General features: G+C 42.8%; 4 protein-coding genes across 5 annotated transcripts; 1 reads left to right on the top strand and 3 right to left on the bottom strand.

The window, feature by feature from the left end:
- Positions 1 to 9,905: 9,905 nt before the first annotated feature.
- Positions 9,906 to 42,053, bottom strand: LOC120052455 (ubiquitin-conjugating enzyme E2 R2-like). Its single transcript, XM_038999376.1, has 5 exons — positions 41,427 to 42,053; positions 28,612 to 28,698; positions 21,945 to 22,042; positions 12,511 to 12,645; positions 9,906 to 12,329 (listed from the first exon to the last, which is right to left on the bottom strand). Exons 1-5 carry the CDS (start codon positions 41,604 to 41,606, stop codon positions 12,107 to 12,109), a joined length of 723 nt encoding a protein of 240 aa, XP_038855304.1. The 5' UTR covers positions 41,607 to 42,053; the 3' UTR covers positions 9,906 to 12,106.
- Positions 42,054 to 42,780: 727 nt separating this feature from the next.
- LOC120052456 (AP-3 complex subunit delta-1-like) lies at positions 42,781 to 96,040 on the bottom strand. Of its 2 annotated transcripts, none has more exons than XM_038999378.1 (33): positions 95,779 to 96,040; positions 90,360 to 90,455; positions 90,012 to 90,092; positions 89,843 to 89,923; positions 88,373 to 88,480; positions 88,149 to 88,278; positions 87,790 to 87,929; positions 85,563 to 85,636; positions 85,389 to 85,438; positions 84,956 to 85,005; positions 84,548 to 84,596; positions 80,432 to 80,577; positions 75,188 to 75,336; positions 74,648 to 74,878; positions 72,778 to 73,012; positions 72,524 to 72,669; positions 57,192 to 57,345; positions 56,927 to 56,998; positions 54,737 to 54,812; positions 54,323 to 54,501; positions 53,932 to 54,005; positions 52,073 to 52,223; positions 51,835 to 51,969; positions 51,350 to 51,403; positions 50,238 to 50,333; positions 49,863 to 49,988; positions 49,346 to 49,393; positions 46,424 to 46,613; positions 46,199 to 46,287; positions 45,955 to 46,040; positions 45,653 to 45,774; positions 45,296 to 45,375; positions 42,781 to 45,160 (listed from the first exon to the last, which is right to left on the bottom strand). In XM_038999378.1, the coding sequence occupies exons 1-33, from the start codon at positions 95,872 to 95,874 to the stop codon at positions 45,065 to 45,067; spliced, it is 3,690 nt and encodes a 1,229-aa protein (XP_038855306.1). In that variant the 5' UTR covers positions 95,875 to 96,040; the 3' UTR covers positions 42,781 to 45,064. The 2 variants fall into 2 exon arrangements, with proteins under 2 accessions (XP_038855306.1, XP_038855305.1); XM_038999377.1 differs by having other exon boundaries at positions 54,323 to 54,516.
- Positions 96,041 to 98,158: 2,118 nt separating this feature from the next.
- On the bottom strand, positions 98,159 to 108,069 carry LOC120052458 (hepatoma-derived growth factor-related protein 2-like). The gene is made up of 16 exons (XM_038999379.1): positions 107,833 to 108,069; positions 107,071 to 107,147; positions 106,273 to 106,411; positions 101,999 to 102,190; positions 101,765 to 101,884; positions 101,640 to 101,687; positions 101,317 to 101,503; positions 101,146 to 101,230; positions 100,752 to 101,031; positions 100,526 to 100,662; positions 100,355 to 100,422; positions 100,117 to 100,187; positions 99,846 to 99,947; positions 99,559 to 99,715; positions 99,231 to 99,351; positions 98,159 to 99,067 (listed from the first exon to the last, which is right to left on the bottom strand). The coding sequence occupies exons 1-16, from the start codon at positions 107,902 to 107,904 to the stop codon at positions 98,968 to 98,970; spliced, it is 1,956 nt and encodes a 651-aa protein (XP_038855307.1). The 5' UTR covers positions 107,905 to 108,069; the 3' UTR covers positions 98,159 to 98,967.
- A 1,970-nt stretch (positions 108,070 to 110,039) lies between these two features.
- On the top strand, positions 110,040 to 121,374 carry LOC120052459 (UBX domain-containing protein 6-like). Its single transcript, XM_038999380.1, has 11 exons — positions 110,040 to 110,232; positions 111,197 to 111,354; positions 114,716 to 114,780; positions 114,900 to 115,022; positions 115,203 to 115,300; positions 116,496 to 116,571; positions 117,264 to 117,348; positions 117,498 to 117,717; positions 118,418 to 118,548; positions 120,009 to 120,157; positions 120,276 to 121,374. Exons 1-11 carry the CDS (start codon positions 110,150 to 110,152, stop codon positions 120,399 to 120,401), a joined length of 1,314 nt encoding a protein of 437 aa, XP_038855308.1. The 5' UTR covers positions 110,040 to 110,149; the 3' UTR covers positions 120,402 to 121,374.
- Positions 121,375 to 121,896: the final 522 nt, after the last annotated feature.

The raw sequence follows: 121,896 nt of genomic DNA on the forward strand, positions 1-121,896 counted from the left end.
ACATGCAATGTTAGCACATGATTGATTTACAAAGGCTAAGAAAACACTATTATTTGTACTCATACAGTAGTACATTCATACATGTTGTCTAGGTAGCAGTGAGTATATGTCAACATGCTGCACTGTATAATGTTCCTGTGGAATAATAAAGACTGCTGCATTAGTCAGAATACCACATGTAGCCTTCACTCATTCATTTTTCAATAGATTACATGTATTCATCTTAGAACCACAGTTAAGTTAGTTGAGGTTTGATTTGGTTCGTTTTAAAATTTTACGTAAAAATAAACACCCTTCATAAGCACATTGAAATCCACTTTATTAACCGTCATGTTATTCTATTGTATTGTATTCTATTCAGTTAAGTTACATTTAACTGACATGTTGTGCATATTAACTACGATATGGAAGATACGGACAAAATTATAGGCTAAAGCAGGTCTGGTCTGTGATGAATTTGCACAAGCTTGAATTTATAATAACTCTGCCTTTATAGAGAATCAAGACGGATCTCCTTAGATTTGAGCAAAACGTGGTGTACTGGAAGAAAGTCAATGTATTATTTAAAAGTAAATAATGTAGTAGTTTACATTAGCCTATGCCTATCTTAACGCGGAAATAAAGTGCAACGAGTAAAAATTAGAAGTTTATATGCTCTCGGTGCCGAAATATATTTCATTATGCGCTCTTGAGTGAGACAAATATTCAATTTTAGACACTGGTTGAATTCAGCTTAATAAACTTACCGAAGACGTGGAGGCTGCTTTGTCGAATTGATTCTTCCGTAACAGGTGTTTTCTCCCGCCTCCTCTGGATCGCGCACTGTTTGCAGAACTATATAGTCTCCTCCGCACCCTAGAGATGGACTTGCGCTAGATGGAATAATATGATGCTTTTTATACACTCTCCCTGGCGATGTTGGGGCCGCCCAATAAGAGAAAATGATGAGATCCTTTTAAGAGAGCCAGTCACAATCACTGAAGCTCATGAATTAGTCAGAAGATACACTCTTACAGGACGTGCTTACATGATATATATGAAGGAATCAACAGGCTTTGAGCACACAAGCTTAGACATGAGTATAAACTTATTAAGTTGTTCTTGTTGTGTTTAGATCGCATCATGCGGCAAGCGGCATCAATAATTGACCAGTTGATCATCCCTCATGAGTAATTACCCTATTTAGTTAGTGTGAAGAGTGGCCATTAATTTATTTGATGGGGACAAATACAATTAAAACAACAATCTATATCAGATACACTGCAACATCAAATAGTTTGCACCAATTTCCAGCATCAGTCAAAACCATATAGGCTTTAAAATAAAAATATGTTACACCGGTGGAAAAGAGACGGGAAAACAACAGCAAAATGACTAAATGGTTCATATGTGGCTCCCATCTTACAGTTTTTTCGATCCGTTTATCACTTTCTGTATAATGCAGACATTTCCAGTGATCTAGAGTTCCAGACATTGGGCAAGTGCTGTTTTACATATTGGAACTCTCAATGGAACATGATTTGACATAACCAAATATGTTTAGACATTTATTGTGATATAGGCTACTGTATATCTACAGCAGTAGAATGTGAACTCAGTGGAGCATATCCCAGTGCAGCTGGCTGTATGATTTAATTTACAGATGTTTGGTCCTTCTTCAGGTTTAGATCAACCCATCTGTTTCCCTGGAAACCTTGCCTCAGCAACAAATAGATTTTCTGTGTCTAAAAATGGGAGGCAGAAGACTCTTTAGAAAAGATCAGGTGGATGATGGCGAAGGCACATAGGCCCACAAATTGTTTTATCAAAGAATCTAGGTTTGAAAGCAGCACAATATCCTGACCAAAATGTCAGTGACTTACTGCTAGACACTTTTCATAAACATTTCAGTTTGACCTTTTCTATTGCATTTTTCACTTTGGCCACTCATTATAGTTGTCAGTTTATTTTCTGAAAAGGCCTCGCAACTGTCAGAGAGGTGCCACTCTGTGGCCCATGAATTGTGTTGTGAAATACAATGAACATTTCATCAGCATGTAATTTATTCTCCCAAAATATAACCATTGCTTCTATTCTTCCTTACCTGTTTGTGAGAGTTATAGCCAGACACACAGACACTGCTGGGGCAGACGATGCCCTTTATCTGTCCGGCACCTAATTGAATTGGGTGCTGACACACAAACAGGAGGCCCTATAGTAAATTAACAATTGGATTAGACTTTAATTGGAATTGTCAGTCTCTTTAACCATAACACACCTGAAGCTTTAACAGAGACACTGAAGATACAGAACTTAAGGCTGTAGGTAGGTAGACTGGCCTTATGACAAATACAGTCTTAACTCTGACACTTCATGACTCAACCTGTTCTGAAGAGGTAAACAAATGTACACTCTAAAAATAAAAAGGTTCCTGGAGTATCCTTTAGGGGTTTTCAAATTGAAACTGTGGGGGAACCCCACAGTTCTTCAAATTACCTCTTTTAATGGATCCTCAAAGAACCTTTTGTAGAATCTTTTGGGGTTCATATTTGAACTACCCCCCTCCCCTATTATTATTATGATCTGCGTAACATACCAATACCAAGTATTATTATGAATAATAATAATAATAATATGCATAAAAATAACAATAACACAATATTTTAGTTGTCAGTGTTTATTATGATTTTAGTGGCAAAGCAGAATAAAAAAATCCAAATACGAGGTAAACTCCCAGCAGAGCCCCAAGTCCAATGGGTGTATCCTCTGGCGTGTTGATGTTAATGTGTTGATGTTCTCCGTATCCATAGCCAGAATGATTTTTCAGTGCATGGTGATCAAATAGGTTTTCTGTTATATTCAGAGATGTAGGGAGGGTAAAGTCTGTGAATCAAAAAAAGTGTAATTATACAGATGATTAACAAAACATGCACACAACAGTATTTATACTTTGGTTTTGTGGTAAATGTGAAAAAAAAATGGTTTTGTTTTGATAATGGTTTTCATACATATACCTTGTCCATAACATAGAGGCCTATGGGATATTCACTGAAGAGGTAAGGAAGGAGGATGGTAAATGTGATCTGCATAACATACCAATACCAATTGACATACTGTACCTATGTATGCGTTCTCGTCTGTATACCTGCAGACAGACACAAAAATGAGTCATCTGCACCCAATACAGATAGCCTTCAACATATTCTTATAGCCTACATATTGTTACCGCTTTGTTGATTGATATCCATTGAATTGTATCCATTTTCTGTCATAGAAAGATTTGCACAAATGTGAAAAGATAGATGGTATAATCAGAAAACAATATACATTTTGATCATACAAGGGACAAACCTTACCTTGCATTGAGGAGATCTTTACATTTTTCAGTTAAGTGCCTGCACCTGCTATCCTTTCAAATTCAAATCCAAATTTATCAGTTGGGCAGTCAGGTTCCTGCAAGAACACCCACCAACTACGGATTTTCCTCGATGAACCCCACCTCCTATGTGGTTCTTGGAAGATTTCAGTGCCAAGAAACCTATGGTTCTTCAAAGAACTTTGAGGATGGTAGAAGAACCCCTGCTGAACCCCTAACTTTTAGAGCATATAGCATGACAAACATCTTAGCTTTTGACTATCATTGTATGCTTTGCTGCAACCACGTCAAACCGTTACAGTCCACTGCCAGTGTCATTTTTTATTACATAACCCAGCTAATTTATTATGGATTGCAGAACTCTTACCCAGTCACTTGGTAAAACACCGTTTAAGGTCTTTGAGATGGTCACAGTCTTGTGTACAGCAATCTGATTTTCATACAAATATTCTAAAATCCACATAAAAACAATATGCACATTTTCCCACCAGAGATGTTTCCATCAAATTGACTTATTGTATATAAAAGGCTGTGCGTGATGACGTAGGGTACATAAAATACTGTATATTTTTGCGGTTAAATTACCAATACACGTTAAATGTTTTTTTCCCAACTCAACTGATGGCTTTCTCACAAAAAACGGTTGCGTTATATAGTGTGTGCCACTCTGATATTATGTGCTCTAGTCAACAGCACTCATACTGTATTTTCATCTGTTGCCTAAAAAACCGCATGTTTTCCCAACGAGTCGTAGTGAGAGGACCACGTAACATGTCATCGCGTGAATCCCAAGTTTACTTCGAATTGATGGTTATATATATATATATATACACACCTGAAAATGTTGTGTTTCCATCAGGCCTGTCATGACATATTTTAGCCTACTTACTTGCATTAAAAGGTTGGATGGAAACCTGGTTGACATCCAACCATTTCATGCAGATTAATTACCTTATGCACGAATAAAGTCACGACCAGGCTGATGAAATGCGAGTACAATTTTATAAATCCCGAGACAATTTGTCAGTAAAATGTATTATGCGCGAAACGGCAGTGGAAACGCCTTTATGAGCAAATATTTATATAATAACCATCATATCGAAGTAAACTTAAAGTCACGCGATGATATGTTGCGTGGTCCTCACACTACGACTCGGGAAACTATGCAGTTTATTAGGCTACGGATGAAATAAACGATGAACTTCACAGGGTGGTGGAAGTGACGGTGATGAGCTTGATGTTCCTTTCCAATAAATATCGAGGGTCTTATTCTGTTGACATGATGATTGATGCTTGGCTGCTGTTTGACAAATAGCCTAGAAATAATCTCATAATGTAGGTAGCCAACCTGCACTGTATCTGCAAGCTGTTGGCTAGAGCGCATGTGCCAAAACCAGAGTGAGAACATTAGCAATATAATGCAACAGTTTTTGTGACAAAACCATCAGTAAAGTTAAAAATGCAATGGAAACCCATTTTTTTTTTTACTTGTATTTTTCATTCGGTACATATGATTTTTAAAGTTATTTTTATGTGGACTACATCATCACGCAGCCTTTTATATTTAAAAAGCTTGTTAGATGGAAATACATCTCTGGTGAGAAAATGCGCATATTGTTTTAGGCAGATGAGAATATTTGCATGAAAATCGGTCACAAATTGGATGGAATCTTAGCTACTGAGTCTATTTGGTACAGTGGTGTTCACAGACACGCACGCACGCACCCAAACACTATATTCTCCATATTAGTCGGTAAGCCAATTCATTTTCAAATGAGGCGATAGATACAAGGGTTCTTAAGATCTAGGCTGAGACAGAGACAGAGTGGCAGATACACAGGCAAATGGCTAATGGCCAGCATCTCTATCCGTTTGAGAATGTGAAGAACACTGAAGTCATCTATTAAACCAGAGGGAACAAGCTCATGCCCTTGGCCATACCTGTAAATCACACAGACACGATTTAATGGTACACCTTCCTTGTTCCTCCTGGAAAGGACATGTAATTCAGAGAGTTGGAAAGTGGCCAATTATCTTTGAGAGACCATAGGGAGTCAAACAATGACTGTGTCCTGACTGAGACCCAGTATTTTAAGTCCTCTGTGTCACAGCCCCACACCAGTCTGTTGGACCACTGGAAGAACAGGAAGTGAGAGGAGAGCAGAGTAGTAGACAGCAGAAATAACCGATCAGAACCCTCTGACTGAACAGAATTGTACAAAGGCTCAGTGGGAGAGCTAACATGCCGGGAAGCCGCAGCACAGCACTTGTTGTTAAAGTTTGTGTGCTGCATAGAGGACGGCTCCATTCACCCTCACAGACGGACACAACGGCTGGGGAGTCAACAGAGGCATTACACGTCACACAGTCCATTTTTATGATTTTTATTATTGTTACCATCTCTCTCTCTCTTCCCCATCCCCATTAATTGCCTTTGAGACCAAGCTTTGCATATCCCGACATACAGTAAGGCAAGAAGTTTCCCCCTGCCACCCACAACACACAGGCACATGTACGCACACGTCAGACTTATATAATTGACACACACAGACACACCGTATGGAAGGAGCACTTTTCACCTCTCCAATCTGTGACAGTTCAGTTCATATGAGGAAAGGACTGACACACGGACCACCACCCACCAGGCCCTACTCTTCTCCCTCTCCCACCAGTCTAACAGCAGGACTATGGTATAGAGCTGTGATTCAGGGCCTCTCATATGGAGCTCTGTAGCAGTCAGCCATTGAGAGGTGAGAACATATGACTCACAAGGACCAGACCTCCGTCCACCACTCAGTCACATACAGGGCAGAGCGCAGGTTCGGTGTGGGTGAGTGAGTGGGGGACACTGCAGGGTAGAGAGTGTGTTGCTGGGGTATAGGAGTGATCTGAGTAGACAAAGATGAGCTAAGGCTGAGAAAAAGTGGTCATGATAACTATAGTCTGAAGTACAATGTGAGGGTGATACGGAGGCACAGGTGCTGGTGTCTTTGCTACTCTGACATCAGAGGAAAGAGAGTTGTGATTCATTGGATTGTGGCAGATGAAAAACACATTGATGTGAAATGGGTCATCTCCACCAGGGGGTTCTAAGACTTCAAAATGCAAAAAGTGTTTGTCAGTCATGTGACTCATGTCTCTCTCTGTGTGTGTGTGTGTGTTCTGAAGTTAAGACATGGTCCAACTGGTTCATTTGATCTCTAATCAGAAAAGGATGGGGTCTTCTCTCTTGATGCCCAACAGGTGAGGTAGCCTTTGCAATGACATAGAACCATCAGATAATCAAACTGAAACGGTTTGATGTTTCAATTTACTATTTGCGTACACATTATTTTGGTGTGTTGCCCACACTACTGCAATAGGAGACATTTTGAAAGAGAACCACCTGCCAACAATTATTTTACATGTGTATTTTATTGAACCTTTATTTCACTCGGCAAGTTAAGATATGACTGTGGTGGAAAGTTAAGGTCAGTTGTCTGTGTAACATTTACTGTTGAATGTAAAGCAGTTTCACTGGGTCAGCAGATTGAAACCATGTGTAAACAGACACTAGTTGTCTACTCCCCACTGTTATCTACTCCAGATTCTAGGGAAAGGTAATGTAATGCTGCCCCCTTGAGGAATGAAAACACCAACCTAATAAGAGTTATTTACAGAACCAACATACATTTTCTCTTCTTACAAGGCTATTGTTTGAAGAACCATGTTAGTTTATCGCTCATCCATTTTCGGCATGAAGGCATGTTTGAAAAGCTTAGCCAATGAGAGCATCAGGAAATCCTATAGGTCGCCACCACCCTATCTTTCAGGGTAACTGCAGGGTACGGATCTCATCTTCAACTTTTCTTGTTGGTTCCAAGTGGAACATCTACTTTATTTTTTCCCGATAGAAATAACATTCTCCATGCACTGTAATCTACACATTGAGAAGAGATATTGATAAGAGCTAGGTAAATGAATAAGCCATTTGGATATATAAATAAACAGTTTTAGATCTATTTTACCTTATGATTGCTGAAGAAGTGAAACCAGTCATATGGCAGCAAACTGAAGCATATCAACATCACAAGAGGTTGATGGTACCTTAATTGGGGAGAACAGGCTCATGGTAAACGGCTGGAGCGGAATCAGTGGAATGGTACCAAATACGTCAAACATATGGTTTCCATTCGCTCTGTTCCAGTCATTATAAAGAGCCGTCCTCCCCTCAGCATTCTCCACTGATCAACATATCATCTTTTCCACAATGAAGTTCATGAAATGCTTGCCTTATAACTTGGGATGAAATGTGGAGACCCAAGCTATAGACTTCTGTAGTCATGCGGATATGACGGTACTGAGCCAAACCTACCGAGTTGATTTCATACTGGGCATAGACGTCAATTCAACGTGTATTGCTCGTTGGTTCAACGTAATTTCATTGAAATGACATGGAAACAACGATGATTACGCTATCTGTAGCCACTGTCAGTTATACCCACATACTGTACATTTATAACTGTCACCGACTTCAGTGTTAGTTTCCTTACATTTTGCATCATTCCATTACATTGTGAGTTTACCTTTCTTTCCTCTGTCACGTTCGTGTGGTTGTTCCTGAGGATCTCTAGCAATAGTGGATCATACCCCAAAAGTATGTGGACAACCCTTTAAATGAGTGGATTTGGCTATTTCAGCCACACCCGTTGCTGACAAGTGTCATATGATGCCACCTTTTGAACAAGTTAGTTCATCAAATTTCTGCCCTGTGAGAGCTGCCCCAGCCAACTGTACGTGCTGTTATTGTGAAGGGAAACATCTAGGAGCAATAATGTCTCAACCGCAAAGTGGTAGTACACAAGCTCACAAAACACTAACGCCGAGTGCTGAAGCGTGTAAAAATTATCTGTCCTTGGTTGCAACACTGACTACCAAGTTCCAAACTGCCTCTGGAAGCAACTTCAGCACAATAACTGTTTGTCGGGAGCTTCATGAAATGGGTTTCCATGGCTGAGCAGCCGCACACAAGCCTAAGATCACCATGCGCAATGCCAAGCTTTGGCTGGAGTGGTATAAAGCACGCCGCCATTGGACTCTGGAGCAGTGGAAACGCATTCTCTGGAGTTAATCACGCTTCACCATCTGTCAGTCCGACGGATGAATCTGGGTTTGGCGGATGCCAGGAGAACGGTACCTGCCCCAATGCATAGTGCCGTCTGTAAAGTTTGGTGGAGGAGGAATAATGGTCTGGGGCTGTTTTTCATGGTTTGGGCCAGGCCCCTTAGTTCCAGTGAAGGGAAATCTTAACGCTACAGCATACAATTACGTTCTAGACGATTCTGTGCTTCCAACTTTGTGGCAACAGTTTGGGGAAGGACCTTTCCTGTTTCAGCATGACAATGTCCCTGTGCAAAAAGCACGGTCCATACAGAAATGATTTGTTAAGATCAGTGTGGAAGAACTTGACTGGCCTGCAGAGCCCTGCCTCAACTCCATTGAACACCTTTGGGATGAATTGGAACGCTGACTGCGAGCCAGGCCTAATCGCCCAACATCAGTGCCTGACCTCACTAATGCTCATGGCTGAATGGAAGCAAGTCCCTACAGCAATGTTCCAACATCTAGTGGAAAGCCTTCACAGAAGAGCGGAGGCTGTTATAGCAGCAAAGGGGGAACCAACTCCATATTAATGCACATGATTTTGGAATGAGTTGTTCAACGAGCAGGTGTTCACATACTTTTGGTGTATCTGATATGCCATACTCTTTTTGGCAAGAGAGCATCAGATACATGGGCAACAGATACATGTCCTCTGCCTTGGCAACAATGGCAGTATTATTAGCAGCACCTGACTTTTTACTTAAGAAATATGTTAGCTTAGGTCATTTTTCTGTTAAAATTAAATCTTTCTTTCTTATTCTTTTCTCAGCCCCACTCTGATCGTAGCATGGGGGAGCATCAAGCGAAGAAATTATTTTATTCTTTTTTGCCCAGCTCATGAGGCCCCTTGATGATGAGGCCTGAGGCAATTGCCACTTCTGCCTAATAGTAAGTCCGCCACTGCCTATGAGAATAGTAAGCAAAACAGTCTTACCTCAGTTATCCCTGAGTGATACATCCCCATGGTGTCTGTAAGAGAACATATAGAGAATGTAATAAATAAATGCTATAGTACACAATGTGTTCTTAATGATTTATTAACAGTTGCCACATCCCCAACTCTAAAGGTGACTGCAGGGTACAGATCTCATCAACTTTCCTCATCCACTTTGGGGTCGCCTGACCTCTGACATCACAAGGGTTCCATAACTGAGCCAGTGGCTTCATTCAACACTCAGGATAAGAGTGAGTAGAGGAATAACAGTCTTACCTCAAGAGTTATCCCTGAGTCATACATTCCCACAGTGTCTAAGAGAACACAAAATAGGGATGAATAATAGCCAGTTCAGAATCTTATTCAAATTATTGTTAGTCAATCAAAATATATTAATAGACCATAAAAAGGATGGATAACTAAGTTCTCATCTGTTAGAATACATTCATTCACTCCTGGTCTAAGAAACATCTCAACACTCTAATAAAGATCTTTATTTAGGTTTTAAATAGATGTACAAAACATTAGAAAAGAAAATACAAACAAGAACAAAAATACATCAAATTATTGTTGAAATATCCACATGTGCATATTAATATCAAGGTAAAGATTATAAACATTCTTTGAAGCAGAGGTGATAGGTTTGGGGGAACAGCGTTGCAGAGAACAGTTGTCCACACACACACACACACACACCACACACACACACACACACACGGTCAGATTCACTCTGATGTGAAAAAGTTAGTGGTTTTGTTTTCCTGAGGAATTTTGGTAACAGCCGGGGGTCCCTCGCTGATGCTGCCACCAAAAAGAAAGTCTGTATAGATGGGAAGGTAGCACATTGGGAGGGAAATTACATGATAAAATCAGCAGCTTCACAAAATTCAAATTGCCCCAAACATTACAGTAAAACAAAAATGGGGGTTATTCACATAACGTAACAGCTGTATATGGTGAATGTAAAACAGTTATATGAATTCATGATGATTGGATTGATGTGTACATGCTTCATACTCAAGATGTTAACATGACAGAGTACAAGTGTTCAGTAATCACCTGTTTTTCTCTATTGAAAAAAATAGAATACCTGAATGTTTCTGTATCGAAAACAAACGGGTGGTAAATGTACTGATAAGTCCAATGAATAACCCCCATGACATGGTGTTTAAAACAAAAAAGGCTGAGAATCATTGCACTTGGTACATGTAAGGGGAAAAAATATAGTTGCTAACACCTTAAGTCTGAAGTAAAAGACTACATCAAAAGAACCAAAAGGGGAGCCCTCGGCCCATTCTCAATCATCACAGTGTTTCCCAACCGCACTATGCCGAGCCTGATACCACCCAACATGCTAGTGGGTTGGCTGTATGACCTGCTCCTAAAATATACCACTGACCTCCCAATCCACATCCCTAGCATCAGCTGGGAAATGCACTTTTCATCTCTAAAACGTAGCATCAAATAGTCATGTTGTAACGATGAATGAATATTTACACACTACTGAAGCAACAGAAATGTGGGGTGGTGTGAATACTGCTAAATAGTTTGTATTTAGTCAGTGTGTCAAATCCTGTGTGATGGAGCTACTCGTTTTGCGAGCACTTCTAGTCATGTGAAATGTTTGGGGAAGTGACTGACTGAGGATGTAATCTAAACAAATCAGCTAATTCAAGATGGCTGCTGTGCGAGGCCATCACTGTTGCACAGACTTGCCAGAGGGAGGTGTCTAACTCACTTCTCTCTGCAAAGCATTCCTGCACTACATTTGAATAAAATAATGAACCACCACCAAAACACCCATATAGACACACATTGAGACACTATCCCTCACTCACATCTTTAAATGAGCAGTTGAGGTGGCTGGTGAGGAATTACATGAGATGAAAGCACGTGGTGTTGGACTTATGAAAAAGCATGTGGTGGTGATCAGCATTAGGAGCTGTGTGTTTAACTCGGTTGTTCAGGCCATGGGTAAAGACGCCGAGCTCAGACCACTGCCACTTAACATACCGTAACAAATGTGTATGAAAGGGTGCAAAGGTCTCCGAAAGAGTACATCAGTATTATAACATCAACCATCTGCAATACACCCATCTCATCATTACAGGCCGTCAATTCATTCAGTAAGACTTGGCTTTTGAGCTAAGTTGACCTGAGGCAGACAGGTGAAATGTCAGGGTCCCCAAGAGTGAACTGTCAGGGTCCCCTAGCCTCAGCTAGCCTTGTGTGCCAGGGAGGCTGGCTTCACACGGCTGTCAACCAGGTGAGAGGTCACACAGCTAAGATGACCATCACTAGCTCAGGCCTGCCTGCCTCTGTCTGGGTACAGACACTCTACAGGAGACAGAGGCCTTACTCAAAACTTTCAAAAGCAAGTGGTAAATGAGAATTGAGGGGCGTCGCCATGAAGAGCAAACCATGTGAATAATATGTAGATCTAACATTATCTCTCTAACACTCCACTGACCAACAGGAAAATAAAAACACCAGAAACAAATGGACAAACTAACTCCGTAGCTTTTAAAAGCATCTGGGTTTAACGTGCAGATGTGGCTGCACTGCTGTGGGGGGGGGGGGATCTGTAAGGGTGTATAGACGAAGGGTGGAGTATGAGTTCAGTTTAAGGGGGGTGTGGTGACAGGGGGGTGAGGAAGGGGTGGGGAGGCAGGTCGTCAGGACTCCTCGGTTCCCGAGTCATCTTCGTCATAGCAGCAGTCCTCGCCATCTTCCTCGTCTTCGTCCTCCAAGTCCTCATCGTCATAGTAATCGTCGTAGAAGAGGTTGGAGCCCTCATCTGGGGGTGGGGCACGGGTCCGGACGCAGTACTCTGCCAGGGTGGTTGGCACCTTCACACCGTCCCGCTCAGCATCCGCTTTGGTGGCGTGGACCTGTTTCCTGTTAAGAGAGACAGTGAAGAGACATAAAGGGTTAACTGTGGAAGTGGTACAGGGTGTACCTGATGGTTTGAATGTATACACCCTGTTCTCACCCTTGATGTGTCCACCTAACTGATAATCTCGTCGCTCTTTCTGTGCCTGGCCATGATCTGTGTGAGGGTGATTGTATGTGTGCCCACCTGATGATCTCTGTGAACTCTCTGTCCTTGCCCTTGCTGTCCCTCCACTTGCGGTACATGACGGAGGCGTCCACATTGGCCGGGGAGGATGTGTTAGGCTCGTTGAGCAGAGAGATGACACTCAGAAGGATCGTCCTGAGGGAGGGAGGGAGATATGGCGAGAGAGAGTGAGTGAGAGTGATAGTGAGAGAGGAGAAATGAAGAAAGAGGAAGGGAGAAAGAAGGAGGGAGGGAGAGCGATAGTGAAGGAACAGAGAAAAAAAGAGAGGTCATGAGCTCCTGAGTTCTTCTGAAAATAAATTGAATTAAAGTTGGATAAATGTAGAGAAACTTGGATTTTTTCACAAGGACTTATACAGGATACTACCCAGGATACATCAAAACCTTAAATCCAAATTCCATACCTAAAACCTTGATTTTGCACAGAATTACCTGAATGGATTATTACTATGAAGGACTATCAGGAAAAAACTTCTAACAAACCAAAACCTGCAGAAGAAACAGCAGAAACCTGAAAACACCATCCAACACAAGACTGAGTGAGTTTTGTTCAGTCTGAACCTCCTTCTGAAGTCAAAAAGTAAAAGACAATTTCTAGGTAATTTTGTTATATAATGCTTAGTAAACAAGGCTACTAAGATACCAAGCTGCTAGGACATAACAGACCTGTCTGCAACTTCAATTAGCACTGAAGTGTGAAGTGAGATGTGTGAAAACTGACTGATACAAAGAGGGGAATGTAAGCAACTTAATTTTCCACACAGACCATCCCCTGGAATGGCACAATGCTATAAGAGCACACACTGTCAAGAGCAAGGAAACTCAGAAAAGGAGGAAATTGACACAACCTCTGGCAACGTGTACAAGTCTGGGACAGTGATGGTACAGGCATCCTCAAGCAGTTCCAGCAGGACTTTTACGGGATCAAAGAGAGCACAGCAGGAAAAGCTCTCTCTCGGTGACAACTCCCCCATCCTGAGTGAGTCTGATCACACCTCTTCAAACTGTCCTGCAGACGAGGATAGTCATCCCCGCCCCCGGCACTGAACACACCCAGGTCCCAAAACTGCACTGCTCCTCCACAATTGAGAGGGATAAATTCACAGAGAGACATGGTGGAGCTCAGAGAGCTAGTCTACACAATCCAAACAGAACAGACCAGCACAACAACAGGACCTACCAACCCAACAGACCCCACCCCCTCCTAACAGCCCCCCTGTCAGCTCCCCTGACAACCCCCCCACATCCACTGAGGACACAAACGCCAGAAATTGTGCTCCTCATTGACTCAAATGGCAAACACATTCAAGAGAATAAACTTTTTCCAAACACATAAAGTGGCTAAACTCTGGTGCCCAAACACTAAGCATGCCCTAGAGCTGTTGTCAAGGGACAGTCTAGGGTCCCCCAGCCACAAACAACCTGATGGCCCAGCAGGAAAGGGTGGCCACAGCACTCAAGGGAGTGATTGAAAAAGCTTATTCCACTTTCCCCAACGCACAAGTGGTTATCCCCACCCTACAACCACGAAAAGACATTCACCTTGCCACCATACAGCGGGTGAATGGAAGTGCCTCAAAACCTAATGTCTACCTTGCCCACCACTCCACCCTGGACTTAAACAGCCTTTACAACCAGGCCCACCTATACAAGGCAGCAATTCCAACTTCTGCCAGGACCCTGAAGGACGTCACCCTCAACCACAGCCCAAGCATCTCACAAAGGAGCAACGGACAGCCCGCCCAGACCAGCGAGACACCCTCCAAAATTCTCAAAAAAGTACGATCTTTGTCCCCATGTGTAGTTGCAAACCGTAGTCTGGCTTTTTTTAACGGCAGTTTTGGAGCAGTGGCTTCTTCCTTGCTGAGCAGCCTTTCAGGTTATGTCGATATAGGACTCCTTTTACTGTGGATATAGATACATTTGTACCTGTTTCCTCCAGCATCTTCACAAGGTCCTTTGCTGTTGTTCTGGGATTGATTTGCACTTTTCGAACCAAAGTACGTTCATTTCTAGAAGACAATGCATCTCCTTCATGAGCGGTATGATGGCTGCGTGGACCCATGGTGTTTATACTTGCGTACTATTGTTTGTACAGATGAACGTGGTACCTTCAGGCGTTTGGAAATTGCTCCCAAGGATGAACCAGACTTGTGGAGGTCTACAAATTATTTTTCTGAGGTCTTGGCTGATTTCTTTTGATTTTCCCATGATGTCAAGCAAAGAGCCACTGAGTTTTAAGGTAGGCCTTGGAATACATCCACAGGTACACCTCCAATTGACTCAAAAGATGTCAATTAGCCTATAAAGCTTCTAAAGCCATGACATCATTTTCTGGAATTTTCCAAGCTGTTTAAAGGCACAGTCAACTTAGTGTATGTAAACTTCTGACCCACTGGAATTGTGATACAGTGAATTATAAATTAAATAATCTGTCTGTAAACAATTGTTGGAAAAATTACTTGTGTCATGCACAAAGTAGATGTCCCCAACTTGCCAAAATTATAGTTTGTTAACAAGACATTTGTGGAGTGGTTGAAAAACGAGTTTTAATGACTCCAACCTAAGTGTATGTAAACTTCCGACTTCAACTGTATATCCCCCCCAATAGAATCCCCATACTTTAACGATGACAGCTCCACCATCCTAAAGGGTGAGATCAACCATTTCCAGGCTCAGGGACATGTACTAGTCTGTGGCGACCTAAATGCCAGAATTGGACAATAACCTGACACTCTCAGCCCACATTATTCCCTTCCAAATATGCCCCCCTAGAGACAACTATGACAAAACAACCAACAAAAAATGGGTCACAACTAGGGTTGAACATTTTGGGAAATATTCAGAGGTGGAAACTTTCCGTGGGAATTAACGGGAATATATGGGAATGAATATTAATACCATTTAAATGCAGATGTTTTTTGCATTGGATATATTTACTATATCATATGGAGACAGAAACATAAACCTTTTACCTTATCATAAGTAGACATAACTGCAAATTATTAAATCCTTCCATTAGAAATAAAAACAATTTAGTTACGAATTGAACTTTAATTAAATTAGTTGCCTCTTCACATGGGATGATTTCACTGAACAACAAAAGAAAGGGAATATTGAATGATAAACAATGATCCATAGTGTCTCCCAAAAACGTTTTCAACATACATCTGTAAAATTATAGTCTAGAAACTAAAGTTTTGGTTGTCTTCCTCTCAGGCTTCCATGTATTCTCCCTGGACCTCCTCAATGTACACCTCTTGAACATCAGACTGAGGCCTCATCTTCACCGTCACTTTCCAACCTTGTTGAGGATGGCTCGTTGTCAGGCTCAAAAAGCCTCAAATTTGCCCAGATGGCCACCAATTTTTCAACCCTTGCATTGGTCAGCATGTTGCGTGCGTGTTCCCAAACAAGGACCAGTTGCGCTCTGAGGCGGCTAATGTTGGTGGGATTTGGAGGATGGAGGCAACAGGGGAAAGAGCCTCAGATCCACAAGGTTCCTTCCACCAGGTGGTTGATGAGATATATGTTGGCACGACTACCATATTGCATCTCCATCCCAAAGCCCTTGCTTGGAAGTGTACTTCGCCAGACTGCCAAGAACCTTGCCCTCATCCAGGCCAAGGTGGCGAGACACGGTATTGATGACACCATAGGCCTTGTTGATCTCTGCACCACAGGATGCTCTTGCAAGCATACTTGGGGTCCAACATGTACGCTGCGGCGTGTATGGGCTTCAGGCAGAAGTCTTCACGCTTGTTGATGTATTTCAGAACTGCAGTTTCCTCTGCTTGGAGCAACAGTGAAGTGGGCAGGGCAGTACGGATTTCTTCTCTTACATCTGCAAGCCGAGTCTGAACATCAGACAGGATGGCATTGTCTCCTTCAATCCGTGCAATGGCAACTGCTATAGGTTTCAGGCTACTTACCACTCTCTCCCAAAATACATAATCCAGGAGGATCCTCTTGATGGGGCTGTCCGTATCAGCACACTGTGATATGGCCACTTCTTGGAGAGACTTCTTCCCCTCCAGGAGACTGTCAAACATGATGACAACACCACCCCAATGGGTGTTGCTGGGCAGCTTCAATGTGGTGCTCTTATTCTTCTCATTTTGCTTGGTGAGGTAGATTGCTGCTATAACTTGATGACCCTTCACATACCTAACCATTTCCTTGGCTCTCTTGTAGAGTGTATCTATTGTTTTCAGTGCCACAATGTCCTTGAGGAGCAGATTCAATGCATGAGCAGCACAGCCAATGGGTGTGATGTGAGGGTAGGACTCCTCCACTTTAGACCAAGCAACCTTCATGTTCGCAGCATTTTCTGTCACCAGTGCAAATACCTTCTGTGGTCCAAGGTCATTGACTACTTCAGCTCATCTGCAATGTAGAGACCGGTGTGTCTGTTTTCCCTTGTGTCTGTGCTCTTGTTGAATACTGGTTGAGGGGTGGAGATGATGTAGTTAATTATTCCTTGCCCACAAACATTCGACCACCCATCAGAGATGATTGCAATACAGTCAGTTTTCTCTATGATTTGCTTGACCTTCACTTGAACTCTGTTGAACTCTGCATACAGCAAATTAGTAGATAAACCATGTCTGGTTGGAGCGGTGTATGCTGGGGAAGAAACATACATAAATCTCTTCCAATACACATTGCCTGTGAGCTTCAGAGGTGAACCAGTTGAAGACACAGGTCGAGCAAGACATTCATCAGCATTCTTTTGACTACGTTCCTCCATTGAGTCAAAATAACTTCTGATTCCAGGAGGACCATGAGCTGTTGCTATCGATAAGGTGTCCGATTCATCATTTTCACCTTGAATAGAAGTAGAGGAACTTTTGTCAGAGGTTGCTTGCTGTGAGCGCTGAGGGAACTTTATGCACTTGGCCAGATGATTCTGCATCTTTGTTGCATTTGTTACATATGATTTGGCACAGTATTTGCAATTGCACACTGCTTTTCCTTCCACATTAGCTGCAGTGAAATGTCTCCACACATCAGATAGTGCCTGTGGCATTTTCCTGTAAAGAGTAGGAAAAAAATAGTAAAAAAATAAACAATACACAATTCCATGTACAGATAAATAGTTAAGCAGTTAGATAAAACATTTATCTTACAAAGGAGTTGTTTAAAAATGAAACATGTATGGAAACAGGTGAATTGACACTCCTCAGATAGTAGGCTCAAGCAAGCTAAAACCCACATGGTAGCAAAAACTAACTAGCAGAAATTAACAAGTTACAAATTATTTAAACACACTTTGCTTTAGGCTACTATTTACTAGTTAACAAAAAAATCATGCATGTCATATAAAATATATTCCCCCCACCCAGTACTGTAATCAAAACTTACCAGAAAGCATGTAGTCCTTGGCTCAGACAGTGTAGTAGTGTGGGCTCAATAGCATCTCATTAGTGTGCAAGATCTTGAGAATCAGCTGTACATGTGATGGAAGCGCACTGCACATGTGATGGAAGAACTCACTAAGCATGCACAAGGTTGCAATTCCATTGAAATTGGGGATAGTTTAACCAAAATATGCCACAAGACCTAGAATTGCCTATGATTGAGTGTGTGTGAGAGTGAGAAGTAAACACCAGGATTATTAGAAGACAGGCAGACAAATCGGGTAAGCTCCAGTCCATTTGCTCAGCAGTGGTTTCACTGTTAGTTTTACAAACAAAATAATTGTCAGTTTTATTAACTTAAACTGTACAATTGTTTATTTTTGATGAAAGTACTAATGATGAGTGTAATGTTGCTTGTATGCGTGTGCTTGCTGTGATTGTCACCCCTGATATTGGCTACACTAACCTATCTACTTCCCATGCAGTTGCGGGACAGAAGTGGTTGGCAAGTGGGAGCGAAGGACACAAGTGTTGTTGCCGTTAGTGATGTGAGGGTTGACGCATAACCCGCAGTTATATCTGCGGGGCGGGCGTGATTAGGGTCAATGAATATTGATTGTGTGGATGAAGGGTGGGTGGGTTGAATAAAGAGAAAATAATACCTTAAAAACAGGCAACTGAGGTTTTTCTTTCATTATTTTAGGTTGACATTAGGCCCTAAAGCTTAGGCTGATGCACTAACTGTAGTCTACGCACGCCAAACGGCCTACACAACAATCGCTTTTGGGAACAGGCAGAAAAAGTATACGTAACCCACGGAGGAAAATAGGACGATGTCTCTGTGGTGTTAAGTTAAATTCCATAAGAAAAAAAAAGCTGTGAAGGGCAGAAAAGTAATGCGAACTGGTAAAAGAGGATGATAGCAGTGCCGACTATGATGATTATGAGGAGCTATACAAATTTGACAGTCACAAGATGGGAATTCAAATAGGCCTATGGCACATAAAGGGAACTGTAGCCTTCTGTTCAGGATGTTGAATACTGACTTGTATCACGGGTGACCTGCCTGTGTTCAGATGAGTTGAATGGAACCTGAAAACTGGAAACTGACTGTAGGTCTATTATAACCTCTCACATAGCCTTAATATTAACTCCTGCATAATTAAGCATTTCTTGCAGTAAAATGATACACCAAATGTAGGCAAAAATTTGACTCAGGAGTGGAGAAATATGATTTATTTTAGCATCTTGAGAGAATGCACAGTTAGATACGTCTTTAGAGGTGCCATCTTTATCAGTATCATAAAAACTGATAGTATTTTTCAACCACAAAATATGTATCCAAGACAACCTGAAATCTACAGCGCATTTTCTATATTAGTTATTTCTTGTGTAGGCTGCCATTCCACTTGAAATATAATCCTGGGAGGGAGAAACAATTGACCACGTTACAAGCTACCGCCGGCGACACCGTGAAACAGCTGCCAAGTGGAAAGCATTAGCACCGGCTTGCCTTGTCGTTGTGCTAACTGAGGGCAGTAACGTTAGTTAATTGGCATGTCACGGTGACATCCATATGAACACTAGCTAGCGGTCTTCACAGATGAATGGGTAAAAGTTAGCTTAAAGTAAATTTGCTGTCATCGCCTAGGGACCAGGTAGTTAACTAACCTAACTCTCTAACTACGAAAACCTCCAAATCGCATGACGAGAAAATTTAAATTTCTGTGTCACTTCCATCTGCAGCTGTATACCATCTATTCATAACCAACTTTTTCACACCCGTGGTCTCTCTCTCTGGCAGTGTTGTGTTTGAGACCACCTAAAGAGAAACCGATTCAAGACAAGACCAGAAAAACACAAATTCAAGACCATGATTGCCATTTTGTCAAATTACCACCATAAGAATTCAAAATGTCCAGTATTTCTGTATTCATATTTCAGAACAACATATAGATTCTTTAGACATTTGAAATAGTGAAAAAAATCCATGCTGAGGAAAAATAGAGCCACTCTACAAATTATTACTAACCCAAACACAGTGGGGAACAATTGGCCTTCTACGCCTTCAGAGAAGGGCTAAGGATTAATAAAATGATTATAATAACATAATAATAATTATATTATTTTCAATTATGTTCTGATTTAATCGCATCAATTTTTGTTGGAAAAGAAGGGGTTAACACTGAAGAGAAAAGGATATCCAATCAGGATTTTCCTTTGCTGGTCTCTGGGGAGATAAATCTAGCTAGGTAAGTCAGCCATCAGCTAGGCAATCAGAAGCTAGATAAAGGCATCTGCCATTCAACTGCATTAGGGCAACATTTTGGAATGACAGTGGAATCAACCAATCACATTTTGACTTAAAAGGTGGGACAGTTTTTTACCAAAATGTATGGAAACTTACCCCTTCTAGCTTTTGTTGTTGGCTAGTTTGCATTGGCTGCAGCAGGTGATATCAAAGAGTTTGTTGATCATTTGTTAGCTTCTCCCTTTTCAAGAATAACTTTCAACAAGAAGTTAAGTTTCAAATTATCATCATCTGGTGAGTGGAACTGTGTTTCTTATTGCAGCACGCTTCCTGTTGTACTTGGATATGGTCATTTTCAAGATTTCATGAATTCATAGAATGTTTGGGAATTACATATGCTAATGCATTTGTGAAAATTCTACAGCAAAATAGAGTGGGAAAGCAGCCATGCGTTTGGACAATTAATAGACACTGCAGTAAATAAAACCGAATAAAAACATCTGTCTTGTCCAGGACCGGAGTCTACACAGACCGGTGCGCTATAGCCAATCTGAGCTACAGTAGGCCTTTATACAAACAAGCCATTTGCAACACGGACCTACCATCATTCACTTTGAACTGGACTGTGTGTTTACAGGCAGTTGCAACAGCGTGACTTTAGATCATTAGAATGTATTTGCCAAAAGCCACAAAATACACCTGAATGGATTTTTGCAAATATGTAAATACAACAGTAGTCCTCTTACATTTGGGAACTTCACAGTCCTATTGATCAAACAACCATGAAAAAGGTAGGCTCCCTCTGTTATGCACATCAACAACAACAAGATCAACAACTAATGCTAGCCAGGGCAAGAGGAGATAAAATCTAACAAAGGTACATTAGATAAATGCTTCAACTTTCGCTGTAAAGCATATTTTCAAAATCTGACACGATAGGTGGATTAACAACAAGCTAAGCTGTATTTTGGTATATTTCACTTGTGATTCCATGATTATAAATATTTTTAGGATTATTTTTGAATTTGGCGCTCTGCAATTCAGTGGTTGTTTAGGAAAATGATCCCGGTAACGGGATCCGTAGCGTCAAGAAGTTAAGAAGTAAGTGATACCCTCCACTACACCACTGGCCCTTTGTGTTTAACAAAAAGTGCACTCTCCTACATGAGTATGCTGGTATTATGGTTGCTGTCCTTTCAGAATCACCAACCTGTTACACACTGAAGGCCTACAGGTTCGCCACTGTGCAAACATGTATATAATAGGTATAAAGGGTTTTAAGATACTGCATTAAGGTTTCAAGAAAGGAGTGTATATATTTGGCCTGGTCGAAGCAGTTTTATGCGTTCCCTGAATGGAAGCTGATAATTGAGTTTTTTTACTCCGCTCTTAGCTGGTCTCGGGAAGAAATTATGAGTCCTCACTGTCTGAGACCTAGTCAAGACAAAGTACAAATGTATCCAGACTGAGACACTCAATATGTGGTCTCGAGACCACTACAACACTGCTCTCTGGGCAAAGACGTGTGAGGCCATTTTTATTTGCAGTAGTTGCTGCGCCACCGAGGAGACCCAATGTAGTAATTATATATCCTGCTGTGTGTGGAGTGAGTGAGAGAAAAGAAGAGAAAAAAATGAAGACAATGGAAAGATTAAATGTGTGAAAAAAGTATGTGAATCAAGTGAAAATATATGATAGATTTTGTTTTATGTTTGATAAATTCCACATTTATACTAATAGTCAACCATATATCAAAGCTGGGGAGAAGGGGTTAAGTGAGAGAATTATCATTGTGTGAGGGAAAGGTGTGGTGCATAGAGTACCTGACATTCTGTGTAGGGTTCCATCTCTCAGAGGGCAGCTCTCCGCTCTGGGGGTCGTCCACTGGGGGGTGCAGGATGGAGATACACACGTCCCCGTTCTACAGGAACACAAACAGGTCAGTTACCAGCAATACATTTGTGACACTGCCACATATCTAACAGTGCGCAAATCAAGAAAATGTCTCAGGAGGAGATGCAAACCCTTCTGCCAAATGGTCCCTTTCATGAACTAGGCTCTGAGCCTGAGGACATGAACCAACAGCACTCGGGTGTCCCTATCCAAATTACGCCTATCTTTGGTTCAGTCGTCACAATGAGAAATCCTGTGGGGGAAATAACTTTATTGCTCAGCTCACTGTACATCTCAGACCATGAAGAGGGGGAAAGTGGGGATAAACAGAGTGAGGAGCCACCCAAATCAGCCTACTGTGAGGGAGGAAATTGAGTTGGTCAGCAATAATCTTGATAAATGACTAACCACAGTTAATGGTCTTGTGGATGATTTTAAGAACTCATTGGTGAGTGCCATAAATAGAGAGGAAAGCCTGAGAGGCTATGTCAATGCAAAAACGGACAAAATGGAGAACCACAAAGGATTCCATAAAGCAACTGGAACAAGGGGTGTTTGAATGCATCTTGAGGAGGGATGAGAAATGGAAGAATGAGGTGCATAAACTCAATAACTACCACTAGTATTCCTGGTCCTGGTGCATTTGGCCTAGGCACCCCAGGTCTGAGCACCCTGGCTGGTTCACAAGGTCATGCGTCACGTGCCAATCATTTCTCCACGCCTCCAATCTGCATGGAATTCCCTCGCTTTGATGGTTCCAAGTAGATCTCAGATATCTTGAACTTTTTGGAGCAATGTGACAATTTCCTATCCGTGAGACCTATATCAAACCCTGAGCTGATGGGGACCCTATCTAATGTTCTCAAAGGACCAGCCAGGAGCCGGTGGATGGCAGAAAATAAGAAAATCACCACCTGGGTGAAGCTCAAGAGGCATTCCAAGTATAATTTTTGCCAACTGACTACTTAACAGAGGTAGAAAAGAAACTAAGAGATATGGTTCAACTTCCAACTCAGTCTGAGGGACTTTGCTTATGATTTCCAGGTACTTTGTTTGAAGTGGAAGCCTAACATCACAGAACCAGAGCTGGAGAGAAAAATTCTCAACTGTAACCCTCGGGTGGCGGTCTGCTTCAGAGGAACAGTGGGGGTCAGGAATTTCCAATATGAAGCGGTACTTGATACAGGGTGTACTTTCACCCGGATGCAGAAAAGCCTCTGGCAGAATATCACATGTCCAGGAGAGCAGTTTTGTGAGAACCAAAGTTCTCCCCTGGCAGATGGGAAAGTGCATGGTGCTTTGGAAAAAGTTCAGCTCCTTTACAACTGGCATAACAGCATGTGGTCTTTGGAAATGTTCGTCTTAGAGGATGACCATTTGGCGTTTCCTATCATCTTGGGTCTTGACTTCCTCACCAAGACCAAAACCATAATAGACCTTGGGGAAAATAAGTATGGTGTGTGGAATCAAAGAAAATACTTATATTTTTTTTCTTCCTTTGAGGCTCAAGCCCAGTGAGGTCATACCGGGGAAACAAGAGGACAAAAATATGGAACAACAACCCAAGTCAGTCTGTACAGTCGTGGCCAAAAGTTTTGAGAATGACACAAATATTAATTTCCACAAAGTTTGGTGCTTCAGTGTCTTTAGACATTTTTGTCAGATGTTACTATGGAATACTGAAGTATAATTACAAGCATTTCATAAGTGTCAAAGGCTTTTATTGACAATTATATGAAGTTGACCCTTCTTTTTCAAGACCTCTGCAATCTGCCCTGGCATGCTGTCAATTATCTTCTGGGCCACATCCTGACTGATGGCAGCCCATTCTTGCATAATCAATACTTGGAGTTTGTCAGAATTTGTGGGTTTGTGTTTGTCCACCCACCTCGAGGATTGACCACAAGTTCTCAATAGGATTAAGGTCTGGGGAGTTTCCTGGCCATGGACCCAAAATATCAATGTTTTGTTCTCCGAGCCACTTAGTTATCACTTTTGCCTTATGGCAAGGTGCTCCATCATGCTGGAAAAGGCATTGTTCGTCACCAAACTGTTCCTGGATGGTTGGGAGAAGTTGCTCTCGGAGGATGTGTTGGTACCATTCTTTATTCATGGCTGTGTTCTTAGGCAAAATTGTGAGTGAGCCCACTCCCTTGACACAGGACTGATGGTAGCGCTCACCTTGACTTCTCCGGACAAGCTTTTTTCGGATGCCCCAAACAATCGGAAAGGGGATTCAGAGAAAATGACTTTACCCCAGTCCTCAGCAGTCCAATCTCTGTACCTTTTGCAGAATATCCGTCTGTCCCTGATGTTTTTCCTGGAGAGAAGTGGCTTCTTTGCTGCCCTTCTTGACACCAGGCCATCCTCCAAAAGTCTTCGCCTCACTGTGCGTGCAGATGCACTCACACCTGCCTGCTGCCATTCCTGAGCAAGCTCTGTACTGGTGGTGCCCCGATCCCGCAGCTGAATCAACTTTAGGAGACGGTCCTGGCACTTGCTGGACTTTCTTGGGCGCCCTGAAGCCTGCTTCACAACATTTGAACCACTCTCCTTGAAGTTCTTGATGATCCGATAAAATGGTTGATTTAGGTGCAATCTTACTGGCAGCAATATCCTTGCCTGTGAAGCCCTTTTTGTGCAAAGCAATGATGACGGCACGTGTTTCCTTGCAGGTAACCATGGTTGACAGAGGAAGAACAATGATTCTAAACACCACCCTCCTTTTGAAGCTTCCAGTCTGTTATTCGAACTCAATCAGCATGACAGAGTGATCTCCAGTCTTGTCCTCGTCAACACTCACACCTGTGTTAACGAGAGAATCACTGACATGATGACAGCTGGTCCTTTTGTGGCAGGGCTGAAATGCAGTGGAAATGTTTTTTGAGGATTCAGTTTATTTGCATGGCAAAGAGAGACTTTGCAATTAATTGCAATTAATCTGATCACTCTTCATACCATTCTGGAGTATATGCAAATTGCCATCATACAAACTGAGGCAGCAGACTTTGTGAAAATTAATATTGGTGTCATTCTCAAAACTTTTGGCCACGACTGTACATGGCTGTGCCTACTACACCCTCGACACTCCTAGAAGATCCAGTGTTCTGCTATTTTCTCCAACTTGCAGTCTGAGGTTCAATTCCTCTTCCAATCACGGCCCTGTGTGTTCTGGTCGACTGGGGAAAACCATGGTTGAGGCACACAAGATCTACACCAAAGACAAAGTCCCAGTCTGCTGCAGGGGCTACAGTGTCACCCTACAAGAGAAAGATTATTGTAGATAAAGTGGAAGAAATGGGACAAAATCCTTGAGCCTTCACAATCTGCTTGGGCTGCTCTTGTAGTGCTGGTGGGGAAACCGGATGGTTCCCAGAGGTTCTGCACTGATTTCAGAGGGATGAATGCAAAGACGCAAAAGGATGCTTATCCTATGCCCATCATGCACAACCTCCTGGAGTCTCTACATGGAGCTTCCGGTTTCATTACCCTGGATCTGAAGTCAGGCTATTGTCAAGTAGCAATGGTTGAGGAGAGAAAGGCCAAGACAGCGATCATCACTCAGATAGGCCTTTATCAGTTCAAAGCGATGCCGTTTGGGCTTAAGAACGCCGGTGCTACCTTCCAGCGCCTTATGGAGAAAGTTCTGGGGAACCTGAGAGTACAGATCTGTTTTGTCTACATTTTGTTATATGACTGTGTTCTCTCCCAACCCAGAGCAACCTGTGAAAGACTTGGATGCTGTGTTCTCAATGCTTCATGACGCTAAAGTATTCAAAGACCAGCTGAAGTTCTTGAGTCACATTGTGAGAGGTGTTGAGACAGATCCAGCCAAAACGACAGTGATGACGGACTATCCGGTTCTACATGACCTCAAAAGTCTACACAGGTTTCTTGTGCTGGCAGAACAGTTTTGAGCATTTGAAGCAGGCTCTTGTTAATGCACAAGTGTTGGCTCAGCCAGACCTATCGCAGACATTCCAAGTCCAAACGGATGCCAGTGATGTAGATTCTGTGTGGTCCTCACTCAACTGATGGAAGGTGGAGAAAGAGTCATTGCATATGCCTCACGGCATTAAAGTAGCTGAACGCAACTACTCAACATCGGAAAAGGAGGGCCTCACAGTGGTGTGGGCAATCGAAAAGGGGAGGCATTATCTTGAGAGGGTTGAGTCGGATGTATTTAATGATCACTCGGCACTTACATGGGTGTTCAACAGCCCCAAAATGTCTTCTAGGCTCACACGCTGGATGTTGCGCCTTCAGGAATTCCAGTTCAGAGTGAATTACCGGAATGGGCATCAGAACATTGTTCCTGATGCTCTGTCCAGAGCAGTGGCTCCAGCAGCAAGCCAAGTAGCATATGTTGCAGGCACCACCACTCAAAGCCTTTGCATTCTTCCCACCTCTATTGCTGAGATCGCTGAAACTCAAGCTCAGGACCAAGAGGTTAGTGACCTTAGGAAGAACAAAGAAGCTTCCAGTGAGCGTCCAGGTCGGATTGGATTCGAAGTACTCCAAGGAATCCTGTACAGGAGGATCCCTGTTAAAAGGAGAAGTCAATAAATATCAACTTGTGGTAACCAAAAGGCCTTGACTCCCTTTATCTGGATTACTTTTATGACCTTCCACTGGCCTGCCATCTTGGACGGCTGAAGACTCTTTTTCGCATCTTGGAGGTTGCCTGGTGGTTATCTGTTGCCAGGACGTATGGGAACATGTGAAGGCCTGTACAGTTTGCCAACAATACACACCTTCACCCACTCAGGAGTCCCTCAGTACCTCATATCTGATTGTGGACCCCAGTTCACAGGAACGGTTATGGATGATCTTTGTAAGTCATGGTGACACACAAGTTCACCACAAGTTACCGTCCACAAGCCAATCTTACAGAGAGAGACAATCGTACCATCAAGACTCTAATTGCCTCTTTTGTAAAAGATCACAACCAGAACTGGCCTAAATGGATTTCTGAGTTTCGTTATGCTATCAACACAGCAAAACATGAAACAACCGGAAAAATCCCTGCTGAGCTTTCCATGGAGAGGAATCTCCAAGGGCCTCTGGAGAGGATGATTTCAACAGCTCCATCTCCGCACCAGCTGCAATACAACTCAGAGACAGCAGGCAATGGCAAAATAAGTAAAATGGAGAGTGGGCATTTGCCTGGCCAGACAAACCAAATACTATAACGCCTGCAAGAAACATGCACACTTCCTGTCGGGAGATTTGGTCTGGTTAAAGGCACGTCCACTTTCTAAAGCATCTGACTATTTCTCGTCCATGCTTGCGCTGAAGTGGTCCGGTCCGGCAATGATTCTGTCATATGTTAAAATAATTCCATTCTGTATGGACGATAGAGATTGTGGCCTAAAAAGAGCGCTACTGCTTTAAGAAGGGCAGCTGAAAAGGGTATGAATGAGGAATTGCGGAACATAGAGGGGAGGTGGGTTTTTCCATAGCGTACCTGGGAGATGAAGACACCGGATAAACCGCATAGGCACCAGTTACAAATTGCAAGACGAGAACTGAAGCCTGCAAAACACAGTCCGTGCCTTCCTTTGTTGGGATGTATTGTTTGGCACTGGGAACGTGTTCCTGAAATGTGATTATTTCCTTGTTTGGGATTAACTAAATGGAACACAGAGAAAGTTTAATGAGTGGACATGACTTCTAAACTTCGGGGAGATCCGTCATTTTCCCCCCTCATTGTTTTTGTGATCATCCACTGCTGGCTATCTTTTTGCTTGCTGGGGGGAAATATTATTTAAATCCGCAAAGACTATTAATTGAACTGAATTAACTAAAGGGGATCAAAAAGGGGAAAATAAAGAACAGACTTATAAATTAATCATTTCCTGGTTGGGCGAAACGCAATAGGCTTTTATAGCCGAATCTGAACTTGAGTTGAACCAAAAGAAGGTTATTTGGTCATTGCGACGGTTATTGAATATTTGGATGTGTTTGCTAAAACTATGCATTTAAATTATAGTATTTGTGGGGGTTATTTTGTTATCATTTTATTTCTGATTTGTGTTGAAGATAGGGTTTGTGTTGGTTTTTTAAAATCCATATTATTTAATTGACAAAACACCTATGTTCTGTTGTTTTTCTTGCTATAAACCCTCCTTAAAAAGTCTATTAAGTGTGATTGTTATACATTACACAACTGGTGGGTCTGATCCTGAATGCTGATTAGTTAAAACCACATTCCAGCCGATGTCTATTCCACAAGTTACCACCGGCTAAATCTGTGACGTTAAGATGCCAATTTACTCTGTTCCATTGGACTGCACAATCCACTGTCTCATCAGCCCAACCAAGCAATTTGTATTGATCAATGAAGTCACCGATTAGTTAGGAACTGCCCTCACCTGGTTGTCTAGGTCTTAATTGTTTGACACCCCTTCTCTATACATACACTAGGCCACTGTTAAAGTATATGATAGCAACAGAGTCTGAAAGTATTTATAAAAGAAGATAACAAGTTAAAGCTATTCAGAGACAAAAGGACGTTGGACTATTATGTAGGGGAAAAGCTAAAGAAAGAGGTGATTGTGTAATGACAGATAGGGTGAGTGTTGTTCTTTCTCTTACCTCGTAGATGTTGGGGTGCCACATCTTGGTGAGAAAGCGGAAGGCCGGAGGAGAGTAGGGATAGTCGATGGGGAACTTGATCTGAGCCTGAGAGAAGAGCACACTAATTAGGGATGCAAGAGGCAGAGGCCAGCTGAATAAGGTGTAAGAGTATAACTCTGGTCAAATGTCTAGTCATAACTACTTTATTTAGGCTCGTCTTAGCTTGGTACCAGATCAGTATGCTTTAGTCAACTCCTCTATCGTTGTCATGCCATAGACATTGGAGTCGAGGCTATGGGTAATTTCCATTCAAAACAACCCATGAGCACCAACATGTGAAATATATAGGATTGGCCTGAGTAGGTGGGGCGGGGCCAAGTGCAAGTGGATCTTTCCAAATTCAACAGACATGCATTGTATTAACCAGCCTGATAATAGCTCATTTCCAATTTGATAAAATGTCTCTACTCTGAATAGAATAGGAATGGAGTTACAGGCCTACTCAGGCTGGTTATAGGTAGACTATCACATTCAACCTATACCATATAGCCCATCTATCAGAAACTGGTAATTTGGTTCCATTTCAACATATTTATTAGTGAAACCAAAGTGCTCTAACATATATAAATTAAATCCAATAGCCTAGTACACACACACCAAACATTTTCAAAAATGTTCAAATCAAACTAAAACAATCTCGGTCGACCAACAGCAGTCGACCAGTGGACTAATTGGGGTCAACCAGGTTAGTCTCGAGATAATAACTTATTTTTCAAGAGGGAGGGGCGGAACATGTAAGGGGTGGGGGTTGTGCACAAACTCCACACAAGCCTTCGCCGACATTAGACCATTACTTGTGGCCTACTGCTGATTGCATTGTACGAGCCCTTAGTGACAAGCAAATTGAACAGGGGGATGTTGCCATATCTACCAGGCCCATACAACAAGCCCAGAGTGGAAAGCCTGACATAGGCCTAATAGAATTCTGTTAGCTTGTAAAAGTCTGGGGCCATGCCTCCGAACTGGCTCGGGTCCAGAATGACTGGGGTTCACGTAAACACTCCACATACAGACAGAGATGGGCAACACAACACAGGGACAACAGCCTTGCAGCTTACATACCAGCCTAGCTCCAGCTAGCATAGCACTCAGTGTGGGTGCTAAGGCCAGTGGAAACACAGAGGGACATTTAAGCCCCGTAAGGTGAGCCCTGAGTGCAATATATAAGAGCAAGTGGCTTATTAAAGCAGGAAGAGGGATCCCTGTAAGATGGTAATGGTATAACATTTCACCACGCGGCTTATAGAGGGCCTTTCACACTTTCCCTGTCCACATAGAGCCAGGACATGGATCTCAATAGAACACACTCATACTCTGCCCAACATAGCCTACTTTCTGCCTGATCATAGGAATTGAACAAAGACACACACGTTATAAAACAGCATACGATGCCATCACAACACACTAGATGCAACCCACACTACACATAACCCAGGGTTTTATTTCTTTGCATGAGTTAATTAAAACATAGAAAATGGCTGATCCAGACGGGACTCTTGGTCTGAAATATTATTTTCATACAGACAAAAATCCCTGTAATTTATTATGTGTGCTTTTTATACCAACTTCTTGGTATATCTGAAAGGGGTAGGGGGTAACACATATGATCAATTAAAAGCCACTTAAAGACCGTGTCATAATTCCTGCATTTTCACAGGCCCTGTAACCAAAATACAGGTATCGGTCTGTGTGAATGGTTCTCTGTTTTTTGTCAGGAAACTTCCTAAACACTTCCACTGTTAAACACCTCCTTAATTTGAAATGCAAACAAATTCCATGGTTTAACAACACGCTCCACCACACCCAATTTGCCAGTTACCCACTGATGTAAAAAAGGGGTATACCTGCAAGATAGTGGTAAATAAGGGTCTCTTTGAAAGGGGGTCAATATAAACATTGCCTTATATTTTTGCAGGTAATATATGCTGCTACATCTTCGGTCTGAAATGGGTAATAGAGAGGGGGATAAGGGAAACAGAACACAGAAAGTAGGGTCTATCCTCCATAGAGAGCACTGACACTGAATCTCTGAGCACTGACACAATGCCCATGACAGGCAGGCTGCACTCACAGGCAGAGAGGGGGGAGGGAAACTTTCCATGGCAGCAGAGAAAACCCTGACCTGTCTGCAAAACTGACACCAAGCCCAGAGGGATGAGAGGAGAGAGGGAAAACAGTGGAGTGTGACTGGGCTTAAAAAGCTGGCCTTGCTCATTTTTTCTGCTGCACCCTGCCTACCTCATCAAGTACATCCCAAGGAGGAGACAAACAAGAGAGGTTCAGAATAGAGATATTAGCTCCATTTCCCTGCCAAATTCTGAACTCTACACAAACACACTCAAATATCCCCTCCATGCCCGTGAGGCTTGACTGTCTCTAATCACATAGTAAGTACATGCCACACACACGCCCCTGAACTTAGCTCCTCATTGCACACTACACCAAGTCTCTCCTCTCCTGGCTGCACCCCACCAAGCCTCTCCTCTCCTGGCTGCACCCCACCAAGCCTCTCCTCTCCTGGCTGCACCCCACCAAGCCTCTCCTCTCCTGGCTGCACCCCACCAAGCCTCTCCTCTCCTGGCTGCACCCCACCAAGCCTCTCCTCTCCTGGCTGCACCCCACCAAGCCTCTCCTCTCCTGGCTGCACCCCACCAAGCCTCTCCTCTCCTGGCTGCACCCCACCAAGCCTCTCCTCTCCTGGCTGCACCCCACCAAGCCTCTCCTCTCCTGGCTGCTCAGCTCCATGTTTCTCTGAAGTGAGGCTCTCCTGAGAGCCCTGTGGAAACAAGTGGCAGCTGCTTTTATGTATCACCTAGTAACAGGTACAGAACTGGGAGGATGTGTTGCTGCTTCAGTCAGCCAGGCAGACAGGAGGAGGAGGAAGAGAGGCTGGCACAGGAAGAACAGGATCTAGAGCAGAACTGCAAGGCTCAGCATCTACCTTGTAACCTACCTAGACCCATCTTTCTTGGATGGTGACCTAAAAACACGTGTGGCGAAGCCAGTCAGAGAGAACATACCCTGTGAAGGTAGGCTGGAATCAGGGAAAAGTAAACCAGGTCAGCTAAAGCAGCATAAACCCTCACAGAACTAATCATTCTGTTCTTCTCCCAACGCACCACCTTCCCCGTCTGCCGACACCATTCTACCAGTCCCCAAGCTTGCTGTCCCTCGCTCTCAGATTGTCTCACTCTTATTACCTCTCTCCTGGCTGATCTACAGAGTGTGAATGAAAAGGGGAACATGCCCTTGAGAACAGCGGTGCACCCCACACGTCTTTGTAGACTAGAATGTGATAGAAGTGCTTTAGATGATCCTACCCAGACACACCAGGGTCCTGCCTCATTTAACAGAACCCTTTTAGTGTGGGGGAGGAGAAATACAGTCACTAGTACATGCTACACCAGAACCACTGTCAAGACTGAACGGCGGTCCACTTCACAAATGCAATTAGCCTAATTACAAGCTGCCAACCAACTTGACACGATGACGAGAGGGCCTGTCAAAACCCAGACCCTTAGTGCTGTAAAAAGACAACAATGCAGCAATGCTGCACACATCTGTAATGGCTCTACTATAAGGTTCCCTGGGACATGAGAGGACTGAATTAGCTGTGGACCAAGGCACCAATCATTATTTAAACCTTTCTGACACAAAGCATTACTGGTGGGCCTAATTCCCATGGAAGTAGGCTAAATGAGAAATTTATCCATGTAGGGAAAACATTGGATGTGCAAGTGCTTTGCATTCAACCTGATCCAGACAAGGAATATCTGGAGATATGCTAAACTAGCCCAAATGTTTGCCTATTTCTGAAATAAACAAAAGCTGAAACAGGCTGCATATCAATGGAGTCCTGTTCTCTTAGTAGGATATCACCCCCAGGCTTGGAACATGTAAGCACACGATCATAATTAGGCTGACTGTTGGAAGGAGTACTGTAGGACTACCTCTGCATGGGCCCCCTTTTCTAATGGCATGCTCGCTCTTCACAGGGCCCCCAGGGGCACCAGCTCGAGCAGGGCCAGGAATGGCACTGCCTCTCTCTCTCTCTCCTTCTCCCAGCTCTCATTTCTGTGTGCAAGCCAGGCAGCCAGAGTGGGAAACATGACTCCATCGGCTAAGGCAGGACAGCCCAGCCCTGTGCAGGCCACCTCCTCCTCCTCTCACCAGCCTAAGGCCACCAGACTGCCACAGCCAGGTGTTGAATGAGTGTCTGTCAACTGACTGTCAATGCAGCGGCCACACGTTACGTTGAAGGCAAATAGTGTGCTCTCTAGCTTGCGGTTGACGGACATAACTAAGTGGTTTTTAATTGTGTTGTGCAAAAATTTACATTTTGAAATACACCATTCGTGGCAGAAATCTCATAGTTGAAAATGAATATGACCTTGTGGTTGAGGAAGTGTATGTATGATGTCACCAAAAGACAGTACAGTATGAAGATTATCAGAAACTGCTACTCCAATAGAAATCCCCGATCACGGTTGCAGGTGACGTTGGCTAGCTAAGCTCATGCGCTGAAACACGTAAATCGTGTCTAATGGTCATCTCGCGCTGAATTGCGCATGTGCATGCCGTCAAATCAAAGGCATTCCTTTGCTATAAAGTCGTTTTGGATAAAAATAAAACGTGTCCATTCGTCACGTTCACGAGGTTGGACTTAAGACATAAGCTCGAATCTTAGTTTGTGCTTTTAGATTGAGAAAAATAACTAAGGAATACCTTTTCACTTCCCTCACTGACTCCTCAAACCCCAAACTCTGGCTTGGTCTGCTTCGAGAGCGTTCCTGGGAGTCTTGCGATGTTGCATCTCTGGGTTTAGAAACTCTATGACATCACTTAAAGGAAGTAGGGGAGCAAAAGCTATTCCTCATCATGACAGCCTTTGAACTCAAGCAAAACAATATGAACATCTTAAAGCCGAAGGCTCTGTTGTCGAAAGAAAAACAAGAGGGCTGTCTTTGGCCTACTCTGCTTGAGGGAACTGCTTGGGGGATGTGTTGTTGACTATGAGCGTAAAGGGCTGGCTGGCACAGTGGAAGGTTGCCAGGGACAGCTAAGCTAATAGGATTGCTGGTGTGTTAATGAAGGGAATGGGAAGACAATGCAGTCCCCAAGATGAAGAGAGCGAACATGAGAGAGGGCGGAACAGACTGGGTCTTGATGGACAGAGCAGATCTCCCCTGAGCCCTGAGCTTGAGGGAAAGTCAGTGCTACCAGCCCAGGCAGCAGTGATTCTGCCCTCTGGCCCTGACAGAACCAATTCTCTGGGCAGGTGACTTGGGTCCTCGGGCCATGTCCCAGGGACAGGGTCAACCCGGGCTGGGTTGACTGCAGTGCTGCTGCCAGTGTCACTCAGCATTAGGATGCAGACCCTGGGCTGACCGAGCTGACCAGGAAAGGCAGCCTCTCAGGCCCTAGCACTGCTGAGGACACAGCTAGTGAGAACAGGGTAGTTGTGTGTGAGTGTGTGATCCAGCAAAGAGTGTTTGGCAATGACCAAATATTTAAATTAAGGCAGAACTTGGCTGAATATCTACACATTGGCAATGAATGAGATGAGTTCCCTCCATACAAATGTCAAGTGCATTGAGTATTTGGAAAAGCAGTTTAGGTTACTTCCACTTTATTCCTTACTGTGTTCTATTTTAGTGATTTTTGCTACACTATATGTATACCTACACTATATGACCAAAAGTATGTGGACACCTGCTCGTCGAACATCTCAAACAAATCATGGGCATTAATATGGAGTTGGTCCCCCCTTTGCTGCTATAACAGCTTCCAATTTTCTGGGAAGACTTTCCACTAGATGTTGGAATATTGCTGCAGAGACTTGCTTCCTTCAGGCACTAGAGCATTAGTGAGGTCGGGCATTGATGTTGGGCGATTAGGCCTGGCTCGCAGTCGGCATTCCAATTCATCCCAAAGGTGTTCAATGGAGTTGAGGTCAGGGCTCTTTGCAGGCAGTCAAGTTCTTTCACACCGATCTTGACAAACCATTTCTGTATGGACCTCGCTTTGTGCACAGGGGCATTGTCATGCTGAACAGGAAAGGGCCTTCCCCAAACTGTTGCCCCAAAATTAGAAGCACAGAATTGTCTGCAATATCATCGTTTGAAGCAGCGTTAAGATTTCCCTTCAATGGAACTAAGGGCCCTAGCCCAAACCATGAAAAACAGCCTCAGACAATTATTCCTCCTCCACCAAACTTTACAGTTGACACTATGCATTCAGGCAGGTAGGGTTCTCCTGGCATCTGCCAAACCCAGATTCGTCTGTCAGATTGCCAGATGGTGAAGTGTGATTCATCACTCCAGAGAAAGTCCAATGGCGGTGAGCTTTACACCACTCCAGCCGAAGCTTGGCATTGCGCATGGTGATCTTAGGATTGGTTGCGGCTGCTCCGCCATGGAAACCCACTTTATGAAGCTCCTGACAAACAGTTATTGTGCTGACGTTGCTTCCAGAGGCAGTTTGGAACTTGGTAGTGAGTGTTGCAACCTAGGACAGCTGATGTGTACGCCCTACAGCACTCTGCGGTCCTGTTCTGTGAGCTTGTGTGGCCTACCACTTCGTGGCTGAGCTGTTGTTGCCCCTAGATGTTTCCACTTCATAATAACAGCACTTACAGTTAACCGGGGCAGCTCCAGCAGGGCAGGAATTTGACGAACTGCCTTGTTGGAACGGTGGCATCCTATGACGGTGCCACGTTGACAGTAATTGAGCTCTTCTGTAAGGCCATTCTACGTCAATGTTTGTCTATGGAGATTGCATGGCTGTGTGCTCGAATTTTGTACACCTGTCAGCAACGGGTGTGGCTGAAATAGACAAATCCACTAATTTGAAGGGGTGTCCACATACTTTTGTATATATAGTGTACCATCAATATTTTGTTTGGTCTGGTGACACATTCAGAGGAGTTACACCCTGATGTAAATATTTTGCTCCGGTATTGAATAGGCATACGTCATTGTTTGACTGACTCTTTTCAATAAATGAGTAAAAGCAGCACGTAACAGAGGGTTTGTCTAACCTGTGTAGATAGGGAGGGTCTTAGAACAGGGAAACTGGTTTGTTGGAGACGTTTGTTAGAAGGAACAATGAGTCACAGGCCTGCTGTGCATTTCACAGCCAAGCTGTGCATTCCTGGGCCAACAATGCTTGTACATAGCACCCACAATACAAATGTTCCTAGCTAACACAGTGCCGGGTTAACCTACTGCGCCGCTCAGAAAAGACTGGAAGCCTAAACAGGTCTCTGAATAACTGGGATCTTTAGCTGAGCTGACATAGATCAGCATAATGTATCACAATTATGTCATTTGGAAACACCACCTCTGACTGATGCAATCAGGTGCAAACAACCCTAACTGAACAATAGCGGAGAACCTAGATATGCAGGAGATCCCGTCATTAGTCTCGGCTATCTTTATTCACAAACCTTCATTCAGAAAGAGTTTACATTTACAACATAGGCCTACTACTGTAGTAAAAAAATATATATTAAAAAAGAGCACTTTGCCCTGACCTACTTCCAGTGGTTGAAAAAGTACCCAATTGTCATACTTGTCGTACGCCAGATCAGAAGCAATAGGGATGACAACCAGGGATGATCTCTTGATAAGTGCAGGAATTTGACAAGTTTCCTGTCCTGCTAAGCATTCAAATTGTAACAAATACTTTTTAGTGTCAGAGAAAATGTATGGAGTGAAATAAAAGTAAAAGTTGACAAAAATAAAAATAGTATACCCCAGAAATCTACTTAAGTAGTTCTTTAAAGTATTTTTTACTCAAGTACTTTACACCACTGCCTACTTTGATGCCTGTTTATTGTTGTAACGAGAGCTCTTGCCCTATATCTGGAAGGAAAATGCTCACCATCTTCAACAGTTATGCAAATATAGGCTAAAATACACAGAACAAAAATATAAATGCAACATGTAAAGTGTTGGTCCCATGTTTCACGAGCTGAAATAAAAGTCCCCAGAATTTTGCCATATGCACAAAAAGCTTATTTCTCAAATTTTGTGCACAAATGTGTTTACATCCCTGACAGTGAGCATTTCTCCTTTGCCAAGATAATTAATCCACCTGACAGGTCTGGCATATCAAGAAGCTGATTAAAAAGCATGATCACATGTAAACTTTGTGCTGGGGACAATGAAATTCCACTCTAAAATGTTCAGTTTTGTCACAAAACACAACGCTGCAGATGTCTCAAGTTGAGGGAGCATGCAATTGGCATGCTGACTGCAGGCATGTCCACCAGAGTTGTTGCCTGCATTTTAGAGAATTTGGCAATACCTCCAAACGGCCTCACAACCGCAAACCACGTGTAACCACACGAGCCCAGCACCTCCACATACGTCTTCTTCACCTGCGGGATCGTCTGAGACCAGCCATCCGAAGGCTGATGAAACTGTGGGTTTGCACAACCAAATAATTTCTGCACAAACTGTCAGAAACCGTCTCAGTGAAGCTCATCTGCGTGCTCATCGTCCTTACCAGGGTCTTGACTTGACTGCAGTTCAGCGTCGTAACAGACTTTAGTGGCAAATGTGCTCTTCACAGATGAATCCCGGTTTTAACAGTACCGGGTAGATGGCAGACAGCGTGTATGGCATCGTGTGGGAATTTGGTTTGGTGATGTCAACATTCTGAACAGAGTGCCCCATGGTGGGGTTATGGTATGGGCTGGCATAAGCCACGGACTACGAACACAATTGCATTTTATCTATGGCAATTTGACTGCACAGAGATACCGTGACAAGATCCTGAGGTCGATAGTCGTGCCATTCATCCGCCGCCATCACCTCATGTTTCAGCATGATAATGCAAAGCCCCATGCCACAAGGATCTGTACACAATTCCTGGAAGCTGAACATTTTCCCAGTTCTTTCATGGCCTGCATACTCAACAGACATGTCATCCATTGAGCATGTTTGGGATGCTGTGGATCGACGTGTACAACAGCGTGTTCCAGTTCCCACCAATATCCAGCAACTTCGCACAGCCATTGAAGTGGAGTGGGACAACATTCCACACTCAACAGCCTGACCAACTCCATGCGATATATGTATATGGCCTCGTTATAGTTATGTCATTTATATATACATTTTTACATTTAGTTTATTTAGTCAATATTTTCTTAACTCTATTTCTTGAACTGCATTGTTGGTTAAGGGCTTGTAAGTAAGCATTTCACGGTAAAGTTGTATATATACCTGTTGTATTTGGCACATTTGACAAATAACATTTGATTTGAAGGAGATGTGTCATGCTACATGAGGCAAATGGGTCACACCAGATACTGACTAGTTCTGATCCACACCCCTACTTTAATTTTTTATTTTATTTATTAATCTGTGACCAACAGGTGCAGATCTGTACTATCAGTCATGTAAAATCAATAGATTAGGGCCTAATGAATGTATTTAATTGACTGATTTCCTTATATGAACTGAAATTTAGTAAAATCGTAGAAATTATGCATGTTGCTTTTATATTTTTCTTCAGTGTACTTTCTGAACTAGGCAAGTAATGAAGAGGTCTAACCTACTGCACTTCCCTCTGTAAGCTATACCACCCCCTGTTGCCGGGCAAAACAGAGGACATGAGCCTTCTTTTACACAAAGGTCTTAGGCAGGCTAAACAATACCCTTACACACACAATTTTTTGAAACTTTGGCAAAGTCTACAAAACGTATTGCACAGCGTTTTTAACATATTCTAGTTTTGGGAAAATAAACTTGCATTGAGATCTAATGTTTCATCGAAGACAAAATTTGCAGAATGTCAGAAAAGTTTAATCTAGCTCCATCTTCTCTCTTATGTGGCTGGCAGGTAGCCTATCGGTTAGAGCATTGGGTCAGTAACCAAAAGGTCGCTAGATCGAATCCCCTATCTGCCTTTGAGCAAGGCACATAACCCTAATTGCGTCACGGTCACTGTTGAAAATGGCAGACCCTGGCAGTGACCCAACTCTTCGAGGGATATGCAAAAAATGTATTTCCAATTTACACACACACACGTGTACATGTGTGAAATCAGACATAATTATTATTATCCCACTTACCGCCACTGGACTTCCTCTCATCACCATATTTGAACGTTCTAAACAGAGGCTTCAGATTTATACATCCTGTGCGACATCTGGCCCCTTCTATCTGTCTGTGGTTATACTGCACTTTAACTGCAGTTACACTGCAAAATTCATGCAGTTATACTGCACTCTGACTGCAATCTGTTTTCATGAGGGTAGGGATTACAAGATAACAGAGAAAGAAAATGTTTCTCACAATCTGTATCTGTCTTTAGACCTGTTTTCCAATAGAGCGATTTAATTATGTTTGTATGGACAGTTTGGGTAAGTTATTCATACTTGTTACTTTTTTTTAACTTTTGAACTTAAATCTGCCAGACTGGTTAGTACTATAATACAGTAGCTACAACCAGATATACATTTTAGACTAAATGGTAAACAACCCTTGCTAATACATAGAGTTAGGAGTACTATCAACATAAAGTTGCCTTTGCTGGGAGGGACACACAAACAGGAAAAGCCATCTGCAGGTTGGATGCTAAGTCAGCTAACCCCCAGTGAGAGAAAACCCCACATTTTCAGTCTACGAGAAACAAACATGCCATCGTTTGAGTGTTTACAATCCAAATATCAATAAGAAAATATATGTAGGTACTGAGACTAGGCTATAATACTAGGTGCTTAGAGTGACGGCTGGGCGATATACTGTATTTTACGATATACTGGTATTGATGCATGAACCGGTTTTAACTTTACCTTCTTTAACGGTATTTAAATTTTTGTTTTGTTAAATGTGATACTCTGTGTGTAACGCCTACTTTTATAGTTTACTTCGCTACTTGAGTCATCTCTCTCCATGCCGCTTTCCACATAGACCTAGCCCCGCCCCGTCACTCAAGAAGCGCATTTGTGGTTCCTCGACCACAAGACACTTGCGTTCAGTCTGCATGGTCAATGCAGCACATTTAACAATGTTGATAACAATGATGTTCACTTTGCTTCTTAATATAACTCCACTAATGTTTATAATTACACTATTAGTTTGTTTCTAAAATCTGCAAAAAGCTAGTTTGTATTTTCTTAACAAGTTGGGCCTAAATCTTATTAGCCGCTAATGCTAATCACTAGCTAGCTAATAAATGTACTGAATCAGAGCAAACATAATTAGCTATACAGCCTAAAAATACTACTGATGGTGGAGACCTAAATCAGCATGTTGTTTGTGCCAGTTTCTTCTAAAACGAAGAGGAATTCACAAAGCAAGAATATGTAAGCTACATGAAGTAGCTAAGAGAAAACATTAAATGTAGCCAAAGATTATAGGGTCCCCTAGGAAACACTTAGGTTCCTACCCTGTCACAATAACTCCTCCCTGGCATTTTCATTTGTTGTCATGTCAAACACTATATTCAAAGTGCCCTCTATTATATTCTAACTATATAATTAAAATAATCATTATATTCCCATGATTCCAACAGTTCACTCAAGTGTTTTACTCTAAATCACAAGTCAAATCGCAATCGCAACATTTGGTTAAAAATAAGGCCTAGATTGTTTGCCCATATCGTGCAGTCCTACGTGGCAGTGTGGAAATGCTCTCAAATGAGTGTAGGAAATGCAGAAATGTATGAAAATGCTGAAAATTATTAAAACAATCAGAATGGAGAAAGACCTATTTAAATCACTTAGAATGTATGTTGCCACTGTAGGGTCATGCGCTACTCAAAGCAAATGTAAAACTGTCCATTTTATTTTAAATACTGTGATATATTTTGCCCATGTCTCCCAGCCCAACTTAGTCTATTTCAAACAGGATGGACAATGCTACCAGCTGCTATTGCTTAACTATGAAAACGAAGGAACTGTTTGATGGCTTATAGAAATCGGCAGCTTTAGTTCTAAAAAACTGAAATAAGTTACCTCTGGTTAGTTCAGCCATTCCAATGGGGGAAATTAATGGGGAAAGAATGGGGTTTTGGGAAAATACATAAAATAAGGTCTGAGGTTAACAAAGGCTTACGAGATCTTATACGTTTTATTCTATGAGGTAATTAATATCAGTCAGTTAACCAGACCTTTATGAACTATGAAGACTTTACGTGCTTGTTTTGATTACATAAATGCTTCATAATTCACAAAATGTGATTATCTCAGCGTATCAAAAAAAACATGAATTTCCCCATAGGCCTTGGCCAACGAGCCAGTTAGTGCCAACAAAAAGACACCATTACTATTGCACTATAAGACACTACAATAGAAATAGGTCCGATTTGATCTTTATCATCAGATGTATATCCATAACGTTTCTCTCTGCCCCATGGGAAAATGTGTTGGGGGGGGGCACTGGAGATAGGTGTCGGGGCCCCAAATGCGGTAGTCCGGCCCTGCTGAATACAGTGATATAAGTTGACAATGTCTGTTTCCTCCAAAGTTTTCCATGAAAACGTTAACATGTTTTGTGGATCGTCAGATGTTGCTCGAGCTGGTCATCTCATGTCGGCAAACTAGGCCAGGTTGGTTGTCAATAGTTAGCTACGTCACAAAGATAAGTGACAAAATATAACTCTTCTCGCCATAATATTTACAGACGTTCTACTGTAGTTCAGGGGCAAGAGAACACTGACCAGACACAATTTGTTAAGGTTAACCAAGGTTGGACAAAACAATTGCGATAACTATGAGTGATTTGATGGCCATCTTAAATATTCAGCAATTGCATACTCACCTTAAAATAACCTCCCTCATAGTGAGTATTTGGGGGTCCAAATATTGCAACTTCCCAGTTGTACAAGTCCGACTCGTCCACTAAAGTTATCCTGAACCCTTCAACTGGCTCATCTTGAAGACTTTTCATCTCTAACATTAGTGCTTTTTGGGAACTGGCTACATGATGTCCATGAGCCATAGTCCGCGACGATCTGTATAAACAAAAACCTATCTAGACCTTTTTAGAGAACAAAGGTAGTTATCTAATTCCACCACAACCAACCTCTGAGAAACCTTTTGATTGTTCACACGTTTCCTCACAACATCTACAAAAATGTCGTGTTATTACGTTCGCGTTCGGTTCACTTCCACTGTGATCGAACAAACCAACCCGTAAATCTCTCGCTGACAACCAACCAACCCGCTAGCTTGCTACAGTAGTTCCTCTCTCGCCAATCTGTTGTTGATCCTCATTGACCGTAAGACAGAATTGCTCGAAGTAAATTTTAGAGGTCAAAGCAAACTAGAAAACAAACAAATTAACGGCTGTCTGAGTAGGGATCTCCCCTCCTCAATTATACAACAGTAGCTACTTCACGGTGTCGCCACTAAAGTCGCTCAAGCTGGTTCCACAAAGCTTGATGCCCTGAGCAGTGAAGTGCTCGCAAAGCTTTCTGGGAATTGGAGTTATTGAAAAGGCACAACACTCGCTCGGCATTAAGTTAATTTAATAGTTTAAGCAAGGTTAAAATATTGTTTCGGTCTGCAATTGAATTCTTCAGAATCATGAAGCCCGAAACGTTACTATTTTAATCTCGTTAAAAAAAAAAAATGTTGGGAGTGTTTTTTGGTTGCACCTCCAATTCTTTCCATATGGGAATTGACGTTAGACAGTACCTACACACAGCCTCCAAATCACTTAGGCTATATTGACATTTATAATTTAAAGGCACTTGCACACAAAGAAAGAATATGCAGTTTCACACAGTGTACCGTATTAGTTATTGGGGAAGGCAGGTTTTTGGGAAAGGCCACTCTAGTGCATGCTGAAGTGAGATGTTGGCCAACTAAATATCCTTGATAAGGTAGTATTTGCATATCCTTTGAATATACAGCATGTTTGATACTCAGACATAGTGATAAGATGTGAATAAAAAGCCTGAAATAATTATATATGTGGGAGTTTATTGGTTCACCTTAACACAAGACTACAGCAGCTCAGCCTTTATTTCAATTTTGGTAGACTTCTCTGTTCTAAAAGGGAATGTTGATAGTATATGACTAATTTTGTCTTGCTCATGTAGTCCCCTCTTAAAACATATTACATCATATAGCTGGAGAATAGACAATGAAGGAGTTGGACCAGACCTTCAAACAAGGAGCGATGAGAATATATTTTAATGTCATAAACCAAACTAAGCAAGATAATCACTACAATTGACCAGAAAAAAATATTAAGACAGTGGGTAGCTTCTCTGAACTGTATCACAAGACCTTTTCTTCTCTACTCCTCTCAGCGCCATGACACCAAATAGAACCTCCTTCCCCTGATGCTAAATCATTTAAAATATTCAAAGATATCATTTGAATTGTATGAACTTATAATAGATAAAAATACACCATCAAAAACTGTAGCATGATTAATTCAACTTTCACTTCATATAAAAAAAAAAAACAATAAAAGAAAAAGACAACCAAGAAATGACAAGGGAGTTTTGTATGTGTGTATGTCCTTGGATAGGGAAAATATATATATATATATTTTTAAAGTAAGTATACATTTCCTAATCATGCAAGATACACATTTTTATGAAATACTCTGCACAGAACTTTTTAATTAGTACAATGTATGATTACAAGTGCTTTTTTCATTGCCATTCTGTAACTTAAATCAATCAAAGCACTTTTCCAGGAAGGATATGTTCTGTGGATAACATCCCTGAAAGTTGTTCACTTTGTACTCACACTAACATGGTGCAGAAGAAACTCATGGAATGGCTCATCTACACTTGTAAGAAAGGAATGTGGGTTAGTTGGGATAGAAACAAAACATGATGGGATCAGTTTAAAGTTGCTACTACATCGTGCTGGACCAGGCAGTGAGACACGTTGAGTATAACTAGACAGCAAGTACCTCTGAGCAAGTCATGAAAGGAAGAAGCCATTTAAATGATGACCATTCATGTTCATCATTGTGCCAATGCAAATGTGGCAGCAGGGCAGTTCTGAGAGAAGAGAACACTGAAGATCGGTTTATGACTGTATCAGTGACATGTAGGATGTATTGTATAGTGCGAGAGTTAGTGGCACAGACGCAAGAGGTTTGGATGATATGAAAGACAAACATCTTGACTTACGACAAACATCTTGACTTACGACTTGTTGGCTTTCTCAAGAAAGGAATAGTAAACAAGAAGCCACATTGGTTAATACTGATTAAAAATAAAATGTATCAACTAAGTACCATTGATCTCCCAGAATGAAATTACAACTAGAATAGCCTTCCATCCCCATAGGTGATCTCAAACTAAGCCTATCAACACATAGGATAACTTTAACAGTTAAGTATGGAGAGCCTGCTATTATAGCAAAGCCACGTGAGAGGCGCTAGCTGCAATATGTGATAGCTGGCCTTCATTTCCCACAAGTTCTATATTACTTTGTCACTCATTTCAGATACTGTAGACATGCCTGAGGCAAGAGAGAGTGGCAGATGAGCAGTACAATATCCTTCCACGATTACAGCATAATCAAAGCGATAAATCATACAATTGTAAAAAGACACCCTTCTACCCATGTCTGTAATAAGAGACAAAGTAAGGAAACCTGACAATGTTCACTTTTGGAAAAGGTTGCAGAAACATAATTTTTCGGGGAGTGCCAGCGTGTCTAAGTTCTGACCTGGTCAAAGTGTAACCGCCTGCATTCTCTTTTTCCAATACACTCTTAATGTAACTTTCCAGCTCAGGCATTTCAAATTCTTATAGGGATTGATATGTTACTGTGACACGGGTCAAACTGAAGCTTAGCATAGTTGAAGCATGGAGCAGTGACACCAGAGGGGAGGTCAGTCTCCTTCAGACACGAGATCAGGTCAGGTATGATTTCAGCTCAGAGGTCAGCTCAGAGCAGATTAAAAAGTTGACATGACATTTCCAACTTGGGCCAGTCAGAAGAAGTCACACATTCTACAGGACTATAGAGGAGAGTAGTAGTAACACGCTGATGTTTAATGCAACAGGGGGAAAGGCAGAGACGGACGTCAGAAAACAAAAACAGCAACAAACAAATACAAATCAAGACAGTAAAAACACAGTTCAACAAACAACAAAAAAAAGTCCAGTTGTCAGATTACATTACATGACCGTCACAGACTGTAGTGATGATGAGAGAGAGTGGAGGGGGGAGCAGGGAAAACAAGGTTGAAACTAAAAGCGCACAGAGGGGGTTTGTATAGAGCAAATCAGTGTAACAGTGAAGGAGAAAGAGCAGTTCTGAGGGCAAGAGGGGCGTCAAGGAAATGTGTGATTCTGAGGACTAATTAATAGGGTGAACCTGGGAGTGCCAGCCGCAGTGTTTGTAACATGATTACATGTGTTTCAGTGAGGGAGGGGTTGAGCAGGGGGTAGGGGGGCACCAAGGGGCTGTCAGACACAATCAGCACTGAGAGAAGGTCAGCTTGATCTCATCCAGCACATTCCTAAGCAGCCCCGGCTCGTCACATTTAGCATCGATAGACACGGTCTGATCAGCCTGTGACGGACAGGGACACACAGACAGAGAGGGCAAACGTTACAAGGATGTCTGAGGAGAAGATCTCATTTGAGTTAAATGGAGACCAATATTTGGATGTCTGGCCCCCAGGCTGAGAAGGAGGGAGCTACTTACAGTTTTGACCAGCAGACACACGTGGTGACCCTGGATTGACCTGCTGTACATGGAGGCACAGGAATCAATCCTCTCCACCACTGGTTGAGACAGGAACACAACCGTAAGCTCATTAAACAACTCAAAATCTAAAGGTCTATATTTACCACATCATCATCTTAATGTTCATTCAAAGAGGGAGATTTCTGCAAGACGACACAGTGAACTACAAATCACCTCAATAAATATGTCCACTCTCCGCCTAATACCTCCCAATGCCCTACCCTCTCCCCCTGTATTCCCCAGTCCCTATCATATCCCACACCTTCTCCCCCTGCCTCCCCTTCCCCCTGTATTCCCCAGTCCCAGTGTACCCACCAGAGAAGTGGTGGTGGAAGCAGATCCTTGCCAGTAGATGGTGAAAAGGCTGGTTGACTCCCTCCAGCTTCAGAGAGCTTCCCTTGAGGTCCCCTGACTCCAACAGCTTAGCATACGCGTCACTGTAAACAACAACAATCACATTCACTACGCATCACATACTAGCTCACAAGCAGTTTAATCTTAAATTCAGATCAGGGCACAACACACTAAGCCAATAGCTCCAAATCTACAGTTAGGTAACATTCATTATTATTAAAACAGCAGAATGAGGTTCTTTAGGGACAGCTAGCTGCACTGACCTGTAGCAGGGAGTGGTGATCAGGTATGAGGTGCAGGTAAAGTGCAGTTTAAAATCTAGTTTCTCGTGAGTGGAGGAATCCTCAGTCTGTAGGAGAACATTATAACAGCAGAAGGTTAACAATACACTTTTACAAGTGAGGAAAAAGGTCAGTAGAACCTTGAGCAGTGAAATAGACTGTACCCAGAGTCAAAGAGGGATAGTGGGGGAATGTGAGGCCTTTGTGGAGATCAAGACTAACTCACCTTGACTATGAAGGTGAGGGTTCCCTTCAGTTTCTGGGGCATCACAATGCTCTGCACTGAGAAGATGAACCGTGCCTCGTTAGAGATCCCTGAGGAACAAGAGAGAAAAAATTGATTAGTCTGGATGTAAACTGGGAATGGGAATATTTGGATGGAAATTTAGCTCTTATTTCAACAACAGTCTCCATAGCTTTTTCCTCCTCCCAGTCTCTCCTGCTTCCTCACCGGGGGGCAGTTGGAAGGGCACGGTGAGGCTGTCGTGTGGTCCGGCTCCCTCAGGCCGCTGCAGCTTGGAGTTGAGAGAGTCCATCACATTGAACTCCATGGACTTGATGAAACTGTCACACTTATTTTCAAAGATGACAGAGACCACCACCTGGCTACCGTCATGCAGGTTCCCCTGGATGTCACACACCTAAAGAGGGAAAGAGAGAGGGATGAAGCGGAGGTCAACCCACTCCGTAGCCAGCAGTGTTCACACAAGGAGCCCAGCAAATTGACTTGCATGCAAACCAGCAAATCGATTCAACCATTCCAATCCCGACATGAATCCCATGTGATTTTTATGAAGCAACCTGGAAACAGCACTGATAGGACAGTAGAATCGTAACGTCACACACTCAAGAAGATGCCCCTGGCTTATGGTGTTGTGAATAACAGGGTTACATTTTCCAATATACACATGTCTCTGCATAACAGCTTGGTTATCACAAGGTGATTAAGCCAGGGGGCACAGTCTGAGAAAAAGCACAACACAGAACATCTAGAAGATTCTCCTGTAAAACCCATAGCCTGCAGTTCACAGAACTTCAGCCAATACCTCATCAGCATCCTGCTTCATCTTGAAAGAGAGAAAAAGAGGGAGCATAAGGAGGGGTCCACTAACAGTACATACAGTGCATTCGGAAAGTATTCAGACCCCTCGACTTTTCCCACATTTTTTATGTTACTGCCTTATTCTAAAATGTATTAAATTATTATTTTCCCTCATCAATCTACACACTTCAATCTTGTTCTCCCATCTCCACAGAGGAACTCTGGAGCTCTGTCAGAGTGACCATCGGGTTCTTGGTCACCTCCCTGACCAAAGCCCTTCTTCCCCGATTGCTCAGTTTGGCCGGGCAACCAGCTGTAGGAAGAGTCTTTGTGGTTCCAAACTTCTTCCATTTAAGAATGATGGAGGGCACTGTGTCCTTGGGGATCTTCAATGCTGCAGACATTTTTTGGTACCCTTCCCCGGATCTGTGCCTCGACAAAATCCTGTCTCGGAGCTCTACGGACAATTCCTTCGACCTCATGGCTTGGTTTTTGCTCTTGACATGCACTGTCAACTGTGGGATCTTATATAGACAGGTGTGTGCCTTTCCAAATCATGTCCAATCAATTGAATTTACCACAGGTGGACGCCAATCAAGTTGTAAAAACATCTCAAGGATGATCAATGGAAACAGGATGCACCTGAGCTCAATTTTGTCTCATAGCAAAGGGACTGAGTAATTTTTATCATAGGTACACTTCAACTGTGAGAGACGGAATCTAAAACAAAAATCCAGAAAATCACATTGTATGATTTTTAAGTAATTCATTTGCATTTTATTGCATGACATAAGTATTTGATACATCAGAAAAGCAGAACTTAATATTTGGTACAGAAACCTTTGTTTGCAATTACAGAGATCATACGTTTCCTGTAGTTCTTGACCAGGTTTTCACACACTGCAGCAGGGATTTTGGCCCAATCCTCCATACAGACCTTCTCCAGATCCTTCAGGTTTCGGGGCTGTCGCTGGGCAATACGGACTTTCAGCTCCCTCCAAAGATTTTCTATTGGGTTCAGGTCTGGAGACTGGCTAGGCCACTCCAGGACCTTGAGATGCTTCTTACGGAGCCACTCCTTAGTTGCCCTGGCTGTGTGTTTCGGGTCGTTGTCATGCTGGAAGACCCAGCCACGACCCATCTTCAATGCTCTTACTGAGGGAAGGAGGTTGTTGGCCAAGATCTCGCGAAACATGGCCCCATCCATCCTCCCCTCAATACGGTGCAGTCGTCCTGTCCCCTTTGCAGAAAAGCATCCCCAAAGAATGATGTTTCCACCTCCATGCTTCACGGTTGGGATGGTGTTCTTGGGGTTTTACTCATCCTTCTTCTTCCTCCAAACACGGCGAGTGGAGTTTAGACCAAAAAGCTCTATTTTTGTCTCATCAGACCACATGACCTTCTCCCATTCCTCCTCTGGATCATCCAGATGGTCATTGGTAAACTTCAGACGGGCCTGGACATGCGCTGGCTTGAGCATGGGGACCTTGCGTGCGCTGCAGGATTTTAATCCATGACGGCATAGTGTGTTACTAATGGTTTTCTTTGAGACTGTGGTCCCAGCTCTCTTCAGGTCATTGACCAGGTCCTGCCGTGTAGTTCTGGGCTGATCCCTCACCTTCCTCATGATCATTGATGCCCCACGAGGTGAGATCTTGCATGGAGCCCCAGACCGATGGTGATTGACCGTCATCTTGAACTTCTTCCATTTTCTAATAATTGCGCCAGCAACAGTTGTTGCCTTCTCACCAAGCTGCTTGTTTATTGTCCTGTAACCCATCCCAGCCTTGTGCAGGTCTACAATTTTATCCCTGATGTCCTTTAACAGCTCTCTGGTCTTGGCCATTGTGGAGAGGTTGGAGTCTGTTTGATTGAGTGTGTGGACAGGTGTCTTTTATACAGGTAACGAGTTCAAACAGGTGCAGTTAATACAGGTAATGAGTGGAGAACAGGAGGGCTTCTTAAAGAAAAACTAACAGGTCTGTGAGAGCTGGAATTCTTACTGGTTGGTAGGTGATCAAATACTTATGTCATGCAATAAAATGCAAATTAATTACTTAAAAATCATACAATGTGATTTTCTGGATTTTTGTTTTAGATTCCATCTCTCACAGTTGAAGTGTACCTATGATAACAATTACAGACCTCTACATGCTTTGTAAGTAGGAAAACCTGCAAAATCGGCAGTGTATCAAATACTTGTTCTCCCCACTGTATATATCAATGGTACGACTCCTCCCAGCTCCAATATGAGTGGCTATTCACATAGAAGATACACAATAATAGTATACTTCTCCAGTGGACCCAAGCATCTCGCTCCATCCCACTCACCATCTTGATGTAGGAGTTCTCAGCCAGCAGGGCGTAATTGGACATGGGCTGTAAAGAGAGAAGAGCCTGGTCAGTTCTCACTCAAGGGAACCAGACCCAGGTCTGGATTATGTATATATGCTATTTGAGATAGGGAGTGTATACACACTGCATACTTGACATACTTGTGTCAAATCAATGGGTGAAGGTAGGGAAGTTTTATATGGACAGTATTGCGGGGGCACAACTAACCTGTACCCCCGCACACTGACTCGGTACCCCCTGTATATAGCCTCGTTATTGTTATTTTATTGGGTTACTTTTTTACTTTAGTTTATTTGGTAAATATTTTCTTAACTCTTCTTGAACTGCACTGTTGGTTAAGGGCTTGTAAGTAAGCATTTCACGGTAAGGTCTACACTTGTTGTATTCGGCGCATGTGACAAATAAAGTTTCATTTGATTTGATTTATGACTTGAACGTCCAGTGGACAGGGATTGGACTGAGTGGACAGACTAAAAGGTGATTGTTTACTGACCGGCAGAGGCTCCTCGTCCTCCACCGTGCCGTTCTGCACAGACTCCTCTCTGGCTCCATCGCTATGGTGATGATGATGGTGCTTCTTCTCCTTTTTCTGCTTCTTCTTCTTGTGCTTAGAGGATTTCTGAGAGGGAAACAAGCAGGGGGTGGTGTAAAGGGCAGTCTATTCAGAAAGAGGGAGGGAGAGTTTCTGTGCTCAGTTCTCAGACAAGATCTGTCAAAATACAGTATCCTGTTGTGCTAGAATCCTTAGTAATGAATGATGCTGTCGTTTGTATGTGTATGTTTTGTAAGGTTTATAAAATAAAAATTAGTAACAGCTGAGATTTCTGTCTCGTGATTCTGACATCATCAGTAAAGTGGAGAGACTCACAGTCTCTTCAGGCTCAGAGTCTGGGACCACGGCAGCCACACCAGACGTAGCCTCAGGAGTGGAGGCAGGGGGAGCGTCCGTTACTGCTGCGGCCTCCTGTCACCACACACACAGCCCTCAAAGTTAGTATGGACACATTTAGGAGGATTATTGACATACAACACGCTGTCATTTATTGATCATATACAAGTACAGGTAGTAGTAGTTTGAATTAGTCGTAATTTGTTTGTTGTTTTGAAGTTGTCAAATCCTGACATTGTTCCAATGGACCCATTGTCGATAGCATCCCTTCACATCTGTACTTAAATGGAACAATAATCGACTCAAAAAACAGAAATACAGAAACATGTTCTGACAGGATGTGTGAACTGTGAAGTCACATTTGGGTGACTGCTAGACGTAGCTTATTTCCTGAGGGCAGACAGTTGGTGTGGTGTAAACACAAAATTAACATGCAGAGCCCTTGAACAATGTATATCTAATGATCAGATTCTGCTTGAAACAGTCCCATACAGTAGTTCAGAACAGAGGACAGAGTGTGGGGTCACAGAGCTAAACTTTATGAACTAGTCTGGCTTTAAACTGAATACTGTACTGTTGTCATTAGTCTTCCACCTGGTCTAACAGCTACTCTGCAGTTACACACGCACAGTCACAAGCACAGGGTATGTAGTCACACGCACAGTCACACACACTCAGTATGTAGTCAAAAACACTGTCTATATGTAGTCATACTACACATGAAGAGCTGTGCTACTGTTGCATTGGTTTGATAGGAACAACAAGAACCGTCAGCATGATTCCAGACACTGAGGCCCCTGAACTTGACAACAACTGTGACCCCACCACTGACGAGAAACAGACACATCGAGCAAAACCAAAACAGAGAAAACCAACACTAAGAAACACGACAACCCCAGAATGAGTAGGGTTACGTGACCTCAGAAAGAGAGGCAGTAATGCAAGGGTGAAAGAGAAAAGTGGATGGAAGGAATGAAAGAACCACGCATGGTGAAGAGGATCAGACAATGGATGAAGAGGTACTGTTAAAACACAAATAAATGACAACAAGGACAAGGAGTGACTGTAAGAGAGAGAGAGGGGAACTCAACCTGAGGGTCAGAGGGCACTGGAGCATTTGAGAGCCAGAAATCCAGATCCGAAGCCTACAACAGTGAGGGAGGGAGAGGGAGCAAGAGCGAGGGGGGATAGAGAGGTTAACATTTGAGCAGTTCCTCTTCATGAAAATGGATACAGAGATTACACTGTTATTTTCATGAATAAATCAAGTATTTCAAGATAGCGACTAGACATACTGCAATCTTAGAACAAATACTGATTGATACTTGATTTAATCTTTATTGCTGATAGGATGGTGAGGGGGCTTGAAAGAAGCAATGACAATGATTGATAAATGAAAATGACCAAAGTGTGTTTGCTTGACAGATTATCTTATATACATTTAATTCAATCAAATTCTTTGTTTCGTTAAAAATTATTTAGTGTCAGTCTTAATTCTTCAATATCCTACACAGAATGACATTGTGCAAATCTTGTCCCTGTAAAAAAGGAAGTCCCTCCCTTTGTGATGTCATACCTCTGGTGTGGAGGCAGGAGGCTGGGCTGCCACATCGTTGGTCATTTTTGATTGGACAGGCTCCTCTGCCCCAGCCTCCATAAGATCCTCCCCTTCCTCTTGTTTGTGTTTCTTCTTCTTCTTCTCTTTACCCTTCTACAATGACAAAAAAAACACTCCTTAAGACATTAAGGTCACAAAAAACAGAGACGTCAAAAATATTAAAAATATTCCAAGGACATAAAGAATAGGGCCTCACCTTCCTCTCCTTGTCCTTCTTCTCCTTCCTGCTCTTCTTCTTGGGCTCTGAAGTGACCTCCAACCCCTCCCCGTCCTCTATGGGGCTCTTGAGGACCTCATCGGGACGGTGTGTCCTGACTGGCAGCTTCTTCTCGCTGTCTGCCAGGGGCCTGAGAGCACAGAGAGGAGACACATAAAACCACAGCCCTGAGTGTACATGGTGATTCTGGTCAAACTACAGCCATCGGCTATGTCTCAATAGTCTTAACTAGCCTCCTTTCCTCCATGACCACTGATCTGGGAGGGAAAGACAAAAGCAGCATGGTAAAAGCAGCATGGTGAAAACCTATCCAGTCGATTCACTTATCAATGCCAGTGAAGGAAAGGAGATTAGGAAAGGAAGCTAGTTGAGACAAGCCCATCCACTCCACTCAGGTGCATGACATTTCAAACGCAAACTTGCTCAGCACAAACCTTCAAAGCCATTCCTCAGGCAGAGCTGGGAAGTCAGGAGGGACACCACCATTAACAGGTTTATCCAAGGTCAGAACTGGACTGATGCCTCTGTTGGTGACTGCCGTAACTGAGTATGTTTACATTCACAGTAATAATTCGATATTAAACTGATTATGGCAGCAGGCAGATTATGCAATAGTCATGTAAACACTACTCTGCTTATCTTAAATCGGCAAACAGTCAAAATCAAAGTAAGTATACGCCGATTAAAACACCTGGTTTTCTGAGCAATCTTTCAAATTACTAGGACATTTAAACACCTTAAATCAGCGTTCTAGCAGTGGATTTGATCTGCATGTGCTAGCAGCCGAGCGAGCCTCCCTCTTTAGCGAGAGTGAAATGAGTTCGGAACAACTGAATGTATGTGTCTTAGAAGTAGTTTACACATTCAAACTTTATATGTCCTCAGAATGGTCACTGGGGTAGAATGTTTATTTTGATAGGGGATTCTCTGCATTGATCAGAGTGACATCAGGTAGATGGATTTCAGATGTGTCCATGTAAACAGGATTGTGACATTTTTCTTCTTGCAAAGCATGTCAACGTTTTAATTGAACTATTATATTAATCTGACTATCCACAATAATCACATTGTTACCATACTCAGTAACTAACGATTAACATTATGTTGAAGAAGATCCATGGATTGGGTGAGGATTTGACTTGGGGATTTGACTAGTAAAAACAACAGTAGTCATCCATGATTAGTAATGGTGATTGAGTCATGACTTGAGAAAATCAGCAGTTCCACTGAGAAATCTATAAACTCTCATCTTATCACATCAATCTGTTCATGTTAGTGAGAAGTGAGAGCGCTTTTCTTCGGCTCCAGCCACAAAGTGGGCACATTAACAGAGTTTTGTATGGAGGGAATGCTGATATTCTGAAGTGAGCTTGTAGAAGGTTTCAAATGGAGGGGTGAGCAGGAGGAGAGAGTGTTGTTGAAAACAATGATCAAACATTAAACTGTAAAAGTCACATCATGCCCAAACACAGACAGAGAGAGAGACACAGACAGACACAGAGAGAGAGAGACAAAGAGACAGACAGAGAAACAGACAGAGAGGAAGCAGATCAGTCAGTCTAGAGTCCAGGCCCAGACGGGGCTTCTCCTGAGGCTGGGAAGGTACTCACCTGTGAGATGCCACCAGCACAGTCAAGAGGACAGATGTGTGTGTGTGTATGCATAAGAGAGACATAGGGAAAGAACCGCAGAGCAGAGCACAGCGAGAGGGAGTGTGTAAGGATGAAGAGGACCAGGCCAGCACCAGCCTCTCATCAGTGGAGCCAGGAAGAGATTATACACCCCCACAGAGTAGATAATAACACAGCCAGGTTATATATCCAAGTGAGTGAACTCACTTGTCCAGGTCGATGTTCAAAGCTTTGTGGGGGTCGTTGGGATCTTTGTCATCGTCATCACTGGGCAAGGCATTCTGAGACAGGAAGAGAATGGAGTTAGTGACAGAGCAAAACAACATCCTTGCATATGCAATTATTATCAAAGGTATGCCACATTTCTATTATCTGCAACACTCTGAACCACCTATGAAAGTGCCTGGCCTCTACCCCTGGCATCTCTGCCTGGCCTCTCTGCCTGGCCTACTGTACCTCTGACATCTCTGCCTGGCCTACTGTACCTCTGGCATCTCTGCCTGGCCTCTCTGCCTGGCCTACTGTACCTATGACATCTCTGCCTGGCCTACTGTACCTCTGGCATCTCTGCCTGGCCTCTCTGCCTGGCCTACTGTACCTCTGGCATCTCTTCAGTGACGATGTCCACCATGTGTGCGGGGGTGATGTCCTCCTCGCTCTCTGGGCCCGAGTCCCCCCTCCTCTGCCGGCCCTTCTCCCTCCTCTTCTTCTTGTCCTTCTTCTTCCTGTCTGCCTTGTTTTTCTCCCGACGTTCCTCTTCCAGCTTCACATACTGGTCTGACATTGGCATCCCTAAACCCAACGGGAGGGAGAAAGGAAGAGAAAGAAAGAGGAAGTGGGGTCAAGTTATTACACAGAAAGAAAGAGGTACAGAAGAGGGGTTTAGTTATGGCAGAGGCGAAGAGAGAAAGAGGGATACGGGTTAGGTCTGGAGTCCTGTGTGCAGAGCCACTGACTGATACACTGTACATTGAAATCAATTGGTTATTAAGTAGTGGCCAGAGAAACTGACCTGGGACTTTGAGAGGCACACTGAGGTCAATCTGCACCACTGGAATGTGCTCTACACCAACAGCCTCCTGGTATACCTGCGCACACACAATAACATAGGGATGTGAATGGGCTTCTAGTCAATTTAATTCTTTAGATTCTAAGGCGTTGGGGGATGGGGGTGCTAAGCGGACATATGGAATTGTTTTAAGACGGTCATACTATGGATAACTTAGCTATTTGATTTAGAATTTAGGACCCCTTTAGGTGTACATGTGGGTATATTACACACACAAGACATTTTTTAAAATAAAATATTGATTTTGGCCAGTACTACTAAAGCCCATAGAATAACACATTCATAAATGGCAGAGGGTCAAAAAAAATAATCATAAGAAACAAGGTTTTGAAGCATCTGTCCTAAATCTAGGATATAAAAAATAAAAATGAACACGTGGAAATAAATATACACACACACACACACACACACACACACACACACACACACACACACACACACACACACACACACACACACACACACACACACACACACACACACACACACACACACACACACACACACACACACACAGAGACAGTACTAGTCAAAAGTTGACACACCTACTCATTCAAGGGTTTTTCTTTATTTTACTATTTTCTAAATAGTGAAGACAAAACTATGATATAACACATATGGAAACATGTAGTAACCAAAAAAAGAGTTAGTTTCAAAATATATTTTTCAAAGTAGCCACCCTTTGCCTTGATGACAGCTTTGCACACTCTTGTCATTCTCTCAACCAGCTTCACCTGGAATGCTTTTCCAACAGTCTTGAAGGAGTATATGCTGAGCACTTGTTGGATGCTTTTCCTTCACTCTGCGGTCCAACTCATCCCAAACCATCTCAAATTGGGTTGAGGTCGGGTGATTGTGGAGGTCAGGTCATCCGATGCAGCACTTCATCACTCTCCTTCTTGGTCAAATAGCCCTTACACAGCCTGGAAGTGTGTTTTGGGTCATTGTTCTGTTGAAAAACAAATGATAGTCCCACTAAGTGCAAACCCGATGGGATGGCGTATCGCTGTAGAATGCTGCTGGTAGCCATGCTGGTTAAGTGTGCCTTGAATTCTAAATAAATCACTGACAGTGTCACCAGCAAAGCACCCCCACACCTCAACCTCCATGCTACACAGTGGGAACCACACATACAGAGATCATCCGTTCACCTATTCTGCGTCTCACAAAGACACGGCAGTTGGAACCAAAAATCTCAAATTTAGACTCATCAGACCAAAGGACAGATTTCCACCGGTCTAATGTCCATTGCTCCTGTTTCTTGGCCCAAGCAAGTCTCTTCTTCTTATTGGTGTCTTTTAGTAGTGATTTATTTGCAGCAATTCGACCATGAAGGCCTGATCCATGCAATCTCCTCTGAAAAGTTGATGTTGAGATGTCTGTTACTTGAACTCTGTGAAGCATTTATTTGGGCTGCAATTTTTGAGGCTAGTACCTCTAATGAACATCCTCTGCAGCAGAGATAACTCTGGGTCTTCCTTTCCTGTGGTGGTCCTCATGAGAGCCAGTTTCATCATAGTGCTTGATGGTTTTTGCGACTGCACTTGAAGAAACATTCAAAGTTCTTGACATTTTCCGGATTGACTGACCTTCATGTCTTAAAGTAATGATGGACTGTCGTTCCTCTTTACTTATTTGAGCTGTTATTGCCATAATATGGATTTGGTCTTTTACCAAATAGGGCCATCTTCTGTATACCATCCCTACCATGTCACAACACAACTGATTGGCTCAAACGCATTAAGGAAAGAAATCCCACAAATGAACTTTTAACAAGGCACACCTGTTAATTGAAATGCATTCCAGGTGACTACCTCATGGAGCAGGTTGTGAGAAATCCAAGCGTGTGCAAAGCTATCATCAAGGCAAAGGGTGGCTACTTTGAAGAATAACAAAAACCCTTTTTTTGTTAAGTACATGATTCCATATGTGTTATTTAATAGTTTTGATGTCTTCACTATTATTGTACAATGTAGAAAATGGCATAAATAAAAACCATGGAATGAGTAGGTGTCCAAACTTGACTGGTACTGTATATTTAAGTGGTTTGAAATGTGTAATGAATTACATTTCTGTAAGAGTCAGGTTAACACATAAGACGAGCTGCCGATTGGGTGATGATGCAGTGCGTACCTTCTGAGAGGACGGGGAGGCCTTGATGTAGAAGGGGTTGTTGGCCTGCTCTGCCTTCCTTACGTCTCTCCTCTATTGGGAGGGAGAAACAGTATCAAGTCAACCATATGAAAATGCTGTGGTGTTTACCGGTGTACCTCTTCAGTGTCTGACTGTTATAGTATCACCAAAGATTTAACAACAGATCAACTGTTGAAAGAATTGAGGAGCTTGTATCTCAATGCATACACAGCACGGATTATTGGCTTGTAAATTCCCATCTTACCTTAGCCAGTTCCTTCTCGTCCACTTCAGTGTAGCGTGGCTTGGTGTGTCTGGACTCCTCCTTGGCAAACACAGCCTTGCCCTTGGTCTTCCTACCCTCATCCTCAGACTCACTCCCAGACGGAGGCTCGTTAATCCACGCATCCAGGTCCAGACTGGGGACAAAACCAAGACAATAAATTCTCTGTCCGTGTTTATAAAATTGTACCGAATCATCCAGTTTTTTAAATTTGTATATGGTATGACTTTTCTTGCATAAAAATTGTGAATGGAAACGTAGTTACAGACAGTGTATACAACAAAGCTACTTTGCATTATCTAAAATTGTCCATGGGGCTGCATAAAGTACACTGAACAAAAAATTTAAAACGCAACATGCGACAATTTCAAAGATTTTACTGAGTTACAGTTCATACTGTGCATTTGGAAAGTATTCAGACCCCTTGAGATTTTCCACAGTTACGTTGAAAACATTTTTTCTCTCATCATTCTACACACAATACCCCATAATATTTATAAAAATGAAATAAAAATCTAAACAGAAATACCTTATTTACATAAGTACAGTTGAAGTCGGAAGTTTACATACACTTATGTTTGAGTCATTAAAACTCCTTTTTCAACCACTCCACAAATTTCTTGTTAACAAACTATAGTTTTGGCAAGTCGGTTAGGACATCTACTTTGTGCATGCCACAAGTAATTTTTCCAACAATTGTTTACAGACAGATTATTTCACTTATAATTCACTGTATCACAATTCGAGTGGGTCAGAAGTTTACATACAGTCGTGGCCAAAAGTTTTGAGAATAACACAAATATAAAGTTTCAAAGTCTGCTGCCTCAGTTTGTATGATGGCAATTTGCAAATACTCCAGAATGTTATGAAGAGTGATCAGATGAATTGCAAAATCCCTCTTTGCCATGCAAATGAACTGAATCCCCAAAAAAACATTTCCACTGCATTTCAGCCCTGCCACAAAAGGACCAGCTGACATGTCAGTGATTGTCTCGTTAACACAGGTGTGAGTGTTGACGAGGACAAGGCTGGAGGTCACTCTGTCATGCTGATTGAGTTCGAATAACAGACTGGAAGCTTCAAAAGGAGGGTGGTGCTTGGAATCATTGTTCTTCCTCTGTCAATAATGGTTACCTGCAAGGAAACACGTGCCGTCATCATTGCGTTGCACAAAAAGGGCTTCACAGGCAAGGATATTGCTGCCAGTAAGATTGCACCTAAATCAACCATTTATCGGATCATCAAGAACTTCAAGGAGAGCGGTTCAATTGTTGTGAAGAAGGTTTCAGGGCGCCCAAGAAAGTCCAGCAAGCTCCAGGACCGTCTCCCAAAGTTGATTCAGCTGCGGGATCGGGGCACCACCAGTACAGAGCTTGCTCAGGAATGGCAGCAGGCAGGTGTGAGTGCATCTGCACGCACAGTGAGGCGAAGAATTTTGGAAGATGGCTTGGTGTCAAGAAGGGCAGCAAAGAAGCCACTTCTCTCCAGGAAAAACATCAGGGACAGACTGATATTCTGCAAAAGGTACAGGGATTGGACTGCTGAAGACTGGGGTAAAGTCATTTTCTCTGATGAATCCCCTTTCCGATTGTTTGGACAAGGTGAGCGCTACCATCAGTCCTGTGTCATGCCAACAGTAAAGCATCCTGAGACCATTCATGTGTGGGGTTGCTTCTCAGCCAAGGGAGTGATCTCACTCACAATTTTGCCTAAGAACACAGCCATGAATAAAGAATGGTACCAACACATCCTCCGAGAGCAACTTCTCCCAACCATCCAGGAACAGTTTGGTGACGAACAATGCCTTTTCCAGCATGATGGAGCACCTTGCCATAAGGCAAAAGTGATAACTAAGTGGCTCGGGGAACAAAACATCGATATTTTGGGTTCATGGCCAGGAAACTCCCCAGACCTTAATCGAATTGAGAACTTGTGGTCAATCCTCAAGAGGCGGGTGGACAAACAAAAACCCACAAATTCTGACAAACTCAAAGTATTGATTATGCAAGAATGGGCTGCCATCAGTCAGGATGTGGCCCAGAAGATAATTGACAGCATGCCAGGGCGGATTGCAGAGGTCTTGAAGAAGAAGGGTCAGCACTGCAAATATTGACTCTTTGCATCAACTTCATGTACTTGTCAATAAAAGCTTTTGACACTTATGAAATGCTTGTAAATATACTTCAGTATTCCATAGTAACATCTGACAAAAATGTCTAAAGACACTGAAGCGGCAAACTTTGTGGAAATTAATATTTGTGTCATTCTCAAAACCTTTGGCCACGACTGTACACGAAGTTGTCTGTGACTTTAAACAGCTTGGAAAATTCCATCATGGCTTTAGAAGCTTCTGATAGGCTAATTGACAATTTGAGTCAATTGGAGGTGTACCTGTGGGTGTATTTCAAGGCCTACCTTCAAACTCAGTGAGTCTTTGCTTGACAATATGGAAAAATTAAAAGAAATCAGCCAAGACCTCAGAAAAAAAATTGTTTACCTCCACAAATCTGGGTCATCCTTGAGAGCAATTTCCAAACGCCTGAAGGTACCACTTTCATCTATACAAACAATAGTACGCAAGTATAAACACCATGGGACCACGCAGCCGTCATACCGCTCAGGAAGGAGACGCGTTCTGTCTCCTAGAGACGAACGTACTTTGGTGCGAAAAGTGTAAATCAATCCCAGAACAACAGCAAAGGACCTTGTGAAGATGCTGGAGGAAACAGGTACAAAAGTATCTATATCCACAGTAAAACGAGTCCTATAGACATAACCTGAAAAGCCGCTCAGCAAGGAAGAAGCCACCGCTCCAAAACCGCCACAAAATAGCCAGACTACGGTTTGCAACTGCACATGGGGACAAAGATCGTACTTTTTGGAGAAATGTCCTCTGATCTGATGAAACAAAAATAGAACTGTTTAGCCATAATGACCATCGTTATGTTTGGAGGAAAAAGGGGAAGGCTTGCAAGCCGAAGAGCACCATCCCAACCGTGAAGCATGGGGGTGGCAGCATCATGTTGTGGGGGTGCTTTGCTGCAGGAGGGACTGGTGCACTTCACAAAATAGATGGCATCATGAGGAACAAAAATTATGTGGATAGATTGAAGCTACATCAAGACATCAGTCAGGAAGTTCAAGCTTGCTCGCAAATGGGTCTTCCAAATGGACAATGACCCCAAGCATACTTCCAAAGTTGTGGACAACAAAGTCAAGGTATTGGAGTGGCCATCACAAAGCCCTGACTTCAATTCTATAGAAAATTTGTGGGCAGAACTGAAAAGGCATGTGCGAGCAAGGAGGCCTACAAACCTGACTCAGTTACACCAGCTCTGCCAGGAGGAATGGGCCAAAATTCAACCAACTTATTGTGGGAAGCTTGTGAAGGCTACCCAAAACATCTGACCCATGTAAAACAATTTAAAGGCAATGCTACCAAATACTAATTGTATGTAAATTGTATGTAAACTTCTGACCCACTGGGAATGTGATGAAAGAAATAAAAGCTAAAATACTACCACTGACATTTCATATTCTTAAAATAAAGTGGTGATCCTAACTGACCTAAGACAGGGGATTTTTACTAGGATTAAATGTCAGGAATTGTAAAAAAAAAAAAAAAAAGGAGTTTAAATGTATTTGGCTAAGGTGTATGTAAACTTCCGAATTCAACTGTATTAAGACCCTTTGCTATGAGACTCAAAATTGAGCTCCGGTGTATCCTGTTTCAAATGATAATCCTTGAGATGTTTCCACAACTTGATTGGAGTCCACCTGTGGTAAATTCAATTGATTGGATATGGTTTGGAAAGGCACACATCTGTCTATATAAAAGGTCCCACATTTGACAGTGCATGTCAGAGCAAAAACCATGACATGAGGTCGAAGGAATTGTCCGTAGATCTCCGAGACAGGATTGTATCGAGGCACAGATCTGGGAAAGGGTACCAAAAATGTCTGCAGCATTGAAGGTCCCCAAGAACACAGTGGCCTCCATCAGTCTTAAATGGAAGAAGTTTGGAACCACCAAGACTCTTCCTAGAGCTGGCAGCCCGGCCAAACTGAGCAATCGGGGGAGAAGGGCTATGGTCAGGGAGGTGACCAAGAACCTGATGGTCACTCTGACAGAGTTCCTCTGTGGTGATGGGAGAACCTTACAGAAGGACAACCATCTGTGCAGCACTCTACCAATCAGGCCTTTATGGTAGAGTGGTCAGTAAAAGGCACATGACATCCCGCTTGGAGATTGCCAAAAGGCGCCAAAAGGCACCTAAAGGACTCTCAGATCATGAGAAGCAAGATTCTCTGGTCTGATGAAACCAAGATTAAACTCTTTGGTCTGAATGCCAAGTCTGGAGGAAAGCTGGCAACATCCCTATGGTGAAGTATGGTGGTGGCAACCAGGATTGGAAAGGGTCGGAAACTTTTCTGGAAATTTTCCATGGGTAGTTAAGCCCGGGAATTAAGGGAATTTTGCTTAAAATCATAAAAAAAAGTTAGCTTATAACAGTGAACCTTTTTTGTGGGATACACATAAAGCAATTCTAGGTCTTGTGGCATATTTTGGTTAAACTATCCGCAAGTCAATGGAATTGCAACCCTCTGCATGCACAGTGCATTCTTCCATCCCGTGTACATTAGTGCACTCTTCCATCACATGTACAGCTGATTCAAGATCTTGCACACTAATGAGATGCTATTGAGCCCACACTACTACACTGTCTGAGCCAAGGACTACATGCTTTCTGGTAAGTTTTGATTACAATACTGGGTGGGGTGAATATATTTTATATGACATGCATGATTTTTTTGTTAACTAGTAAATAGTAGCCTACAACAAAGTGTGTTTAAATCATTTCTAACTTGTTAACAATTTCTGCTAGTTAGTTTTTGCTACCATGTGGGTTTTAGCTTGCTTGAGCCTGCTAACTGAGGAGTGTTAATTCACTTGTTTCCATACATCTTTCATTTTAAAACATTTATCTTACAAAGGAGTTGTTTAATCTAACTGCCTAACTATTTATCTGTACATGGAATTGTGTATTGTTATTTTTTACTCTTTTCCCCCCTACTCTTTACAGGAAAATGCCACAGGCACTATCTGATGTGTGGAGACATTTCACTGCAGCTAATGTGGAAGGAAAAGCAGTGTGCAATTGCAAATACTGTGCCAAATCATATGAAACAAATGCAACAAAGATGCAGAATCATCTGGCCAAGTGCATAAAGTTCCCTCAGCGCTCACAGCAAGCAACCCATGACAAAAGTCCCTCTACATCTATTCGAGGTGAAAATTATGAATCAGACACCTTATCGATAGCAACAGCTCATGGTCCTCCTGGAATCAGAAGTTATTTTGACTCAATGGAGGAACGTAGTCAAAAAAATGCTGATGAATGTCTTGCTCGACCTGTGTCTTCAACTGCTTCACCTCTGAAGCTCACAGGCAATGTGTATTGGAAGAGATTTCTGTATGTTTCTTCCCCAGCATACACCGCTCCAACCAGACATGGTTTATCTACTAATTTGCTGTATGCAGAGTTCAACAGAGTTCAAGTGAAGGTCAAGCAAATCATAGAGAAAACTGACTGTATTGCAATCATCTCTGATGGGTGGTCGAATGTTTGTGGGCAAGGAATAATTAACTACATCATCTCCACCCCTCAACCAGTATTCAACAAGAGCACAGACACAAGGGGAAACAGACACACCGGTCTCTACATTGCAGATGAGCTGAAGTAGTCAATGACCTTGGACCACAGAAGGTATTTGCACTGGTGACAGACAATGCTGCGAACATGAAGGCTGCTTGGTCTAAAGTGGAGGAGTCCTACCCTCACATTACACCCATTGGCTTTGCTGCTCATGCATTGAATCTGCTCCTCAAGGACATCATGGCACTGAAAACAACAAATACGCTTTACAAGAGAGCCAAGGAAATGGTTAGGTATGTGAAGGGTCATCAAGTTATAGCAGCAATCTACCTCACTAAGCAAAATCAGAAGAGTAAGAGCACCACATTGAAGCTGCCCAGCAACACCCATTGGGGTGGTGTTGTCATCATGTTTGACAGTCTCCTGGAGGGGAAGGAATCTCTCCAAGAAATGTCCATATCACGGTCTGCCAATATGGACAGCCCCATCAAGAGGATCCTCCTGGATGATGCATTTTGGGAGAGATAGCCTGAAACCTATAGCAGTTGCCATTGCACGGATTGAAGGAGACAATGCCATCCTGTCTGATGTTCAGACTCGGCTTGCAGATGTAAGAGAAGAAATCCGTACTGCCCTGCCCACTTCACTGTTGCTCCAAGCAGAGGAAACTGCAGTTCTGAAACACATCAAAAAGTGTGAAGACTTCTGCCTGAAGCCCATACACGCCGCAGTATACATGTTGGACCCCAAGTATGCTTGCAAGAGCATCCTCTCTGGTGCAGAGATCAACAAGGCCTATGGTGTCATCACTACTGTGTCTCACCACCTTGGCATGGATGAGGGCATGGTTCTTGGCAGTCTGGCGAAGTACACTTCCAAGCAAGGGCTTTGGGATGGAGATACAATATTGCAGTTGTGCCAACATATATCTCATCAGCCACCTGGTGGAAGGAACCTTGTGGATCTGAAGCTCTTTCCCCTGTTGCCTCCATCCTCCTCCAAATCCCACCAACATCAGCCACCTCAGAGCGCAACTGGTCCTTGTTTGGGAACACACACACACACCAAAGCACGCAACAGGCTTGAAAAATAGGTGGCCATCCGGGCAAATTTGAGGCTTTATGAGCCTGACAACGAGCCATCCTCAACAAGATTGGAAGGTGAAGATGAGGCCTCAGAGTCTGATGTTCAAGAGGTGTACACCACATTGTAGAGGTCCAGGGAGAAGACATGGAAGCCTGAGAGGAAGACAACCAAAGCTTTTTAGACTATCATTTTACAGATGTATGTTGAAAACGTTTGTGGGAGATGCTATGGATCATTCAGTATTCCCTTTCTTTTGTTGTTCAGTGAAATCATCCCATGTGAAGAGGCAACTCATTTAATTAAAGTTCAATTCGTAACTAAATTGTTTTTATTTCTATTGAAAGGATTTAATAATTTGCAATTGTCTACTTATGACAAGGTAAAAGGTTTATGTTTCTGTCTCCATAAGATATGGTAAATATATCCAATGCCAAAAAACATCTACATTTAAATGGTATTAATATTCATTTGCATATATTTCTGTTAATTCACATACATTCCCGTTAATTCCCACGTTAAGTTTCCACCTCTGAATATTCCCCAAAATGTGCAACCCTAGTGGAAGCATCATGCTGTGGGATGTTTTTCAGTGGCAGGGACTGGGAAACTAGTCAGGATCGAGGGAAAGATGAACAGAACAAAGTAGAGAGAGATCTTTGATTTAAACCTGCTCCAGAGTGCACAGGACCTCAGACTGGGGCGAAGGTTCACCTTCCAACAGGACAACGACCCTAAGCACACAGCCCTATCCCATCTGGACGAAAATAATGCCTATCTAAGAATGCTGTTCATTGACTACAGCTCAGCATTCAACACCATAGTACCCTCCAAGCTGGAGGCCCTGGGTCTCAACCCCACTCTGTGCAAATGTGTCCTGGACTTTGACGGGCCGCCCCCAGGTGGTGAAGGTAGGAAACATCTCCCCTTTGCTGACCCTCAACACTGGGGCCCCACAAGGGTGCGTGCTCAGCCCTCTCTTGTACTCCCTGTTCACCCACGACAGCGTGGCCATGCACACCTCCAACTCACTCATCAACTTTGCAGACGACACAACAGTAGTGGGCTTGATTACCAACAACGACGAGACAGCATACAGGGAGGAGGTGAGGGCCCTCGGAGTGTGTTGTCAGGAAAATAACCTCTCACTCAACGTCAATTAAACAAATGAGATGATCGTGGACTTCAGGAAACAGCAGAGGGAGCACCCCCTATCCACATCAAAGGGACAGCAGTGGAGAAAGTGGAGAAAGTTCTTCAAACTCAGGAAGCTGAAGAAATTTGGCTTGTCACCCAAAGCTCGGACTAACTTTTACAGATGCACAATTGAGAGCATCCTGTCAGGCTGTATCACAGCCTGGTATGGCAATTGCACCGCCCTCAACCGCAAGGCTCTCCAGAGGGTGGTGCGATCTGAACAACGCATCACCGGGGGCAAACTACCTGCCCTCCATGACACCTACAGCACCCGATGTCACAGGAAGGACAAAAAGATCATCAAGGACAACAACCGCCTGAGCCACTGCCTGTTCACACTGCTACCATCCAGAAGGAAGGTCAGTACAGGTTCATCAAAGCTGGGACCGAGAGACTGAAAAACAGCATCTCAAGACCATCAGACTGCTAAACAGCAATTACTAACTCAGACTGGCTGCTGCCTACATTGAGACCCAATCACTGGCCACTTTAATAAATGGATCACTTGTCACTTTAAACAATGTTTACATATATGTTACATTACTCATATCACATGTATATACTCTATTTTATACCATCTATTGCACCTTGCCTATGCCACTCGGCCATCGCTCATCCATATACTTATATGTACATATTCTCATTCACCCCTTTAGATTTGTGTGTATTAGGTAGTTGTTGGGGAATTGTTAGATATTACTGCACTGTCGGAACTAGAAGCACAAGCATTTCGCTACATCGCATTAACTTCTTATGGCTGCAGGGGCAGTATTGAGTAGCTTGGATGAAAGGTGCCCAAAGTAAACGGCCTGCTCCTCAGTCCCAGTTACTAATATATGCATATTATTATTAGTATTGGATAGAAAACACTCTGAAGTTTCTAAAACTGTTTGAATTATGTCTGTGAGTATAACAGAACTCATATGGCAGGCAAAAACCTGAGAAAGAATCCAAACAGGAAGTGGAAATTCTGAGGCTGGTCGAGTTTCAACCAAGATCCCATTGAAATCACAGCGAGATATGAATGAGTATTCACTTCCTACGGCTTCCAATAGATGTCAACATTCTGTAGAACTTTGTCTGATGACTCTACTGTGAAGGGGGGCCGAAGGAGACAGGAGTGAGTCACCACTGCCATGAGGTGAACATTCTTTGACCACGCGCGCTCACATGAGGCAGCTCCGTTCCGTCGCTCATCTGAAGTCAATGTAATTCTCCGGTTGGAACGTTATTCAAGATTTATTTTAACAACATTCTAAAGATTGATTCAATACATCGTTTGACATGTTTCTACTGACTGTTACGGAACTTTTGGACATTTTGTCACGTTTTAGTGAACGCGCTTTGTGACTTTGGAATTGTTTACCAAACGCACTAACTAAAGTAGCTAATTGGACATAAATAACGGACATTATCGAACAAATCAAGCATTTATTGTGGACCTGGGATTCCTGGGAGTGCATTCTGATGAAGATCATCAAAGGTAAGGGAATATTTATCATGTAATTTCTGGTTTCTGTTGACTCCAACATGGCGGCTAATTTGACTATTGTTCTGAGCTCCGTCTCAGATTATTGCATGGTTTGCTTTTTCCGTAAAGTTTTTTTGAAATCTGACACAGCGGTTGCATTAAAGAGAGGTATATCTATAATTCCATGTGTATAACTTGTATTATCATCTACATTTATGATGAGTATTTCTGTTGAAACGATGTGGCTATGCACTATCACTGGATGTTTTTGGAATGTAACGCGCCAATGTAAACTCAGACTTTTTGATATAAATATAAACTTTAACAAACAAAACATACATGTATTGTGTAACATGAAGTCCTATGAGTGTCATCTGATGAAGATCATCAAAGGTTAGTGATTAATTTTAATCTCTATTTGTGCTTTTTGTGACTGCTATCTTTCGCTGGAAAAATGGCTGTGCTTATTGTGGTTTGGTGTGACCTAACATAATTGTTTGTAGTGCTTTCGCCGAAAAGCATATTTGAAAATCGGACACTTTGGTGGGATTAACAACAAGATTACCTTTAAAATGGTATAAGACACATGTATGTCTGAGGAATTTTAATTATGAGATTTCTGTTGTTTTGAATTTGGCGCCCTGCACTTTCATTGGCTGTTGTCATATCATCCCGTTACCGGGATTGCAGCCATAAGAAGTTTTAACATCTGCTAACAATGTGTATGTGACCAATAAAATTCAATTTGAAGACCATGCAGGAGTGGCTTCAGGACAAGACTCTGAATGTCCTTGAGTGGCACAGCCAGAGCCCAAACTTGAACCCGATCGAACATCTCTGGAGAGACCTGAAAATAGCTATGAAGTGACGCTCCCCATCCAACCTGACAGAGCTTGAGAGGATCTGCAGAGAAGAATGAGAGAAACTCCCCAAATACAGATGTGCCAAGCTTGTAGCTTCATACCCAAGAAAACTAAAGGCTATAATCGCTGCCAAAGATGCTTCAACAATACTGAATACTTTCCGAATGTACTGTATAAAGGAAGTCAGTCAATTGAAATAAATTCATTAGGCCCTAATCTATGGATACCTTAAAAAAAGGTAAGGGTGTGGATCAGAAAACCAGTCAGTATCTTGTGTGACCACCATTTGCCTCATGCAGTGCGACACATGTCCTTCGCATAGAGTTGATCAGACTGTTGATTGTGGCCTACTGGAATGTTGTCCCACTCATCTTCAATGGCTGTGCGAAGTTGCTGGATATTGGCGGGAACAGGAACACGCTGTCATACAAGTTGATCCAGAGCATCCCAAACATGCTCAATAGGTGAATGGTCTGGTGAGTATGGAAGAACTAGGACATTTTCAGCTTCCAGGAATTGTGTACAGATCCTTGCGACATGGGGCCGTGCATTATCATGTTGAAAATGAGGTGATGGCGGTGGATGAATGGCACGACAATGAGCCTCAGGATCTAGACACGGTATCTCTGTGCATAGAAATAGCCATCGACACAATGCAATTGTGTTTGTTGTCTGTAGCTTATGGCTGCCCATACCATAACCCCACTGCCACCATGAGGTACTCTGTTCACAGCGTTGACATCAGCAAACCGCTCGCCCACATGACGCCATACACGCCGTCTGTCATCTGCCCGGTACAGTTAAAACCGGGATAAATCAGTGAGGCGCACACTTCTCCAGCATACCAGTGGCCATCGAAGGTGAGCATTTGCCCACTGAAGTCGGTTATGATGCCAAACCGCAGTCAGGTCAGGACCCTGGTGAGGACGACAAGCACGCAGATGAGCTTCACTGAGACGGTTTGACAGTTTGTGCAGAAATTCTTTGGTTGTTCAAACACTGTTTTATCAGCTGTCCAATGAAATAAAAATAATTTTAAAAGTCAGGGGGGGCTGGTCTCAGATGATCCCGCAGGTGAAGAAGCCGGATGTGGAGGTCCTGGGCTGGCGTGGTTACACGTGGTATACGGATGTGAGGCCGGTTGGATGTACTGCCTGTATTCGCTAAAACAACATTGGAGGCGGCTTATGGTAGAGAGATGAACATTAAATTATCTGGCAACAGCTCTAGTGGACATTCCTGCAGTCAAAACTTGAGACATCTTTGGCACACAGATTCAAGATGGCGTAGCAGTGTAGGCGTGTTTTTGTTCGTCCTCCCTTGTACTTTTGTATTTTTCGTATATATATAAAAATAAAAAAAACTCTCTCTTTTCGGTTTTTAATTCGATTATACCTTCCGGTAACCTGCCTCACCCAATGTGATACGGAATCGCTATTATTTTTACTTTGGAACACATTCAAGAACCTCCAGTAGCTAACCAGCTAATCAGCTACAAGCTATTTAGTCATTTTTAGCCACTGCTAGCGGCTTTTACCTTCTGCACAGACACCAGCCCTGTTCTTAGCCTGGATATTACTCGCCAATCTACCAGCATCGGACTGTCTCTCCACAACAATGCCGGATTCCTGCCGTAATCCCTGAGCCACTACTTCTGATCCTCACAGCTAGCTTGCAGCTAGCTAGCTCACAGCTTGCAGCTAGCTAGCTCACAGCTAGCTTGCACCCTCCGTGGCACCCAGTACCGAAGCTATCCCTGAGGCCCACCACCGGCCTACTCAGCTGTTTACCCGAACCCCACTCATACCCGACTAGAGCCCAATACTCCACCGGATCCTTGCTGTTAACTCTGGACCTTGGCACCGGATCACCATAACTGCCAAAGGGGGAGGAGTTGCAATCTACTGCAGAGATAGCCTGCAAAGTTCTGTCATACTTTCCAGGTCTATGCCCAAACAGTTCGAACTTCTAATTTTAAAAATGAATCTCTCCAGAAATAAGTCTCTCACTGTTGCCACCTGCTACCGACCCCCCTCAGCTCCCAGTTGTGCCCTGGACACCATCTGTGAATTGATCGCCCCCCATTTAGCTTCAGAGTTTGTTCTGTTAGGTGACCTAAACTGGGATATGCTTAACACCCCGGCAGTCCTACAATCTAAGCTAGATGCCCTCAATCTCACACAAATCATCAAGGAACCCACCAGGTACAACCCTAAATCCGTAAACATGGGCACCCTAATAGACATTATCCTGACCAACTTGCCCTCCAAATACACCTCTGCTGTCTTCAATCAGGATCTCAGCGATCACTGCCTCATTGCCTGTATCCGCTACGGGTCCGCGGTCAAACGACCACCCCTCATCACTGTCAAACGCTCCCTAAAACACTTCTGCGAGCAGGCCTTTCTAATCGACCTGGCCCGGGTATCCTGGAAGGATATTGACCTCATCCCGTCAGTTGAGGATGCCTGGTCATTCTTTAAAAGTAACTTCCTCACCATCTTAGACAAGCATGCTCCGTTCAAAAAATGCAGAACTAAGAACAGATATAGCCCTTGGTTCACTCCAGACCTGACTGCCCTCGACCAGCACAAAAACATCCTGTGGCGAACTGCAATAGCATCGAATAGTCCCCGCGATATGCAACTGTTCAGGGAAGTCAGGAACCAATACACGCAGTCAGTCAGGAAAGCAAAGGCCAGCTTTTTCAAGCAGAAATTTGCATCCTGTAGCTCTAACTCCAAAAAGTTCTGGGACACTGTAAAGTCCATGGAGAACAAGAGCACCTCCTCCCAGCTGCCCACTGCACTGAGGCTAGGTAACACGGTCACCACCGATAAATCCGTGATAATCGAAGACTTCAACAAGCATTTCTCAACGGCTGGCCATGCCTTCCTCCTGGCTACTCCAACCTTGGCCAACAGCTCCGCCCCCCCCCCCCCCCGCTGCTACTCGCCCAAGCCTCCCCAGCTTCTCCTTTACCCAAATCCAGATAGCAGATGTTCTGAAAGAGCTGCAAAACCTGGACCCATACAAATCAGCTGGGCCTGACAATCTGGACCCTCTATTTCTGAAACTGTCCACCGCCATTGTCGCACCCCCTATTACCAGCCTGTTCAACCTCTCCTTCGTATCATCTGAGATCCCCAAGGATTGGAAAGCTGCCGCGGTCATCCCCCTCTTCAAAGGGGGAGACACCCTGGACCCAAACTGTTACAGACCTATATCCATCCTGCCCTGCCTATCTAAGGTCTTCGAAAGCCAAGTCAACAAACAGATCACCGACCATCTCGAATCCCACCGTACCTTCTCCGCTGTGCAATCCAGTTTCCGAGCCGGTCACGGGTGCACCTCAGCCACGCTCAAGGTACTAAACGATATCATAACCGCCATCGATAAAAGACAGTACTGTGCAGCCGTCTTCATCGACCTGGCCAAGGCTTTCGACTCTGTCAATCACCATATTCTTATCGGCAGACTCAGTAGCCTCGGTTTTTCTAATGACTGCCTTGCCTGGTTCACCAACTACTTCGCAGACAGAGTTCAGTGTGTCAAATCGGAGGGCATGTTGTCCGGTCCTCTGGCAGTCTCTATGGGGGTACCACAGGGTTCAATTCTCGGGCCGACTCTTTTCTCTGTATATATCAATGATGTTGCTCTTGCTGCGGGCGATTCCCTGATCCACCTCTACGCAGACGACACCATTCTGTATACTTCTGGCCCTTCCTTGGACACTGTGTTAACTAACCTCCAGACGAGCTTCAATGCCATACAACTCTCCTTCCGTGGCCTCCAACTGCTCTTAAATGCAAGTAAAACTAAATGCATGCTCTTCAACCGTTCGCTGCCTGCACCCGCACGCCCGACTAGCATCACCACCCTGGATGGTTCCGACCTAGAATATGTGGACATCTATAAGTACCTAGGTGTCTGGCTAGACTGCAAACTCTCCTTCCAGACTCATATCAAACATCTCCAATCCAAAATCAAATCTAGAGTCGGCTTTCTATTTCGCAACAAAGCCTCCTTCACTCACGCCGCCAAACTTACCCTAGTAAAACTGACTATCCTACCGATCCTCGACTTCGGCGATGTCATCTACAAAATAGCTTCCAATACTCTACTCAGCAAACTGGATGCAGTTTATCACAGTGCCATCCGTTTTGTTACTAAAGCACCTTATACCACCCACCACTGCGACCTGTATGCTCTAGTCGGCTGGCCCTCGCTGCATGTTCGTCGTCAGACCCACTGGCTCCAGGTCATCTACAAGGCTATGCTAGGTAAAGCGCCGCCTTATCTCAGTTCACGATGGCAACACCCACCCGTAGCACGCGCTCCAGCAGGTGTATCTCACTGATCATCCCTAAAGCCAAAACCTCATTTGGCCGCCTTTCCTTCCAGTTCTCTGCTGCCTGCGACTGGAACTAATTGCAAAAATCTCTGAAGTTGGAGACTTTTATCTCCCTCAACAACTTTAAACATCTGCTATCTGAGCAGCTAACCGATCGCTGCAGCTGTACATAGTCCATCGGTATATAGCCCACCCAATTTACCTACCTCATCCCCATACTGTTTTTATTTATTTACTTTTCTGCTCTTTTGCACACCAGTATCTCTATTTGCACATGATCATCTGATGATTTATCACCCCAGTGTTAATCTGCTAAATTGTAATTATTCGCTCCTATGGCCTATTTATTGCCTACCTCCTCATGCCTTTTGCACACATTGTATATAGATTCTCTTTTTTCCCCCTACTATGTTATTGACTTGTTTATTGTTTACTCCATGTGTAACTCTGTGTTGTTGTCTGTTCACACTGCTATGCTTTATCTTGGCCAGGTCGCAGTTGCAAATGAGAACTTGTTCTCAACTAGCCTACCTGGTTAAATAAAGGTGAAATAAAAAAATAAAATAAATTGTGTGACAAAACTGTTGCGTTTAGATTTTTGTTCAGTGTAGTACTATAAAATATATTTCTGATGTTGTGTATTACTATAAGCTTAATTGTGAGTAGGGGAGAGCAGCAGGCAGACTGACCCTTCAGGAACAGGCACTTTCTTCTGTGCCTTGGGGGCCACAGGGTTGAGCTCTCCAGCAAACAGAGCTGTCACCTCCTCAGCTACCTCCACGTCCTTCTGTTGCAGCTTCTGGATGTACTTCACCAGCTGCAGGATGCAGGAGGCCTGGGGAGGGTAGAGGGGAGCACAGAGAGGGAAGTATACTGGAAAATATATTCTCCTTTCAAACGGCCAATAGCCCCGAGGTTAACCGATATTAGCCGTGTGACTCACCCTCTCCTGCACCTCCAGGTTGTCACTCTGGACAAACACAGGCAGCCTGTCAATGAGCAGCTGGCTGGTCTCCTGGGCCACCTTGCTGTCCTCTGGTGCCCCCTCCTGGCCGCGCAGCACCGTAGAAAACAGCTTGGCAGCGTTCTGCACGTACACGGCCTGGATGTGGCCCGGCAGGGTGGCCACCTTGGGCCGCAGCATGGCCTCCAGAGTCGCCATGGGGTCCTCCAGGTGTCTGGGGGGAGATAGGAGGATGGCACAGGATGAGGGATACGCCAATGATACAGGGCTGAACTGGCCTGATTTTAGCTAGTTTGACTTAGTGGAAAACATTCTTGTTAAAAACTGTATGTGTGTGCATGTGTTCTTGTAGAGGAGTGTCATGACGTTGGCCTATTTGGGTACAGCAAGCCCATCCCCCTCTCCCTGCCTCTCCCTGCCTCTCACAACTACGCTGCTGTGGTCAGAGAGAGGTCGTAAATTCCTGAGGAGAAGACCCTGCCACATGGCCACAACAGTATAAGAGGCAGAGGACATTTTCATAGAGAACAAAGGGATTTCTTCCACCTCACAGAACTTAAGGTACGAACAAATTTCATGTTCCGGAGAAAGTATAAAAGATCGGTGAAGAATCCAGCTACGAACTGGTCCGTTTGTTACAACTTGGGGAAGCTCATGGGAGACGGTGTGGCCACATTACCATAACGCTGTTTATATAATAGCCTCAGATATGAGGTTTACATCTAATTGTTGTATAAGATGAATGAGTGATTATGATACTGTTTGTAAAATTGTGTAATATGATGTTGGACTGTTTAATGAAGGAAAATCCAATTCCCTTTTGATTTGAACTAAATCAGAGGACCGCCCCTGAGCCCAGTCAGGGTCAGGCATCCTGGGACAGCCCTTTTCTGCAATTCCGAATAAAACCCAACTTTGAGAAATTATCACCAGACCATGTTTCTCTCAATCACGGGAGGACAAAGGTTGTAGACCATTGCTGAATCTTTTAACCATACCACGTGGTTAAACTCTTAGACTATCGATACCGACAGAATAAGAACAAGTCTTTGATATTAATTACTAGTCTGCAGCTAGGGATTCGGTATCATTGAACGCGAAGAACGACAACCGCCGAAACATCCATTCTACAACAACACGAATGAATGTCAATCTGAACTACCCACTCTAACCTACGACAGAGAGAGAGAGAGAGAGGACGGAAACTCTCCAACAGAAACTAACTTTTCAACAGAGATCAAGACGACACACTGAGCGTAAATATATATATATTGATTGCAATTGTTCCCGAATGAGTGAGCGTTCATGTGCAAAGGATTAGCATTTCAATTGTTATAATTATTAACTCTGTAGTGACGTCTCAGTCGACCCCCACTTCCCTTTGGTCTAACAAGCCGCCATGCCGGTTTAGCCCACTAGGGCACATTCTCCTATCATTTCTTGTAACCATATTTACTTTGTTTGTTTGTTTATGCATTTCTGTGAATTACTTAGTAATAAATAAATGATTTAAAACAATTGATGTATGGATGACTCATAGTGAAGACTGGGTTCGTGCAGATAACCAACAATTTACGACGTTTGGAATGAGACTAACGTGAGGTAAAGTAAATAATTCATTAATTAAGAAGACTATTGATCAGATATGAAAATATCTGAAAGGTTATATTGGGAAATTATAACTTTGTAATCTGAATATTTTCCTTGGTGCCCCGACTTCCTAGTTAATTACAGTTACATGATTATTCAGTTTAATCGCGTAATAGTAATTACAGGAATCTTTGATAAAAACAAAGTCTTCAATTTAATGATCGTAAAGACACGACAGGAGGAATGGATGAATACATACTCTGAGAACTCTCCACAGATCCAGGCGGCGGCGTAGAGCACCTCACAGATGCCGTTGTGCTGTGTGTTGCCGGTCAGCAGGTGGGCGTTGTCCAGCAGAGTAGCCATCTGGGCCACGGCGAAGGCTCGGATGGCTTTCACCCGGATGGCAACGTCCAGCATCTGGGAGGCGATGAGGTGGCCATGCCGCGTGCCCTCTAGACGGGTCAGCTCCACCAGGATACTGATGTACCTGAGAGACGGAAACAGAGACAGACGGTCAGACTGGTGTACCTGAGAGACAGGTGAGAAAGTCAGTGGAAGGTAGGCCCCTAAATGGCAGGTAAACCCCCAAAAAGAAGACAAGTAGTGGGCCAGTACGATGCAAAAACTTGTGAATTATTTACAAATAATTTACAGCAAGACGCATTACTACAATGCATTTTGACTCGTGAGCATTTCAACTCTATTTGAGAGACACGGAGACTCAAAACTCACAGAAAGTATGAATCTAAAAGAATCAGAGACCAATACATTTGCCCTGCCAGTAAGTTGTGCTGACCATTCAAAGTTGGTGATGTACTGGTAGTTGCTCTGGCTGCAGATGTCAATGATCTTGGTGAGCAGCTCATCTCTGTAAGTGGTTCCCTCGGCTTTGTCCACGTGCAGCATCAGCTTCTTCACTATCTCCATCAGGTTCTTCTTGGACACCTGGGACCACACCAATGAGTAGTCAATGAGAAACAGAACAATGGGGACATCAGAAACTGTACTGTGATCAGGGAGGCATTAGGCTATACATACAGTACCAGTCAAAGGTTTGGACACACCTATTCATTCAAGGGTTTTTCATAATTAAAAAAAGAAACTATTTTCTACATTGTAGAATAATAGTGAATACATCAAAACTATGAAATAACACATTTGGAATCATGTAGTAACAAAAAAAGTTACATATTTTCAAAATATATTTTTCAAAGTAGCCACCCTTTGCCTTGATGACAGCTTTGCACACTCTTGGCATTCTTTCAACCAGCTTCACCTGGAATACTTCTCCAACAGTCTTGAAGGAGATCCCACATATGCTGAGCACTTGTTGGATGCTTTTCCTTCACTCTGCGGTCCAACTCATCCCAAACCATCTCAAATTGGGTTGAGGTCAGCTGATTGTGGAGGTCAGGTCATCTGATGCAGCACTCCATCACTCTACTTCTTGATCAAATAGCCCTTACACAGCCTGGAGGTGTGTTTTGGGTCATTGCCTGTTGAAAAACAAATGATACCATCCCATCTGGTTTAGGCTTAGTGGGACTGCTGGTAGCCATGCTGGTTAAGTGTGCCTTGAATTCTAAATAAATCACTGACAGTATCACCAGCAAAGCACCCTCACATTCTCCTCCATGCTTCAAGGTGGGAACCACACATGCGGAGATCATCCGTTCACCTACTTTGCGTCTCACAAAGACACGGCGGTTGGAACCAAAAATTAGACCAAAGGACAGATTTCCACTGGTCTAATGCCCATCGCTCGTGTTTCTTGGCCCAAGCAAGTCTCTTCTTCTTATTGGTGTCATTTAGTAGTGGTTTCTTTGCAGCAATCAACCCTGAAAGCCTGATTCACACAGTCTCCTCTGAACAGTTGATGTGGAAATGTGTCTGATACTTGAACTCCGTGAAGCATTTATTTGGGCTACAATTTCTGAGGCTGAGTAGCAGAGGTAACTTGATCATAGCGCTTGATGGTTTTTGCGACTGCACTTGAAGAAAGTTCTTGAAATGTTCCGTATTGACGGACCTTCATGTCTTAAAGTAATGATAGACTGTCCTTTCTCTTTGCTTATTTGAGCTGTTCTTGCCATAATACGGACTTGCTCGTTTACTAAATAGGGCTATCTTCTGTATACCACCCCTACCTTGTCACAACACAAATCAAATTTTATTTGTCACATACACATGGTTAGCAGATGTTAATGCGAGTGTAGCGAAATGCTTGTGCTTCTAGTTCCGACAATGCAGTAATAACCAACAAGTAATCTAACCTAACAATTCCACAACTACTACCTTATACACACACAAGTGTAAAGGGATAAAGAATATGTACATAAAGATATATGAATGAGTGATGGTACAGAATGGCATAGGCAAGATGCAGTAGATGGTATAGTGTACAGTATATACATATACATATGAGATGAGTAATGTAGGGTATGTAAGCATAAAGTGGCATAGTTTAAAGTGGCTAGTGATACATGTATTACATAAAGATGGCAAGATGCAGTAGATGATATAGAGTACAGTATATACATATACATATGAGATGAGTAATGTAGGGTATGTAAACATTATATTAAGTGACATTGTTTAAAGTGGCTAGTGATACATTTTTACATAATTTCCATCAATTCCCATTATTAAAGTGGCTGGAGTTGAGTCAGTATGTTGGCAGCGGCCACTAAATGTTAGTGGTGGCTGTTTAACAGTCTGATGGCCTTGAGATAGAAGCTGTTTTTCAGTCTCTCGGTCCCTGCTTCGATGCACCTGTACTGACCTCGCCTTCTGGATGATAGCGGGGTGAACAGGCAGTGGCTCGGGTGGTTGTTGTCCTTGATGATCTTTATGGCCTTCCTGTGACATCGTGTAGGTGTCCTGGAGGGCAGGTAGTTTGCCCCCGGTGATGCATTGTGCAGACCTCACTACCCTCTGGAGAGCCTTACGGTTGTAGGCGGAGCAGTTGCCGTACTAGGCGGTGATACAGCCCGACAGGATGCTCTCGATTGTGCATCTGTAGAAGTTTGTGAGTGCTTTTGGTGACAAGCCGAATTTCTTCAGCCTCCTGAGGTTGAAGAGGCGCTGCTGCGCCTTCTTCACCACGCTGTCTGTGTGGGTGGACCAATTCAGTTTGTCCGTGATGTGTACGCCGAGGAACTTAAGACTTTCTACCCTCTCCACTACTGTCCCGTCGATGTGGATAGGGGGGTGCTCCCTCTGCTGTTTCCTGAAGTCCACAATCATCTCCTTTGTTTTGTTGACGTTGAGTGTGAGGTTATTTTCCTGACACCACACTCTGAGGGCCCTCACCTCCTCCCTGTAGGCTGTCTCGTCGTTGTTGGTAATCAAGCCTACCACTGTAGTGTCGTCCGCAAACTTGATGATTGAGTTGGTGGCCATGGCCACGCAGGCCACGCAGTCGTGGGTGAACAGGGAGTACAGGAGAGGGTTCAGAACGCACCCTTGTGGGGCCCCAGTGTTGAGGATCAGCGGGGTGGAGATGTTGTTACCTACCCTCACCACCTGGGGGCGGCCCGTCAGGAAGTCCAGGACCCAGTTGCACAGGGCGGGGTCGAGACCCAGGGTCTCGAGCTTGATGACGAGTTTGGAGGGTGTTAAATGCTGAGCTGTAGTCGATGAACAGCATTCTCACATAGGTATTCCTCTTGTCCAGATGGGTTAGGGCAGTGTGGTTGCGATTGCGTCGTCTGTGGACCTATTGGGTCGGTAAGCAAATTGGAGTGGGTCTAGGGTGGAGGTGATATGGTCCTTGACTAGTCTCTCAAAGCACTTCATGATGACGGAAGTGAGTGCTACGGGGCGGTAGTCGTTTAGCTCAGTTACCTTAGCTTTCTTGGGAACAGGAACAATGGTGGCCCTCTTGAAGCATGTGGGAACAGCAGACTGGGATAAGGATTGATTGAATATGTCCTTAAACACACCAGCCAGCTGGTCTGCGCATGCTCTGAGGACACGGCTGGGAATGCCGTCTGGGCCTGCAGCCTTGCGAGGGTTAACACGTTTAAATGTTTTACTCACCTCGGCTGCAGTGAAGGAGAGCCCGCAGGTTTTGGTATCGGCCGTGTCAGTGGCACTGTATTGTCCTCAAAGCGAGCAAAGAAGTTGTTTAGTCTGTCTGGGAGCAAGACATCCTGGTCCGCGACGGGGCTGGTTTTCTTTTTGTAATCCATGATTGACTGTAGACCCTGCCACATACCTCTTGTGTCTGAGCTGTTGAATTGCGACTCTACTTTGTCTCTATACTGGGACTTAGCTTGTTTGATTGCCTTGCGGAGGGAATAGCTACACTGTTTGTATTCGGTCATGTTTCCGGTCACCTTGCCCTGGTTAAAAGCAGTGGTTCGCGCTTTCAGTTTCACGCGAATGCTGCCATCAATCCACGTTTTCTGGTTTGGGAATGTTTTAATCGTTGCTGTGGGTACGACATCGTCAATGCACTTTCTAATGAACTCGCTCACCGAATCAGCGTATTCAACAATGTTGTTGTTGGACGCAATGCGGAACATATCCCAATCCACGTGATCGAAGCAGTCTTGAAGCGTGGAATCAGATTGGTCGGACCAGCGTTGAACAGACCTGAGCGCGGGAGCTTGCTGTTTTAGTTTCTGTTTGTAGGCTGGAAGCAACAAAATGGAGTCGTGGTCAGATTTTCCGAAAGGAGGGCGGGGGAGGGCCTTATATGCGTTGCGGAAGTTAGTATAACAATGATCCAAGGTTTTACCAGCCCTGGTAGCACAATCGATATGCTGATAGAATTTAGGGAGTTTTGTTTTCAGATTAGCCTTGTTAAAATCCCCAGCTACGATGAATGCAGCCTCAGGGTGTGTGGTTTCCAGTTTACAAAGAGTCAGATAAAGTTCGTTCAGGGCCATCAATGTGTCTGCTTGGGGGGGAATATATACGGCTGTGATTATAATCGAAGAGAATTCCCTTGGTAGATAACGCGGTCGACATTTGATTGTGAGGAATTCTAAATCAGGTGAACAGAATGACTTGAGTTCCTGTATGTTGTTATGATCACACCACGTCTCGTTAATCATAAAGGCATACACCCCCGCCCCTCTTCTTACCAGAAAGATGTTTGTTTCTGTCAGCGCGATGCGTGAAAAAACCAGCTGGCTGCACCGACTCCGTTAGCGTCTCTCGAGTGAGCCATGTTTCCGTGAAGCAAAGAACGTTACAATCTCTGATGTCTCTCTGGAATGTTACCCCTGCTCGGATTTCATCAACCTTATTGTCAAGAGACTGGACATTGGCGAGTAGTATGCTAGGGAGTGAAGCGCGATGTGCCCGTCTCCGAAGCCTGACCAGGAGACCGCTTCGTTTGCCTCTTTTACGGCATCGTTGTTTAGGGTCGCCGGCTGGGATCAGATCCATTGTATTGGGTGGAAGGCAAAACACAGGATCCGCTTCGGGAGAGTCATATTCCTGGTTGTAACGATGGTGAGTTGACGTTGCTCTTATATTCAGTAGTTCCTCCCGACTGTATGTAATGAAACCTAAGATTACCTGGGGTACCAATGTAAGGAACAACACATAAAAAAAACAAAATACTGCATATTTTCCTAGGAACGCAAAGCGAGGCGGCCATCTCGGTCGGCGCCGGAAGTACACAACTGATTGATTGGCTCAAACGCACTAAGATGGAAAGAAATTCCACAAATTAACAAGGCACACCTGTAAATTGAAATGCATTCCAGGTGACTACCTCATGAAGCTGGTTGAGAGAATACCAAGTGGGCAAAGCTGTCATCAAGGCAACGGTGGCTACTTTGAAGAATCTCAAATATAAAATATATTTTGATTTATTTAACACTTTTTTGGTTACTACATCATTCCATGTGTTATGTCATAGTTTTGATCTCCTCATTATTAGTAAAAATAAAGAAAAACTCTGGAATGAGTAGGAGTGTTTTTGAGCTTAGGGCATTTCCCCATGAGTAGACATAGGTGGTGAAGACATGGGGGTAGGGTCAGTGTGTATTCAATGACCATGTGTTATGACAGTGACAAGCACCATGCCGTAGAGCAGGTCTAGAGCCCTCAGGCGGATGGACTCGTCCTTGTCATCCAGACATTGGAGGATGAGGTCCTTGTGGGACTGGACAGACTTGGGATGAGTCTTCAGTATCTTGGACATGGCCAGCAGGCCCAGGTACTTCACTATGAACAGAGACAACACACTCAGTGGCCTGGACACTATACACAGGGCCTTCTATTCTGCTTCCACATGCACTAGAGTAGCGGTTCTGCACTATGGAGACTGGTCTACGAGCCATACATCATGCCTTTACATTCTGTAGTATACATTACCTTATGGCTATAGCCTGCCTCCCAGTACTCAGGCCCTTTGACTTTTTACACATTGTTAAATTACAGCCTTATTCTAAAATGTATTAAATACATTTTTGAAAAATCCTCAATCTACATACAATACCCCAAAATGACAATGCAAAAACAGGTTTAGAAATTTTTGCAAATGTATATTTTTTTTACAGAATAACCTTATTTACATAAGTATTCAGACCCTTTGCTATGAGACTCGACATTGAGCTCAGGTGTATCCTGTTGCCATTGATCATCCTTGAGATGTTTCTACAACTTGATTGGAGTCCACCCGTGTTAAATTCAATTGATTGGACATGATTTGGAAAGGCACACTTGCCTATATAAAAGTTCCCACAGTTGACAGTGCATGTCAGAGCAAAAACCAAGCCAGGAGGTCGAAGGAATTGTCCGTAGAGCTCTGAGACCGGATTGTGTCAGCCACAGATCTGGGGAAGGGTACCAAAAAATGTCTGCAGCATTGAAGGTCTCCAAGAACACAGTGGCCTCCATCATTCTTAAATGGAAGAAGTTTGGAACCATCAAGACTCTTCCTAGAGCTGGCCGCCTGGCCAAACTGAACAATCGGGGGAGAATGGCCTTGGTCGCTAGCAGAGCTGGAGTTCCTCTATGGAGATGAAAGAACCTTCCAGAAGGACAACCAATCAGGTCTTTATGGTAGTGGCCAGACGGAAGCCACTCCTCTGTAAAAGGCACATGACAGCCCGCTTGGAGTTCGTCAAAAGGCACCTAAAGACTCTCAGATCATGAGAAACAAGATTCTCTGGTCTGATGAAACCAAGATTGAACTCTTTGGCCTGAATGCCAAGCGTCATGTCTGTAGGAAACCTGGCACCATCGCTACGGTGAAGCATGTTGGTGTCAGCATCATGCTGTGGGGATGTTTTTCAGCGGCAGGGACTTGGAGACTAGTCAGGATCAAAGATAATGAAAACCTGCTCCAGAGCGCTCAGGACCTCAGACTGGGGCGATTGGTTCACCTTCCAACAGGACAATGACCCTAAGCACACAGCCAAGACAACTCAGGAGTGGCTTCGGGACAGGTCTCTGAATGTCCTTGAGTGGCCCAGCCAGAGCGCACACTTGAACCTGATTGAACATATCTGGAGACCTGAAAATAGCTATGAAGTGACGCTCCCCATCCAACCTGACAGAGCTTGAGAGGATCTGCAGAGAAGAATGACAGAAACTCCCCAAATACAGGTGTGCCAAGCTTGTAGCATCATACCCAAGAAGACTCAAGGCTGTAATGGCTGCCAAAGGTGCTTCAACAAAGTACTGAGTAAAGGGTCTAAATACTTATGTAAATGTATAGTTACCCCCCCCCCCCACAGAAAATGTTTAAACCTGTTTTTGCTTTGTCATTATGGGGTATTGTGTGTAGATTGAGGGGGGAAAAAACTATTTAATCGATTTTAGACTAAGGCTGTAATGTAACAAAATGTGGAAAAAGTCAAGGGGTCTGAATACTTTCCGAATGCACTGTCTGTCTCCACTATCCACTCTCATCCGCTGAAACCTCACGGATTACATTAAACTCATTACTGTAGGCCCTTGTCACTATTCTGAATGCCTGTTTTATATATTATATAATTACGCTGAGAATCAGATTTTTCACTTTGAAGGCAGTAAACTTCTCTGGTAGGTAACGGCCTATGTGGCATCGATATTATTCCAAAATATTTATTCTACTGTCAAAATTGACTACAAAGTGTAAATAGGATACATTTGTCATAGTCACTCTCGTCCAAAACAGAGATCTGCGAGATAATTACGAAAGAAATGGTACATCACGGAATTAAGGGTACCATAAATTTTCCTTGGGTTGGGTTTATTTCAATCCTGCCCACAGCACCCAAGTGATCCTCAATTCAAAGCGCAGCTGCACGCATCCCGATCATAATACCAATGGTCAATCTGGTTTGACATTCGATATCCCTATGCGGCTAGTTAGGGACCATAAGTAAATTACACAATGTACAGTACATGGGACAATATTTAACATTTCTATAGCTGCAAATTTCAATGACTTAACTTCAAACCAACTACAAATTGTAAAAATTTAAATATAAATATTGAAAGAATTTAATAAGACAACAAAGATGTGCAACATGAAAATATTGTCCCATAGGTTGAGTAATTTATTGACAGTCCCCAACTAGCCCCAGAGATAAGCTATCCAAAGTCAGATCAACTTTGCCACGGTCGCACAACGGCCAGCTGAAGCTAATTGGCGAAAGAAGTTGGCTAGCTTGCTAGCTAGTCTAGGCTACTTCCAAACACAAAACCTGAAAGTAGCTTAGACTTTTCAAGTCTAGGCTACTTCTTTCTAGATAACTGTTTCAAGTGACTAGCTGTGTACTGTTTTGGCAGAGTGAAAGTACAAACGTTTCCCAAGTTCAAACACACACGACACTGACATCAAAGCATGCCTCCCAAGACCCAGATCTTGTTCTCGGTCACATTTTCTAATGAGGACAATTGAAACAGAGGCTAAATTAAGAAGTTCAGCCCCACTTCAAAATATAAAACATTGATTTCAACATTTAACAAACCATAGAACTCTATAAACAAGGACTACTTTTAACAATCCCACTGAACATTTTACAAAAACACATTCATAGGAAGAACTGTGCAGATACAAGATTGGTAACAGAATAAAACCGAGGAATGGTTTGCCGTAATTCTATTACCAGTGTACATTTTTCAAAGTAGTCATTGTGCATAGAGTTGTACGGTTTATTAAACTTTGAAATCAATGTTTTGTTTGGCATACTTTCTAAAGTGAAAAATCTGAGTCTCTGCATAATTCTGTTAGCATGGAATAGCCCATACATAACATACTGACTAACAACCTGATATTTTCACATCCATTAGATTTTCTCTACAAAACATGAAATTAAAAACACAAAGAAAAGGAAAATACAAACAAACAGAACGATGGCGAGAACACAGACATTCACACGAGACAACATATACACATGGAAGTTTTGTTTTTTTGCCACCAACTTGAGTCATAGTAGCTATAGTGGACTAATCCGATAACAGACACAATTTTTTTGGCGGAATCAGGCAATATATAACATCCACTAAACAGATTATTATCGGAGCGGTTGATACCTCCGGAAAAGATAGCTGTATATCAGGTTTATGGATCAATATGTGTGAATGCAACCTCGAGGTAAAGTGCTATCGCTGTGCAGATACAGGTTTGGCTTCATCAGAGCAGGTCAGGAGCAGCCCTGTAAACAGTACTATGTTTGAGACTAATAGTTTAAAAGGTGTCGATGGGAGCAAAAGAAGGCAAGAGTCTGTTGATGTTATGATCCTAAATAGCGAAACGGCCTTGAGGATCAGTATAGAGAACTCAACTATTTTTTTAAACATAGCTGCCCACGTATATCTAATCTACACACAACCAAGTTGGCCAGATAACTCGAATCACCAGATGCATCATAATGATCGTAGATGGTTTAACTTACTGTTCGCTGTAACCTGCTAAGACTGATTAATTACTGCTCAAATATACTCAATTTTTAGAAACTAAATAGCCTGTTGAAGTAGAGGTGTATAATAAATGTATAAAGACAAAACCCTACCTTGTGACAGTCGCAATTGCAACTATGCACAGTAACATTTCAAACGGCCCGCATTTCGGGGGAGTGGTCAAAATGTCGAGTTATCCAGAGTTTTGGGATTTAGATCGCTGTAAACTAGATGGGTGGCTACTCAGAAACACGCAGACAATGAGAGAATGACACACTGCAGGCATTGACAGAGGGCTCACAGTTCTGGTCCGAGTCTTCAATCAGGATTCGCAGTTTCTGGACACAGAGCTGAGAGAGAGAGAAACATGCCATTACTATCAATATAAACCTTTCCAAACAAGCTCCAGTATTTGCATGTGCGCACAGCAATTCTGCACATTCACCGAAAGTGGGTGAAACCCACTAGCCATAGAACCCAGCTAAAGTCATTTGAACAGTTTGAATTTCTATACATTTTAGGAGCTCAGAAATGAATGCTTTTTAATCACAATTTCACTAGCCTGCGCAATCTTTTGGTGTTCATCTACTGACAGACTTGTGATGATAAAAACAAAGATGTAAACATGCATTGTTATCAAACTGGAGTGGAAAGCGTTCACATCATTAGCTACAAAAGAGAAAAAGTGGACATGGTGTCTGGGACTTACCTGAATACTAGCACTGTGATTTGGCATCCCAGAGGACAGGGAAATCAACACTGCAACAGAGGACAAACAATAAGATCCTGCTGTGTCAACAACTTTACATACTTGTCAAAAACAGTTAGAGCTGTGATCTTGAAAGCTCAGTGATGTTTTTCACTTAACATAAAACAAACTGCATTGAGTCAACAACCTCCTCAGTAGCACATCAAAGGCGCAAACAAAACAACTGCCCACACTGAAGACTATAGACATGCAAGGTGTATAATATAAATTTACATTTTTTATAAAAAAATGTTATGAGAAAATAGCTTGGTTTAACTGCGCACATCTTCAGTTTATACCCAAGCTTCACAAAGATGTACGGCTACCCAGCACACAGATAACCAGACGACTAAACAGAGATACAAGAAGAACAAGTGAAAAGAGGAATACTGACCTGCTATCACAGTGTTGACACATTCATATAGAAGTGACATAGCAGAGGTACTGTGAGAGGAAGAAAGGGTAAGAAAAGGAGTAGAGATAGACAGAAGATCAATATTTTCCTCAGACAACTTTTTGTGCTTCAACAAAACCCATATTGGTTGTTGGATCTCTGTAGGTGTCTCACCTGTGGATGAGGTTTGTTAAGGGTTCTATCAGCTTCTTCCCCAAGCGAGGCTCCAGGGGTGTGAGGGCACCAAACTGAAAAACACAAGTCACCATTACACACACTAAAGGAACAACACCTCTCCATGTTGTGATACAGGGCAATAATATGTAAGTTCCACTGACTAACTAACCAGGTTTCCATCCAACCTTTATGTGGGTAAAGTATGTCGGATAAAAAAAAATGTCAATACAGGCCTGATGTAAACAGCAAATTTGTTGGTAAACTTTCCAAATATCGACAAAACAATATACGCTTGACAAGGTGAGACCTTTGTGTCGATAAAATTAATAATGAGCAAATATTAATATAATAACCATCCTATCGAAGTAAACTTTTAGTCACGCGATGATGTTGTATGGTCCTCCCACTACGACTCAAGAAAGCATGCTGATTATTAGGCTACAGATGAATATACAGTGAGCTCCAAAAGTATTGGGACAGTGACACATTGTTTGTTGTTTTGGCTCTGTACTCCAGCACTTTGGATTTAATAGAAATGAATGGTAAATAATGTAGTCATTTTGGAGACACTTTTATTGTAAATAAGAATATCATATTTTTCTAAACACTTCTACATAAATGTGGATGCTACCATGATTACGGATAATCCTGAATGAATCGTAAATAATGACAAGAGAGAAAGTTAGAGGCATAAATATCATACCCTCCAAAAATGCTAACCTTCCCTGTTATTGTAATGGTGAGAGGTTAGCATTACATGGGAGGAATTACTTGGGGGACTACTTTAATACAGATAAGTGAATTTGTATACTTTTGGTCCCCTAAAATGGGGGGGACTATGCTGTAATTTCTCAACGGTTTGCCCGAGATGGATGAAAATACCCTCAGATTAAAGCTGACAGTATACACTTTAACCTCATAGTTATTGTATCATTTCAAATCCAAAGTGCTGGAGTACAGAGCCAAAACAATAACAAAAATTGTCACTGTCCAAAATACTTTTGGAGCTCACCATGTTATTTATTTATTTTAATTCACCTTTATTTAACCAGGTAGGCTAGTTGAGAACTAGTTCACATTTACAACTGTGACCTGGCCAAGATAAAGCAAAGCAGTTCAACACATACAACAACAGAGTTACACATGGAATAAACAAACATACAGTCAATAATACAGCAGAAAAAGTCAATATACATTATGTGCAAATGAGGTGAGATAAGGGAGGTAAGGCAATAAATAGGCCATGGTGGCGAGGTAATTACGATATAGCAATTAAACACTGGAGTGATAGATGTGCAGAAGATGAATGTGCAAGTAGAGGTACTGGGGTGCAAAGGAGCAAAATAAATAAATAAATACAGTATGGGGATGAGGTAGTTGGATGGGCTATTTACAGATGGGCTATGTACAGGTGCAGTGATCTGTGAGCTGCTCTGACAGCTGGTGCTTGAAGTTAGTGAGGGAGATATGAGTCTCCAGCTAATGAACTTCACAGAGTAGTGAAAGTGCAAGGTGATGAGTTTGATGCTCCTTTCCAATTTAATATCGAGGGTCTTATTCTGGTGACATTATGATCGATCCCTGGCTGCCGCTAGACAAATAATCTTGCTCTTATCCATAATAATCTCATAATGTAGGCTAGCCTACCCACACTGTATCTGTGAGCTGTTGGTTAGAGTGCTTGTGCCAAGACACAAGTAGGCACATTAACTATTTAATGCAATAGTTTGTGATAAAACATGGGTTAAAACATAAAACTATCGGTAGAGTTGAAAATGCAATGGAAACACATTGAACTTTCGACTTTTATTCGGTACATGTACACTTCTATATCATCACGCATAGCTTTCTTTCCACAAAAAGTACGTTTGGTGGAAACACACCACTGGTGGGAAAATGTGCATATTCTATTCATTTATTTGTAATTACGATCTTGTCTCATCGCTAAAACTTCCCAACGGGCTCCGGAGAGGTGAAGGTCGAGTCATGCGTCCTTCGAAACATTACCAGCCAAACCGCGCTTCTTAACACCCGCCCGGTTAACCCGGAAGCCAGCCGCACCAATTTGTCGGAGGAAACACTGTTCGACTGACAACCGAAGTCAGCCTATGTGCATATTTTTTAGGCTGATTTAAAAAATGCCCACATGACAATATATCACCAATAGGATGGAAACCTAGCTACTGACACAGTGATTTCCACAGCTCCCTTCCTGTTCACTCACCAGCTTGATGATCTTGATGAGGACCCAGTTGTTGGTGGAGGAGGTCATGAGCTTGAAGAAAAGCGGGGCCAGAGAAAGGTAGTTCTTAGGGTTCCTCCTGGCCAGCTCACAGATGACATTAACAGCCGCTGACTGGACCCCTGCAGGAAAGAGACATCACACAGATGAGATCAACAACATCCATGCTGAAGGAATCATTAGGACACGAATTAGATAAAATACATCCAAAATACTTTAAAAATAGCTTCCATCCAGTTAAGAGAATTTCCTTAGTTACTGCATACTTTAGGATTCAAGGTGATAAAAATGTGTCTGGCCCCAACCAACAGAGTAGGCAGGTAGGTACTAATCTCTCTCACCAGGGTCAGGGTCTTCCAGTTTCTCCTTCATCCTGGGGAAAGCTGGGCGCAGAGACTCGGGGTACTTCAGGAACACCTTGTACATGATCAGGACTGCCTTCTTCCTGATGTAAGGCTTTGTGTGGGACATCTGCAGCACAGACCGAGAGAGAGAGAGGTCAGAGAAGCATGAAACCAGACAAAAATGTGCAGCAAGAACTCTTGAGCTGGAGAATGTAACTCACCAGAGTCATGATGTCATTGGCCAGGTCCCGAGCCAGGTCAGGGGTCACGAAGCAGGAGAGGCCAGTGAGAGCCACACCGGTGTCGTACTGGTTAGGACTGCTCAGATCCTGAAAGAAAAAAATGGATGTGAAAGAGAGGTAGAGAAAGTGAAAGAGGGGAAAAAAAGGACGGGAGGACATACACTACATGACCAAAAGTATGTAACATTTCATTCCAAAATCATGGACATTAATATGGAGTTGGTCCCTCCTTTGCTGCTATAACAGCTTCCACTCTTCTGGGAAGGCTTTCCACTAGATGTTGGAACATTGCTGCAGGGACTTGCTTCCATTCAGCCACAAGAGCATTAGTGAGGACTTGCTTCCATTCAGCCACAAGAGCATTAGTGAGGTTAGGCACTGATGTTTGGCGATTAGTCCTGGCTCGCAGTCCACGTTCCAATTCATCCCAAAGGTGTTCGATGGGGTTGAAGTCAGGGCTCTGTGCAGGCCAGTCAAGTTCTTCCACACCAATCTTGACAAACCATTACTGTATGGACCTCGCTTTGTGCACAGGGGCATTGTCATACTGAAACAGGAAAGGGCTTGCCCCAAACTTACCACAAAGTTAGAAGCACAGAATCGTCTAGAATGTCATTGTATGCTGTAGCGTTAAGATTTCCCTTCACTGGAACTAAGGGGCCTAGCCCGAACCATGAAAAACAGCCCCAGACCATTATTCCTCATCCACCAAACTTTACAGTTGGCACTATGCATTGGGGCAGGTAGCGTTCTCCTGGCATCCGCCAAACCCAGATTCGTCCGTCGAACTGCCAGATAATGAAGCGTGATTCATCACTCCGGAGAAAGTGTGTCCACCGCTCCAGAGTCCAATGCAGATGATTTTTAGCTTTACACCGCTCCAGCCGACGCTTGGCATTGCGCATGGTGATCTTAGGCTTGTGTGCGTCTACTCAGCCATGGAAGCCCATTTTATTTCCTGACGAATAGTTCTTGTGCTGACGTTGCTTCCAGAGGCAGTTTGGGAAGTCAGTAGTGAGTGTTGCAGATGATTTTTACGCGTTACAGCACTCAGCGGCCCCGTTCTGTGAGCTTGTGTCGCCTAGCACTTCGTGGCTGAGCCGTTGTTGCTCCTAGATGTTTCCACTTCACAATAACAGCACTTACAGTTGACCGGGGCAGCTCTAGCAGGGCAGAAATTTGACGAACTGACTTGTTGGAAAGGTGACATCCTATGACGGTGCCATGCTGAAAGTCACTGAACTCTTCAGTAAAGTCATTCTACTGCCAATGTTTGTCTATGGAGATTGCATGGCTGTGTTCTAGATTTTATACACCAACGGGTGTGGCTGAAATAGCTGAATCCACTCATTTTGTATATATAGTGTAGCCGGTATCAGAGATGGTCTTTAATACATCATAGACAGATAGGCCAAAGGTGCAAGATTTAAAAAAAAAAGCATCACTGACCTTTCGGATCTGATTGGTTGTCAGCATGATTACATCAGTGCTCTCATGAAAGCACTGGGAGGCGGCCAGGTAACCAATTCTCTGAAGAGAGGAAGCACCATATTTAACCTCAAACACTCTCGAATATCCCAATTTGTTTTAAATATACCACACATACAGATTATCTTGCCTTGTATGTGAATTTGGAGGAGCTCATGACTTCCACGATGTTGAATGCAGCCCAGCTGACGTCATAGCCCAGCATCTGCAACTGTTAACGCACAAGGGGAGAGACAGAGGGAGTCAGAGCACTGGACATCCACTACATTGTCCCTGTGGACAGTGAGAGCTCACAGGCTAAATGCATTCTCAAATAGCTTTTACTGAGTATGGGCAGTATTCAAAGTAGCTGTTATCTAGCAAAAAAATAATGCATAGCAGGCCTAGGATATAGCTGAATTGTTTTTGGTTGTGCATCTCTGTGTTGTTGTTCACAGTGAGGGCAGTTTCAGTGAGGGGTGCTGATCTGTGATCTTACGTAGGTGAGCTTGCAAACGGCATTGGACTTGACAGCAATGTTGTCCTGCTTGAGCTCCTGCTTGATCTCGTCGATGCAGGTGGAGATGTATTTAGCCTGAGCGGAGACACAGAAACCAGACAGGACATCAGACTGAATGACAACCTCCACATGATACTCACGGATTACTTTTCACCACTGGTTTACCTCAGTGAACCAGCTAAAATACAGGCTAAGGTGAGGAGTCTTACAGCAATTGAAATGTCATTAATTTTACACATAAGGTAATTAACCCAAGCTTCTGATCAGATATGTTTTAGGCTTGTGAGGGTTTTCAGTCTATGATTGAATGGGTGTGCCAAGCTTGTAGCGTTATACCCAAGAAGACTTGAGGCTGTAATCACTGCCAAAGGTGCTTCAACAAAGTACTGAGTAAAGGGTCTGAATACGTATGTAAAATGTGATCGTTCAGTTTTTTTATTTGTAATAAAATTAGCAAAAGTCTATAAACCTGTTTTTCTTTTAGCATTATGGGGTATTGTGTATAGATTGAGGGATTTAAAAAAATGTGTTATCCATTTTAAAATAAGTCTAACGTAACAAAATGTGGAAAAAGGGAAGTGGTCTGAATGCTTTCCAAATGCACTGTACAAGCTCCTGAGTGGCGCAGCGGTCTAAGGCACTGCATCTCAGTGCTAGAGGCGTCACTACTAGAGATCGACCGATTATGATTTTTCAACGCCAATACCGATTATTGGAGGACCAAAAAAAGCAGATACCGATTAAATTGGACAATTGTTTTATTTTATTTGTAATAATGACAATTACAACAATACTGAATGAACACTTATTTTAACTTAATATAATACATCAATAAAATCTATTTAGCCTCAAATAAATAATGAAACATGTTCAATTTGGTTTAAATAATGCAAAAACAAAGTGTTGGAGAAGAAAGTAAAAGTGCAATATGTACCATGTAAAAAAGCTAACGTTTAAGTTCCTTGCTCAGAACATGAGAACATATAAAAGCTGGTGGTTCCTTTTAACATGAGTCTTCAATATTCCAACATGTTTCATTATTTATTTGAGGCTAAATTGATTTTATTGATGTATTATATTAAGGTAAAAGAAAAGTGTTAATTCAGTATTGTTGTAATTGGTATTACAAATAAAAAATATTTGTAAAAAAAAAAAAAAAAAAAAAAAAAAAAAAAAAAAAATCGGCCGATTAATCGGTATCGACTTTTTTTGGTCCTCCAATAATCGGTATCGGCGTTGAAAAATCATAATTGGTTGACCTCTACTAGACATTTCAATTAAATTAATTCCCCAATCAAATACCTTCATCGATACCACAAAAACACGACATCTTTTTACACCAATCTGGCAACCCTCATAAAACCCGACACAGCACCAGTATCCCAAAGTATTAAGCAAAAACAAGCATATAAAACAGCATTGGCATTAATAAATAAAATAATACATAAAGCTACTATTATATTATACTAATTTCGGGGACAACCTTGGTTGATTAAAAATATTGGGTTGTTAACACATTTGTTATGAATGAAGTCGCACAAAAATGTGTGTATTATCACACGAATTAAACCACACAAACAAACAAAATCTGCTGAAATACTTTTTGTACATATTTGCACAAATTGAGTGTGAGATTATGAAACAAAATGGCAGAAATACTTTGAAAACAGCTACTGCAGCATTTATTTTACAATAAATATGATTCTACTTGACTATTTTTAATCACAAATGCCAGTGAAATTTTCGCACTGTGGATCTCTGACCACCTGCCAACGTGGGTGGTGAAATAGACACGCCAATGTCAAAATATACCCACATTTGGCAGGTGTAAAATTTAGGCCCTGATTCAGATCCAATTGAAAAATTTGTAATAGTTGTTCTAGAGCCAAGACCTACATTTCTACAGCACAACAGGTTCTAAAGGAGGTATAGGGAGACAGTGGAGAGACCTTCTCAGACACTATTTTTAAATCAGGGGACATGAATAGGCAAATAAAATACCTGCCATACTTGTTAGTGTTACATATTGTCTTCTAAAATCTGGGATTTAATGTCAATTGCATTCAGTGTGCCTTCACACCTTCCTAGATCTGCTTGCCTTCAAAATGCGGGACCGACAGAATAGATGGATCGGTGTTATTTCCCTCAGCATATATGCGTAAAGTAAATAGAGTGTCCATGAGAAACCTTGGGCAGGCCAGGAGAGAACACCCAATTAATATTTTAGTGAGTTGTCCACTGTTGGCTGGGTAACCACCTTATCTAGGTATGTAGGGTTGGGTTACACAAAGGGGAATACATTAGGACCCGAATCAAAAGATCATGGCTTAGTAGAGTGGTCAAATAGAGTCAAAGCTATTATGCTTTGTATGTCTGTCTAAGCAATGGACAAAATCATGACAAAGCATGAACTTTCTTTTGCCAGATAACTGCCAGGGCATATTAGCACTCAGTGGCCACCACAACTCTGCTGAAACCAGAAGCAGTGACCAATCAAGGTGTGTATAAAAATAACCCAAGATAGACAACTTGAAATGTTAGAACAGGTAAGCTCTAGATATCACACCTAGGCCTAAATTTCATTCCCAAGTCAACATTTCTTAGTAGGCCTGGTCATGCTCACTCTGCTGCTTAAGAGCATTCAGCTATAAAATACTCCCTATGTCCTAGCTACTGACTGGCATCATTTTATTGAATGGTGGCAATATACTCAGCATAACAGCATAATGGTCTCTGCTAAGTGACATAATTTCTTAAACCTAAGGAATTCATTCTGGAGTAACTTCTTCCTCCAAACCTCATCCTAACAACAGTGCACTCTATTGGACTACAAGGTAAAACGCTGTCGACCCACTCTGTGATGATCTAGCCTAATTAGCCAAACACCTTCACTAACATCATTCTGAAAACACTGGGGCAACACCCATGAAGACAGGAGCACTTCTACCTACCATAAAAGCTGTCAGTACGTCACAGGGAACTGTATACAGTTGAAGTCGGAAGTTTACATACATGGGAAAATCAAGAGAAATCACAGAAAAAAAGTGTAGACCTCCACAAGTCTGGTTCATCCTTGGGAGCAATTTCCAAACGCCTGAAGGTACCACGTCCATCTGTACAAACAATAGTACACAAGTATAAACACCATGGGACCGCTCAAAAAGGAGACGTGTTCTGTCTCCTAGAGATGAACGTACTTTGGTACGAAAAGTGCAAATCAATCCCAGAACAACAGCAAAGGACCTTGTGAAGATGCTGGAGGAAACAGGTACAAAAGTATCTATATCCACAGTAAAACGAGTCCTATATTGACATAACCTGAAAGGCCGCTCAGCAAGGAAGAAGCCACTGCTCCATAACCGCCATAAAAAAGCCAGACTACGGTTTGCAACTGCACATGGAGACAAAGATCGGACTTTTTGGAGAAATGTCCTCTGGTCTGATGAAACAAATATAGAACTGTTTGGCCATAATGACCATCGTTATGTTTGGAGGAAAAGGGGGAAGGCTTGCAAACCGAAGAACACCATCCCAACCATGAAGCACGGGGGTGGCAGCATCATGTTGTGGGGGTGCTTTGCTGCAGGAGGGACTGCTGCACTTCACAAAATAGATGGCATCATGACGAAGGAAAATTATGTGGATATATTGAAGCAACATCAAGACATCAGTCAGGAAGTTCAAGCTTGGTTGCAAATGGGTCTTCCAAATGAACAATGACCCCAAGCATACTTCCAAAGTTGTGGCAAAATGGCTTAAGGACAACAAAGTCAAGGTATTGGAGTGGCCATCACAAAGCCCTGACCTAAATCCTATTGAACATTTGTGGGCAGAACTGAAAAAGTGTGTGCGAGCAAGGAGGCCTACAAACCTGACTCAGTTACACCAGCTTTGTCAGGAGGAATGGGCCAAAATTCACCCAATTTATTGTGGGAAGCTTGTGGAAGGCTACCCGAAACATTTGACCCGAAACATTGAACCAAGTTAAACAATTTAAAGGCAATGCTACCAAATACTAATTGAGTGTATGTAAACTTCTGACCCACTGGGAATGTGATGAAAGAAATAAAAGCTGAAATAAAATCATTCTCTCTGCTATTATTCTGACATTTCACATTCTTAAAATAAAGTGGTGATCCTAACTGACCTAAGACAAGGAATTTTTACTAGGATTAATTGTCAGGAATTGTGAAAAACTGAGTTTAAATTTAACTGGCTAAGGTGTATGTAAACTTCCAACTTCAACTGTATCAACCGTTATTTTGGCTGTGCCCGTTAAGGAAATATTTGTGTAAACCTTTTCTTGTATGAATATTCAAGTTTTCCAAACCACATTTAATATCTTCTGACGTTGCTGTTCAGTATACATAACTAGTATAATCTACAACCACCATATTACTAAAGCATGATTATGACATTAGTGTGTGAATTTATATAAGCCCATCATCGGGTGATCTGTCTGACTTCTTGAATATCAGTTCACTTTATCTGCATACCTGTACAAATAACATTTATTTAAATTGGAGAAAGTGTGGTAGCTTAAGGGTAAATTAAATGGGAACGTTTTTCAGTCTAGGCTGTCAGAGGTGTGTGGAAGAAGCATCCTTTCGTCCACCTATGCAACGTCACTGACTGACGATGTAGAGGCCTACAAAATAAAATCGCCTTCTAGATCTTGTTTGCATGTTTCTGTTATTTGTATTAATGCAATAGAAGGCCATTATACGCAAAAGTAACTTTTTTACTACTGCCCGTTAGCAAATAAATGAAGAGAATATAGTGCTGAACAAGACAGATGTGTTATCATTCCGCGCATCATCACCAGCTGAGGTGTATAAGCTTGGCTAGTTAGTTTCCTAGCTGTCACTTACTAGCTAGTTAACTAAAGTTTGAATGGTTGTACGGCACATTATCGGTCAAGTTGATCACCTGAAACCACCTGCCACGAGGAGTAACAAGGTAGCGTTTCACCACCAGTAAGAAGTAGACTCGTGCAAGACCGGCCAACCCGATTCGAAGGGGCGATGAAACCTAACGTTACCGTTATCAAACTAATGTTAGTTAGCTAGTCATATGACGATTATTATTGAGTAATGACAGTTAACGAGTTGACTAATTGGACAGCTAGTTGTTATTCGTGAATTTACAACTCAGTCTTGGTTAACTTGTTATATAACGTTACATATTTTCATTGTAATTTATCTGCATATGTGGATAGCAGCTAGCTAGGAATAGCATATTACAGCTGTGCAGAAAGCTAACGTTGGAAAGGCCATCAAATAGTATAGTAGGTGATCTGGCTAACGTTAGCTATTTTGCAATGAGATGTGTTACACGAATGTTTACTTACTGACAGTGTGAAATCAGACAATAACGAAAACACAGTTAATCGTTTTACCTCATCTTCCTTGTGATTCCTAATGCCACGTACTAAATCTTGAAGGTTTTTATCGAACATCCGATCGATGCTCCCTTTAACAATCTTCAACGCCATGGCTGTTGGCTAACTTTTGTCGCTTCTGTCCTCGGGGACAAAATAGACGTCTTTTGGGTGCGAACCGGTCCGCAAGACAGTCTCTCATCCACCCGGGTATTGTCTTTCCGTGATTCGTAACTGTTTATTAATCCCAGCCAGAGAAGGCGAGGCCAGATGGGGCGTCCTGTACTCCTGACAAAATGGCGTCTAAAGTCAGCTGACTGGTTGTATTCATGTGGAATTCTCATTATGGAAATCAATTAAATGAAAGATATACGTCTAGTACGCAGTTTAATGTGAATGGATGATAATTATTTTCCAGTCATATTCTCTATGCAAAATGCAATTATTCACCAAGTCTGTCAGTGTGTCAATGTCCAATTTTTGCACAGTATGTAGCCTTTGACCTACCTGACTTTTTTTTGCCACAGCAATCTCAATGAGCATTATGCATGACAGCACAAACACATGTAAAAATATGGCAATTCATTTGTTATATAACTTGCATAAATATATATTACATCATAAAACTATTTCACACCGCTGACCAGTCTAAAAATGCACTAGCGAGCATAGGCCCATATACAATGCATTTGGAAAGTATTCAGACCCCTTGACTTTTTCCAAATTGTGTTACTTTACAGCCTTATTCTAAAATGGATTATATCGTTTCCCCCCCTCATCAATCTACACACAATAACACATGACGAAAACAAGTTTCGATTTTTTAGCAAATTTATATACACACACACATATATAAATAAACTGAAAACATTTACATAAGTATTCAGACCCTTTTTCAGTACTTTGTTGAAGCACCTTTGGCAGTGATTACAGCCTCAAGTCTTCTTGGGTATGACGCTACAAGCTTGGCACACCTGTATTTGGGGAGTTTCTCCCATTCTTCTCTGCAGATCCTCAAGTTCTGTCAGGCTGGATGGGGAGCGTCACTGCACAGCTATTTTCAGGCCTCTCCAGAGATGTTCAACTGGGTTCAAGTCCGGGCTCTGGCTGGGCCACTCAAGGACATTGAGACTTGTCCCGAAGCCACTCCTGCATTGTTTTGGCTGTGTGCTTATGGTTGTTGCCCTGTTGGAACGTGAACCTTCGCCCAGTCTGAGGTCCTGAGCAGTTTATCAAGATTTCTCTGTACTTTGCTCCATTCGTATTTCCCTCAATCCTGACTAGTCTCCCATTCTCTGCCGCTGAAAAGCATCCCCACAGCATGATGCTGCCACCACAATGCTTTAACGTAGGGATGGTGCCAGGTTTCCTCCAGACGTGACACTTGGCATTCAGGCCAAAGAGTTCAATCTTGGTTTCATCAGACAAGAGAATCTTGTTTCTCATGGTCTGAGAGTCCTTTAGGTGCCTTTTGGAAAACTCCAAGCGGGCTTGCATGTGCCTTTTACTTAAGAGTGGCTTCCGTCTGGCCACTCCATAAAGGCTTGATTGGTGGAGTGCTGCTGAGATGGTTGTCCTTCTGGACGGTTCTCACATCTCCACAAAGGAACTCCGGCACTCTGTCAGAGTGACCATCGGGTTTTTGGTTTACTCCATGACCAATGCCCTTCTCCGATTGCTCAGTTTGGCCGGGCGGACAGCTCTAGGAAGAGTCTTGGTGGTTCCAAACTTCTCCCATTTAAGAATAATGGAAGCCACTGTGTTCTTGGGGACCTTCAATGCTGCAGACATTTTTTGGTACTCTTCCCCAGATCTGTTCCTTGAAACAATCCTGCCTCAACACTCTATGGACAATTCCTTCGACCTCATGGCTTGGTTTTCGCTCTGACATGCACTGTCAACTGTGGGATCTTCTATAGACAGGTGTTTACCTTCCCAAATCATGTCCAATCAATTTAATTTACCAAAGGTGGACTCCAATCAAGTAGTAGAAACATCAAGGATGATCAATCAAAACAGGATGCACCTGAGCTCAATTTGAATTTCATAGCTAAGGGTCAGAATACCTAGGTAAATAAGGTTATTTTATTTCTAAAAATCAGTTTCTGCTTTGCTATTATGGGGTATTGTGTGTAGATTGAAAATATTTAATCAATTTTAGAATAAGGGTGTAATGTAACAAAATTTGAAAAAAGGGAAGGGGTCTGAATACTTTCCGAATGCACTCTTATTCACTGCAATTCCTCATCCCAAGCCTGGTTACAAGGGTTGTAATGTGTAGTTATTACACCAGTCACACCCCAACCCAACTGGCTTTTTATTATGGGAATATGGGACTTCCATGAAGTACCATGTGATGACATGCTGCCTTCGATAACAGAAGTGTTCAGACTAGGACCACCATGCTGAGATTTTTATTCAACGATACAAATGATTTTACCAATTTACATAGCACTAAAAACACTTCCAAAGTATGTATGACAAGCAAATGCCAAATGGGCTCCAGCTACATGGGATATGGACAACTTCTGATTAAGATCATATTGTTCACTCTGTACACAATGTATATTATCCCATTCAATAGGCAAGTTATTGAAAGCAGATGGAGAAGACACGATGACAGGGTGAATAGTTCCACAAGTCAAAAGTTGTTGCAATATCAGAAAACATACTTGTTATAAAAAAGTAGGTGGACCTTAGTTGGAAAACATGTGATGTGATTATGTTCAATGGCTTTAGATTTTCATGTTGAGACTGAATTAATAAGAAATGACCAGATAAGAAAAATATTCATAACCAACGGTCAAGACACCCATACTTGTCCAACACACATTAGCCTTGTCTAGGTTCTCTATCAGCTCCAATATTTTTCTCAAAGCCAACAGATGCCTTGAATCACGTGACATGCAATTACTGCAGAACATTCATCACAAGGCTCCTCTTTTCCCCCTAAATTTCCTGTTAGAAGTGCTAAAAATGGAATCTTTCAATATACATACAATATGAAAGACCAAAGTTAGAGTTCATGTGGGATAATAATAAAGCAAAGTAGCTTTGGGGGGGGGGGGGGGAGATTGGGGACAGGCCAAGGTGTCGTATAAAAGGAAAAATACAATTGTGAACAACAAAGGGGTCAGCACAGCGCCATGTATCCAGGACGAGACTAATGAGCTGTTAGCTGTGTTAAACAATTGTGCTCCATTTTCTTCAGCTCTCTATTGCTGGCGTTTCAGTCTCTGCAGAGAGAGCGTGGTACGTTTCATCATCAGTGTGCGTCTGCTGCTCAGTAGGACTATCAGGACTGGGCCTACCATGGAGAAGAGACAAGACTTCAGAACTAGAGCTACATATCTTTGTGATGGTGGCATGGTACCAATTAGCAGAGCAATATTACTATGGACACATTGAACAAATATTAGCAGAAATAAAGGAAGTACACCAAGATGTGACCATAGGAGAATATTATTTACCTGTTGGGGCTTGAAGCCACACGCTCATCATTCTCTACCTGGACCGGTGACTTTGGGGTATCCTCTAACTCAGTACATTCCTTTTTCTGGACTTCTGATTCCCCATTCACAGGCATTACATCTGATAACAAGTAATGCAAAATCAATATACTGGCTACAAATGATGGACCTTTCATTTCATTGTTAGCTACACACGGCAAAATAAAAGTCTGAATTATTATCATTATTAAAGAGTAATATCCTGAGGATGAAAATGAAGGAGAATGTGAGAACAGTAAAGAAGAAGTCCATCAGTTGTGATCGTAAAAGTATGGGCTGAGAGAATTACCAGAATTTTGTGTCTCCTTCCCATCCTCTTCCTGCTCTTTTCCCTCAGCTTTGTGTTTACTTGGCATTTCAGACTTGACCACAAACTGACCCTTTAACTTGTTGTAGACCTGGCTGGCCTTTTCCATAACGGCACTGCTTGCCTTGTATCGACGGATCTACAGTAAGACAAACATCAATCAGAACAACAGCGTGGATCACAAGGGCCAGAAAACGAGAGAGATAATGAAATGTACACAGCGGCTCTATAAAGTTAACTTTCATTCAGGGGTTTAGACGGAAAGGCACCTTTTTAAGTGTGGCGATAACATCAGAGTTCTTCTGCAGGATGTGGCTGGTGACCGGCACAGCTTCGAGCTCTGCCAGGGCCAGTAGACAGCGCTCTATGTCCTGCAGAGCAGACATAACATGATAGAATACCACAATGTGCAAGTAACCCTTAATTGGTAAACAAAAAAATTATATACCTCATGCCACTTGTCATGCTGCTTGTAAAATCCCAACTATGTGATAATAACTTTTTTGTTGGCAATGAATGGAGCCCCTTATGTTTACTCACTGGGTTGTCCACTTTCAGCGCAAACTTGATGTCCGTGTGCAGCTTCTGCAGCTTTTCGTCTGGGGTTGGCTCTGTGCAGACAAAAAGACAAGGAGTGAGGACATAAAGTTGATATTATCTGGCTCTGGCACTGTATCGGACCAACCGTTTGTCACAATATGAGACTATGCAAATGAGTTTCCCATATGCATGCTTTCCAAATGGACATGGTGAATTGGGAGTAACATTGAGCTTTGACCTTTTTTCTTCTCTACTTTCCTCTCGGGAGGTCTCTCGGGTTTGCGTTTGGGCTTGTCAGGCTTGGACCTGAGGGAGAGAGATCAGTGATCTGTGTGAATTTATATTTAATGAAGATATCTAATGTGATCTGTACTCTAATCTTTTGTCTGGTTCAGCCATGTGCATTTACCTCCCTCTGGGCCTCTCTTCTGACCGCTGGGCTCGCTTTTCCTTCTCTTCTTTCTCCTTTTTGCCTTTACCATGATCTCTCTCTTTCTTTGTTCTCCCTTTCTTCTGGCTGTCTGAACGCTTTGCAGATTTTTTCACCTGATTATGGTTAAAATGTTCAACAAATCTATTCTAGATACAAAAACAAACAAATGTCCACTCTTTACACAGTCTTCCATGCTAGTTACCTCAGGTCCAGAGTCGGAGTCGGAGGGGGCGGGGATGGGTGGCGGTGGAGGTTTCTTGGATTTCTTCAGTGGGTGATCATCTACACCCTCATCTGAGCTGTTTTCACCACTGCTCTTTCCCTTCTCCTTGTCCTTCTTTCTCTGCTCATCTTCTTCCTTCTCCCTCTCCCGATACTTGAGGATCTCCTCTGCCTGCTCCTTCTTCCGGCGTTCCTCCAGCTCTTTCCGACGCTCCTCATCTCTCTTTTTCCAGTCACTGACGCGGTCAGGCTCACTGTCGCTAGTACACAGTATAGGATATCATTCATAATGTACTAATTTATTGATACAAGTCATTTATAAATGTATTAACATAGCACACAACCAATGTGGAACAGACTAGAGCCATGCTGACCTGTCGCTGTCAGAGGAAGATGGCGGTGCTCTGGCCTGGGCAGCTTTGGGTTTCCGTCCACCACGAGGCTTTGGCAGAGGCTTCTCTGATTGGGACAAATGGCAAAGAGGGTTATGCAGTGACAAATACAGTTATCATACACTGTGTAATACCAGACATTATAGCTCTCACCTTTCTTGCGCGCTTGAGGGGCCTTCCGTGGAGGTGGCTGTGGCTCTGAGTCAGAGTCGGATTTGGAGCCAGACTGAGATTCGGATCCAGACAGAGCAGGCCGTGGCTTCTCATCTTCTGAGTCACTGCCCCCTTTCTTCTTGTCCGACTGAGACCCAGAGTCAGAGTCTGAGTCAGACACCGCCTTCTACACCAGCCCACAGAGAGAAACAGAGAGAGATAAAACACAATGAGAGAACCAGCAGTCACTGAAACACAAAACAGTGCTTTATCTACTCAGCTCCCAGGACTGTTTGACACCTGAAGGGCGTCCATTTCCTCACCTTCTTCCCTTTGCCACCTCCAGCCTTCTTCTTCTCTGGGGTGAAGTCCTACAGGGGCAAACAAACAAGACCCCATCAATTAATATTGTCATGCTAGTGTACAACGTGTGCATGTGTCAACTGACCTGGTCACTGTTCTTTCCAGAGTCCGAGTCAGAAGGGGAAGGTTCTGGCTCAGAGGGTGAGCCACTCTCCTCTCCATCCCTGTCACTGGACGAACCCCGGGCCTTCTTCACAGGGGGGCGCTGAATGAAAGAGAACAGAGAGATGTTATATTATAACAGCGGCACATCTAAGCAACAGTTTTGTTCAGAGGGCATTAAAATCCCAAAACACTAAAATTATAATTTCGCAATCACCTTGGCAGCAGGGGCCTTCCTCTTGACCACTCCTCCACCACTGCCGCCACCACCTCCTCGATCCTCACTTCCTGAGTCAGAATCTACCTCACTTCCTGAATCTGCCTTACTGGGCACCACTGCCTCCTTGTCATCCTCTGCATCACTTCCTGCTGCATCATCATTAGCTTCACTGCCAGACGAGCTGGCAGGCTAGGGTGTGAATGGGGAGATAAGTCAAATCAATGTTTATCACATGCATAGGATACAGCATGTATAAACAGGACAGTGAAAAGCTTAATTGCAAGCACTCCTCATCAATGCAGAAATAGTAAGTCATATAAAAAAAATAAACCATTATGAATAAGATTGAAACACACACACGGTTGGTACCAGTACTCATATCAATGTCAGGAGTACTGGTGTCAGTTGAGGTAAAGCTATATAAATGAGGTAAATTATAAAAAATGGTATATGTGTAAACAGGTTAAAGGGACTGAGCAGAAAATAATATAAAAGAACAGTAGCAGCGAGTATGGTGACTGTATGTGTGGTTGTGTGTAGTTTGCAAGTGTCAGTCAGGGATGCAAACTGGTGAGGGCCCAAAAGGGTGACAAATGGTGTTTGCACGGTAACGCACAAAAAGATCCATGTGAAGTGCAAGAACGTTGGCTTATTTTCAGAGAATAACAAGTACATGATACACATTTGAAAATAGTGTCCTGGGGTAGAGTTAGGCTCTTTGGTCTGGGTTTAAGGTTTATTATGACATGTAATGATAATCTTAGTCTCCCCAGACAGGAATAGGTCAGTCTTCAATGCACCCGACAAGTTGTTCTATAGAGGTGCATAAAGAAAAGTAAAACACAAATCCTGTCTCACATCTAATACATTGCAAGGTGCTTTCAGTGTTAAAATACAATAACTTATATACATAAACACAATTACACAGGGCTCTAATATGACATTGTTTACAAGGAGTACTTCAGCACAATGAAAGCATTTGAAGAAGAGTATTTTAATAAGAAATTACTAAAAGTTATTGAATAAAAAGGTTTTTGGAATGTTCTAAGCTCAATTAGGCATACTGTACAGTGGCAAGAAAAAGTATGAACCCGTTGGAATTACCTGGATTTCTACATAAATTGGTCATAAAAATGTTCTGATCATCTCAGTCACAACAAGACACAGTCTGCTTAAACTAATAAAAAACAATTATAAATGTTCATGACTTTATTGAACAGTGTAAACATTCACAGTGCAGGGTAGAAAAACTGAACCTTTGGATTTAATAACTGGTTGACCCTCAGTTGGCAGCAATAACCTCAACCAAACGTTTTCTGTAGTTACGGATCAGTCCTGCACAACGGTCAGGAGGAATTCTGGACCATTCCTCTTTACAACACTGTTTCAGTTCAGCAATATTCTTGGGATGTCTGGTGTGAACTGCTCGAGGTCAGGCCACAGCATCTCAATCGGGTTGAGGTCATGGTTCTGACTGGGCCACTCCAGTAGGTGTATTTTCTATTGTTGAAGCCATTCTGTTGTTGATTTACTTCTGTGTTTTGGGTCGTTGTCCTGTTGCATCACCCAACTTCTGTTGAGCATCAATTGGCAGACAGAGAGCCTTACATTCTCCTGCAAAATGTCTTGATAAACATGGGAATTCATTTTTCCGTCAATGATAGCAAGCTGTCCAGGCCCTGAGGCAGCAAAGCAGCCCAAACCATGATGCTCCCGCCACCATACTTTACAGATGGGATGAGGTTTTGAAGTTGGTGTGCCGTGCCTTTTTCTCACCACACATAGTGTTGCGTGTTCCCTCCAAACAACTCAACAGTAGTTTTATCTGTCCACAGAATATTTTGACAGTAGCACTGTGGACGTTCAGCAATGTTTTTTTGGACAGCAGTGGCTTCTTCTGTGGTGTCCTCCCATGAACACCATTCTTGTTTAGTGTTTTACGTATCGTAGACTTGTCAACAGAGAGGTTAGCATGTTCCAGAGATTTATTTAAGTCTTTAGCTGACACTCTAGGATGCTTCATAACCTCATTGAACATTCGGTGCTGTGTTCTTGCAGTCATCTTTGCAGGACGGCCACTCCTACGGAGAGTAGCAACAGTGCTGAACTTTCTCCATTTATAGACAATTTGTCTTACCGTGGACTGATGAACATCAAGGCTTTCAGAGATACTTTTGTAACCCTTTCCAGCTCTGTGCAAGTCAACAATTCTTAATCTTAGGTCTTCTAAGATCTCTTTTGTTCGAGGCATGGTTCACATCAGGCAATGCTTCTTGTGAATAGCAAACTCATATATTGAAAGTGTTTTTTATATTGCAGGGCAGCTCTAACCAACATCTGCAATCTCATCTCATTGATTGGACTCCCAAGTTAGCTGACTCCTGACTCCAATTAGCTTTCACATACTTTTCCCAACCTACACTGAATGTTTAAATGACTTATTCAATATAGACAAGAAAAATACAATAATTTGTATTATTAGTTTAAGCACACTGTCTATTGTTGTGACTGAAGATCAGATCACATTTTTTCCCCATTTTTTGTAGAAATCCAGGTAATTCCAAAGGGTTCACATACCTTTTCTTGCAACTGTACACTCAAATAGAAGTCACTTAGGTGAGACAAAAATGTTCAGCTGCCCCTTTAAGGGCTGGAGGTTCTCGTGGTAACAGTGGAGAATCTCAGACATCTCGCAGTTGCATCAAATGCAAACTGACATTGAAAAATAACCTAGCCTGTGAACGAAAGGATGTAAATAGGCAAGAAAGCCTCCAGTATTTATGCTGCAGTAGTTTGTGTCGGGGGCTCTCTCCTAGGGCTCTCTAATTCTCTTTCTTTCTTTTTTTCTTTCTCTCTCTCTCTCTGAGGACCTGAGCCCTAGGACCATGCCTCAGGACTACATGGCCTGATGACTCCTTGCTGCCCCCAGTCCACCTGGCCGTGCTGCTGCTCCAGTTTCAACTGTTTTGCCTGCGGCTATGGAACCCTGACCTGCTCACCGGACGTGCTACCTGTCCCAGACCTGCTGTTTTCAACTCTCTAGAGACAGCAGGAGCATTAGAGATACTCTGAATGATCGGCTATGAAAAGCCAACTGACATTTACTCCTGAGGTGCTGACCTGTTGCACCCTCGACAACTACTGTGATTATTATTATTCGACCCTGCTGGTCATCTATGAACATTTGAACATCTTGGCCATGTTCTGTTATAATCTCCACCTGGCACAGCCAGAAGAGGACTGGCCACCCCTCATAGCCTACTTCCTCTCTAGGTTTCTTCCTAGGTTCTGGCCTTTCTAGGGAGTTTTACCTAGCCATCGTGCTTCTACACCTGCATTGCTTGCTGTTTGGGGTTTTAGGCTGGGTTTCTGTACAGCACTTTGTGACATCAGCTGATGTAAGAAGGGCTTTATAAATAAATTTGATACGAAACAAGGTCAAAGTCACACTTTAGTAGACTTTCTGTTAAATCCGATCAACTTCTATGCCTGTATTCTTCTAAAATGTGTATCTATGAGAAACAACCTTTAGATCCACACGATTCACGTGGATGGCCTATTTTGAGAACAAAATGCCGAATATCGCCGAAAAGCGACGAGTCTGCTACCCTGGTCATTGTATGTGTGTATAGAGTCAGTTCAGATAGTCCATGTGTGATTAGTTGTTCATCAGTCGTATTGCTTGGAGGACGAAGCTGCCTCGAACCCTGTTGGTCTGAGACCTAATGCTCCGTTACCGCTTATAAGTGATTGTTGAAGAACATGTGATACCAAGTGCTGACCGAGCAGATAATAACACCAACAGGGAGCTGCATAGTACTGTAATCTATCACATCCTAAACTGAGGCCTGAGGCACTTTTTAGGGGAATGAGTCTGATCTAAATGGATCCAAAGTGCACAGCAAAAGAGAAAACAGGGGTAACAGCACTCAGTTGTAGCTGGTCAGTATTAGAGAAACATTTACATTTAAGTCATTTAGCAGACGCTCTTATCCAGAGCGACTTACAAATGTACCTTTTTAAAAAAATATATATATTTAACTAGGCAAGTCAGTTAAGAACAAATTCTTATTTTTCAATGACGGCCTAGGAACAGTGGGTTAACTGCCTGTTCAGGGGCAGAACGACAGATTTGTACCTTGTCAGCTCGGGGATTTGAACTTGCAACCTTTCGGTTACTAGTCCAACGCTCTAACCACGAGCCTACCCTGCCGCCCCAAAACGGTATTGAGAAACGGTATTGAGTTGGACTTCTGATAAGATGTACTTACTGCAGGAGCACTATAGGAGGCGTGAGGGTTGTTCTGGATTTCCCACAAGCCCTCGTTGAAGCCCTTTCTTTTATTAGGTTTCCCAAAGCGCTCACTGTGCTTCTCATAGGCAAAAAGGTCCTTTGGCGCAAGGAATGCTCTGAGGAAGAGAGAGCATGATTTGATAACACATTACTTTATATTGCGACAGTATTTACGAGACTTTAATTCTGAGTCACTAAATTAAAAAGCCAATACCTGGCAGAGACAAACTCCATGCTTACCAGGTAGATGACACAGAGTTTCTGCATGATGTGAAAGCCATGAACTGGCAACAAACTACAGTACTGACAGTTATTTTGCCACCTAGTGGTGGTTTAAGAATAGTCCATCTGCCATCTTGCAAAACTACTGCTGTACGACCAAAACACTAAACTTTTCACACACACACAAATGGACCTAGATCCCTTACAACATAAACCAGTTATGAAAAACTCATGAATGGGTTTCAAAAGTTTAAAATAAGTTAAAGAAAATATAGTGCATCAACAAACATGGAGGACACATCTCCACAGAAATATGAGTGGCGATACTTCAAGTAAACATACAACACATTAGGTAGCTGTGGACAACAAGATAAACAGAACCAGCTGGAAAATAAATACAAATCAAAATGTATTTTTGCATCAATCTCAATATATATATATATATAAAAAACGGATCTAATAAAGGACAATGGTGAATGTAATATACCACAGTTTCAAGTCCATCCAGAGATTCCCATCCTGCTATTCTAAATCAAACAGACACAGCACTTACGTTTCATGGGTCCCAAAGAAGAAGATAGGGATTTTATTGGGAGGGGGTTTCACTGCCCCATCTGCGACATCCTCAATCTAGAAGAAGGAGAACCACACAACAAAAACAAAAGTGTGAGAGACATCCAAACTAGGTACAGGAGAGAATATATATTCACTGCTCTTTGTAGTCTGATCCTCAAGTCAAGTTGTGAAAATGAGGAAAGGAAGGTTGGAAATAAGTAGACAATATTGTGGCCTTGTCTGAACCCTTCACTCCAGACAGACACCTTGACTGGTACAATCTGTAGAATTTTCAAATCACAGTCAAAAATCCTGGGAAGAGGTGAACACATCAAAGTCATTTCCAGAAAAATAAATATTTGTGTTTACTGTACCAAAAATCATCTGATTAGTTAAAGCTAGGATTTTATTTTACAGGGCAGCGAGTCTGCAAATCAAACATTTCATCTTCAATCAACGGACACCAAAAAGCACAGTACAGCTAGCTACTTAGCACTGCCTGGTTGGACAAAATACATGTAGACAACACAAACATGAACGCCATTCCCCAAGTAGCCTGGTTATACTTTGCATAAAAAAGATCCAGCAACAAACATTTTGCAAACAGATTGGTAGGACAACAAAGCAGTTATATATTTCCAAGCACGAGGCAAGGCTAGCTGGCTATAATATTAGCTATGTCAGTCATTGCCAAGGATGCACAGCAAAACTCCAGCGTCCCCTCCGCCCACCCGCTTCTCTCTGGCTGCTGCTAGTTTACCCTGGCTGGCCAGTGGGGGTACCCCTTCATTTTGGCGAAGACCAGGTCTCCGGGTTGAAAATTGTGCGGCATTGTTCTGCCCCTCTGTGCAGCCTTTTCTTTCTTCTTTAGCTAACACTGGAGGTCTTTGTGCGTCGCTTCTTGGCCGTTTTCAGGCCGACACAAAACCTGCAAAACGATAAAGTTAGCTAGATAGCAAGCTAGCTTCTCAATAACGCGAGATGAGGCGGTTAACTTCACAAGAATAGCTTCCGCTAACCATGATCATCAGAGCGGAAATCCCTCCTACTAGCCACTGTAATTGGTTTAATTTCTTGTCAATCCATTCTTCAAACCAATCATATTCTACTATATGTACACTATAAATTCGATATCGTTTTCCTAAATTGACTGGCTACTAATTAGGAAATTCATACTAAGATCAATACAAAAGGTTTAGAACAGAAACCAAACCTTTCTTTAGCGTGTCTTTACCAACAGATTGACAAAAATATAAAAATAACAATCGTCTGCAGTCATACAGCGAATATATGCCACCCCTAAGCGCACAGAGCTGGATGATATTTTGTATTTATTTATGGGACTCTCAATCACGGCCAGTTGTGATACAGCCTGGAATCGAACCAGGGTCTGTAGTGACACCTCTAGCACTGAGATGCAGTGCCTTAGACTGACGCGTCACTCCAGAGCCCAATATTGCCAAAATCTATATTACGATAAATTTAACAATAAGCACCACGGATTTTTTATTTCTAGTTTGATTGTTGTAGCCATACATTTTACCATTAACAATAACCCATATTAGCAAACCCATTTAATTGGCTCCGGATTGGCGCAGGCATGGCATCTCAGTGCTAGAGGTGTCACCTGGTTCAATCCCGGGCTGTATCACAAGCGGCATGATCAGGAGTCCCATAGGGCGGCACACAATTGTCCCAGTGTCGTCCGGGTTAGGGTAGGATAGGGTCTGGCCAGGGTAGGTCGTCATTGTAAAATAAGAATTTGTTCTTAACTTAATTTTTTTATTTCACATTTATTTAACCAGGTAGGCTAGTTGAGAACAAGTTCTCATTTACAACTGCGACCTGGCCAAGATAAAGCAAAGCAGTGCGACACAAACAACAATACAGAGTTACACATGGAATAAACAAACATACAGTCAATAATACAATAGAAAAAGTCTTTATACAGTGTGTGCAAATGAGGAAGGATAAGGGAGGGAAGGCAAAAAATAGGCCATAGTGGCAAAATAATTACAATATAGCAATTAAACACTGGAGTGACAGATGTGCAGAAGATGAATGTGCAAGTAGAGATACTGGGGTGCAAAGGAGCAAAATAAATAACAGTATGGGGATGAGGTAGTTGGATGGGCTATTTAGCTGCTCTGACAGCTGGTGCTTAAAGCTAATGAGGGAGATATGAGTCTCTAGCTTCAGTGATTTTTGCAGTTCGTTCCAGTCATTGGCAGCAGAGAACTGTAAGGAAAGGCAGCCCACGGAGGAATTGGCTTTGGGGGGGACCAGTGAAATATACCTACTGGAGCGCGTGCTACGGGTTTGTGCTGCTATGTTGACCAGCTAACTGACTTGCCTAGTCAAATAAAGGTTAAACAAATGTACTTACATTTCTCTAGTATAGGCTAGTTATTTTTTATTTATATAAGCAAATCAATTGAGAACAAATTCTTATTTACAAGGACGGCCTACCCTGGCCAAACCTGGACGACGCTTGGCCAATTGTGCGCCGCCCTATGGGACTCCCGATCACGCCGGTTGTGATACAGCTCGGGATCGAACCAGAGATACAGTGCGTTAGACCACGTCGCCACTTGGGATATCGTAATGAACAATATCAGAAATGCTCACGATAAGTGTTTGGCCTCCAAATTGTCGGTTTATTTTTCCAGTTCTAACACACGTTTAATTGAATGTTACACTGGTATTGGAGACCATTTAAAAATGTCTACCTCCATTTCATGTAGGTTTAAAATAAGCATCTAAAAGGTTTACAAAATACGCTTTACTTTGTGTTAAGCCAACTCTTAATACTAGTTAATTTATTTTATGATACTTATTTTTGTCAATTATTCATTTTAGGATTAATGTATTTCATTGGAACACAGCATCATGATTGTACATCCTCCAGACCACCAGAGGCTGATGTACACAATTTAGCATTAATAAATTACACCCGTTTCCGGTCCACTTCCTCCCTTGCATTTTGATGGCAACAATTTACTAAGCTTTCTCACCTCAGCGCACCTATTCACCTGTGCCGTATTCCCAGGCTATTTTACTGTGATAAACAGTAAACAATGAAGAAATTTTTCGAGGATATGAAGAAAGATTTAAAATTCAAGTCAGCTGGGCCAGGAAAGAAACTCACAGAAGACGCTAGGTAAACAAACTTTGCGAGCTAACGATAGCTGCTATGCTGTTGTCAGTTTAGTTAATATAATTGACAGTTATATGGTATGTCTAATTCGTAGAGTTGCCTTCACCGGGCCTTGGCCTCAACCGTGACTTGGATGGGCTCCGTTGTTTACTTTTCTAATGTTCAGGACAGGGTGAACCTAGTTCTCAAACTCCAGTCGGCATTCTGCCTTCTCCCTAGTTTTCCCGACAGTTTAAACGTTTAGAATGGTCAATAATCTCTTGCGATAAGGCTTTCGAAACATATGACCCTAATCTTTCGTCACCGAGAAATAATCTTTCAAAAAATATATATATACTCTACTGTAGGAGTTTTACACAGATCCATACGGGTGCCTCCAACGAAACTACACTTCCCGAGTTAAGCTTACACAGGTGTCAGGGGACGCTAATTAGCACAGGTGGTCGCCTCTGGTCTTCCTTCGGTTTTCCGTTAACAAGCGATGTAACATGGAGATATGGCCGTGTGGGAACACCAACCCTATCAAATGTTTATCAATTTAACCCAGCGATTCCCAAACTCAGTGCACGTTTTGGTTTTTGCCCTAACACTACACAGTTGATTCAAATTATCAAAGCTTCATGATTAGTTGATTACTTGAATCAGCTGTGTAGTGTTAGGGCAAAAACCAAAACGTGCAGCGAGTTGGGAAACCCTTATTTTAACTTTCTTAATTAAATTATTTCTTGCTTATATTTAAAATAAAGTCTTATGTTTACAAAACCGTACCGCAAGCGACGGGTGTTAATTGTCAGACTGAGCAAAGGGGCCCATATAGAAGACATCTTCGTCCAATGACTCTTTTGTCTAATGTAATGGAACTGAGAGTCATGATCAAAGACTAGGGTGCAACCCCTTGTGAGTGTAGATGGCTATATAACTTTATAAGTCACATCTTGCAGTCAAATGTTGAATGTGTCCCCTGCAGCTCCAAGCCCCAAGTGGTGCAGAGCAGTGGCCCTGCCAAGCACTGTTATGCTGCGCCTACTGAAGGAGCTCAGAAGGCAGGGGCTGCAGCCTTGGCCAGGATCGAGGGGCAGCCACGCCCACGGGTACAAACCTCACAGGATGTCATCCGGCTCCAGGGTGAGCTAGATACCTACACTACTGGTCAAAAGTTTTAGAACACCTACTCATTCAAGGGTTTTTCTTTATTTTTACTATTTTCCACAGTGTAGAATAATAGTGAAGATATCAAAACTATGAATAACACATATGGAATAATGTAGTAACCAAAAAAGGGATAAACAAATCAAAATATATTTGAGATTCTTCAAAGCAGTCACCCTTTGCCTTGATGCCAGTTTTGCACACACTTGGCATTCTCTCAACCAGCTTCACCTGGAATGCTTTTCCAACATTCTTGAAGAAGTTTCCACATATGCTGAGCACTTGTTGGCTACTTTTCTGTCACTCTGCGGTCCAACTCATCCCAAACCATCTCAATTTGGTTGGGGGATTGTGGCGGTCAGGTCATCTGATTCAGCACTCCATCACTCTCCTTCGTGAAATAGCCCTTACACAGCCGGGAGGGGTCATTGTCCTGTTGAAAAACAAATGATAGTCCCACTAAGCCCAAACCAGATGGGATGGCATATCACTCCAGAATGCTGTGGTAGCCATGCTGGTTGTGTGCCTTGAATTCGAAATCACAGACAGTGTCAACAGCAAAGCACCCCCACACCATAACACCACCTCCTCCATGCTTTACGGTGGGAAATACACAAGCGGAGATCATCCGTTCACCAACACAGTGTCTCACAAAGACATGGCAGTTGGAACCAAAAATCTCAAATTTGGACTCCAGACCAAAGGACCAATTTCCACCGTTCTAAAATCCATTGTTCATGTTTCTTGGCCCAAGCAAGTCTCTTCTTCTTCTTATTATTTTTATTCCACCGTTAACCAGGTAGGCCAGTTGAGAACAAGTTCTCATTTACAGCTGCGACCTGGCCAAGATAAAGCAAAGCAGTGCGACACAAACAACACAGAGTTACACATGGAATAAACAAACGTACAGTCAATAACACAATAGAAAAAGTCTATATACAGTGTGTGCAAATTAAGTAAGATTAGGGAGGTAAGGCAATAAATAGGCCATAGTGGTGAAATAATTACAATTTAGCAATTAAACACTGGAGTGATAGATGTGCAGAAGATGAATGTGCAAGTAGAGATACTGGGGTGCAAAGGAAAAAAATAATAATATGGGGATGAGGTAGTTGGGTGGCTATTTACAGATGGGCTATGTACAGGTGCAATGATCTGCAAGCTGCTCTGACAGCTGATGCTTAAAGTGAGTGATGGATATATGAGTCTCCAGCTTCAGTGATTTTTGCAGTTCGTTCCAGTCATTGGCAGCAGAGAACTGGAAGGAAAGGAGTTGGCTTTGGGGGTGACCAGTGAAATATACCTGCTGGAGAGCGTGCTGCGAGTGGGTGCTGCTATGGTGACCAGTGAGCTGAAATAAGGTGGGGCTTTACCTAGCAAAGACTTATAGATGACCTGGAGCCAGTGGGTTTGGCAACGAATATGAAGCGAGGGCCAGCCAACGAGAGCATACAGGTCGCAGTGGTGAGTAGTATATGGGGCTTTGTTGACAAAACGGATGGCACTGTGATATTCTGCATTCAAATTGCTGAGTAGAGTGTTGGAGGCTATTTTGTAAATGACATCGCCAAAGTCAAGGATTGGTAGGATGGTCAGTTTTACAGGGGTATGTTTGGCAGCATGAGTGAAGGATGCTTTGTAACGAAATTGGAAGCCGATTCTAGATTTAATTTTGGATTGGAGATGCTTAATGTGAGTCTGGAAGGAGAGTTTACAGTCTAACCAGACACCTAGGTATTTGTATTTGTCCACATATTCTAAGTCAGAACCGTCCAGAATAGTGATGCTGGAAGGGCGGGCAGGTGTGGGCAGCGATCGGCTGAAGAGCATGCATTTAGTTTTACTTGCATTTAAGAGCAGTTGGAGGCCACGGAAGGAGAGTTGTATGGCGTTGAAGCTTGTCTGGAGGTTAGTTAACACAGTGTCCAAAGCAGGGCCAGAAGTATACGGAATGGTGTCATCTGCGTAGAGGTGGATCAGAGAATCACCAGCAGCAAGAGCGACATCATTGATGTATACAGAGAAAAGAGTCAGCCCGAGAATTTAACCCTCTGGCACCCCCATAGAGACTGCCAGAGGTCCGGACAACATGCCCTCCGATTTGACACACTGAACTCTATCGGAGAAGTAGTTGGTGAACCAGGCGAGGCAGTAATTTGAGAAACCAAGGCTGTTGAGTCTGCCTATAAGAATGCAGTGATTGACAGAGTCGAAAGCCTTGGCCAGGTCGATGAATACAGCTGCACAGTATTGTCTTTTATCGATGGCGGTTATGATATTGTTTAGGACCTTGAGCGTGGCTGAGGTGCACCCATGACCAGCTCGGAAGCCAGATTGCGTAGCGGAGAAGGTACGGTGAGATTCGAAATGGTCGGTGATCTGTTTGTTAACTTGGCTTTCGAAGACCTTAGAAAGGCAGGGTGTTCTTTAGTAGTGGTTTCTTTGCAGCAATTCGACCATGAAGTCCTGATTCACGCAGTCTCCTCTGAACAGTTGATGTTGAGATGTGTCTGTTACTTGAACTCTGTTGAAGCATTTATTTGGGCTGCAATTTCTGAGGCTGGTAACTCTAATGAACTTATCCTCTGCAGCAGAGCTACCTCTGGGTCTTCCATTCCTGTGGCGGTCCTCATGAGAGACAGTTTCATCATAGCGCTTGATGGTTTTTGCGACTACACTTAAAGAAACTTTCAAAGTTCTTGAAATGTTCCGTATTGACTGACCTTCATGTCTTAAAGTAATGATGGACTGTCGTTTCTCTTTGCTTATTTGAGCTGTTCTTGCCATAATATGGACCAGGTCTTTTACCAAATAGGGCTATCTTCTGTACCACCCCTACTTGTCACAACACAACTGATTGGCTCAAACGCATTAAGGAAAGAAATTCAACAAATTAACTTGTAACAAGGCACACCTGTTAATTGAAATTCATTCCAGGTGACTACCTCATGAAGCTGGTCAAGAGAATGCCAAGCATCTGCAAAGCGGTCAAGGCAAAGGGTGGCTAGTTTGAAGAATCTCAAATATAAAATAGATTTTGATTTGTTTAACACTTTTTTATTATTTTTTTGGTTACTACATGAATCCATATGTGTTATTTCATAGTTTTGGTGACTTCACTATTATTCTACAATGTAGAAAATAGTACAAATAAAGAAAAACTGAATGAGTAGGTGTTCTAAAACTTTTGACTGGTAGTGTATGCATCCAAGAACTGCTGCTTAATGACTGATGATGTTGTCAAGACTGTGCAGGTGTTTCACAGCAGTAGTCAGAAATAAATCATCAGAAATAAAGAATTGGGTTGTGGGTAATGGTCTTTAATAATTTTTCACAGTGAAAAGAGAGCTTGAGGCAGAAGCTGCAGCAGTAGCTGGGAAGGAAAAGACAACAGCTGTTGAGGCAAGGAATACATTAAATCAATTAACTTTCCTTTACTGTTGCTCACAAAGAAATTATTTGTGTGACGACTGCCATTGAGTTGTCTGTCATTTATCGCTAGTATATGTAATCTTTTACAGGGCTCCAATGTTAAGGATCTGGCATTTCTCTCAGTAACAGGTGTGTATTTCACCTGCCCGCTTACTGGAGCCACCTTAACTAAGAGCGAGAGAGATGTGCACATTAAAGCGGCCATTTTCATGGTAGGTCCGGAAGTGATTCTCATTTTTAAAGTCGTATGATATCATGATTGCATAATTTTCATGATCTGATTTTGAAATGAAGTATTGATGTAAAAAGTCTTAGCACTAATTTGCCACAAACCATCCTTTTTGATTAGTATGGTCCTGACTACACATGATTAACCTCGTCTTGTCCAACAGCGGTTTGAAGAGGATGCAGTGGAGGCTTCCATTATGATGGTTCATACCTTCAACAAGGACAGGGAGAAAGTCAAGGCTGCAGTGGACATCATAAGCAAGTGAGAAACATGGAGGGGGATGGAACCGTCCTATAATTAAGCAATAAGGCACGAGGGTGTGTGGTATATGACCAATATACCACGGTTAAGGGCTGTTCTTATGCGCAATGCGGAGTGCCTGGACACAGCCCTTAGCCGTGGTATATTGGCCATATATCACAAACTCCAGAGGTGCCTTATTGCTATTATAAACTGGTTACCAACTTAATTAGAGCAGTAAAAACAAATGTTTTGTCATACTTGTGGTATACGGTCTGATATACCACGACTGTCAGCCAATCAGCATTCAGGTCTCGAACCACCCAGTTTAGAATGTGTGATATTCACTCGGTGGCCAGTTTTTTAGGTACACCCATCTAGTACCGGGTTATATCCCCCTTTGCCTCCAGAACAACCTGAATTATTTGGGGCATGGACACGTGGCTCAATTGGTATCAAGGGACTTAATGTGTGTGCCAGGAAAACATTCTCCACACCATTACACCACCACCAGCCTATACCGTTGATATCAGGCAGGATGGGGCCACGGACTTATGCTACTTATGACAAATCCTGACTCTGCAATCAGCATGATGCAACAGGAACCGGGATCCGTCGGACCAGGCAACGTTTATACACTCCTCAATTGTCCAGTGTTGGTGATCACGTACCCACTGGTGCCACTTCTTCTTGTTTTTAGCTGATAGGAGTTGAACTCAGTGTGGTTGTCTGCTGCAATAGCCCATCCATGACAAGGACTGACAAGTTGTGTGTCCTAGATGTTGTTCTGCACACCACTGTTGTACTACGCCATTATTTGCCTGTTTGTGGCCCGCCTGTTAGCTTGCACAATTATTTCCATGCTCCTTTGACCTTTCATCAACAAGCTGTTTTCGCCCACAGGATTGCTGCTGACTGGATGTTTATTTTTCCCCCCGCACCATTCTCTGTAAACCCTAGACACTGTATGTGAAAAGCCCAGGAGGCCATCCATTTTTGAGATACAGGATCTGGCGCGCATGGCAATGACGTTCATATCACGCTCAAAGTTTCTTTATATAGTAGGCCACGTGACTTACTGTCTGTAGGAGCGAACCATTTGTGTGAACGGAGTGGTGTACCGAATAAACTGGCCACTGAGTGTACATTGTCACATTGACAAGAATTCACGCAATGAGTGTCTTGACACCCCATCATTTTCCCCCCATCTTGTCAGGTACATTGAAAACATCTGTAAGAACCCAACAGAGGAGAAGTACAGGAAGATCAAACTTAGCAACAAGGTGTTCCAGGTATATTTGAGCAGTGGTGAAAAAATACTTGAGTACTACTTACGTAGTTTTTTTTATCTGTACTTCACTATTTATATTTTTTTACAACTTTTACATCACTACATTCCTAAAGAAAAGATTGTACTTTTTCTCCATACATTTTCCCTGTCAACCAAAAGTACTTGTTACATTTTGAATGCTTAGCAGGACAGGAAAATTGTCATTCACAGACTTATCAAGAGAACACGTGGTCATCCCTACGGCCTCTGGTCTGGTGGACTCACTAAACACATGCATCTTTTGTAAATAAAGTCCAAGTGTAGGATTGTGCCCGTGGCTATTCGTAAATTAAAAATAAAAATGGTGCCGTCTGCTTTACTTAATATAAGGAATTTTAAATTATTTATACTGTTATTTTTGATACTTAAGTATATTTTATCAATTACATTTACTTTTGATACTTAAGTGTATTTAAAACCAAATACTTTTAGACTTGTAGTCAAGTAGTATTTTACTGGGTGACTTTCACTTTTACTTTAGTCATTTTCTATTAAGGTACAGTATCTATACTTTTACTCAAGTATGAGACTTGGACACTTTTTCCCACCACTGTATTTGAGACATGTGGAGGGTAATGTGAGACTCAATGTTTTCTGTCGATGTGGTCCATTCACTGGTCTCTTTCTCCCTGTCTGATCTCTCTCTCTCCGTAGGAAAAGGTAAAGACTGTGGAGGGTAGTCGGGAGTTCTTGGAAGCTATGGGCTTTCAGAGCATCATGCTGGATGTGGAAGGACAAGGTAAACCCATTCAAATGCAGTCTATGCTTCCTATTGTCTGTGTGGCCTAGTATGCTTCTGCAGAGGCGTACTGTACTATAGGGGGTACCAGGGGTAAGTGGTTGGATTGCATTTGGGGAATTGATTAGCTGATTGTCTTCCTTTCCCAGAGGAGAGTGAGGAGTTCCTGGTGCTGATGGAGCATGACCCAGAATCCCTGGAGGTGATGAAGGAGAGTAGGGACCGGCTACAGAGGGGAGAGCCAGTCAGAGCCCAGCTGGACCACCAGCCCCAGGCCTTCAGACCCTCCCTCAACGCCATGCGCTTCGAACTTCCCCCAGAGTTCTACAACCTCACTGCAGAAGAGCTCAAGAGGGAGCAGCAGCAAAAGTATGGACTCATACTTTAAAGCTGCAATATGTAACTTTTTGAGCAACCTGGCCAAATTCACATAGAAATGTGTGTTATAGATCTGTCATTCCCATTGAAAGCAAGTCTAAGAAACGGTAGACCTGTTATATGTGCGCTATTTCTTTGCTGTGGCAGGGGTTATGGAAGCTGTAGGTAGGCACGGTGATTTGAGCTATTCGATTGGCCAGCGCCGTATGCTCACTCGATTTAGCCACAGATCTCCCGGTCCGCCAGGTCGCCAAGTTTGTCTTTTCAGACGAATGGAATGGTTGAAAATGAGAACACTTTGCCTACCCGGTGCACAAGGCTTGCGAATCAAGTGTACCAACCGCGCAACATGAAGAAAAAAAGGAACGCAAGCCTTTATCGTTGGCTTTTCTACAGAAATGTTTGGTGATTGACCACTCGGTCACGATCAACCAGTTGATGACCACAGCTCTACACTATACTTGTTTAGTCACATAAACAGAAAGGATTAGAATATTAGCAACCAGGAAATGGCGGAGTGATTTCTGCATCGTGCATCTTTAAGAGATTAATTTATTGTATAAAATGATTACTGTATTAGTGTTAGTAGGGTTCACTTGGTTAGTGCACATGACGTGTATTCTTGTTGGGGGGGTTTTCCAGTTATGTCTTTTGTGTTAAGGTGCATTCTTGGTGGTTGTGTGGTATTCAGGAACGAGGTGGTGGACAAGAACGCTATGCTGCGTACCAAGGCCATGCGGGAGAGAGAGGAGCAGAGGGAGAGGAGGAAGTACAATTACACCCTGCTGAGAGTACGACTGCCTGATGGAAACATACTGCAGGGTCTGTATCTGCCAACAAACACCTACTTTAATGTGATAAGCAGATGTATAAACAAGATATGAGCAAATAAGCTCGTTGACATGGATAGTCATTTGTATGTATATTTGGCAGTAGCCTCTGAATTTGATTGCAGTGTTGAAGTCTGTCTCAATATACAGTTGAAGTCGGAGGTTTACATACACTTAGGTTGGAGTCATTAAAACTGGTTTTTCAACCACTCCACAAATTTCTTGTAAACAAACTGTAGTTTTGGCAAGTCGGTTAGGACATCTACTTTGTGCATAACACAAGTAATTTTTCCAACAATTGTTTACAGATTATTTCACTTATAATTCACTGTATCACAATTCCAGTGGGTCAGAAGTTTACATACACTAAGTTGACTGTGCCTTTCAACAGCTTGGAAAATTCCAGAAAATGATGTCATGGTTTTAGAAGCTTCTGATAGGCTAATTGACATAATTTGAGTCAATTGTAGGTGTACCTGTGGATGTATTTCAAGGCCTACCTTAAAATTCAGTGCCTCTTTGCTTGACATCATAGGAAAATCAAAAGACATCACATAAATTGTAAACCTCCACAAGTCTGGTTCATCCTTGAGAGCAATTTCCAAACGCCTGAAGGTACCACGTTCATCTGTACAAACAATAGTACGCAAGTATAAAAAGGGGGGAGGCTTGCAAGCCGAAAAACACCATCCCAACCGTGAAGCATGGGGGTGGCAGCATCATGTTGTGGGGGTGCTTTGCTGCAGAAGGGACTGGTGCACTTCACAAAATAGATGGCATCATGACGAAGGAAAATTATGTGGATATATTGAAGCAACATCTCAAGACATCAGTCAGGAAGTTAAAGCTTGGTCGCAAATGGGTCTTCCAAATGCACAATGACCCCAAGCATACTTCCAAAGTTGTCGTCAAAATGGCTTAAGGACAACAAAGTGGCCATCACAAAGCCCTGACCTCAATCCCATAGAATATGTGTGGGCAGAACTGAAAAAGCGTGTGCGAGCAAAGAGGCCTACAAACCTGACTCAGTTACACCAGCTCTGTCAGGAGGAATGGGCCAAAATTCACCCAACATATTGTGGGAAGCTTGTGGAAGGCTACCTGAAACGTTTGACCCAAGTTCAACAATTTAAAGGCAATGCTACCAAATACTAATTGAGTGTATGTAAACTCCTGACCCACTAGGAATGTGATGAGAGAAATAAAAGCTGAAATAAATCATTCTCTCTGCTATTATTCTGACATTTCATTCTTAAAATAAAGTGGTGATCCTAACTGACCTAAGACAGGCAATTTCTACTAGATTTAAATGTCAGAAATTGTGAAAAACTGAATGTAAACTTCTGACTTCAACTGTACCTTATATCTTCTTATAGTTGTATCCTCTTGTTACCTTTACTCAACTTGTATTGGCTTGCTAATGACTCTCTTATCACACATTATGCCCTTCAGGCACTTTCCTGGCCTGGGACAAGGTGTCTGTGCTCTTCCAGTTTGTGCGGAACTCCTTGGTAGATGGCTGGCAGCCATTTGAGCTGGTGGCGCCTGGAGGACACAAACTCCAGGAGGACCAAGAGGTGGCCCTGAATGAATGTAGCCTGGTAAGCAGAGACACACAGTATTGTCAGAAATGTACATGTCAGGCAAAATAAACAATTCCATCCATTTACTTTTGTTGTACAAAGGGACGGTTCTGATTTATGTCTGTCTCTCTTGGAGGTCCCTGCGGTTCTGCTGACGTTTTCCTGGGATGCCGCAGTGCAAGCGGATATTGCGGCTGGCGGTGGAAAGAGCCCTGCACTCCTCAAGCCAGAGCTACTGGAGAATATTCAGACCCTTAGCTGAGCAGAAGCTGTTTGTCCCTGGGTCTCCTACCCCTCCCAGGTTGGAGATGACACCTTCATCCCCAAACCACATTTAAGGCTGTAGAAATAACTACTAATCCATTAAAGAACGAGAGATGGGGGGGAAGAGACAAACGCCATGCAGTGTTTTTTGTATTGTACCCTGAATGTAGGATGAGGACTGTGAAATGGCTCCCTTACACCTACGGTTAGGTAATCAGTCACCTTAGCATGGTATGACACCCCATTCTGCTCTTCTCCAACATAAATCCTGGTTTTACAACAAATATTCAGATATAGTTATAGCTTTACGTGTGAGTGGTGGACCACACTGCCCGTCTAGTGGTTAGGATTCAGTAGCTGTTTTTTGTGAGCCAGACCAGCTGTGGACTACAATGTATAATAGTTATTGGTTAAGCCATTTTATTTAAGCTGGAGCCTGTAATATTGTATTTGAGATTAGCAGCACTTTTTAAGGTTGCAGCAGCAAACATGTCAAATTATACCTTTAAAAGTGAAGGTTACTGGACAGAGCTGATGTTAGAAGCTCCCTTTGTCATTGAATAGGAGGGCAAAAGGGTTTTGTCAAAGCAGTTACTACTTGGCTAATTTCATTCGATTCCTCTAAATTGTCAGCAACATGGAAATCTGTTTGATAGTGGAGGTTTGTTTTTGGTTTTGTACTGTATGTAATCAACACTTGAGACCAACAATGAGCTGAGGTTTGTCCCCAAGTCTTGATCCAGTGCTGGCTGGGATAACAATCTACCTCTCCTTACAGCATCTGTGTAACCTGTGCACTGCACGCAGGCAGCCAAAACTTCTCCAATGTTTCAGTTCAGACATGAACAGCAACACTAGTCATCTCATCACAGCAGCAATTAGCAAAGCTTGTCTCTGTTGATCTATGTACCAAGATGTAAATGTTTTCCAAACCTTGTTTAGGAATCACTTAAATGAAGGTAATGCTCTAAGTATCAAAGCTGAATCATGTGTTTTGTTGCTTTTTAACTTTCGTCAGTATATGTACATAATAGCATGTTAACATTGCTTTATTTAAAGACGAAGTGAGACCTTTAATCATACCTGAAAACTGGGACAGGAAAGCATTCTGAATGTCTTTGCCATTTGCCTTTCATTTTTCAGTGGCAATGTTTTTAATAATGGCCAGCCATTACCTCAAAAAGCACTGTTTAGCAGCCTGAAAAACAGCACCTGCCATATTGAAACCCATTAACAAACCATCCAAGGATGAGTGGTGGGATGTTGATACAGGTCTCCAGATAAGGCGGGGGGAAGGAGGAGGAAGGCATATAAAAGTGCAGTACATTTAAACATTATTTAATTCAACCAGGTTAAGTATTTTATTTTTTAAACAAATGCATATACAGTGGGGAGAAGGGTTTTCCTACTTACAAAGCATGTAGAGGTCTGTAATTTTTATCATAGGTACACTTCAACTGTGAGACCGAATCTAAAACACAAATCCAGAAAAT

This window comes from Salvelinus namaycush, chromosome 8, assembly GCF_016432855.1.
Source record: "Salvelinus namaycush isolate Seneca chromosome 8, SaNama_1.0, whole genome shotgun sequence".
NCBI lineage: Eukaryota > Metazoa > Chordata > Actinopteri > Salmoniformes > Salmonidae > Salvelinus > Salvelinus namaycush.

Bases quoted from the DNA above. Each gene is read 5' to 3' on its own strand.
- LOC120052455 (XM_038999376.1), bottom strand. From the start codon at position 41,606: ATGGCTCATGGACATCATGTAGCCAGTTCCCAAAAAGCACTAATGTTA. The intron at 28,699-41,426 runs GTGAGTATGCAA...CTCTTCTCTCAG, and splicing joins ATGAGGGAGGTTATTTTAAG to GCTCAGATCAAGTTCCCCAT. The intron at 22,043-28,611 runs GTAAGAGAAAGA...GTGTTCCTGTAG, and splicing joins GGCACCCCAACATCTACGAG to AACGGGGACGTGTGTATCTC.
- LOC120052459 (XM_038999380.1), top strand. From the start codon at position 110,150: ATGAAGAAATTTTTCGAGGATATGAAGAAAGATTTAAAATTCAAGTCA. The intron at 114,781-114,899 runs GCAAGGAATACA...AATCTTTTACAG, and splicing joins AAAAGACAACAGCTGTTGAG to GGCTCCAATGTTAAGGATCT. The intron at 118,549-120,008 runs GTCTGTATCTGC...TATGCCCTTCAG, and splicing joins TGATGGAAACATACTGCAGG to GCACTTTCCTGGCCTGGGAC.
- LOC120052458 (XM_038999379.1), bottom strand. From the start codon at position 107,904: ATGCCGCACAATTTTCAACCCGGAGACCTGGTCTTCGCCAAAATGAAG. The intron at 102,191-106,272 runs GTAAGTACATCT...TTCACACCCTAG, and splicing joins CCTCCTATAGTGCTCCTGCA to CCTGCCAGCTCGTCTGGCAG. The intron at 99,068-99,230 runs GTAAATAATATT...TCTCCATGGTAG, and splicing joins GTGGCTTCAAGCCCCAACAG to GCCCAGTCCTGATAGTCCTA.
- LOC120052456 (XM_038999377.1), bottom strand. From the start codon at position 95,874: ATGGCGTTGAAGATTGTTAAAGGGAGCATCGATCGGATGTTCGATAAA. The intron at 51,404-51,834 runs GTATGACATCAC...TCACTGTTGTAG, and splicing joins CTCCTGCCTCCACACCAGAG to GCTTCGGATCTGGATTTCTG. The intron at 50,334-51,349 runs GTTGAGTTCCCC...GTGTGGTGACAG, and splicing joins CAGTGCCCTCTGACCCTCAG to GAGGCCGCAGCAGTAACGGA.